The sequence below is a fragment of the Diadema antillarum genome, unplaced genomic scaffold (assembly GCF_040938485.1).
Source record: "Diadema antillarum isolate AM-2024a unplaced genomic scaffold, OU_Dant_1.0 seq00000853_RagTag, whole genome shotgun sequence".
Classification (NCBI taxonomy): Eukaryota; Metazoa; Echinodermata; class Echinoidea; order Diadematoida; family Diadematidae; genus Diadema; species Diadema antillarum.
The window spans coordinates 34,738-178,916 of record NW_027271724.1 but is presented as its reverse complement, the minus strand read 5'-3'; the positions used below and the strand labels follow the sequence as shown (position 1 = coordinate 178,916).

General features: G+C 39.7%; 3 protein-coding genes across 3 annotated transcripts; 2 read left to right on the top strand and 1 right to left on the bottom strand.

Moving 5' to 3' along the window:
* Positions 1 to 27,633: 27,633 nt before the first annotated feature.
* LOC139740399 (solute carrier family 35 member G1-like) lies at positions 27,634 to 28,782 on the top strand. Its single transcript, XM_071650992.1, has one exon. The coding sequence runs from the start codon at positions 27,634 to 27,636 to the stop codon at positions 28,780 to 28,782; it is 1,149 nt and encodes a 382-aa protein (XP_071507093.1).
* Positions 28,783 to 42,189: 13,407 nt separating this feature from the next.
* LOC139740411 (F-box only protein 36-like) lies at positions 42,190 to 51,537 on the bottom strand. The gene is made up of 5 exons (XM_071651003.1): positions 51,432 to 51,537; positions 50,275 to 50,383; positions 49,012 to 49,184; positions 47,967 to 48,098; positions 42,190 to 42,388 (listed from the first exon to the last, which is right to left on the bottom strand). Exons 1-5 carry the CDS (start codon positions 51,531 to 51,533, stop codon positions 42,308 to 42,310), a joined length of 597 nt encoding a protein of 198 aa, XP_071507104.1. The 5' UTR covers positions 51,534 to 51,537; the 3' UTR covers positions 42,190 to 42,307.
* Positions 51,538 to 51,878: 341 nt separating this feature from the next.
* On the top strand, positions 51,879 to 132,787 carry LOC139740398 (dynein axonemal heavy chain 2-like). The gene is made up of 82 exons (XM_071650991.1): positions 51,879 to 51,974; positions 52,877 to 53,098; positions 54,813 to 54,967; positions 55,516 to 55,864; positions 56,478 to 56,642; positions 57,641 to 57,879; positions 58,440 to 58,631; positions 59,117 to 59,254; positions 60,233 to 60,340; positions 60,733 to 60,938; positions 61,396 to 61,525; positions 62,417 to 62,599; positions 63,459 to 63,673; positions 64,399 to 64,545; positions 65,271 to 65,427; positions 65,802 to 66,041; positions 66,548 to 66,718; positions 67,367 to 67,495; positions 68,065 to 68,180; positions 68,955 to 69,050; positions 69,598 to 69,798; positions 70,442 to 70,598; positions 71,105 to 71,279; positions 72,516 to 72,679; positions 74,885 to 75,046; positions 75,437 to 75,560; positions 76,226 to 76,445; positions 76,895 to 77,075; positions 78,500 to 78,638; positions 79,307 to 79,467; positions 80,081 to 80,236; positions 80,874 to 80,999; positions 81,526 to 81,636; positions 82,335 to 82,627; positions 83,203 to 83,392; positions 83,946 to 84,126; positions 84,635 to 84,762; positions 85,676 to 85,828; positions 86,740 to 86,865; positions 87,308 to 87,526; positions 88,617 to 88,734; positions 90,062 to 90,198; positions 91,082 to 91,222; positions 91,777 to 91,935; positions 92,727 to 92,971; positions 93,621 to 93,877; positions 94,836 to 95,002; positions 97,089 to 97,193; positions 97,921 to 98,195; positions 99,032 to 99,162; positions 99,699 to 99,854; positions 100,427 to 100,594; positions 101,301 to 101,601; positions 102,360 to 102,492; positions 103,822 to 103,961; positions 104,448 to 104,658; positions 105,284 to 105,400; positions 106,074 to 106,215; positions 106,743 to 107,029; positions 107,992 to 108,156; positions 108,597 to 108,722; positions 109,257 to 109,405; positions 110,099 to 110,316; positions 110,978 to 111,260; positions 111,958 to 112,102; positions 113,687 to 113,886; positions 114,479 to 114,605; positions 115,417 to 115,502; positions 117,813 to 117,815; positions 120,927 to 121,027; positions 121,754 to 121,868; positions 122,508 to 122,598; positions 123,341 to 123,466; positions 124,194 to 124,385; positions 125,489 to 125,680; positions 126,922 to 127,106; positions 128,446 to 128,668; positions 129,138 to 129,254; positions 129,899 to 130,048; positions 130,668 to 130,844; positions 131,685 to 131,910; positions 132,633 to 132,787. Exons 2-82 carry the CDS (start codon positions 52,921 to 52,923, stop codon positions 132,785 to 132,787), a joined length of 13,623 nt encoding a protein of 4,540 aa, XP_071507092.1. The 5' UTR covers positions 51,879 to 51,974; positions 52,877 to 52,920.
* Positions 132,788 to 144,179: the final 11,392 nt, after the last annotated feature.

Sequence of the window (144,179 nt, the reverse complement as noted above, 5' to 3'; positions counted from 1 at the left end):
AGAAACAGAATGCTTCACAGACGCAGGTACACAGTGACTCAAATTGTCTTATGACTTTGAAAGCGAACACTTTTTTTAATGGGTTCTCACCAATGTGAATGCAGGAGGGAATACAGGTCATTTTCATTGATAGTTGATACACACACACAAAAAAAAAAATGGGGGCAAAATTGAATAAGATACGACTATAGCAATTTACCTCCCGCAAAACCATACTGTTGAAAAGACATGCATTTTACTTCTCTTTTTTAATGGGAGTGGACTTTCTCTTGTCTGTGTGGTTGAAGATCACCTATTGGAAAGCAATACCCAGAAGTAAGTGGTTAAGCAAATATTTACACATCACAGATGATATAACTTTCGAGCCCAGCTATTAGTAAAATTGCATTTATATGCATTGAACATCTGTAGTATAAAAATTGATGATGCGCAGTGTGGGGCACGACATATTGCAATCTGTCTTAACGGTAACGTATACTATTATGTTTCATTGGAAATACCAGATATTTCTCCTTTTAATCATGCTGTTAATGAACATCTTTAATTATCGTCCAACAATGAAGGATTAAAAATCTAGGGCAGCTAGATAAACTTTATAGGAGTCCATACCATGTTGTTATCATGTAAATACGTACAAGTATTGTTCTGAGGGGTGAACCCCGGAGACTGTGGTATCATAAAGTTTAAATGAATAATCAATAAATTTATTTTTGCACTACGATATATTCATAAGCAAGTGTCGATCTATGCCCTTCAGCATGGTGTTGTGGAGTTTGCCTGTTTATCAAGGAGGCTCTCTCGCCTTCTCCATGATTATAGTTTACCTCCTGATGGTTACATGGCATCATCATTATAATGCAAGGTGAATATCAGAATTGTATAATATCCGCTGGGATTGTTAAATGCTGAATAATTCTGGAGTCAGAAATTTCTTATTTCTGGTTACAGTTTGTTTTTCTGGAGGTTCATTTTCAGGGTTTATTGTTACGATGGTTCGGTAATCCAAAACGAAATAAGGTTCGTTTAAAATATTAAAGGATTGGTCTTCCGAATGTTTGTTTGTATAGCCCCTAAAAGAAAAATTAAGAAAAAAAGTTTGCAATCCCGTAGGTTCGTTAATTCAAAACGATATTGGTTAGTAATTCCGAATGTTTGTTATAAGACAAAGTATGCAATTTTTCCATTTGTGGATTTACGAACCTTGTTTCATTTGTTTGTTTGATGTTTGCTTGTTTGTTTGTTTGTTTGTTTGTTTGTTTGTTTGGGGGCTATCAAACCTTCAAAATGATAAAGTTTCTCTTATTTTCAGATCAACGAACCTTCGGAAAAACAATGCCTATTCAATTTTTGGATAAATAGCGTGTAGGTTTAATTGCCACGTAAATTCTCCATCAAACTTGTGATATCTTTATCTTCTTTTGGTAAATTAGGTCTGAAGAAAATACCAGCTTACTTGTTTTTTTAATCAAAACTGACAAAATACTATTCCTTGTGAAGCTCAACGCGGTAAACCTTTTATGCTCGCGTAATCAAAGCGTGTTTTTGTATTCTAACCTGTTATATTTTATAACACATAAAGCTTTGATGGCTACATATTTCATCAATGAAATCACTTATTACTAGTAATTTCATCGTCAGAGCCACACTCAGAAAGATTTGTGGATGTTTTTATTTGAAATTGCGTGGTATTTAGGCCTATGCTGATAGTATTGTGGTTGTGTTGTGAATTATTGTTCTCCAGACATAGAAATTCAATTGTAAACCTACTTTATACGTTTAGGCCTATACTTGGCTAAAAAAAAAAGGATTCCAGAAGTTCAAGGCATCATCTTATAGGATTGTCCCACAAGTACAAAATACAGTCGACTGCAGTCGTAGTATACCCAGTCAATTTGCATATGATATCATGAACAATTTGATATTTAGACTCAGTGCCTCGATCTTCAAAGTGTTTATGGATTCACTCGGACACAGTGCAGCCGATTGAAATACCTCTCTCTTACCAAATCCTGCTGCACAAACAAGATCGCAAAATCAAGAGCATTTCTAATTATGATACGAACAATCATGGCTACTGTTGGGCCCTATTTTTTTTTGTACAAAGTTGAAAAAAAAACATTAGAGAGAAATCACTGGATTCTGTACTAGAGATAAACGATCGTAGATCGCCATTCGTTTTTAGCTCCATGGCCAAACTAAACACTTATATTGGGTAAGTTACATAATAATGCAATGCATGCATGCAGTACTCCATCCGCCCATGGTGAGAAGATCTGCAGGGTGTTGGGAGAAAGCAGGGAGGTGAGAGGCCTCCCTGGAGACAGGTACTGAACTGTATACCTATAACAGTCGATGACTAGTCTAATCCAAATTCAGCAATAAATTCAGTATCATGTGTTCGTATTAGGCCTACTGTGAAGAAAAAGGTACTGTATCTTTTCTGCAGAAGAATTGAATACTCTGAAACCAATTTGTGACCTATATGAATCTACATGTCATTAATATAGATCACATACGAAATCAGATAGATGCGAATTCCATTTACTGAGACTGGCTCAACAGACTACTACCATTCTCGGTGGGCGGGACCACAGAACTCTAGAGTTCTGTGGGCGGGACCTGTCAGAGCGAATGATTTATCGCGTTCGGTCAAAATCCGATCGGAAAGTCTTAAAACTGAAACTTTCTTCCCGGACGCGTTTTTTTTTTAAGACGGCACAGATTGGGGCATGGCGCGTGTTAAACCTATGGGAAAAACGTTGGGTTAGGGTTTTTGGTTAGGGTTAGGGTTAGGGTTAGGGTTAGGGTTGGGGTTAGGGTTAGGGTTAGGGCAGGGAGGTGGTTCTCCACCTCCCTGGTTAGGGTTAGGGTTAGGGTTAGGGTTAGGGTTTGATGGTTAGGGTTAGGATTAGGATTAGGGTTAGGTTTAGGGATAGGGTTCCCAATAGATTTTTTAGGGTCCCAATCTGCGCCGTCTAAAAAAAAAACACGCTTCCCGGACCCTTTTTCGTTGGGCGCGCAGTCTCTCGATTATCGCAATAAGAAAATTTGCGCCCTCTCTTGGTCGCACCAAGGAAAAGGGGACGGAGCCCAGACTGGGCCACAGAAATCTAAGAGTTCTGTGGACTGGGCGCGCAGTCTCTCGATTATCGCAATAAGAAAATTTGCGCCCTCTCTTGGTCGCACCAAGGAAAAGGGGACGGAGCCCAGACTACTGTGAAGGAGACAGTCGATGCTGAGTCGATGCTGAGATGAAGGTGATCAGTTAGTCCAGGGAGGTGAGAGGAAATTCTGGACGTTTTTTATCATTACTATCAGACATTACGCATCCACCTCAGTGCGCCGCTCATCGCGCTATCCGCTGTAACCGCTCGATTAGTCTGGCTTCCAGACCCTCTGCTCATACTATTTCTTTATTCAAGATATTGACGCCCTCAACGTCGAAAACTAGTATAGTTTAAGTTGACTTTGTCCCAAAGGCGGCGACTTCGTCGCCGCGGAGTCCAGTTAGCAAAGGGTCTGGAAACCAGACTACCGCTCAATGTACGCCCGAGGTCGAGATGCGTGCGTGCGCGGCAAATTAATACACGAGCGTACGGTGGGGCATACGCGTGCTGTAGCGGCATGTGCGCGCGGTAAATGATCACACAAAACAGTCCAGGCAGTGGACTAGTGATCAGTAGGCTGGAACAACAACAGAGCAGAGAAGTCTATTGACCAAGAAAGCCAATTCCAGTCTTCTGAAAAGGAAATAAGCCAACAGTGGAAGGAGAGAGAACGAAATGCAAATGAGATGAACCGACTGAAAAGCAAAACCGATGATCGTGAACAATATTCAAGGCGCATCTATAGATGTCAGACTTTTTTTCGTTTCGTTTCGTTTTATTTCATTTCCAACACATTGTGATTACAACATTTGCATCGTGCACATATACTGATGATACAACAATGCAAGGAAAAACAAGCTACAGTATGAGCAATAATATAACGTTGTAATTTCAAGACAAGTACAGGAAAAAAATGGTTGGAAACATAATTGATGACAAGTTACGTTCAGACGACAAGCCTTAACCTCGAGGTTAGGAAACCTCGAGGTTAGAGCTTGTACATGTAGTTAGGGACCGTAAAGACGCACTCATAGTTAGCTAACCTCGAAATCTTATGGTTAGCGCTCTAACCACGAGCCGCGGGGGGGGGGGGGGGTGTCCCCACTCGTAATTAAGCACCGTGTGGACACAAAAATCAACGCACTCAAAGGGGCAGGAATTTAACCTCGAGGTTTCGTACACACGTCAAAAGCTGCATTTACACCTACTAACATCGCGATTTGTAAAATCGCGATATTTTGGTTCCACCGTTTACACTTGCGCAAAAGTATGCGAAGTTTGAGCTTCACGAAACATCCCGATTTTTTGGGTCGGTAGTGCGCATGTGTAATTTACCTCTTTTCAACACGGTAGCCGAGTGGAAGCGCGCGCTATTCTGTTCGTTTTCACTGCAGTGCAGTATATTTTGTTAACAGCTGGCTGGTTGGAACATTGAGCCAGGGCTTCCACATTTATCATCAGTGCAATGCACACATAAATTTGTGTTTCTCTCGAGTGTAAACTTACGGTAAAACTATACACAGCTTGCTGTATTAGATCACATACGTAGTAGGTGTGTAAAACTTAATCTAAGTATGAGAAAGCTGATGAAAGCGGCATTCAGGAGGATCATGAAATTTCACCGATATTATGACGAAAGTGAGAAGCAAAGCTCGTTTTTTTTTTCTAGGACTGATATTTTATCAGGCGACAGCAAGAACGCAAGAACTCACCTTTGTTTTACCGACACTTGTTACGTACTCCTGTATTCCACAAACAATGCACAAAATACCGAGAGAAGTATGGGCACTCCCAAAATCAACGCATTTCTGGGAGAATGTTATTTTGTTAAGTCATCATGGGGTGATGATCCGTGGTTGTGGAACTTACGGTAAAACTACACAGCTTGCTATATTAGATCGAGGATCCGCCGTTTAGACCTGTACAGCATGTGGCCGTGTACAAGTACTGGCCAATGACCGACGTACTGATACTCTCTACACGTCTCAAAGAGGGATGGGGAGCGCGCGTAAACTCCCGGTGCCATCCGATACCGAAAGTCACGTGATGAAAAATCGCGATACTGTATTTCTGCAGCTGGGGTTTACACTCGCTAACTTCGCCTCAAACATCGCGATGTTTCAAAAATATCACTCCTGCACTCCTGCTGGCGATGTTTCGAGGGCGTTTGGGTGTAGTTGCTTAGCAACTTGCACCCAAATGTCGCGATTTTTTCAAGCAAGTGTAAATGGGCCGAAAGTTAGGGGGCGAAAGCATAACCTCGAGGTTAGGGCTTGTCGTCTGAACGTAACTACGAGACATTCCTAAAAGTATCGCCGAGGAGGTGCTTGGTGTCGACCCCCGGGGTGTCGACCTTGCCCATCTGCATTCGACAAGGACCATCGCATCAGACATGTGAAGCTCCCAACTGAAAATTGTCGGAAGAAACCAAGAACTATAGTTTATACTGTGAAGCTGTGTAAGCTAGTGCCGCTGTACTGTATACTGTAAAGTACACTGTGCACATTACCGCCAGATGCTCTTCAGGAGTATACGTAGGAAGAAGTGAAGGACGCCAAAGAGAAGCACGAAGGCAACAGCATGTTTGAAGACCTGACAGACTTGAGGAGAGCCGTATCCAGGCCTTCGTGAACGTGAAGACTCCATATAAGAAAAATCAGTCATGCTTATGTCAGTGTATATGTGGACAATGAATGGTCGGGTCATCATCTCAAAATTGATCCACTCAAAATGAGACCTCGACTTAAAACAGGGGCGGATCCAGGAATTCCGTTAAGGGGGTGGACGCCTTTACAAACTTAAAGGGGGCGCAGGCCCACCCCTTCATTTTTATTTTATTTCTTTTGTTTTAACCAAAATAAATAAATAAATAATTAAATAAATAAAGGGGAGGGCGCAACGCCCCACCTGGATCCGCCACTGATAAAGACATAATTATGACATTTGCAAAATACAGTAGAGATTCGATGTATAGAGAACTGATATAACAAAATACGTGATATAACAAACTAATTTCTTCTTTTCCAATGAATTTGTTTCCTTTGTTTTGTATTGCTTATTGACTACTGATGTAATGAAATATCTGACATAAAGAATAAATGATCTTGGTCCTAAGGATCTCGTTATACCAAGTTCCCAGTATATTTCATCACTTACATGTGTATATTAAATGTAACTTTTGATAGTTATAGGCTATAATATTTAAGAATACTAAAAAATGATAATAAATGATAATAGATAATAACAAATAAAAACTACAGGTTGTACTTTATCCTTTAAGAGGTATAGTTCTAGTAGAGATGAAGATTCAGGTTTTAACCTTTTGTGAGATTATTAGAAACCACTTATACTATGAAATATTAAAGAGCACATAGGATAAATCTAAGACGAATTCAAAGTTTATTTGATGAAAAGCGGTTTGAAATTGCTGGGATATCCAATATCCAAAAACAAAGTACAATTGTATAAAAGAAAGTGGTCCTGGTAAAAGATGGGATCCACCTTTCCCTAGAAGTATTACTGTGACAAACATTACTGTCTTGAGGCAAAAAAAAAGAGAAAAAAGTGACAATGAATATTAAGATTCGTTAACTTTTTATTCAGATAAACTATATCGTTAGACACCTTCATGGAACCATATGGAATCACGGGGCTAGCAGCATTTCACTATTGACCCTATAAAGCCCAAACTACTTTGACCCATAGCAACCAGAAACATCGGACATGGCTTAATCATATATCAAAATGTTTGCAAAGAAATAGGAAAAGTCACCAACTTTGGTTGATATTGGCTTAAGGACATAGGAGTGGCGAATGAAAATATGGAAGGGGCACACTGTGTCTCCCCCCCCCCCCCCCTTTGTAACTCGAGTCTTCGTATACTTAGGCAAAGGTCTGGAACCTTTAGGGCAGATATTCTCCCACGCCCCTCCTTCCCCCTTGCCCCCCCCCCTTCTTTTTTTTTCCTCCAGAAACACATACACACACACACACACACACACACACACACATCAGTAATATCAGACTCGTGACTCAAGTTGAGCGATAATTGCAAAAGCATTAATACAGGGCTGGCAGGGTAGCTTTAAGGCTGAAATAGATAACGTGTGTTTAAGGAAACTATAGAGTGGTTCGTTAGGGTACCTCCCTGGTCAATCCCGAAATGGAATAAAAAATTGAATGTAACGAACCTTCGGAATTATGAACCTATTTAAATTTCGGAATATGAACGAACCTTCGGAATAACAAACTGCAACCCATGAGCTATACCTTTGTGAAGTACAGTGTGTACATGAATAGCACTAATGGGTATGATCTTATTTTCGATTAAAATATTCAATTCAATAATCTATTTATTTCCATCAAAGCAAAAAAAAAAAAAAAAAAAACATGACTCAAAGCGGAAAAGTTGTCAATTTGACTTTTCATCTTACACAATATAAGTATATGTGACCCTGCACCACAAAACCAACAAAAAGTCGCCAGACATGGCTGAAAGAACAGACTCTTAGCTTTAAAATGATGTATAAATCAATTCAAATTGACTCTCCTAACCTATCTAAATATTGGAAAAAAAGCACACACTTCGGAGAAGGGTGAACTGAGAAAAGAGGCTCTGAAGTAAAGAGTCTTATTATTCAAGCGCTTAATCTTTTCCAAGCCACGGTGGCTGTGCCGTGAATAGGACAAAAAACAGGATGTTAACCACCGGAGTACGAAGGGATTATCATATTAGATCAGCTGAAATTAGGCATGCTTTATTAACACACTTTGTCTATGATTGATGCCAACTTTCAAAGCAGTAGTCTTATCCTTTCAAAAGTTATTAGAGTTGAAAGTGAAGAGTGTGTACAGGGTTTTTAAGAAATGAAAAGGGGACTCTATTGGGAACATCTAATCACATTGTTCTACAATGAAGTGTATGAGAAAAACTGCCAAAAACACAGTTTCCTATTTGTTTTATGATCCCAAACTTTAGAAAACGACTTGCTCTTTGATGAAAAACTCAATTTTGGCAAGGTTGACCATTTCACCTATTTTCAGTCTTCACACAAAATCACTGCGTGTGACTTTTTGTTCGTTTTGTGATGCACGGTCACATATGCACTGGAATGATATAACAACAAAAAAAAGGAAACAATGCACTTTTTGCCATGGTAGCAATATCATAACGACAGAAAGGACGAGTGTTCCACTAAAAAAGGCAAGCTTGTAGGACGTGGAACACTGGAATAAAAACAACAGCAGAACCAATTCACCAGTAAAATATTCATATTAAATTCATTTTCATAGTGAATGATTCGATTTGGGCAAAAATGTTTGATTTACAAGCTCTTCCAACCATTTGCATTGGGCATCGAATCTTACTGGATTCAATTCAGGTAATGATGATAGTGTGGTCTGGTAAGGTCACGGGCAAATACCACGGGCAAATAACAGCAGCTGAGGAATTCATCTGTATAATCCCTACGTGCTTTGTGGAGCTTGAGTCTTCGATAATGTGTATAGCAAGTGTATAGGCCTACTCAGTATACCATATGGACCTACTACTATGTCCATGTCTACTATATACAAGCTCCCCTTCTTCACATCCGGGCAAGCACTCGAGAGACGGTCAATAAGGCGGGTAGGGTTTCCTGTCGACTGGTGGAAAGCCTGGAAGCACATGAATTGAAAATATTATTTTGTTGATTGCTGCTGCTTTGAAATAGGCAGATTTATTTTTCCTCCGTACCAGGGACAATGCGTTCACCAGCGGAAGACGGACCTTCGCTAAATATTATGAAGGGGTATAGCGCACTAGGGAAAAGTGCATTGGTCATCTTTCTTCTTTTAATTTTTTTATCATTGTATTATAATGAGTATTGCGAGGCTACTGCAGTAAGAAATGGATGATTCTTATGAGCAGTTAACCAAGGAACCCAGTGCTTTAAATCGCAACCGAAGGACATTTTCTCCATTCCTCGCAAAAGCGTGGTCCCGTTCGTTTTGATTATACGCTCTTTGTACAGTGATTTTACTCTCCGAGTTTATCGCCAGGGGCTGTCTGGACCGTACGTTTCACAAGGCGTGTTTGAAGGTGAGAACTCGACTGCGCTTGCATGGACCAGAGAGGTGGGACGCATGGACTGTTGTCATAATAGCTCGAGTAACACGTTACAATTAGGGGCAGTGCCTAAAAAAAGTTTGAGTTATCACATTTGTTGCATATTATAATTGTAGTTCTATAACCATGATGGAAATTCTGCAACGGTAAGGCCACAGAAATCACAAATTCTCTCAATAAACAATTACGACTGTAGACGGTTTAGAAACGTTTTAGATAAAACTACTGTTCACATGTTGTATACTCAACAATATTTAAAGGGATCATATAGTTTTGGTTGAGACCTAATTTCAGGTTTCTAACATTTTTTGGTGAGATAATGAGAAACCTCTTATGAAATAAGAAAAAGCATGTAATTCTGTCATGAATTCAACGTTTATTTGATGAAAATTGGTTTTGTAATGGCTGAGATATCCAAAAAAGAGCAATTCTAATAAAGTGTGGGACCCACACTTTATTACGATAGCTTTGTTTTACTTTGTTTTTGGATGTTTCAGTCATTCCAAAGTTGATTTTCATCAAATAAACTTTAAATTCCTCTCAAAATGGTATGCTCTGTACTATATCATATGTGTTTTCTTATTTCGCAAAACTCTAAGGACCCAATCTTCATCTCCACCAATACTGTACCATCCCTTTAACATTGATTATACTGATTAACATTTTTACATTAGTTGATTCGATCAACTCACATTTTAGAACTATTTTGAAGCTCTAAAAGTTCTTTTTACATTTACAAATGGTCGTAATAGTGGTTGATGACGAGGAACGTTACTTGAAAAGAGATTTAAACTTCGCGTGAACCTGCATTTTGTGGACACATGAGCAGCTGATGTAAGTGGTGTCATGACATTTGCTCCTGCGACGGTTGCTGCTGCTCCTGTCTTGTTTTCCCCGAGGACTTGGGTTAGGGTACTTTGTGATAGGATTTTAAGCTTGGTTTGATGTGAGGACTAGATACGGTTGCAGGGTTATAAGAATGTTGTTGTCAAGTTGTTTTATAGAAAGAAAGAAGAGAGAAAAAAATGGGGCCCTATACAAATAATTTGCCCCAGACAGCACTTAACATAAAACAGACATAATAAATCTTAGAAAAGTAGAAACAAGATTATTTATATGTATGTACCAAGTCTCCACGAGGGAGCTCATAGGACTATTGTCTCCACAAAGGAGCTAATTAGGTCTCCACGAGGGAGCTCATATAATATTTATGAATACCTCAAATTCTTTAGTTATGCAAACTCAAATTACTATACAATACACGCGCGCGTGTACCACAGATTGACTCACCCATGTGCACATACACTTACACACATACATCTCCAACCACGCACACACTTACTAATATCAGAGGTCAACCCAAAATGATATACAGTATTATTTTAGATAAACGCACACACAATGATGTAAAGTACAGAATAGGGAACATATAAGAATGTGCTTGAGAGTAGAATTTATGTTTCAGCAAATGGCTTAGCGTGCAATTATTTTATGGGAACAATAATTGTCGCAGGAGCAATTGCCCTGGAACCGATTTAAATAGGTCCTATAGCGTCGTCATGGTCACCCCACGACTCTGTGTGAGCCGTCCACCGAGGAACCGATTACCGTGGCATCTGTATTCCACAAGCAGCTTTTGATTAATCCATGTTGGTTTCAATTAAACTGATTTACTGACGACGAACAGAAGGGAGATCAATCAAAACCTGACAAAGAACGAGAGAAAAAAAAAATGATTTTGCCTTTCGTTTCACCTAAAAATCAACTCAAAGCTTTTTTTATTATTATTTGAAATTGCTGATCTGGGTTTCATCATTAAAGTTAATGTTTAATAAAGCATTATGAAATCGTAAAATTTTGCTGATTCTTTAGTGGTTGCCAACGAACCAGAACATCAAATATCATTTTTTTTTTAATCAAGCAATTGTTCAGGGGCTCCAACCACCCATTAATTCTCGTCTAATAATAGTCATCTACCTTTTTCTATCTTTACACCAACGTGATTATTACACTTTCTCTCTCTATAATCTCCCTTCTCTACTGCATCACAGTGACTTCGTGTAGGGGTTTGTCCAGGCTGTTTGTTTCGGGTTATATAGTTAGGTTTCCGTGTCTTTGTTTGCTTCGTAATTCTACTTTTTATTCATGATAGTATCTCAATCATGAGTGATTTGTTGTATTACGTGTGGGGGGGGGGGATAACACACTCTACAAGCATTGCCTTTTATTAGCACTCGTCCCAATTTCCAGCATTTTCGTACACTCGCTTATTTTACATTTATGTGATTTATGTATTCAACTTTTGTAGAATATTTATATGTCTCTATATTGAAAATGGAAAAATGAATGAATGAATGCATGAAAGATGCCGTAAGGGCAAAAGTATGTCACGGATGGCGACACGACATTATGCTCCTGCGACAATTGTTCTGGTTTTGTTTTTTTCCAAGGACTTAGGGTTAGGGTAGTGGTAGGATTTTAGGTTTCATGTGAGGACTAGGATCAGGGTCAGGGTTATGTTCGTGGGCAGAATTTCTGTTTGGCTTGTAGCGTGCACATATTTCATGGGAGCAATTGTCGCAGGAGCAAATGTGGTGGAACCGTCACGGATAATTACCTCCTGCAGCTCTGTGCACAGACTGTCGCCCCACGATCAATAGAGGGCTCAATTTTTTAAATTTCCTTGTAACCATTCATGTTCAAGGTAATGTTGTCTATGCATTGCTTCTAAAGGAAGAACCTTCAGTTTGACATTGACTAATGGAGTCCAAACTTCACAATGAACAGAGCTGTGGAGGGTTTATGTATATCATTATGTATAAATCTTTATTTCTACTAAAGCAGTGATATAAAAATTGTTCAAGATATCACATTTGAGGCATATGTGTAGGGCAGTTGTATCACAAAACATCCTACCATATAATTATATATAATATATTGCAATTAAGCCTAAAATATAAGGAAACATCAAGATTTTTCTCAGTAAACCATAACTGTAGATGGTTTAGTCTGGAAACATTTTTATTAAAACTATTGTTGATATTTAGTGTATTTAACAATGCTTAACATCGCTTATACGGATTCAAATTTTCACAGTGGTTGCTCCTATCCCCAACGACTTATGTTGTTATTTTAAAGATCGAAAGAAGAGAGAGAGAGAGAAATGGGGCCCTATACAAATAATTTGCCCCAGACAGCACTTATAACATAAAACAAACATTATAGATCTTAAAGAGATATAAACAAGAATATTAAATGCATACCAAGTCTCCTCGAGGGAGCTCATATCGTCTCCACGAGGGAGCTCATATTGTCTCCACAAAGGAGCTCATAAAGTCTCCACGAGGGAGCTCATATTGTCTCCATAAAGGAGCTCATTACGTCTCCACGAGGGAGCTCATATGATATTGATGAATACCTCATATTCTTCAGACAAACTCAAATAACTACACAATACACGCGCGCGTGTACTGCACACTAACTCATCCACGTGCACACACTCAACCACATACAGACACCTCCAACCACGCACAGACACACCCATATCATGGTTCAACCCAAAATAATGTACAGTACTTAAATAGAGCACACAAACAATGATATGTTTTTTTACAAAATAGATAAAATTACTATAACTGTATCATTGTTTCGAAAGAAAGAAGAAGAAGAAAAAAAAATATATATACAGTGTTTATATCAAGGAGCTCTAAGGCGTTGATACAGAAAAATATTTGCATATACAGAAAAATATTTGCATTGTTTATATCAAGGAGCTCTAAGGCGTTGATACAGAAAAATATTTGACTTACTCACATTTTACACTTATGTTCAAGCACTAATACCAGGTTTTTGTTTCATCTGAAAATGGTAAATTATGCCTTTAACATGGCGGTAATAGCAGTCAGATTATGTAGGTGACAAATGCATGGCAGCTGTTTGTTTGCAGTCATATTGTTCAAACGTTTATCAACATTAAGCCAGGATAATAAAGGCTTTTTTATGATATTAATGACAGCTAGTTTGACAATCGGCAAGATGGTAAACATTGTACCAGCCGATGCCAGCCGTCGACAAGCAATATTGTGTGTGTGAGAGAGAGGGGGCGCTCTTCCGAGTAGTGTTCACAGCTGGCTGGCAGGGCCGGCGAGCATTGATTTCGTCTAGAGTTATGTCAATGATTTTCATTGACAAATTTGCTCTCAGCCATTCAGATACAAGGATTTCGGTCGCTTAAAACAGTTGCCAATGATTGACAAATTTAATGAGATGCTGCCCTAGAATTGCCCACATTTCGCGAGTCGGTTGCTAATCTCGAATAAAGACGGCCTCTGCAAAGTATTACAATTCATGAATGGATTATGTCATTATTTTTTTCCTACAGCCGGGTAACGAAGGATTCCATTCACCTGCTCCCTCCCATTACGTGCCATACGTGTCATAAGCAGAAATTCACAAAGACCCCATTTACAGTGAGAGGCTCGGCCGCGGCTTGGCCGTGGCCGAGCCCGCCTTCATTTCAGTGTAAACGCGCAAAAGGCCAATGCGGGGCCAAAATTGGCCGCGCATTTGTCCACGCTCTGGAGGTGGTCTCGGCCAAGCCCGGCCTTTTCTCAGTGTAAACGGGGTCTAGGTTGTTGCTAGGTAGGGCAGGCCTCCTGCAATCTTTGTAGGTGGTAAGGGCAATTTATGAACAAAGCATGCATAAAAGCTGAATACATTACAACAGAACCGGTCTATCATGTCTATTGAACAACATGCGACAACATTAACTCTGATCCCAGTATGAATGTGACGTGCACGTGCGCATAATCACACACTGGTAGTCCACGTTACAGACTGTACATTTGTTGGTGCGTGATAATGCTTTAACATAACGAATTCTGCCACTTGCGAAATTGTCGGGAAGTCTCGACGCATGAAAAATTAGACTCGCTATATGCCTTAGATAATGTATTTCGACCTTTGATCATTTATCGACAGTTTACTAACTATCAATATGTTTTCTTACGTTTTGGAATGCGTTATGATTTAGAACGAATTTCACTACATAGTAAATGAAGAAAAATATCGCAGGAAAAGGAATTAAAATTAAATTTGCCTATATTCATGGTCAACACTAAAATGTCCCTACGTCAGAGCCTGGTTCGGCGATTTGCACGACAGACGCTTGTCAGCGCAAGAATCACTGCACAAAGCGTGATTCGTTGCTTTTATGATTTATTTCTGCTTTATATTACCTTTTCATTGGCATTCATAAATTTTTGAGATATTTTGAGAGGTAAAATTTTAATTTTATCATTCCAAAGTGGAGTCCACTAATACACTGCCACTGATTTTTAAACCGCGGGTTTGCATCAATGCTCAAAATATCCCAGATGTTTTAACCTCTGAAGAGGGTATGAATGTTTGAATAACAATGAGTGATCATGGTAGAAGTTGATAATCAGAAAGATTGTCCGCTTACTGCAAGAGTTTCTATCCCGCAAGCGATTATATGATATTTTAATGTTCGTCTACAAGTTGTGTTCCTCCCCCCCCCCCCACCCCGAATTGGATCCGTCTTCTATCACTGTTAGTTCTCATCTCCTTGATAACCCTTTTCACGACCCAGCGAACGAAGGTTACCGAACAATTTGTTCATGCTCTGCTCATGCACTTCACATTAACCGAAATTTGACCAAGATCGCTGAATCCCCTCGCAGCTCACATAGTTTTGATTAACATTTAAGTGTTCATGGTTATTATTATTGTTGCTCTTGTTTTCTATGCAAAGTGACTTGATTCAGCATCTTATACGCCGCGTACTGCCAAGAAGCATTCAATTTGAGTTTAGCGTAGTGAGCCGCAACAGACCACATTGTCGAGAACGGAAAACGGTGGTTCGTACACGATGTCCATTCTCTCGGTGCTTCTATCTGGAGGTCAACGTCACAATAACTATACGGCTTTTCTGAGGAGAATTTAAGTCTGCCGTGAATATCGACGACCTGATTGTACACTAGATCTACCCGATATGGTATTTATGGTGATGGGCCCGATCCATTAGTCCTGAATTATGTATTGTTTGACGAATATCGAGTCACTTGTGCCCTAGTGGCCGAGAAAATAATTGTGCTCCTAGCAAATAGACCAGACGACAATAAAAGAGTCTATGGCGGAAAACTCCAAAGCCTGATCGCTGTATCTCTCGAGAACTAGCTGCTGAGAACGACGCGACATCTCGAAGGACGTCCGCGTCCATTTTCTCCCCTCTCTCTCCGGCCATGTATCATCATGCTGACCACTGCACACATGCACAGGTATGATTTATTTCACTTCTCCAGCTCATGCGAAAAAGCGAGAGAAACACATAATTTTTATGCGTGCTTTTCTGGGCATTTATTTATCCGAGAAACACCTTTTAGTACGGTGAGACGGTATGGCCGATGAGAATCTGCGAGGCAGACACTACGTGCTCTACATAGGTCCATGCATGTAAAGAAGTAGAGCAGCAACGCTCGCTTTCAATGAAATATTAAGAGAGAGTGTCAAATAGGGTTGTTCTGCAATAATTGTATTTACATTTTATTCATGCTTTGCTCACAAAAGTTGCCCTTAACAACCTCAAAGCTTTCCCTACTAGGTATCAACTAAGCGAATTCCTGTTTATGGAACTTACTGGGAGGGAGCAGGTGAATTGTAGACTGTAGGAAAAGAAAAATCCATTAATTTTGAGAATGCAAAAATCACGGGACTATTGGAAAAGGGCCAGTTCATGCATGGTTGAAGCGCCTCCCTGGTTGAAGGCAGTGCGCACCCAGAGACACACACACATACACACTCATAAACACACACACACACACACACACAAAAACACACACACACACACACACACACACACAAGAAACAACCGGACCGAAAATCATTTCGAGTTATTTTAAAAGGATGACACACTTTGCGCCGCGGTTCTATCCCATTCGATAGGCACACGCGTTCAAAACGCTTAGATTCTCTCCGTGTTGTGGATTGCTAGATATCCATGCCTACCTATACTATCTAGTTATACATGTACCTGCATAATTACATACAACTGCTACGTATGCAACACTCTCTCGTGCTTCGTGCATTATCAGAAGTGTCATTTTTTTATCAAGAGCCTGTTGTATATGAGTAACATCGTTTTGATGTCTGAGAAACTTTCACAATTTTATTAATGTCTTTTACTGCGTTGCTTTCATTTCAGCTACGTGACTAACTACGCTCGTAACTTGTTTAATTCTTCCCTCTTGTCCATCCTCAGCATGTCGGACTTTGAGAAGAACACGGGAGGAGGAGAAGGAGGAGGAGGAAGAGGAGGACGAGGACGAGGAGGACGAGGAGAAGCAAAAGCCGATGACTTCACTGCGCCACTGTCCGGCCATGTTGCGCCTGAACAACAAAGGAGAACAGGGAAACAGTTTAGTTCTGTAGAGGAACGAACACAACTTTTCAGCGTCGATCATGAGAAACCCACCACTTCGCAGAAAATAACATCACATCATTGGGTCAGGGGAAACATCCTATATCAATATAGAGGAATTTTTTTAGCCTTCGCAGCTGTATTTTTTTACCTGATTCTTCAGTTGATGACCAAGCAGCTGGCGGGCAGGGTTTCTTCCAACGCGTTGAACGCTTATTTTAGCGTCATGTTAGCTGCCTCGTCGGCACCAATATTGATCTGGAACAAATTGTCGCTTTCAAACATCCGAAGGAAAGCTTGGGCATTTCTGATGATACGGGGACTGTCTGGAGCCTTTGGATTCCTGTGCTACTTCAAGGCTTTTCAACTGCTCGAGCTATCCACTGCCAATTCGTTGATCCTCACTTCACCTCTATTCACTATTGCCTTCGAGCGCGTGTGCGTCAAAGAGAGTTGCTCCGTTGTCAAGGTGATTTGCTCATTCGGTACCGTGGCTGGTATCATCTTTGTTATGCAGCCACCTGTTCTCTTTGGCGCCGCCGGCAAACAGGGCACCGCGGACACGTGGTTGGGAGCCGTGATGGCCCTCTCCGTGGCCGTGCTCAACGCGATTGCGTACGTCATCCAGAAGCCGATCTCCAACATGAAAGTTCATGCGCAGCTTCATCGTCTTCATCTTCGCCTGCATTGCCTCTATAGTGAGCTCAGCCACGACGACGGCACTCGCGGACTGGAGCGTCCCACGATGCGGAAGGGATCGCGTGCTCGTTCTGCTGATCGGGATCCTAGGCTGTCTGGGAGTTCATGCCACGACTCTTGCCCTGGAGGTAGAAAGTGCAGGATCATTCAATATTATTCGCACGAGCTCTGTCTTTTTCGCCTTTATCCTGGATGTCGTGATACTACGAGAGGCCCCCAATGGCTTCGCAATATTCGGGGCTTGTCTGATAGTGGGCAGCGCCGTTGGGAATGTCACGGCATCGTGTTTGAAAATGAGATCCGACGGGAATAACTCCTGATAAAAAATGAGAGTCTCAAAACCACCGAATGACACTGTAAATACGGATCCTCTAAGCAACTGTGAATAAAGTATAACAAGATCAGCAAAAAGGAAGTCATGTACCACAATAAATCTCTTATAGTCAGCCGTTTGTATAGTTGCAATAACTGAACTTTATTGTTTCATTATACTGCTTGTTTGCACTTTCATTATCGTGCGAGAGGGCCTGTGGTAAAGAGGAAAATGATCTTCGTGGAGTCTCCATGTATAAAGGTTTAATGTTCGGATCCTCCCAAATGTCCTTGTTTACGTCCATTGACAAAACATATTTGAGCATGTGCTCGTCTTGAAACATTTCGTTATACAGGCAGGCCTGCCTGGCTACGCTGCATGGGCTAATGATGAAAATCTGTTTAAAGGTGCTGAGAACCCAGTGCTGATATTAAAAAGATTACTTTGGGTGAAAGATTATTATCAGCATTATCTATACAAACGTTGCCACAGTTTAAAAACTTTCGTCAATATCCATATTCCCTGAGATATACGTATCTGTACTAACACTGAATATGCAAGGTCTATCACACTATTCTCAAACTCTTAACAACAATTTGGTAAAGACCGTTTAAGAGCAAATGTCAGAATTATCGATGAATGATTATATAATGCTGGATGGCCTTGAGGTTAATGTAAGGAAATATTGAACGAGCTATGCACAAATATTGGACGAGTCGAAGACGAGTCCAATGTTTTGCTTAGCGAGTCCAATATTCCCTTGTATTGACCGAAAATAGGACATCCAATATTATCATTATTATCCTACAGAGGATATTAGCAAAGAATCTTTGCAAGATCGGGTTTGTCAAGCTGTTCGAAATCGGTATCTAAGTTTTTATCACGCAGATAAATCTGAATACACTCACCGAGATCTTGGTGGCTTTGTGCGTATTCCCACTGTCTTTTTTATCTAGAAGTTTTTCATAATCCTCTGCATCCATATCTGCAAATCTCCGACGAGCTGTAGACCTATCCATGGTAGCCGCCATGTTACTGGTGAATAGGCCGAGATCTAGCTAATTTAGACCAGAATTAGATGTTCTTGTATCCGAGATCTGAGACACAATTCACGTCAAATCTATATACCGTAGATCGTGAAAGATAGAATTAACACGTAACGTAATATGCATGCAAATGCAAGCGGCGACCGGCTATATGTATTTGTATATCGCGGGCTATCTAGCAGTAGCGCTGAGCTGATCGATCGTCGCCTGCACAAAAAATGCAACTTGTTTTCATCAAACCTAAATTTAATTTCCTGTTATGAAAGTGATATTTTGAAAAATTGTATGAAAAACAATTTTAACTAATTAATATATGAAATTTGTTTGTAGAAACACAGAATTTTGGAAAACGATATTTTAATTAATTCGTGATTGACCAATCACAGACGTTTTTACTTCATATTTTGGGTCATCTCGTTTATCTCAACCAATCACGGTGCAGTTTATAAAAACTTTCGGGAATCCCCCTCTTGCCGTCCAATATTTTAAATATTGATCGCCTCGGCAAAAAAAAAAATATATTGGTCGAGTTCAACAAACTTTCTAAGTGGGTCGGAGGTTATGAGGTGCTTGGACAAAATAACACTTGTATTTGGGCTCTAAAAATCCTCTGTATGGATAATAATGATTGTTATTTGACTAGTGACGATTGCCGTCTTTTGCCTATATACGACTAGTAATGTAAGTTGGCCCCAGTAGCTCCATCCCCTCCCGCCTTCCGTGAATGTAAGCAGAAGAATATAATCTTATTAACCAGTTAGGCCTACTGTTCGTAGAACTATTTCAAAGTTGGCAAATGGTAGACCAGTAAACTATATTCCGTCGCGAATGGTCAGATGGTTGACTTCCGTCATGTTTCGACGAGAAAAGTGATATCCATAAAGGCAGTGTCACACCTTTCCGGGCAAGCTACGCGGGCTTCTTGTGATTAGGAATTTTCCAGCACGCAGGAGAATTTCCGCGGGTGGACAAGAATGTTTGCAAGTTTCGCACTTGTTTCTTACCTGCTAGACGCGTGCTACTTACCTTCTACTTGCGTGTATTCCGTGTGACCTACGTGAGTGCTTTGAAACCGATCCGTTTTCTGTTACGAGCGACTTACGTGTATTGAGAAGTACCTGCGCTGGAGTGGCCTGAGAAGTGCTGCCGGTAAGGGTCTCCTACTGGTGTTCTGCGTGTACCTCTGCGAGCGAACCCCCATGACCCACTCGGAACAAGTTTTAAGCATGCTCAAGGCCTTGTCATACCATATGTGGGGAAGTTTTGCGGCTTAACTTGCGGGTAAACAAATTTGTAAGCCGGAGCTCTCCGCAGTTGGTCCGCACGTGACAGTACCTTCCGCGTATCTCGCCTGTAGTTGCCCGGAGGAGTGCACGCAAGTCCGATTTAATCGCAGCCAAGTTTTGAGCATGACCAAAACTTTTTTTTCCGGGTAAGTCGCGGGGATGCCCGGAGAGGTCCACGCAGAACGCCAGTAGGAGGCCCTTAGCGGCAGCATCTCGCAGGCAACTCCTACGCAGGTACTTCGCAGTCCTAAATATGCAGTCAAGATAATGACATTCTGTGGGACTTCTGCCATTCCTTCACAGGAATTCCTTCAGTGAGTTGTCAGCCCCCACGCCCCTGGGACACATGTAACACAGTATACCCGCAAGTAGAATTTAAGTGGAACGCGTCCAGCAAGCAAGACACATTGCACTGACTCGCCCAAACCCTTGTCCTCCCTCAGATATTGTCCGGTATGCTGGAAAATCCCTACACGAAACAACCCAGCGTAGCTTGCCCGGAAAGGTGTGACAGGGCCTAAACATGGTTGCGGGTAAAAAGATTTGCCTGCGCACCTCCGGGTGACTACGGGTGAGATACGTGCTACGTACTGTCATATGCGGGCCATCTGCGGGGACCTCCGGGTAGTAAAAATTGTTCTTTGCAAGTCGCACGCAAGGCTTGCTCGGAAAGTTGTGACACTGCCTTAAGAATTATTGCAGCAAGCGCAATATATACTGTATATATATATATATATATATATATATATATATATGTATATGTCATTCTCAACAATTCCATCTTATTGCGATATTGTGTTTTGTGTTGGTAGAAGTATAGAGTGCAGGTATGTTCTGCGTTATTGTAAGGATGAAATCTTCCGCAATATGCCGTTAGAGGGAAAAAAAACCAACAACGACAACAACAACAAAATATGGATTTTTTTTTTCATAAATCAAGTTTCGCCAACAATCTTGATTTTGATCATTAAAAGGGATGGTATGGTTTTGGTTGAGATGGGGCTTCAGGTTTCCAACTATTTGTGAGCTACTGATGAGGAACCTATATCATGAAATATGTAAGAGCGTACAATTTTATGAGGAATTCAAAGTAAAGTCAAGTAATATTGGTTTTGAAATGACCGAGTTATCCAAAAATGAAGAGTTTCTATAAAGGTGGGACCCACCTTTCATTAGGATCATTTCGTTTTACTTCGTCGTTGTTCGTGCATAGTTCGATATCCATGGGCGTCACGGGGGGGGGGGGGGGGGGAGGTGGAGGGTGCGTTGGTGCGAACGCACCCCCCTTCATACCCTAAAAAGTTTTACTGATCAAGAGAACCCTTTTTTCTTTTTCTTTTTTATTTGCTTCTCAGCTGAAGAAACCCGTAAGTGGAGTCAGAAAGTTGCGCTAAAGGTCCCTCCATTTATTTATTTAATTATTTATTTATTTATTTATTTTTGGTTGCTGGCTGATGAAACTCGGAAGTGGAACCAGAAATATAACGCACCCTTCCCCCCCCCCCTTGAAATAAGCTGGTGACGCCCCTGATTACTTTTCAATGATATAATTTTACTTATCATTGTCTCAGTAAGTACTGTACACTACACTGACGAAGGCCTGAGGCAGGCTGAAAATTTTGTAATAAAAAAAAAAAAAAACCTTCTTGTTGGATCCATGGCGTATTTGAGACTCGTTCTTATAATTACAACATTCGAAATCCAACACGTGGAAAGTTCCATGATATATATATATATATATATATATATATATATATATATACATACATATATATATATATATATATATATATATATATATATACATACATATATATATATATATATACACACTCAGCAAAAAAAGTAAGTTCCCCCCTAACATTTTTGGATATATCTCAAAAAGTATTTTACGGATGTTCATAATTCGAACGGGAATGGATAGGGAATTTCATTACTCATAACATGAATGGCATATCATTGCCACCAGATATCATTATTGGTGTAAAAAAAAAAAATCGCATTTTATGTCAAAATGCATGGGAAAAAAGTTGCACTTTACGCCATAGGAAGCATATTGTTTACATTTCCTATGTAAGTTATCAAAATGATCTTTTTAAATTGTGTAATTCTCAGGAATTTCTTTAGGTACAATGTGCTTCCCTATTAAACAGATGTTATGCATACTTTTTGAACAATAGGCCTTCTCAATATGAAAATATTGGTAGAAGCCATGTGATTTGTAATTCCAATTTAGGTTGATCACATTAATGTGCCTGTGGGCATTTTGCATCATGCCCTCGAGTTGTAGATCAGTTTGCTGAGGGAAATGACATCGAACGTATGGAGTGGCCTGCAAGATCCCCTGACTTTAATCCAGTAGAGAATCTTTGGGATATCATTAAGTGGAAAGCGAGCAAGAAGTTGAAAGATGACACTTCACTGCAAGAATTTCAGCGCATCTTGCAGATCGAGAGCATGGGCCAACATTGAGCAGCGCCAAGTACAAACTTTAGTTAACAGTATGAGGAGGAGATGGTGGCTGGTCATTGCGGGTGGTGGACATATCAGTTATCAAATACTTCACTATATATGAAAAGAAAGAGATAGAGAAATATGCAATAACCCATGCTTAAATGTTAAGAATCATGAGTGATTGTTTGATTATTTGTGTAAAAGTCATTGCAAATCACTAAAGTGCAACTTTTGTTTTCATGCATTTTAACATGAAATGCATTTTTTCACACCAATAATGATATCTGGTGGCAATGATTTGCCACTCATGTTATGAGTAATAAAATTCTTTATCCATTTCCGTTTGAATTATGAAAATCGGTTGAATACTTTTTGAGATATATCCACAGATGCTAGGGGGGAACTTACTTTTTTTGCTGAGTGTATATATATATATATATATATATATATATATATATATATATATATAATATATATATATATATATATATATATATATTCATTCTCTGCTTATTTACATCTGAAATCAGGGGTGACGGTTAATGTACAATTTTTATTTTTCTATTTTTTATCGTGTTTATGAGAGGTGTTTCGTGAATGTTACGATTTTTTTTTTTTTTTTTTTTTTTGAAAAGCGCCAGTTCATGCATGGTTGAAGCGCCTCGCTGGTGGAAGGCAGTGCGCACTCACAGTCACACAAGCACACTCACGCATTAAAACACACACATACATACACACACACACACACACACACACACACACACACACACAAGAAACAACCAGACCGAAAATTATTTTGAGTCATTTTTATATTCCCTCAGGGAGGATCTTGACACACTACACAAACCATACGCCAAGGTTCCATCACATTCACAGGCACACATTAGATTTTGCGTATTCGGGAGTGTATGATATCCTCGCATACCTTTATACTATACAACTGTATATATATGTCACACCTGCATTCTGCATACAACTGCTACGTATGCCACATTCTCGTGTTTTGTGCATTTGATATCAGAAGTGTCATTTTTGATCGAGAGCCTGTTGTATGTAAGTAATATCGTTTTGATGTCTGTGAAACTTATACTATTTTAAGAATGTCTTTTGTGTCTTGCTTTCATGTTAGCCAGGTGATTATCTCTACTCGTCACTTGTTGACTCAATTCTTTCTGCCTCCCCAGCATGTCGGAGCTTGAGAAGAACACAGCAGCGGGAGGAGGAGGAGAACCCGACGACTTCCGTACGCGTACGCCACTGTCCGGCCATGTTGTAGTTGAACAACATAGGAGAACAGGGAAACAGGGCGAGTTTAGTTCTGTAGGCGAACGAACACAACTTTTCACTTTCAGCGTCGATCATGAGAAACCCATTACTTCCTCGCAGAAAATAACATCGCATCATTGGGTCAGGGAAAACATCCTTTATCCATATAGAGGGATATTTTTAGCCTTTGCAGCTGTATTTTTCTACCTGATTCTTCAGTTGATGACCAAGCAGCTGGCGGGCAGGGTTTCTTCCAACGCGTTGAACGCTTATTTTAGCGTCATGTTAGCTGCCTCGTCGGCACCAATATTGATCTGGAACAAATTGTCGCTTTCAAACATCCGAAGGAAAGCTTGGGCATTTCTGATGATACGGGGACTGGCCGGAGCCTTTGGATTCCTGTGCTACTTCAAGGCTTTTCAACTGCTTGAGCTATCCACTGCCAATTCGTTGATCCTCACTTCACCTCTATTCACTATTGCCTTCGAGCGCGTGTGCGTCAAAGAGAATTGCTCCATTGCCAATGTGATTTGCGCATTCGGCACCGTGGCTGGTATCATCTTTGTCATGCAGCCACCTGCAATCTTTGGCGCCGCCGGCGACCAGGGGACTTCGGACACGTGGTTGGGAGCCGTGATGGCCCTCTCCGTGGCCGCGCTCATCGCGATTGCGTTCGTCAGTCAGAAACCAATCTCGAACATGAAAGTTCATGCGCAGCTCATCGTCTTCATCTTCGCCTGCATTGCCTCTATAGTGAGCTTCGCCACGACGACGGCACTCGCGGACTGGAGCGTCCCACGATGCGGAAGGGATCGCGTGCTCGTTGTGCTGATCGGGATCTTGGGCTGTCTGGGAGTTCATGCCACGACTCTCGCCCTGGAGGTAGAGAGTGCAGGATCATTCAACATTATTCGGGCTAGCTCTGTCTTTTTCGCCTTCATTCTGGACGTCGTGATACTGCACGAGGCTCCCAACGGCTTCGCAATATTCGGGGCTTGTCTGATAGTGGGCAGCGCCGTTGGGAATGTCACGGCATCATGTTTGAAACTGAGATCCGACGGGAAAAACTCATAACAGAAAATGAAAGTCTCAAAATCGTAAAGTGATGGTGCAAACACGGGTGTAAAGCAACTGTGAAAAACGTAACAGGATCAGTAAAGCGAAAAGGGCGTCTTGAGGCTACAAGGTACAACTAAACCTCCTGCCAAGATAAATCTATAGTCAGTCGTTTGTATACTTGTAATGACTGAACTTCATGGAGACATGTATTATTCCAAATATTTATTTCAAAAGAACTCTGACTGCTAGCGCTCGTCACATCTCATCACAAGCGTCCACTTCAGTAATTGCTAATTTTGTGACACGAAATTTGTCATGATTTGAGGTTTGCTGCTCCCCATCATTGTCGATTTTCCAAAGGCAGTTAAGTCTGAAAAGGCACATCAGCGAAAAAACAAACAAAAACAAAACAAAATAACGAAATGAGGGAAACGGTTCTTTTGTCAGTGATGATGCACGATTACACAATCGTCATTGCCCAAACATCTGAATGTATATACTCATCAAGATGAACATAACCAGGTGGCGGTGATGCAGGTCGGGTCAAAGAAGACCTCCGTTCTAAGTCAATAAGACGCGGGGAGTATTTGCATTTTTGATTGGTCATAATTATGCAAGAAAGAGCGTCAAATACTAGTAAATGAATTTCCGGAATAGACATATTCTGCAATGTATATTAAGATTTCATGCGTGCTTTAATTGCTCACAAAAGTTTCGACACGAAGTCTACGTCCATCATCAGATGCATTGTTACTCCAAACACCCAGAGTAAAACATGGATGGGGTGATCGTGCTTTCTCCGTTATGGGAAAAAACTGGAGAATAAGTTACCTATTCAGTTAAGGCAATTGCCATCTATAAAAACATTAAAATCAAAACTTATATAAAACGTATCTGGTCCTCTCACACTGCAGGAGTATAATCGCAATCTATAATGTTATAACAGTAATTGTATTCTTTATCTGGTATGTGTTTGTTTGTGTTTGCCATTTTCTCATTTGTTATGTTTGAACATGTGTGTGTATATATATATACATGTATATATATCATTATATACATATATATCTTTTCATTTTTTGAAGCGCCATGAGCACCGAAAGGTGGACCTGTGCACTATACAAGTATATAACCACTATCATCATTATTATTATTATCATTATCATTATCATTAGATTGGGGGTGTAATCTATTAATATCGTTTTGTATTGATATATGGATGGATTTTGTTTTCAAGTTGAAAAGCTAACTGGTTATATGTAAATTTATCGTGCATAGAATCTAACATTGCCCATTGGGACGTCATGCACCTGTTATGTTGTCGACCGCTCAGTACAAACATAAACACAGTAAACTCCTGTATTTGACGGGAACATGCAGTCATGTGATCCATACTGGTTTTACTATAGAGTCGGGAACGGCGCTCTATTACACATCGGAACATGGGGTGTGCATCCGCGTAATAACATCATACCTCAACACCCCTGACAAACTGTACAAAATATAGATAGATAGATAGATAGATAGATAGATAGATAGATACATACATACATACATACATACATACATACATACATATAGATGAATGGATGGTTTAAAGATTATGGATCAGCTTTTAATTTGCTGCGAGGCTCCTCAGCAGAAGATATTGACAAGTCTAAACACCGCACAAAAGGAACCAGGCAGCAACGCTCGCTTTCAATAAAATATAAGGGAGTTCATGGTTAGTGCATGTCTCATTTGACCCCTGCACCACAGACTTTGAAATAACATGGACATGTGTTGTGATCAAGAATTCCTTCTTGAAGCATGTCATCTTGTATTAAGTCAATGTTGAGAAAGTGCATGGAGAGATTATGCTAAACAATGTTGATGAATGACTTACACCTGTACGTTCTAATTCAGTCTGAAACACGTACATTGTAATGACATAATTCAGATTCTCATAGTTGCTCGAGACTTCTTTACGTTTTAAAGTCAGTGGCAAATACACAGACATTCTCATTTGACATTTGTTCTGCACATGCGCAAATCACAACCGTGAACTCCCTTATTGAGAAAGAGTGTCATAAAGGGTTGTTCTGACCAAAATGGTTAGAAATAGACCTCTTCTGTAATAATTATATTTACATTTTATTCATGCTTTGTTCACGAAAGTTGCCCATAACAATCGCAAAGCTTGTCCTACCTGGTAACGACTAAGCGAATTCCTGTTTATGGAACTTACTGGGAGGGAGCAGGTGAATATACTTCGCTACAGTAGGCTGGAGGAAAAGAAACATCCATTATAATACAGAAAATGGTCTATTGCAAAAGCGCCATCAGTTCATGCATGGTTGAAGCGCCTCCCTGGTTGAAGGCAGTGCGCACCCAGAGACACACACGAATACACACACACATACGCACACACACACACGCACACACACAGACACACACACACACACACACACACACACACACACACAAGAAACAACCAGACCGAAAACTATTTTGAGTCACTTTTATATTCCCTCATTTAAAGGATTTTGACACACCATTGTAGGGTCCATGGACACACTATACGCCATGGTTCCATCCCAATCGTTTAGGGATTGTATGATATCCTCGCATACCTGTACTATACCGACCTGCATACTGCATACAATTGCTACGTAATATTATATGCCGCATTCTCGTGTTTTGTGCATTTATCAGAAGTGTCAATTTTGATCAAGTGCCTGTTGTATGTAAGTTATGTCGTTTTGATGTCTGTGAAACTTATACTATTTTAAAAATGTTTTTTGTGTGTTGCTTTCATGTTAGCCAGGTGATTATCTCTACTCGTCACTGGTAGTCTCAATTCTTTTTACCTCGATCCCCAGCATGTCGGAGCTTGAGAAGAAAACAGCAGCGGGAGGAGGAGCAGAACCCGACGACTTCCGTACGCCACTCTCTGGCCATGTTGGAGTTGAACAACATAGGAGAACAGGGAAACAGGGCGAGTTTAGTTCTGTAGGCGAACGAACACAACTTTTCACTTTCAGCGTCGATCATGAGAAACCCATCACTTCTTCGCAGAAAATAACATCGCATCATTGGGTCAGGGGAAACATCCTTTATCAATATAGAGGAATTTTTTTAGCCTTCGCAGCTGTATTTTTCTACCTGATTCTTCAGTTGATGACCAAGCAGCTGACGGGCAGGGTTTCTTCCAACGCGTTGAACGCTTATTTTAGCGTCATGTTAGCTGCCTCGTCGGCACCAGTATTGATCTGGAACAAATTGTCGCTTTCAAACATCCCAAGGAAAGCTTGGGCATTTCTGATGATACGGGGACTGTCTGGAGCCTTTGGATTCCTGTGCTACTTCAAGGCTTTTCAGCTGCTTGAGCTATCCACTGCCAATTCGCTGATCCTCACTTCACCTCTATTCACTATTGCCTTCGAGCGCGTGTGCGTCAAAGAGAGTTGCTCCGTTGTCAAGGTGATTTGCGCATTCGGTACCGTGGCTGGTATCATCTTTGTCATGCAGCCACCTGCAGTCTTTGGCGCCGCCGGCGACCAGGGGACCTCGGACACGTGGTTGGGAGCCGTGATGGCCCTCTCCGTGGCCGCGCTCATCGCGATTGCGTTCGTCAGTCAGAAACCGATCTCGAACATGAAAGTTCATGCGCAGCTCATCGTCTTCATCTTCGCCTGCATTGCCTCTATAGTGAGCTTCGCCACGACGACGGCACTCGCGGACTGGAGCGTCCCACGATGCGGAAGGGATCGCGTGCTCGTTGTGCTGATCGGGATCTTGGGCTGTCTGGGAGTTCATGCCACGACTCTCGCCCTGGAGGTAGAGAGTGCAGGATCATTCAACATTATTCGGGCTAGCTCTGTCTTTTTCGCCTTCATTCTGGACGTCGTGATACTGCGCGAGGCTCCCAACGGCTTCGCAATATTCGGGGCGTGTCTGATAGTGGGCAGCGCCGTTGGGAATGTCACAGCATCGTGTTTGAAACTGAGATCCGACGGGAAAAAATCATGATAAGAAAATGAAAGTCTCAAAACCACCGAGTGACCACATGCAAACACGGATCCCATAAGCAACTACTAGTATGAATAATGTATAACAGGATCAGCAAATAGGAAGTCTTGCGGCTACAGGGTACAATTAAATCTGTTGCCACGATAAATTTCATCCGTTTGTATAGTTGCAATAACTAAACTTTGTTGTTTCTTTACTGGTTGTTTGCACTTTTCATATCGTGCGAAATGGCCTGTGGTAAAGAGAAAAATGTTCTGCGTGGAGTCTCAATGTAGGTTTGAGGTTCGGATCCTCCCAAATGTGCTTGTTTACATCCATTGACAAAACATGTTTGTGGCCTTATACTGTTTGTAGAACTATTTCAAAGTTTGCAAATGGTAGACCAATAAACGATATTTCGTCGCGAATGGTTGACTTTCGTGATGTTTCGACGAGAAAAGTGATATCCATAAGAATTATTGCAGCAAGCGCAATATATCTATGTCATTCTCAACAATTCCATCTTATTGCGATATTATGTTTTGTGTCGGTAGAAGTATAGAGTATGTTCTGCGTAATTACAAGGATGAAATCTTTCGCAATATGCCGTTAGAGGAAAAAACCACCAGCAACAACAAAGCATGATTTTTTTTTCATAAATCAAGTTTCATCAACAATCTTGATTTCGATCATTAAAAGGAATAGTATAGTTTTGTTTGAGATGAGGCTTCAGCTTTCCAACTCTTTGTGAGATAATGGGGAACATATTACTATGAAATATGAAAAAACGTGCAATTCTATGAGGAATTCAAAGTAAATTTGGGTAAAATTGGTTTTGAAATGACTGAGACATCCAAAAACGAAGAGTTTCTATAAAGGTGAGACCTACCTTTTATTAAGATCACTTTGTTTTACTTCGTCTTTGTTCGTGGTTTGATAGCCATGGGGGTCACGGTGGGGGGGGGGGGGGGGGAGGTGCGCGTTGGTGCGAACGCTCCCCTTCAGACCCTAATAAAAAAAGCTTTACTTATCAAGAGAGTCCTTTTTCTTTTTCTTTTCTTTTTTGGCTTGCCAGCTGAAGAAACCCGGAAGTGGAATCAGAAAGTTCCGTTGAAGCCCCCCTTGTTTGTTTGATTTTGTTTTTGCTTTTGTTTTGTTTTGTTTTTTCTTGTTACTGATGAAACCCGGAAGTGGAACCAGAAATACAAACGAATCCCCTCCCCGTGAAAAAAAAAAAAAGCTTGTGACGCCCCTGATATCTAAAGCTGCGTTTATCATCTTTCCCCTGTTTAAACGGCTTTCGAAAGCCGTTTCCAAAATAGTTGCGTTTATCAACTCTTCGCGAACACGATAACTGGCCAGTCACTGCACAGCTGTGGATAGCGCAATTCGACCCGAGGAGATCAAGGCGTACATGGTTCGTAACTGCAGTACAAAACCGTTTCAAAACAGCTTTGCGTTTATCTCGCTTCAAGAGGCTTCCGTGCAGAAACAGGTTTCTGGAAACCTGTTTAGGAAACCTGTTTCGGAAAGCACAAATTTGCGGCTTTCTAAAAGGCTTTCCGAAAAGGCTTTCAAAACAGCTTTGCGTTTATCATCTCGTAAAAATTCCCTGAAAGCCGTTTTCAGGAAAACCTGTTTCTGCCGAGAAAACGAGTTGATAAACGCACCCTAAGTCATTTCAAAACCGATTTTCATCAAATAAACTTTGAATTCCTCTCAGAATTGTATGCTCTTTGTGCTGAGTGCAACGAGGACAAAGACGTTTTCAAAATTAATCACCAAATAATTTAATTTCCTCCACACCAAGAGAACATTTCGTATAGCTGAGAATTCCACATAACCGTGTCATCCGTGTTCTTAACTTTAATGTAACAGCTGAAAGGATCTCGAATGATAAGTAAACCATGAAACAGTCATCCTATTAAAAGTTAACGGATGCTTGAAATATTGTATTTTGTGCGGTCCATTTTCTCTGGGGAAGTACTACAGAAAGCTCTCAACACGTATACCGCTGGCACACAAACACAGCTAGACTTGCCAGTTTCTATCCTTTTGACATATTTGAACGCAGAATCTGCCGATAATTGTTCCTTGATACGGAAAGATTATTCACACAATAATTAAGATGGATGGTTTTCAAGCGCAGAAGTTTATCTATATATTTAACAATTCAACATTAGCAAACGAAGTCAAAATAGGCTACAGAAGGCTTTCAAAAGCACCAACAGCCATGACCTGATCAATGGCGGCTCTCTTTAATTCGCCTTTCCCCTTCTACCGCGATCCTGAATATACCCCCCCCCCCTCCGATAAAGTGAGCAGTTTTCCTGTGCTGAATGAGCATTCAGTGAATAAGCAATGGCTTTTAAAAACGGCTGTATACTTTATACTAAATACTTAACAATAGTAAGAGTTACGCCCGAATTTCTTTACTGTATAGTCCGAACTCAGATCGTTCTGCATGGGTACCACAGAGTCGTTCTATTGTGAAGACTTATTTTTCTTTAACTTGTACAGAAAAAAAAAAGAAACTTAGTTCACTTATAGGTTAGTGTACAAAATCATCTTCCAGTACTTTCCATCCACAACAAAGAAGGAAAATATGTCAAACACGGTCGTAGAATTTCTTCTTTTAGTTAGGCACGAACTCAATGGATGGGTAAACAACATGTACTTTGAACGGATTCGTGAAACCTGACTACATGTATATGGCGTCTAGACGGCCGCCAAATTATTTATTTGTTATCGTTTGACTTGCTACTGTGAACTCAGTGTATGAGTCAATACCGTACGTTCACCCTTCTTAATGTGTCTCTAATGGAAGGTAAACAGTGAAGTTCAAACAAAATGTGAACGTACTGTACTGACTTCATCTTTATTTGAACCTCTCAAAACACCCGAGAAAAACTTTTGAAAGAAAAATGTCCAAACGGAGACGTTATGAAACACTGACAATGAAGTAAAATGTTGACTACATGTAGGCTATATATTTGTCCATATCAAAGGTATAAAAACTTGAGATTTGATTCATTCTTAATTAAATGTATTTCCATGTGCAATGGGTCGATTTTCACTCATTTTCTTTTTAAATTCAATAAACATGGATATGGGCTGTACTACAATTGTTTCCTCCCCTGTAAATTATTGCAGGACAGCAATGATGAGTTTTAGTGAAGAGTGCATGTCCGACTAGTATGCAGTGGCGGATCCATGGGGGCGCAGAGGGCGCGCGCCCCCTCTTTATTTGTTATTAAAACAAAAGAAATAGAAAGAAAAAAAATGAGATGAAACCCGGAAGTAGTACCAGAAATATAGTTTGCGCCCCCACCCCCCTTTACGAAATTCATGGGGACCGTTTCATGAAAGTTGTCAGCACTAACAGGTTGTCAGTCTCTGACAATTACCATAGTAACAGTCAGTGACCAAAGCTTCTCAGCCAATCTAAACCAAGGATTTTACTGATGTTGTCAGAAACTGACAACTTGTCAGCGCTGACTAAATTGATGACCCCCCCCCCCCTCCTGGATACGCCCCTGTGACTCGGCCCTACTTTACAATTCATCGCCATGAAACAGAATAAGTCTTCTTTTTTCGGACATGCCCGTGGGTGCATGAGAGGTACATCACCGGCTTTGCTAATTTGCTCTTATTTTCTGTGACAATCATGGACTCCCGTTGTAACGAAGTCCCCTGGATCGGCGGTTTCCCTTAGTTATGGTGAAATTTCGTTAAATCGAACAGGAATAGTGCTTCAAGATTAAGATTGATGGTTTTTGGACCTGGATTTTAATTTCCTTGTAACTAGAATTTCGTTTTAACCGTGTTCGTTATAACGGGAGTGCGTTGAATCGTTTTACATGAGTGACGTCACGAACTGTAGTGCAGTAGTCTTTTAATCCAGCGATGGTTGATAATAATAACAATACATTTGTAATAATAATAATAATAATAATAATAATGATAATGATAATAATAATGCTGATGATAATAATAATAATAATAATAATAATGATAATAATAATGATAATGATAATAATAATAATAATAATGCTGATGATAATAATAATAATAATAATAATAATAATAATACTAATAATAATAATAACAATAATAATAATAATAATTCACAACATTTATATAGCGCGTTGTCACATGAAATGTCTCAAAGCGCTACGGGAAAAAAAGAAAAAATAGAAAGGGAAGAAGAGGAAAGAAAAGAAAGAAGAAGAAGAAGAAGGTACAGTTTTAGAGACGGTGTAAGACATGAGTCACAGTCATAATACTACTCAATAAACAAATACGGTTTTAACATGGATTTAAATTTGTCTACTGAGTCTGTTTGTTTCAAGCATTCAGGTAAACTGTTCCAGAGTTGAGGCGATGCTGACTGAAAAGCATGCAAGGTGGCGGCGAAGTGAGTGTGTGTGAGAGAGAAGCGCGGAGAGGTGTTGAGTACTCCCCTTCTCCTACGCAGAAGAAAATCGCTTTTGGTGCATATTTTTGCAAGGATATCCTGCATCAGCTGGAAACATTTCTGGACTGTTTGGACATGTATATGTGAGTTTTGGCTGCTAATTCTTCAAGTCCGTTGGTCCTCTGGTAAAGACTTGACCGGTACGTGTAGTCCTATGCTCACAAATTGAGGTTGGAGTATGCATATACGCCCCCTATATACGTCATGTAATTAACTGTTCCCTCACTTCTTATCGTCACTGGACGCCACTTTGTATCACCTGCCATGGGATATGTTTCATATATTTCGACACACTTATAGACCTTTGAATTTCCGTCAGTTTTCTACTTTCTGTGCGTTCTGATATCAATCTATCCTCGCCGTATGCCTACTGCATCTACGTCTATATGGTGTACTGTACTGGCCTCCATTTTCTTACCTCGTCATATACTGCTTTGCAGCGCTCAAATACAGCCTTTGTTTATTACGTAACGCTTTCAACCATTCAGAATGCCCAACCTGAGATCTAGGCCATCACCATCAACACCATCTGACATTCCCCTTTCAGCAGATTCTGCCAGCAATGTTACCATGGAGACACCAAACAATGTGCCTACCCCCGTGCCCCCCAAATCTCCTAAAATGGCTCAAATCGACCACCTGCTAAAAATACCGATCTTCTGAAGCACATTGACCGCATCGTTGAGTGTGCTGTAGAGAGAGGGATTGAAAAAATCATGAAAAAGCATGAAATCAATCTTTCACATGTATCCAGCATGATCGAAGAGCAGCTAGCTCGCATGCACGACTTGGAAGTCTCAGTGGACGCCAAGCTTCATGAGGTTCGCATGGTAGCCGATTCGGTCGAGCGGACCAGAGAGGATCTCAAGCGTGTATGCCGCGATGTCCACAATATGGAACAATACTCACGCAGGAATAACATTCGCTTGCTAGGCATCAAAGAGTCTCCGAACGAGAATACGGATGACATTGCCTGTGAAGTCGCGAAAAGCATTGGCATCGATATCACACACCAGCCGACATCGACAGGTCTCATCGCGTCTCTCGCAAAGGTGATCAGGATGCGCACGCACATAGTGGTCAATCGTATGCGGACGCCACACGATCAACTACCGCCCGCCCCCGTGCAATCATCGTGAAGTTCACTTCGAATAAATGCAAGCAAGCAATGATGAAAAACAAGCGCAAGCTGAAGGGCACTGGGAGGGTGATAGTTGAGGACCTCACTAAGCAGAACGCAGAACTTCTGGCGGCAACCTCCAAAATGAAAGACAAAGTTAGTGCAGTGTGGTCGAATGATGGGCGTGTCATAGCCCTCCTGAAGTCCACAGGAAAAAAGAAGTTCATATCATCTCTGTCTGATTTAAACACGTAACATAATTCCCATGGTAACTGATCTTTTTTGCTTGTATTCGTAATTGATGGCATCCGGATGACACAATCTGTCAAGGTTTTTTTGTTAACTTAAAGTATAAATTTTGATTTTATGTGTTGCGCACCTGTGTGCGTATGTGTCAGATATAATCTACTTTTTTGTTTCTTTTTGCTGTTTCATCTCTCTCTCTCCTTTCTTTGCTATGTCTTTACGTAATGTATATCAAAGTGCAATAGATAGGTTAAATCTCAGTACAATATCACAAGTTCTGTCGCCCATTAATGGTAATGAAGAATTTATGGGGATTGATCAGTCTTTTTATTTACCTGATGAATTCAATGACAAGGTTTCCAAACACTCTCTGAGTTGTAATAATTTTTCTGTTTTGCATATTAATTGCCGAAGTATAACTAGAAACTTTGATGGTTTGAGTGCTTTATTGCAGTGTTTGAATCTTTCTTTTTCTATTTTAGGAGTCACCGAAACTTGGTTGAAGAATGACGCTCATATGTGTAATATTCAAGGTTATGATTTTGTGTATAATAATAGAGTTGGTAAAAGAGGTGGCGGCGTGGGAGTTTTTGTACGGGATGGATTAATATATAAACATAGAGAAGATTTGAGTGTGAGTAATGAACACTGTGAAAGTTTATTCATTGAGATAGAAAATACTGTTAATAAGAACGTAGTGTTGGGTGTTTTTTACAGGCCACCTAATCAATCTGTGCAATTTTTTATAAATGAAGTTTCTTCTGTTTTGAACATTGTAAATAGGGAAAATAAAATAATATATTTGGTTGGTGATTTTAATATAAATCTAATGAATGTTTCTTTTTGTTCATATGCTAATGATTTTGTGAATGTATGTGCAACATATTCTCTGTATTCACTTATTCATTATCCAACCCGTGTGACTCCAAAATCTGCAACTTTATTAGATAATATATTTACAAATAATATCAGAAATATATTTTGTGGACTTATTTTGGCTGATATCAGTGATCATTTTCCTGTATTCTGTGTTTCTTATGATGAAATTAAAGAAAAAAGGTGTGTTTCCTGGAAAAGACAAATAAATGAAATGAATATTGTACAGTTTTGTCGTAATTTGGAAAGTATTGATTGGAATTTTAAGTCATTGGATTCTAATTGTTGTTATGATGAGTTTATAACGAAATTTAGATGTTTGTATCACAGATGTTTTCCTTTGTGTGAAATCAAAGTAAAATATAGAAAAAATAAATCATGGATTGATAAGAATTTGATGAAAATGATAAGGAAAAAATGGAGATTATATAAGAAATATATGAATAATCCTACTGAATATAGGAAAAAAGTTTATAAGAAATTTAGAAATAAAGTAACAAATGAATTAAAGAAAGTGAAACGTGAATATTATAAAAAGAAATTTGATGGTTATAAAGGAGACATAAAGTTAACATGGAAAGTTATTAATGATGCATTAGGTGTGAAATCTAAAAAACAAAATATTATGAAAATTGATATTGATGGTGCATCAATTATTAATAAAGATGATATGGTTGAAAGATTTAATGATTATTTTGTTGATATTGGTTCTAATCTTACAAACAATGTGCAATATTCAAATTATGATTATAGTTCACAATTGACAAGAAATGATAAAACGGCATATTTTTCTCCAATAACTTGTAAAGAAATTATTGATATTGTGAATGATTTAAAGAGTGGAACCAGTGTAGGTTATGATGATATAGCTGTTGATGTTGTGAAAAGAGTGATTCATGTAATCTGTTCTCCTTTATGTGATATATTTAATTTGTGCATTTCCAATGGCGTATTTCCGGATCAACTGAAGATTGCAAAGGTAATTCCTGTTTTTAAAAGTGGTGATATTTCTAATTTGGTGAATTATCGTCCGATATCTGTTCTGCCGTTATTTTCCAAAGTATTTGAAAAATGTCTATATAAACGACTATACACTTTTTTCATTTCATGCAATCTATTATCAAACAGTCAGTATGGATTCCGTTCGGGACACTCCACTTCTACAGCTCTTCTTGATTTGATACATAAAGTTACAACAGCAATTGATTTGAAACAGTATACTATTGGTTTGTTTCTTGATTTAAGCAAAGCTTTTGACACTCTTGATCATTCAATTTTGTTGAATAAATTAGAAAATTATGGTATTCGCGGAGTTTTGTTAAGATTATTTAAAGATTATTTGTCTAAGCGATTTCAGTTTGTAACAATTGACAATCATAAGTCTTCGTATAAATGCATTCGTTGTGGAGTGCCACAAGGTTCCATTCTCGGTCCATTGTTATTTCTGATTTATATTAATGATATTGTTTGTTCAAGTAAAATTTTACAGTTTATTTTATTTGCAGACGACACCAGTGTGTTCATGTCACATAATAATTTTAGTTACTTAGTGGATTTATTTAATCATGAATTGATTTCTTTGAGTAATTGGTTGATTAATAATAAATTGGTGATAAATGTTAGTAAAACTCAGTTTATGGTATTTGGAAAGAGAAAATTTGATATGAATGCTGTTTTATATTTTAATGGTCAAACAATTTCTCGTTTGTCTTGTGTAAAGTTTTTAGGAGTGTATATAGATGACAAGCTCTCATGGCATGAACATATTGGTGTCGTGTGCAATCGTATTGCCAAAGGTATTGGTATTTTTTATCATCTGAGGCATTTCCCTAGATATATTCTGATTATGTTATACCATACTTTATTTATTTCCCATATCAATTATTGCAATGTGGCCTGGTCCAATGGAAATGATTTTTGTATGAAAAAATTGTTTGTATTACAGAAAAAAGCTATTCGAATAATTTCTAATGTATCTTTTAATGCTCACACTTCACCTTTATTTTTTCATTTGAAGCTTTTAAATGTATATGATATTAATAGATATAATCTTGCAATTTTTATGTATATGTGTTCAAAAGGTTTATTACCTTTTAGTATTTCTTCCAAATTTTTATTGAATAGTAATGTTTATGCTTATAACACCCGTCGTGCTAATGATTATCATTTATGTCATGTGAGAACAAATATTTCTAAGAATAGTTTTTTATAAAGGTCCATTAATATGGACCGAAATACCATTTGATTTGAAAATGAAACCGTCTTTGAATAGTTTTAAAAGGAATTATAAATTTGTACTCCTGAATTCATATTCTCATTCAGAATGATTACTTTAATTGCACTTATATATGTCTTTTGATTTGTTCTTCAGTCCTGTCCTTTTCTTTTCCTCCTTAGTTTCGTTTCTATACTCCCGATATATTTTATACATCATTTATGTTTTCTAGGGGTCAGCGATTTACAAGGCTTATTGCTCTTCTCTGTTGACCCCCCATTCACATGAATTTACGCATCGGCTCTTGTTCTTGTTGTTGTTTTGTGTATGTGTGTATATTTCTTTTGATATTCATATATTTGTATCTATGTGTTTTCATTGTATGAATTGTTTGATGGTTTTATGTCGAATGGAAATAAATTTGAACTTTGAACTTTGAACTTTGAAAAAGCTCTAAAACCATAAGATTGTGTATTGACAGGAGGAGGTATTAAAAGTGATTTTTTGTTTGACCGCAAGTTCCGGGAGGATAGGTATTCAATTATCAACTGTTGAAGATAAACCGGTGCAATATTTCGCAAACATTTAAAAGTTAACAAAAGAATCTTGAAGTTAATGGTTTCGTCTAAACTTTCAGAAGTCATGACTTCTCACTGGATTGTCCGATTTTCCATAAACCTCGCTGATGTTTTCTACTGATACTTTTGCATTCACTCAATCCACATGTATGAATTGGTTTAATTCGCCTTTATTTTTATGTATTTGAAATATGGAGTGACATTTCAGCGCGAAGCTGAGTATAAGAATTCCGATAACACGTTCCTGTATTCAAAGCTCGACAGAGGTTTACCATTGTATTTGTATATTTGTCAACAAAGGTTTCCATCAGAACAACAAAATCGTGCAAGGACTTTCACTGAAGATACGAGTACTCTTGTGAAGGAAGATTTGTTGGCAAAATTTGTTTTGTTTTGTTTTGTTTTGTTTTGGGAGGGAGAGCTAGGGGTTAAATATGAATATCCCTTTTGGTCAATTTCAAATCATTCCATCCACCTCTAGACCACACATTTCCTGTGGAACCTGCAAATTCCTCCAAGCTTTCGCTATTCGTAAGTTCCTTCGTGTCTCTCCTTCCCTCTCTCTCTATAGTATATCATTTATAAGTGTGAGTCGTGTGTCTTCAGCTACTGAATCCCTGGGCCGTCGCATCTTTTATGAGTGTGTATAACGAGAGTAAGGAGGCGGTAGACGTTGCTTTGAATCCTTACAAGTGATTTTACGTGAAGCTTTCGGGCTTTCTACCCTTTGTCAAGACTGAGGACAAATCGGACAAAATACAAAACATGGATATCATATACAAAAAATAATGATAATCAAAACAATAGCAAAAATAATGACGACAGTGATAGAGGCAGAGACGGCAGAGAATAAATACACGGATGGGAGTGTATATATGCATCAATCAACGTATATTATTTATAATATATATCTATCTGTCTCACTCATTTTGCTCATTTACATCTGAAATCAGGGATAATGTCGGTTAATGTTCAATATTCACTTTATATTTTTATGAGAGGTGTTTTGTGCATGTTATGAATTTTTGTGCTACCACAGTGATTTGTTCATTGTTTTGAGGAATATGAAAATACACTAAACTGAAACCGTAACAAATGGGTGATCATATTTTCTTTTCATTGTCTCAAATTGTCGGTATGATACCATCAAAGGACAAGTCTTTAATTAGGTTATTGTGTCCATGCTTTGTGTGTGCTTTGGGTCCCAATGGTACAGAAAAACCCACAGCATTGTACACACTGCCTTGGCACAAAAAGGGTTAAAGTAATGATAATAAACAAAACAAAAACAAAAGCAAAACAAAACATTTTCATATCAAATGAAAGGATGTCAGTGCATAAAAACCCTCCCAAAATATGCCATACAATCCCATATGCATGCATTTATCCTATCTCTCACTGCGTGTGTGTAGTGCTGTTTGTAAGTGTATGTGTGTGTATGTGTCTGTGTGTGTGGGGGTGGATTTTGTGTGTGTGTGTGTGTGTGTGTGTGTGATCTTTTGATGCATAATTCCCTCTTCACCTCCCTCACATACAAAACTCACTCCACAGTACATAAACTGAAGATAGCATTAAAGGGATACTCACCATCTGCCTACCATGCACTTTGTAGTACGTTCCTTACACAATATACAATACATGTACACATACATTTGTATTATCCCCTAACCTTCATGTGTCGCTTCACACCATACAATTTTTCTACCAGTCATAGTAGTGAATGGATCCATATGGTGTCAAACACAGTCAGAAATCAATGGGCTTGTATCGGTCAGCAACAAAATATCATTTATTGGCTTGAAAAAGAAAAAAACAGCAGCTGAATCATGAATCAAACAATGCCACATACATGTATGTACAATTACAGAGTTCAATTATTTACACTAGAAACACTTCAAATCATTGTACTTGGTATGAGGCATTGATATACCTATGAGCAGCCAAGAAACATATATACACTGCTAAACAATACAATATGTAACTTGCAACACTTAACCTGTGGAAGTGAGAATTTGTTCACATTTATAAAAGTTTTCACATACAGTGTACGAATACCATCAAGCAGTGTACCAGTCTCTACAGATGACAATCAGCGGTGAAATACAGCAATGTACAGGTGTATAGATTTGTCAAAGGAATTTTGGCTTAGACAAATCAAAATCAAAATCAATCAAATCAATATGTGCAAAGAGTGTTGGGTTTATCTCTTTGTGGGTCTCACCTAGAAATTTTGTTTTCAATTCTGCTTATACAAAGTAGAAAATACTGTTTGCAAAATACCTTTTCATTCTAACATTGAAATTTATTGACAGTACAATGTACAGGTGTTGGGGGGGGGGGGGGTTAAGCATCTCCTATTTTATCTTTTCCTCTGTTACATTTTAATCCTGCCATTCCTGTTATCGTCTGCTTTGGGATGAATAAATTTGCAAACATTCATCACAAGCTTATTTTTGCAAACATAAAATAATGCAAGCAAACAGTTCAGGGTCCTTTCGAAGATTGTGATTGTCAGCTAAAAAACAAAACAAAAGTGAAACATGGCGACTAGCTGCATAAAAATCAAGACAGGATCATAAGTGTAGCATCTCTTTACTGGATAATTCGACTGTGCGCAGATCACAGATTATCTACAATATCATCGTTGGAAACCAAATCTCTATGTTATGCATTATCCAGTCATGATATTATCAGCCCATCTGACTCTTTATACTCGTGCAACCCATCAACTAACCAGTTGATCAACTGGTATCACGCCTGATGTATATATATCAGCTGTTTATTCCATACCTGCATTCTAAATGACTGTTGATTAGGATTCATATGGACTCAATTCTGAAGGATTTAAAATCTAAATTTGTTTTGACACATGAATCTCTCGAAGTTTCTCTCTTTTTTTTTTAATAATTCTAACATGTTGGAAGTTAATTCTATGGCATGAGGGCAGAAAATAACAAAGTATTGATGAGATAAATCATACACTGCATGTGTAAGTAAATAATTTTTTTTTTCATGCTGTAGATAATTCAGCTGCATTGACCTCAGAGTGCGCTAATGACTCCTCAAGTTTCTTGCGATCATTTCCACACTTTAAAGGGATAGCATATGTATTGGCTGAGGTGAGGATTCAACCGTTACTATTTGCAAGATAAAGAAATCGTTTTATGAAACGTTAAAGAGCATACAATTGGAAGAGGAATTCAAAGTTCATTTGATGAAAATCAGTTTGGAAACGGCTGAGATATCAGAAAACAAAGTGAAACAAAGTGATCCTAATCAAAGGTGGGTCACCCTTTTGTTAGGATTTCTCTGTTTTTGATTTCTTAGCTATTTCAAATCCAATTTACATCAAATAAACTTTTAATTCCTCTTAGAATTACATGCTCTTTCATATTTTAAAAGAGTTTCTCATTATCTCATAAATTCATCAAACTATCAGGAATTGGAAATCTGTCGCCCCATCTCAGATAATCTATGCACAGGTGTATTTTACATGTATGTAAACAACAGGGACTGCAAAACGAAATGGGGGTTCCAACAAAACCTCGGAAAAAAAATGAAAGAAAACTTATAACTTCAGAAGGCTTTTACTGACCCTTGACCGAACCAACCACAAACCACCCCCCCCCCCTTTTTTGTGACCACTGTAGGCTGTATCAGAGAATTCTCGACAGTATGAAAAATGTTATCTACTCAAAAGATAGACACATTTATGGAAAAAGAAAACCCATTCAAGTGGATGTCCAAAATAGAAACTCTTGATTGGAAAGAGGGTGAATGACATCTTTACAAATTCTCAGCTGTACGACAATCACAAATACTGGATCTTACAAAAATCTCTCAGTCAAACTTTCCATGAAGTGTCTGCAATGGTCTGCAACTGACATCCTTCCACACTGGACAGCATAATGGTCTTCAAGAAAACACACACAGCCTCGATGGCAAACGTCTCTCAATTTCAGCTCAGAACACACAGGTCTCTGCGCATCATCCCCCTGTGCGCTGCGGCTGACATGGCAACTGGATGTTTCGTATCATTTCTCATCCTCCGTCAGGAATGCTCTCGTCCCGCTGTCTGGTGAGGTGATTCTCTGCTGGTGACGTCTTAGTTTGACCTAGGGTCGCGGAAAACAGAGATAAAGTGTACCTAATATGAACTTTGACCTGTCTTGCACGTCAGTTACGTGACTGCAGCATCATTTCCATACAATGTCAATTTGATGGTGTTATTGAAATTAAATTGAATTTTTGTGTCTACATTTGTAGTTATTTGATTGCAAATGATTAACAAATTGCCCTTCATTGATGTCACTAGACACTGATTATTCTTCTTTTTTTTTTGAGAAGCTGTGATAAAAGTTTTTAAAGAATAACAAGTACGTAAAAGTTAGGAATAAAACACTGTATGATTGCTGCTTATTTAGGCCCTACTTGGATGAAGGGCAATATGTCAATGAGTTGCAATAAACACAGCTTGATGCAAGTATTCATTAATTTGAATATGTTGGTGTTGTATGCAAACTTAAAGCAATGCCTAGGCTGCTGTTATACATGATCAACAGAGGAACTATCATTTCCCAGTGCCAAAACCAAGTATAATAGTTACAATATTCCACATGACTTGTAATGTAACAAAGGAGTTGTGTATTTTGGTGATGATAGTGCAATTTATGTGTTATCATGAGCATGCTAAAAGTTCATAGTGGTTCTTCAATACTCACAGACAATCAAGCGCCATTTAAAGTTTATGAGGTGAAAGGAACAGAAATATGGGCACCTTTCACACTCAATTAACTTCACTGGGGAAGTAACTGTGGTGGTGTAATGACAGGAGACAGTATTTACCCCTGGAATATTGACTGATCATGTGAGAGATATTGACCATGTCGACCATTGTCACTTCACCAGCTTCAGTCATCATTCCCTTTCACAATGTCTTTCCATGGGCGAATCACTCGTGAATCACCGGCAGTGAAACGTCTTTAAGATTTTTTTATGAGCCAATATGAGGGGGAGTAAGGGAAATGCAACTAACTTTATGGGGGAAGTTGCTATGGTTACAAAACTTCAGCTTGCTCTTACCGGAAGTTTGTCTTTAAAGGGGCATTCCAGACGATTTTCATAATTTCACATCATGTAGTACATAAATCGACAACTCCATGTACAGATTTGTGGAATTTATTGTGGTCCTTGAGCAGAGAAACCAATACTCTGAAAAATCTTAAACAACGTACACTGAACAGTGTTGATGATCGATGTCCATAGGAGCCTTGCATAGTTCAGAAATGAAGCAGTGTAATTCCATTACAATACCGCTTGCCTAACAAGTTCACCTGTGTATAATCTATGCATGCCTTCTTCTTTTGTTCTGCTTCCTTGAGCCCCAACTCATGCATTCTTATCATGAGGTTGCCATGTCATCATCCTTTTTCCTTGCAATTTGTTATAAATTTTGAAACCAGTCATAAATTCTGAAGTCACTCCTCATCCCAATCACTATAAATTCTGAAGCTCTGTACTCGTATAACTGATTTATGCTTGTTTAAATGTAAAAGTCTGCAAATCATCTGGAGGTCTCCTTTAAGAATGATCAAAGGTTGTATGGAACAGTATCTTGTGAGATAGCATGCTCAACTTTGCTCTAATTTCTAACAGAACCCTCTCACTGTCCAAAGTTCACAGCTTTTCTTCCACTTCCTTCATTACCTCCGCCAAGGGAGGAGGTTATGTTTTCGTTACAGTTGGTTTGTTAGTTAGTTAGTTAGTTTGTCTGTGTGCAAAATAACTCAAAAAGTAGTAAATGGATTGGGATGAAACTTGCAGGAAAGGTCGAGAATGACACAAGTACCAAACGATAAACTTTTGGTAGTGATCCGAGAATTTTTGGGGAATTTATGAAGGATTTTTGACATTTTGGCAGGTAGGGTCAATGAACTTGGGAGTTCAGGCTGCGCGTATTTGAGGTTTGCCTGCGCGCATTTGAGGTTTGCCTGCGTGCACTAAAGTGTGTGCTCTAGTTTCTGCTGGGGTGAGGTGCGCCGTGCAGCTGAGTGTTTATGACGTAACAAAGGCTTCTATATTGGGAAATCTGGCAACTTTCAGCACACAATGCTATATGGGTGGAAATCACTGATATCTCTACGGAAGAACAAGATCAATGGTGAAAATGATTTGCATGCTTGGCGGAGGTCTGCGCTCTCAGAGTGCTTTTCTAGTTTCTATATTTGACCCTGCATCATAAAACCAACAAAAAGTTGCCATACATGGATTTTTAGTTCAGGGCAGACTGAAAGAGAAGATCCTGAGCCTTAAAATGATATATGAATCAATGCAATATTATACAGTCCTAACCTATCTGAATATTGCAAAGAAAGTGCACACTCGGGAAAAATGTGTGTACTGAGCTAAAGAGAGGCTGTGGAGTATGAGGGTCTATTCAAGCACTTAATCTTACTAAGCTGTGATCTTTGCAATAAATGAGGCACACACACAAAAAAAAAAGGATGTAAAAATTCCAATTTTTAAGGTCGACAAGGATGTATGCTACATTTATTACAATGAGGTACAACTTGAATGAAAAATGCATACTAGGCCCCAGTGTCATAAAACTTGTTATCAGTGACAAGTTGTTATTGTTGTGACAAGCTACTGAAATCCTTGCATCTGATTGGCTGAGAGCGACTTTGTCACAGAAACATGGCAGTTGTCACTATGATAACAAGTTTTATGAAAAGGGGCCTAGGTACATGTATTTGATATGGGGAGAGAGTTAGCATGACAGGATTGAACATTGCATGCAATTTTGTCATACACTATTTTGTATTTGAGTGTTTCTGTTGAATGACAATTCTGAAGCATTTTAATTCCAAAGTACAATGTATTATTCCATAGACGTGATGAGAAGTGATATCTTCTTTAAGGTCAGGCATACATTTTTAATAAGTGACACCTATGATGTATGTACAGATGCTGTACCTCATGAGCTTTTCAAAAGGGTCTTTCCTACATGTATTACAGTTGTATCTCTTTGTTCTGAATCACAACCATCTACATATAGCTATATGATATCTGTGTGTGTGTGTGTGGGGGGGGGGATCCTGCATTATGTAGGCTATTGTATGAGTATACAAATAACAGTACATGCCGAATATGAATGCAGATAGCATGTATCATCAAACATGCAGTATATTAACCCATCACATACCCACTGAGTTGGTGGTCAGTGCCATGGCGCTAATCTTCCTGCACCAGTGGTATTTGAATTAAGCCTTACATGTATTGTATGTGCAGAGACTCCAACCAAAAGCACCTTCTGATCTGGAGATTCTCCCGCCTGAAACCCCTAACAAACAGGAGACTCCAAGTTCCTAGGGTTCTAGATGCTCTCCGGTGCTATCTAAGGCTTATTTTTTTCAACATACGATAGCAATAAGTAAGATATCCTTCCCAACGGGAGACACTGAGCCAGGGCGGGAGAAATTAAATCTCAAGCGGGAGAGCGGGAGATTTGCAAAAATGGGTTTTCGGCGGGAGATCTCCCATCAAAAACGGGAGAGTTGGAGTCACTGTATGTGGTGTTAGAAACAATAGTTGACACCAGCAAAAGATTTCTCAGCTGGTATGTAGACACACACACACACACACACACACACACACGTATACAAAAACATTGGGAGTAAATGCCAGAAGCTTGGGGAATGACGGAATCAGTCATTACAATTCACTGCAGGTCAATACGCAAAGACAATGCCAAAAATGCCGACTGCTGGAAAAATATGAACAGTGCACTCTACATGAACACTAGCATTCCAATGGAGGTGAGAACTGTATAAGTGAAAGCATGTGAACTCCATATGAACTCCACACCTGTCTCGTTGAAGTTGTATATTTTTTTAGGTAAAAACAGAAACACATGAAACAGCATCAAACAAATTTCATGAAAATTTCACCCAACAGAACCAGATGCCAAGTTTTTTTCAATTTTTTACTGGTCTATTCCTGAAAAAGTTACCTGTCCAACAGTGATTTTTACTGTTTTTTTACTTGATTATCCTACATCTTCAAAGGGACTTCGAAAGAATATCTTGCCCTTTTTTTTTGTGGTGCAGCAATGTAACAATAAAGACTTGTGGGAGGAATTAATGGGTTGGTGGTGAGGCGGACATTGCAAATTTGGTCTAAAAAGTTGTGCGAGACTTGAAAGAAAAAAGTCTACTAAGAAGCGTTGCAGCGAGGTCTTCTTGCTTTGTAGAAATATTGCACCAAACACCAAGGCTCCCCACCCCCCCCCCCCTACCCTGGCCCTTTTAGGGTTAAAATCTGTCAGAAAGAACTTTGGACAATCAACCATTCTTGAATGTACCAATTAGGCCAAAGCGCAGCTAGGAGTAAGTTTTGTGGCCTTTTAGCAGTGTCTGATGAATTGATAAAAAGGGGGGGGGGGGGGGTTATCAGTAGGACACATCAGTGTAAGTTTGAGGAAAATCTGACAATCAATTCAAAAGTTATGATTTTCTTTTTAAGAATTTTGGTGGCATCATCACTGGATGAGGAGACTGCTAGCTACAGTTCATGACATTGTTATGGACAATATACAATGGACAGAAAATATATAGAAAATTCAACATATTTTCACTTTCCTAGCACAATGAAAGAGCAGTTGACTTTAATCATTTAGAAAGCAAGGGGAATGACAATACATTTCATATATATATATATATATGCCATTAACGAGTCAGAAATGAATGTGTACTTGTCATGAAAAATGAAATTTTGTGGAATTTTTATTGTTTTTTTTATATTGTCCATACTGCCGTCATGGACTGTACCGAAACTTTAAAAATTCATAACTTTTGAACTAATTGTCTGATTTTACTCAAACTTTCACTGATGTGTTCTACTAATATTGCTGCTTTCACTAAATCCACAGTTATATTTTGGTTTTGGTTTCTCTCACAGATAAGCAGCCAAAACAGTGATGTTGTCATAATCACTTACACAAAGTTAGTGTGATGATGCCAGTACCACATTGGTCTCCTATTGACCTGCCCACGCCGGTCCAATGGTCCCAGCCCAGTAAAAATCACTATTGGGCCAGTAACTTTCAGGAATTGCCATATCTACTGGCCTGACATGACTATTAAAAACACAAATAAACAAAACAAAACAAAAACAAAAAACACTGTCAAGCCCAGTCAAAAAAAAAAAAAAAGAAGAAAAAATAAATAAAAGAACAGGACCAGTAAAATTTAGGTAAGACCAGTAAATAATGGAAAAACTGGGTACCTACTGGTCCCAAGGGACAGGCCAGACCAGTAGAAAGGTTGGTGTGCAGCCCTACATATTCACAAAATTAACTTTTTCTGTGTGTTCATGAAATTACACTAAAAAGTGGCAGTTATATTCTTGGCATTAAATACGTACAGAACAGAGATAACAAAAAACTAAATTATTGATCCAATTACACCAACAATGATTTTTCTAATAATATATCAAATATCAAATATAAAAAAAAACATAATGGGAGATTGTGAGTGGATGACATCATCTGCCTCATCGAATTTTCATACATCAACAACCCTCTTATTACCAGGTCTGATCTGAGAAATGCCTAAGTACTATTCTTTTTGTTTCAAATTACTCTGTTCAACAGAATCACTATGAACAATGAAGTTTGTCTTGAAAGAGACTAACCTGAAGTTGCAGCTTGTTGGTGAAGAACATTTGCTTCCATCCCAGCTCCTCTGCCAGTGACTTCATCTCCTCCGTCACAGTATCACAGTGCCGCTCGTAGATCTGCTCCCACAATGCCTCTGCATTACAAATCTTTACAAAAAGACAAACAAAAATTTGTTGCTGTTTTTTTTTTTTCATGAGTGACCTATTTGTCGGTAAAATCTGTCAGTGACTGCCTTGAAGAATTGCACATTGGTCTACACACCCCCAACCCCAATAGAGATGGCCCGTGTTCAATGGTCAACAAAAGCCATTGGTTTCTGTGTTATACAGAATACAGTTAAAAGTATGTTTAGGTCAAATACTTTAGCTTAACTTTCTTGCACAAATCCTTTTAAAATTTTTAAAGTACTTGTACATGCACATACTGGACCTCTCACAGTCCCACTTATATGTAACAACAATGACAATAATATCATTGTTATCAATAATAACACTAATTGTGCAAAGCAATTCCTGCCTTTCACATTAATTTCCTATCTGCTGAGTTTAAATTGCTCCTTCAAAATTTTAAATACAATTTAGAAAATCAATTTTTGTATATAGTCAGACTAATGTAATCATCCTAAACACTCAGGCAAATACTAAAAACTGTTTTCAAGTTTAAGGAGAACTTGGTCTGATTTTTAACAGTGATTCTCTTTGATAAACAATCAGGGCTCTACACTATTTTTTTCCCTCCAGTAGCCCTATCATGCCACTAATATCTAGGATTGAAATTTTGGTGCCCCCCCCCCCCAAAAAAAGAAGAAGATATATATATATATATATATATATATATATATATATATATATATATATACAATGAATTGGCCAGAATAAAACAGAATAAAAAGAAATATAATGTTCCACTTGAATCTTATTAGTAGTCCAATCAGGCCACCAAAAGATAACCTTTTTGAAAATGTTGCAGCCCACAATCAATTTTTAATTGCCCTGTGCCACTCAGCCACTGCTAATGTCAAACCCTGACAATGGTCCCATTTCCACGAGTGGCTCTCACCTCGTAAAACAACTTGCATGTTCCCGACAGTCTGGATACATCCTCGAGGTCTAGGAAGGAGCACATGTAGAGGAGCAGCGGCTTGGGCATCCTCATGATGTAGTCCACCAATCCCTGGGAGAGCATGACGGCATAGTCCTTCACACGGGCTCCAAACACTCTGCCCACTTCAACTGCAGCCATGTAAAATGTATCAAGTCAATGTAGCATCAAAAGAAGGGGGATTTTTGTTTTCTTTTCTGTTCGATAATGATAGCAAGCATACAAATTCTTTGCTTCCAAATGTTAAGAATAATATCAGTTCATAGCATTAATTAGAGCATTACATTTGGCCTTGAACTTATATCATCAAATACCAAACATATGTTCTTTTGTATAAGAAAAATTTATTCACATGAAAAAAAACAACAACAACAAATATACAACTGTGATGTCATTTTTGTAATGATTGCACACCAGTAATTGATGAGGGTACAGGGTACGGTTGTACATCAATCATGTGTAGTGCGCTCCAGTTTGTGTCAATGGAAACATAATGAATAATGTGAAGTTTGACCATGAGAACACAACTGCAATACACAGCATCTCATACTCTCCAAAGCCTACAAATATGTAGATATTGTTATCATAAGCATACTGCATGTATACCCAGTATTTTGCAAACTACAGGTATATCATGTCGAATTGCAACTGACATTGTTTAGTTACAATTCTGCATGTGGTTGAACTTGTGATCGAGAATCACATTGATGGAATAAGTAAGACAAATCATCACTCTTCAAGAGAGCAGTAAGCAATTTCCAACATTGCAGATAGAATACATGTACAACACTTGTGTGCCATGAGAGTCAATGATTGTAAATTTTTGTTAACATCAGTCAGTCACCAAATTTGCATAAATATAAAAGTGCAATGAAATAATGCACGTGGGTATGTCCTGTACATGGAATATCATCTTAGTCTGCACATGAATCAAAACAAACCTCACAAAAAAAAAAGAAAACAATGAGAGGGCACAGATACTATTGACCTTGTAAAGAGTTAATGCCCTTTTGGTTCACTAAATGGGCACTTCAGAAATTATATTCACTGATCTCTGCTTAAAAAGTACACTGGCTACATCTGTAGAATTCTTGTCAGAATGACCGTCTACCCTGAATTTCAAGTACACTTGTATTATGAGATTGAATATGGATAGGGCAAGAGAACAGTGATGCATAACGATGGAGAAATTGTCAACATCTTTCAATTTCAACCACTCACACTGTAGTCTGTCGTCATACTGAAAGTCCTCCAGAGGGTCTGTGCTCTCTGACGGATTCAGTCGCTTGGCATCATTCCTCAATGTGATGCGCCATGTTCTCCAGATAGTCTAGAAAGTAAACAACAATAAAGGTAAGCACAGGAAATTGTTACATTGACCCTCAATCTGGACAAAAGATATAGTGAGAACCCCTCATTAAGAAAAAAAAATGATATGACTGCAATACTAAATGAGAAACATTTTCTCACTAATCCGTAATATTTTCGCGTGACTAATTTTTCGCGCTTGGCCGGGTCGGAAGAGTTTCGCGTGTTTTTAATTCCGCGGAATCAAGACATCACGCACAAGCACATATGGCAAGCAAAAATATTCGCATGCTTTTATTTTCGCGCTAGTTTCTGGTTGCGCGAAATGCGCGAAAATTTGAACACCGCGAAAATTTCCACTTTTACAGTAGTTAGAACTCTATATTTGATTATTAAATGTAAAGTCTACTAGAAGTTCTAGAGGTTCTAGATCTCGATCTAGGCCTACATGTGTATTGACTATTGTTGTCTAGACTCTATGTTAGATTCTACATTTGTAACAGTTAGATTTATTGTAGATCTACAACAACAGTACAAGCTGCATGTTGGCTTGCTTGTGGAGAGTTGGCTAGATACAAATTACAATTCATCTCAAGTTTTGCTCCTTTTCCCTTTCAAGCTTCAAAACTGAATCACGTGATCACTATATCTAGCAAAGGAAGAGTTGTTTTTACTTTTTTTCTGTGGTTTTGAGCGACGCGACGACATGGAAAGTTGACGTTGATATTTGATCGATGCTGCATGCTGCCAATAACCAAGCAATTGGTTCAAATTTACATTAGTGAATGGAGTGGATATTACAATAGACTACATTATGTACACTGTACCTGTAGAACGTCTACAGAAAGATCCGTGTTCATGTTAATGACTGTGTTAATGCCAAATGGGTAATAATGTAAATGGGCATGGCATGGCCTCAACTCACTGAATAGACAGCGCCAAATTCAACATCTGGGACTATTATAACAATAACATCTTTACGGAAGCCTGTACTCTCGATAGCGTCCTAAATCTCGTTAAACTTTATGTCTTTTCAAACACAAGAATTTGAGCAACATTATTAAACATACGTGTTTGGTTGTGACGACAAATTGATGGAAATCCTTGGACGGGGAAGGTGCTTGACCAGTGATATCCAGCAAGACACCGTCTTTTGGAAGAAGAGACGCCATTTTCCACCAGTCTGTTTCTTCCGAATGTGGCGCCTTTCGAGAGATGGGTTTGTGCACCAATCTTTCAAACGCATCTGTAAGTTTATTTGTATTTATTAGGCAATAATTTTGCATATCTTTCATATTTGTCATTTTGAAATTTTAATGCTTTATTTTTAATTGCAAATAAATTAAATTTTATCTTTATTTTAAAATTTTCATGCGTAAATTTTATCTTACCGTTGAGAATCTGTAGATAAGTCCTGTATGTTGCCAATTTTTACCATAACTGTTGTCAGGGTGATTCCAAGCTGATACGATTGCGTACCTCGTATTTAATTCGTACGTTAAATGGATTGGGATACGGTTCACATCAAGAACGGAAGAAGCCCGACTACGTTACGCTGAGTAGATCTAACTTTCCGACAAATTAAGCAAAATGTCCTGTCAAGAATAATTTAGGTAAGAAGACTGAGATATGGTCTTTAAACATCTACTTTCTGTATGTACAAAACGTGGAAGTATAAAGTCTAACAAATTGTCGCTGGATAAGCTGATGAGGTCTGTCAAAATCGCTCCACGGACTGGCCAGTGCCAGCACGGCAGCAGTGGTGTGGTAGTGCGGTGGCAATCAATGCAGCGCAACCCAACCCAAGATTAAATTACTGCAGTTGTTGAATTCCTAATGATGTAAAGCAGGATATAAGTAATTGCGGGAAGTCTGTCATACATTCTATATGCCTTCTATATAGTTAATAGCAAGGTACAGGAATATACGATTTGGTCTTGGCATGGTAGTCTCTTCCAGAGCCTTACAAAGAAAGTCCAAACAAATATAGGTACACAAAAGATGCCGTGAACGAGTTATTGCTGATTAATTGCCAAATTAGCAATTGGTGGAATTAAGAGCAGCTTGCTTTAGAACCTCTGTTCTAAGTAGAGACAAAAGTCTCTGTCAAACTGTTAAAGTAAGTAGGCCTGAAGAAAAATACTGGAACAAAATACATGCAGACTTTACGTGTTTACAGAGAAGATAAATTTCTAATCACATGAAGACTTACTTCTAGTGTCCCTAATTGTTGTATTTGTAAACCACTTTATTGAAGTAGACCCTAATTCAACATCATGAACGTAAAGAGTCTATTAATATTATAAGACTGTCTTCAATTACTGCAAGAGTGCATGAGAACATCCTGTAAAGTCTATTCTCATCTTGATAGAGAAATCTCTTTACAGAAAAATCTGAGTTGCAACCTGTTTTATCTAACACCCAGTGGCAGTGCAGTATGGTATGTTTCTTCATTAAGAAGATGATTTACTTTTAATTTAAAACTAACAATTGTGTTTTTCCCCATATAATACAGAGATCAAAGACTGTTGTATAGACAGAGAAGGGCCAAAGATAAACATGTCAGAACCCGTGGAAGCAGCCACAAATGGCGAACCTCTCACTAATGGTGAGATTCCAGGTATAGAGGAGACACCACACACACCATTGCAGAATGGACTGACAAATGGCCACAATGCAGAGTCGCCACCTGCCGTCAAAGGGCCGGACGCAGAGGCCAGGAGTGCACTCACCTCAAGTGAGAATCTTTAAACCTAACAAAGATCAATTCAGATCTTTTGCTCAATAGTGACTTTTTATAAACGTGATATGTATTACACTTCTGTTTACTACAGACTGTGAGATGTGCTATTGTGCTGCTTCAGGCAATGAATACATTCTTGCGTATTGTTTTTCGACCTTGTTCAATAAAATCATTATAGTCAACATAAAAAAAAACACTTTTTTTATTTGATAAGCTAGAAATTCAAAGAATTCTTATATGCACGTATGCATATTGTCAGTAATTGGTAATTGTCCCCGCCGAACGAGTTCGAGCAGGGGACTATGAAACGGGCTCCGTACGTGTGTGTGTCCGTGTGTCCGTCCGTCCGTCTGTCCGTCCGTCCGTCCGTGTGTCCGTGTGTCCGTGTGTGCGTCCGTGTGTGATCAAAATCTTCAATTTGCTACTTCTCTGTCATTTATGAGCCAATTTTGATTCTGTTTGCTTTATATGATAGCACTACATGGGAGCTTTGAAACTTCCACACAGAATTTCAGTCGTGACCTTTGACCTTGACCTTTGACCTATATTGTAAATTTTGCTACAAAATGCTACTCCTTCGCCATTTCTAACCCGATTTCGATTCCGTTTGCTTTATGTGATGGCACTAGGTGAGGGCTTCAAAACTTCTACACAGAATTTTGACCTTTGACTTCTTTGACCTTTAACCTTGATTTTTTGACCTACAGTATATTGTACATTTTGCTACAAAATGCTACTCCTTCGCCATTTCTAACCCGATTTCGATTCCGTTTGCTTTATGTGATGGCACTAGGTGAGGGCTTCAAAACTTCTACACAGAATTTTGACCTTTGACTTCTTTGACCTTTGACCTTGATTTTTGACCTATATTGTACATTTTGCTACGAAATGCTACTCCTTCGCCATTTTTAACCCGATTTCGATTCCGTTTGCTTTATATGATGGCACTAGTTGAGGGCTTCAAAACTTCTACACAGAATTTTGACCTTTGACTTCTTTGACCTTTGACCTTGATTTTTGACCTATATTGTGCATTTTGCTACAGAATGCTACTCCTGCGCCATTTCTAACCCGATTTCGATTCCGTTTGCTTTATGTGATAGCACTAGGTGAGGGCTTCAAAACTTCTACACAGAATTTTGACCTTTGTCTTCTTTGACCTTTGACCTTGATTTTTGACCTATATTGTACATTGGCTACAAAATGCTACTCCTTCGCCATTTCTAACCCAATTTCGATTCCATTTGCTTTATGTGATGGCACTAGGTGAGGGCTTCAAAACTTCTACACAGAATTTTGACCTTTGACTTCTTTGACCTTTGACCTTGTTTTTTTACCTATATTGCACATTTTGTTACAAAATGCTACTTCCGGCGGGGACATATGTTACGCACCGCGTAATTTCTACTTTTCCTTGTTTCCTTCTGATTTAACTACAGAGACCACATTACAGGACAGGATACTTTAATTTAATGAGTATTAACTGATATAATTCTATAGGCAAAGCAGTTCAAACATGGATCACAAAACAACTGTGTCCCTTCAAATAAAGAAGAAAATAACAAGGTCCAAAACGATCCTCTGTCATTAATGATGTTTACAAGCCACAAATGCAGAAACTGGGATAACTAAAAGATGCAGCTGTTGCAAGCTACTCTAGTATGTAAGGGACCTTGACATTGAACTGAGTTTGTTTGTTTCTGAGCAGGAGCGGGACGAATGACAGGAACCCCGGCCACAGACTCACAGCAGACCAACGGGGAACTCCTCATGAATGGAGACATGCTGAACGGAGACCTGGGGCTGGAAAGTGGCTCGCCTACGCAGGGCTTAGACGAGCCAACCCCTATACATATAGATTATGTAAGCCTCAAATAATTGCTCTTGCTACAAATGACTGATCATGGCGAAGCAAATGACCAGAAAATTGTCTCAGCATTGCTATAGTAACAAAATCAACAATGTGGCATTGTAATAGTTTGGTATGCTGTTTTCTTCTTTCTCTCAAATATGTTGTTCGTGTATTAAATATATACACCTGTATCATCATTGTTGACCTTGCACTTATCATGCTTTTCTCTTCTGTAATGAAGTCTGATCAAAGTTTAATATCAATGTTTTGTCTGTTTTATATAGAGACATTTCATTTGTGTACTGTAATATGGAAATTTGCACAGTGTTCAAATTTTCACACATTTCGTTCAACCAGAAAGCATCAGGAAAATAAAAGCAAATGAATATTTTTGCTTGCTGTATGTTTCAGTACTTCAAGTCTTGATTCTGCAGAATTAAAAACATGCAAAACTCATCTTGCCTGGCCGACCATGAAATATTACTCACATGAAAATATCCACTTTTGCTGTATATTATTTGTTCTGTTTCAATGTGTTGATTTGTATGTTCTCATACAGGTTGAGTTTGTTAAGCAGAGAGTGGTACTGTCCACCTTGAAGCCTGAACTCTGGACTGATGCCCACCTCTCCACCATAGAGGCCTTCTTTGACCCCTCCTCCCTAGAGCGGCTCCTCACCGTGTTCATCGACCCCCAGATGGGTCTGGTTGTCTGCAACACCATCCCCCCGCAGGCGGTGGAGGAGCTGTGCTACTTCATCCGCCGGCCTGGGGTGAGGGTGACCGCATCCAACGTGGAGAAGGTGGTGCAGTACGGAACCGTGCGCAGCGGCCACGTGGAGAGCCTGCTACGCATCATGCACAGCATTTTCGCCCCGCTCTTCTTCGACAATACCACCTGGCCCGACAGTATCCTTTCACATTTTGTCCACTTATTATTTCCAGAAGCTTGATCAATCAAATCAACTATTAAATCTCATAGGAATTTGATGTATTCACAGATGAAAACCTAGAACCATGAACCTGTAGTCTGTATCAATTTACAATTATTTGCTTCTTGAGAAAGGTGTCAGAGTGCAATTTTCTGAAGTACTTTCCTGTCAAATCTTACGTTTTTATATGGTTTAAAGAATCTGTCTACCATTTGTTTTTATGCTATACCTTTGTTGTATACATTAAAAGCGTCCATGGTATAGTCATTGGAAAAAAAAAAAACAACAGCAATTATATTAGCTTGGTGTTTGCATTTGCCGAACACTAGTATGACTGTCTAAGCATTTGGTCTTCATTTCAGTTATGGGTTGTAGTATGATGGCAGTCAATAAATAAGTATTTGATACCAGAGCTTTTATCTTCATTGAAAGCAACCAACATCTCTTGATTTCTGATTTATTCAAGAAATGAAAATGATGATGATAAATGATTACTGGATATTCAAAAAATGTACCAGATCTTTGAAGATCATCTCTGTGGATACCAAGAACTTTGTTTCCTTAGCATTAACTTTCCCCCTTCCAACCAGGCATCAAGAATGACTTCTCGGCCCAGCTTCACAGGTTTATGGCCAGTCTGACAGACACTCACTATAAGATCCAGGGCCACACTGTCCTCTACATCCCCAATGAGGGCCTCAACATTCCTGCAGAAAAAGCTGCCAAGGACAAGGAGCTGGTCCAACGTCTTGAAAGTAGGTCGAGTCCAGACGATTTTTACTCTGCAATGCTTATCAAATAATACCTTTTAGTGGCATGCATCCAGTTGAAGAGAGTATGCTTGTTATCTGCCGAGTGTGGAAAAGGATACACTCTCTACTACAGAAATAAAGTGTGAATAATGAACTCGCGTGCAAACTGCTACTGGAAAGAGATTTTCTTCGTTTTTTCCATTGTATATCCATACTTGATTACATCTGTTCTAACTATGAGCAATCCTTGTGGGCATGTTGTCAACAGCATTATTAAAGATGGTGTTCCTGAAAGGGTTTAGTTTTTGTCTGGAAATAGGTGTCTGTGTCCACTTTAAAATGACTTGCCAGTGATCCAGACAAGTAAAAGGCTCAACCATCTACCAGTGGAAAGCAAGAGATTATTACAAAGAGGGATGAAGGTTGAGGTGTGAATTTTCTTCCATTTGTCTCCATTTACAAATGAAATTTGTGAGATTGCAACTGCTGATCTATGATTTGAACAAACAGGTTGGGGGGGGGGGGGGGGGGGAGGAACCATGGGACACTAACACCAGGCTATCCCTGGTTATCAGGGAAAGCCTGCTGGTAGTGTTGCTGGCCGGATAGTAGCAGATGACAGGTTCGGGTCCCGTGGTTGCTTTTTTTCTGACATGTTTGTCAAAATGATAAATCAGCGGTTGTGATCTTACAAATTTCATCTACAGACTCTTGTTCAATTCATACACTCTCTGTTCAGGGTCATTTCCCCTCTACTACTTTACCAAGTTCTTTGAGTGAGAAATGCTTGAAATTGGCTTACTTTCAAAAAATTAATGTCATCATCTTCAGAGGAAATTCAACAATTATTGCAAAATCTGAACATTTTCCATTCCTGAACTAGCAAATTTTGCTTTATTTCAAAATAGAATAGTGCGTTTGTTAAATTTTGTATGATGAAAAGCAGACCCCACTCTCTGTGACGAAAACTGTAGCATGTTTCCCATTCTTTGTCTGCCCAGCTGCCATGGTCCACTGGACCAGACAAATCAAAGAGGTCCTGGCCTCGCAGGACGCCATCGAGACCTCGGAGAACGCCGGGCCACTGGAGGAGATCCAGTTCTGGCGCAGCAGGTGCCAGGATCTGTCGGGGATCAGCGAACAGCTCCAGAAGGATGGAGTTCTCCGGGTGCAGAGCATCCTGGAGCTCTCCAAGTCCTCCTACGTCAAGCCTTTCAAGAAGCTGTCCAAACTCATTCAGGTATTTTTTTACTTTATTTCTGACTGTTCCTGCTATTACTGTCTCCATGGCACTTCAAATGCTGTGGAACATCATCATCATTATTAAAACGGTATTTTAGTTTGGTCCGCCTGCCCAGAAAGTTCGCTGTTGTCAGCTTTTGCTTCAATACTGCCAATACATCGCACATGCACAAGGTCAAGGTTGCGCAACTAAAGACGAACAAACAGTCACACAAACATAACAAAACAAAAACAACCAGTAACAACAACAACAAAACCAAGTGGCGAGTGTAATGTTGGAAGCAATTGATGCCATTCAGATAATGGGAGTTATTTATAATTGTTGGCTGTATTCTTTCTTTCTTTGTTGCTTAGGTGGCTGAACACAAACACCATGCTCCTGCACTTTCCTCTTGTTTTTTTTTGCGGTGGAAAGTATAAATATTGGATAAAACGGCCAGTCTTGACTGGATTGAATATGCTCATTCCTATAAATTTCATTAAAAAAAGAAAATCCCCAGGTGTTATGACTTGCATGAATTACCATTTCTGAATGCTCGTCTTCCCATTTTCCCACAGGATGGGTCAGCCCAAGCACAGAGCAATCTCAAGTTTCTCTCCACCTTATCGGAGAAGTGTGAGGAGCTAAACAAGGCCAAGCCAGCGGACATCCCCGGGCTACTCCCCGGCATCATCAACAGGATCAGGATGATCTGGGTCAACTCGGACCACTACAAAAGCAGGGAGAGACTGACCGGCTTGTTCAGAAAGGTCAGCAGAGGATTATTGCAATTGACCCCTTGTTTTAAAATGTGACCTTTTAGTAACCATTTACATATTAAAGCAAATAATTCTGCTGAGGTATTTTTCTGGGGCAATGTGTAATGGATAGCCTCTCGTAATGAAAATGCATTGCCTCTTGTAGCCTCTTGCATGGATATATTGCTGGACATTGTAACAGCTTTTGAACATGCCTACCCTAAGTCAAATGAAGTTATGAAACATGATGACAAAGTGAATTCCTCAATCATCAGAAATGTGAATTCATCTAGTTGTGGACCTCATGAATTGATGTTGATCATTCATTACTTTAATGAAATATTGTCAAGGCACACATCGATGTAGCTAGACAGTAAGCATTGTTGCGAAAAAATTTTAATGTACTGAATGAAGAGTGAAAGAAAATGTGTCAAATCTTATATTCTGTGTGCTATGTAATGTTTATTTGTTTCATTCTTTGTGTTGCGAATGTACAGGTTAGCAATGAGATCATTAAGCGCTGCTGCAAGGACGTGAACCTGGACAAGTTGTTTGACGGTTGTGTCAAGTCTTCTATGAGGAGTCTGCACAACTGCATTGAGTGCTGCCGCCAATGGAAGGAGCAATACTCTTGGGTATGTCCCTCACTCAATTCAGAGTTGATGGTTTTATTTCTGCAATGCGAGCTGGTTTAGCTGTATTCATTCAGATAGAAAATGGCAAGATATTGGTACAGATGAAGACAGTGATGTTTTCGGAGTACTGCATATTTAGAGCGATATTGGACCAGTGAAATTTAAATCAAGTGTATTCAGAGTTAATCATTAGATGTTGCTGTTGTTGTTGAAGTACAAATTGATCGGTGGGTATAGTGTATTGAAGAGAGAGCTTAGAGATTATGTATGTGACATACAAAGACAACACCAAATAGAGAAGTAGAAACTGGATTAGCAAAACTACAATGTTTGTTTTAATACTTAGTTTCCATTCTCATTACTTAGTATCCAATAAATATGTATGATCACAGGAAGACACAGTAGATGATGAAGATGACCATTACTATTAACTTCACTGGTTCTTTCTTATTAATGCTATGTCATTCCGAAAAGATGCTTACACCTTGATAGCAAGCCCAGAACAAATTAATACTGACACAAATATTTTGATTTTACTTCTGGAGTCTCCGAAAGAGAGTGCATTGAAAGACCTGTTTGTGCATGCGCAGTCATATCGCTTTTCTACACACATGTATGAGGAAGTAGCTTCCGTAATGTAATCAAATTTATTCGGGGTTTTTTGTTGCGTTTTTCGCGGTACAAACGGATCTGGAATCTAGCAGCAGTGAAATTTAAATTTCCATGATGTTGCCGGATCATACTAACACAAATATTTTGACTAAACTACTGAGACACTGCAGGGAATAATTTTCCTGGTATCGCATCGCAATTTGCTATGCATTTTTACACCACTGCTACACAAACTAACTTTTGTGTAGCAGTTTTCTTACATAGAAGTGTACAGGATATCATTGAAGATATTTTTCATCAGCTGAAAGTGCTAATCAAATTTGAGTTTGAAAATTATTCCCTGCACTGTTTCATTCCCTAATACAGATTCGCCAGATGCACCACAGGTTCTCCAGCGATGGCTGGGTGCTGGACCAGAGCAGCATCTTTGCACAGGTGGATGCCTTTGTCCAGAGGTGTAAGGACCTCCTGGAGGTAAGCTCCCATCTACTCAACTCTTTTACCTTTCAGACTATTATATCCCTGGAGAATGGATTCCTGGGCTAAATGACAACCGGCATTAAAAAAAAACAAAAAAAACCTGCAATTAATTGATGATGATTTTAAATTTACTCACATAATGATGCGTCATTACCTAAGGGCTGGTTTTCTTGTTTTGTTTTGTTTGTTTTTTGCCACAGTGCATAATTGAAACAAGAGAAGTGCATTTTGATACCAGATGATGTGGCTCTTCAAGTAAAATAATGTATAGAGTGTGAATGGTACATGTTCTCTGTTTATGTTTATTTTCTATCAATATTGTAAATACACTAATAGGGAATGTCAGTTATCAAACTTGCACATCGTTCTGTTTCTTCAACCAATAGGTCTGCGAGTGTCAGATCCACTTTGGCCGAATGGACGATGGCGACAAGACGCCGATGCCCACTTTTGCCGGTCAGCGGGGGCCGGAGGTGACCAGGGGCCTGCTGGAGATCGAGGCGGCCTTCGACAAGAACCTCCTGATCCTGAAGAACGTGAAGAAGACGATCCTGGACGTCAAAGCGACATCCTGGCACGATGACTACAACAAGTGAGCAAAAGAGATCAAATATGTCACTCTTGTCTTATTACAGTTTGTTTCTCTTCATAAAAGACCACGATTAAGTATCAATACTACAATTGTAGCATGTAATGCTAAAGTGCTGCGTGATTTCCAACTTAGCACAAGAAACTTGATTGCATTAGCTGAGGACAGATTTATCATGCTAGATTGTGGCAGTGGTAGACTGCAAGAACACCATTATGAATTCTAAGACATATTGGTTCAACTACATGTCAGTCATTGAGGATCACCCATTATGATTAGAATTCATCTTGGGGGTGTGGATGAAATAAAAATCAATTCTTATTTGTTAGCTAATTCATGAGCTCCACCTACAGTACTCATTTTGCTTTAAAAAAAAACATATTTTCATGATAGATTAGGTAGTTTATTTTGCAGTTACTAATATCTTGGACCTGTTGATTGACAAACTTTATTGCAACAGGTTTCGAGCGGGCATCAAGGACCTGGAAGTGATGATGCAGAATGTGATCACCACGGCTTTTGAGACTGTGAAGACAGTGGAGCAAGGGGTGGAGCTCCTGGATGCATTCCAACATCTCTCCTCCAGGGAGGTAAGGATTAGTCTTCCATGTACCCATTGCTCCCCGAGCAGAAAGGCTTTGCTAAAGACTGTATGTTCAGAAGAAAACTATCAGATTGTAGTGGGTGGGGTTTTTGTTTTCCATTTACACATTTACAAGAACACAAGATGTTATAGAGACATCCACTTGTCAAAACATGGGTCTTTCCTTCATAGTCTTTTGGGTCTTTTCTTCTCACTTGGGTACCAGCTATTCAATATCTTCTGTCTGGCAGTACAATAGAAGTATGATGTTTCTTCCTGTTTGTGGTGGGTAACCATAACTGAGCTTTAATTTGGCTCTAGTTATGATGTGTACTTAAAGTTACAATTGTTCCCCCCCCCCAAGACTCCAACTCTCCCATTTTCGTAGGGACACCTCCCGCCTTGAGGCCATTTTTGCAAAATCTCTGACTCTCCTGCTTGATTTCAACTTTCTCCCACTGTAGCGTTATGTCTCCCAGTTAAGATGCATTTTCTCCCATTTCAGATTTCAGTTTTCTACCACTCAGTTTATTTTTGTCATATATGTTAAAAAATAGGACAAAATAGCACCAGAGATTATCTACAACGTATAACCCCAGCACTTCAAGGGCCCTATAGGGGGCTCTGGACTCAAGCTGCAAAGGTTGTCACGCTTTGCACTTGTGAGTACATGCACTCAATACCACATGCACATTGAGTAATACTCAATGTACATGTCGTATTGTGTGCATGTTTGTGCGATTGGAGTCTCCAGTTCCCTAGGGGGTCCAGGGAGGAGAATCTCCAGTTTAAGAGATGCTTGGAGTTGAAGTCTCTACCCCCCCCCCCCCCATTCTCTAAAGTGTCATAAGGATCTCTGGAAGATGAATGTCTGTTTTATGACTCTCTTTGATGGCAGGCGATCCGAAGGACCATCGACAAGAAGACAGTGGAGATCTACCAGCTGTTCAATGATGAGCTGAACGCCGTCAAGAAAGAGTTCACCCGCAAGGTGTCCGACCTCGGTTTCCTGAAGCCCCGCTACGCTGGCCAGGCTCACTGGGCCAGGTCCCTCAAGCGGAGAATAGACAGATCCATGGAGGTGAGAAATTTACCCCGGTGCTGTAAACGTCAAAATTTTCGCGTGGTTAATTTTTTCACGCTGAGCAACTCAACATACTTGTGGATTCTTGAATTTGTGCTGCACAATTATTGTCAACCCATTCAAAACGTGCAGAGAAAATGTGAAGATATTGTTGTGCAGTTAAGAATTCGTGCTAAGTACAAAGTAGTGTGAAATACGTGAAAATTAATGTACTGCGAAAATTTCTGCATTTACAGTAATCTACCACATGTTGTCAAATCAAAGTTATAGCCCCTTACAACTTGCAAGATCTTGATGTGTAGATAATTTTAATCTTATCAGTAGGTCAGAACAGAAGTATGAGGAGGATGGAAGTTGCATGTTTCCAAAGTAGGGTAAACATTTTTTTTGTCCCTCATGTTAGTCATCTACACAGTTATGTGCAATTGTAAACCAATTTAAACCATTGCTTGTATAACCCCAAAGCTTGTCCAGGCATAAACTAAGTTTAATCCCCCCAAATCTTACACTGTATATCAAAATACTGTAAAATTGGAAATTTATGCAATGTGAAAATCTTCATGTTTTGTATGTAACATGAAACTAGCGTGAAAGTATATTAGGTTAGCAAAGTTTTTGCTTGTTATATGTAGTACTGATACTATTTCATATTTTGAGTCTGCAGAAGTATATCATCTTACTTGGCAGACCACGAAAAAAAAAATGTCCACTAGGGTTGTGCAGTAGTTGAAACAGTGGTTTAAATGTGCACGCTATTCTGTACAAATTCTGAGCCTAGTCTACATCAGTTATTTGGCATACATTTCGTGGATGTTTGCATATATGCTTTGAAATATTGTATCATCCACATCGCCAGGTGCTGAACAAAGCGTACTTCCTGCCCCAAATTGGAAGCGGCGCCGAGACGCGGACCCAGTACAACCAGCTCAGCACCGCCCTCGACGAGTTCATCCGTAAGACGTTCAACGAGTGGGCGGCGACCGTTGACAAGGACTCCATCAAGCTGTTGGACAGCCCCCTCTTGTGTCGAAGCATGGAGAAGATGGCCATGTTGGATGTGAACTTTGACAGGTGAGCTGGTGGCTGGAAGCATGGGTACAGTAATGTCTCTGCTTAATTAACCAGGAATGAGATTTTCTCCGAAAAATGAATTTTGTGCATGCCTTCCCAGTAATGAGCGTATCAGTGTAACCATTGTACTTGTGTTTTCTCATACGGTATACACATTAAGTAACACAGATTTTTATAATGAATGATACTTTAAGAAGTCTGACTTTTGTGCAGTTTGTGATCTGTGTAGTTAATTGACTTGAATTTTTTTGTGTGTGTGACATCTAGTGGACATGGATTTATTTGTGTATTAATGTTACTTAATGTATTGATGTTACTAAATGTCTTCTGTGACCGGTGTCATAGGGATTAATTGCATGGTACTCCCCACTTAATTGTGCATTGTCAGTGGGAACAGAAATAATCTAAGGTATCAAAGAAATTACAATTTCATATTAACACATACTCTGCTCTAATGGGAGCCTTCCATCTTAAGCAATGTCATATCTGATGCCTTCTTGGTAATCAAGTAAAGTCCTGTGTACGTAGTATTCTGATTTGATAATTACTTCTTCAGCTTTATTGTTTAAAAACACAAGAGAGTAAGTGGGGGCAGGGGGTATTTGTTTTCTTTCTGTGTGTCTGTATGTGCACATATTTAGAGATGTTAAAAAAATGGTCAATGTTGAAACTTTCTACAAACTGCAGTATCGCCATGTCTATGATTACGTGATGTTTTCCACCAGGAACCTGCTGAAGATGTTCAACGAGATCCAGTACTGGGAGAAGCTCATGTTTGAGATCCCTCACTACGTCACAGAGGTCTACCAGAAGAGGGAGGACCTCCGCAATCTGCGGGAGAACGTCCTGCTGGTGGTCAGGGACTACAACAGGTTGGTCAAAAGCTCTTTCTATACCAGGGACTTTGGACAGTGTGCACAACACTATGGGGTTTTCTGTGCCAATCACCACTCAAAACACACACAGGGTTAAGGAGCATGCATGGATGGTGGTGGTTTGGACTTTCAGAGATTTAGCTACATGTATTATCGTCGTTGCACATGGCAGATTGTCATTAACATGCTTCCCTGTGCATGGCAGATTGTTGTTAACGCGCTTCCCTGTGCGCGGCAGAATGTTGTTATCCCTATGCGCACTCACAGACCCTAACGACAATCTGCCATACACACGACAATATGATATTGGTGTCTGCTCTCTGGTTCCTTAGAAACTTGCCAAATGGTTGATTCTTCCATCATGCCAAAGTTGTGCTTCACAGTTAACTTCCATTACACTTACACTTCACATCCTTTTGTAAGCAATGCAATGTGAGTCAAATTGCTTTATAATGCTGTAACTCATACTCAAGTCCTGCAGAATTTTATCAATTTATATGGAATATGGAATAAAGAGGAAGAATTGTTAACATTTTTATAGTGATACATTTATCCTAAGATCATACATGTGAATGTTCTAAAGTTCAACTATGCATACATCAAAGTGCGCCGATAAGAGTAAATTGCAAGGTTGACCCGTATACATACATTAGTCTATCTTTTCATCATTGACATGTACATTAACCTCCCCCTCCCACTTCCCATCCCACCCGTATTATCAGGATCATAGCTGCCTTATCCTTGGAGGAGAGAGGATTGTTCAAGGAGAGGATCAGACACCTGGATAAGAAGATCCACCCTGGTCTGACCAAACTCACCTGGGCCTCAAAGGGCATCTCAGACTTCTTCGTCAGTGAGTGCAGACTTCATGCTGGGAAGGTATGATGCGACTAAGAACAAAACGTAGCGATTACCTAGGTACAAAGATGGCAAGATGCTACACTTATTGCAAATAGATATTCATTGGATATTCTGGTATAGAAAATGGAAACTTTTTGTTTAAATTTGGTTTAATGTGCTCCGCATGAATTGCAGGTATTTGGTTCTTTTCTAACGACCAACTTTGAAATATTGTGGTTGCCGCCTTTTAACTCCTTAAAGTAGGTGCAGGTGCAAGCTGTCCTGAGGTAGTTTAGAGGAAGTGCAACCATTTAAAATTTATAGTTTTTGATACTATTTCTTCATAATTTGTTGAATTACTTTTGAGATTTACACATACAAACAAAATCCTCTCAACTCCTGAAACTGTGCAGGTGCAAGCCATCGTGGACGAGTACAAGATCGCAAACCTCACCATCTCGCGCAACTGCAAGCGTATCAGCGAGACGCTGCTGGTGAAGATCGATGGGAAGCGGATCTACGAGGACCTTGAGTTTGAGGAGGAGCAGCAGAGGCACCGGAGCAGCGCCACCAAGCGGCTGCAGACGATTCACGAGGAGATCGTCTCCACCATGAGGCAGACCTACGAGGTCTTCAGGGCAGACGGGCAAGAGGTAGGCTTCCCTTTGTCTCTGCATCTGTCTGTGTGTCTGTTTGTTTGTCTGTCTTTCTATATTTTTGGCTGTTATAGAATGGCGCTAGCCAAAAGTAGTGCAAAATATGCAAGAATAAATCTACCACAAATATTTCCACACTGGTTTACAGTATGTAGCAAAAAAAAAAGGGCTGCTGAAAACTGCTTATCCAATAGTGGTGAGCCAATGATGGAGTAAAATGGAGTCAAAATGGGCGTGAGCTTTCGATCCTAGCAGAATCTATGTCAGAGGCAATATGACAAACAGGCAGGGAAAGCAATCACATATAAGGGCTACACAAGACAAGATTGAACAGTCAGGGGAGGGCTGGTTACTGGTTTACAGTATTAGAATTATGGTGTTATGTTCTACCTTCTGGTTGGTAAACAAACTGAGTATCTAGTATTCCAAGCAATTACATGCATATCAACTGAAATGTGTGTAAACATACATGTGTGTAACATTTAAAATTTGTGTATGTACAGGTGCAGGGCTACTGGCACCGCTACACCGAGAAGATGGACAGGATGGTGGAGGAGGCCTTCAGACTCAATGTGAAATGGTCCCTCCAGGAGCTCTCTAGGGCCATCAATGGGGATGGCAAGAGCTCACCCAACCCTCTCTTCAGGGTGAAGGTGGTGCTGGACAAGACCAAGGTAGGTGTGGGATGATGATGGATGCTGTCATAGATACTGTAGATGGATGGATCAAAAACAGAACAAGAATTGATTGATGGCTAGATAGATGCATATGGATGAACAGATTGAAGATGGCTGGATATAGTACCAGGTTGATAAAACTGGCAATTGAAATTATTGTAATTGATAGAAATTGCTGTACAGTGATGAACAGGGCAAAGGAAAAGGGTATTAACTATCTAGTTGCATGTTGCCAGTATTCTTTACTGTTAGAGAGCTTTTCCTCTCAGGGACTCACAGCTACTGTCACTACATTAATTGCATTACGTTTGCAGATCATGATAATTTGGTGTTCTTCTTTTTATAGCATGTCTTGATGAGATTTTATACTTTGACATATTTCTCACTCAATCTGACTGAAGTCAGAGTATAAAAGGTATTATTGTTTACTTTTCTTGTTGCTGTTGATTCCATCAGGATGTAAATGCAGTTGGGGTTTTACTTTGTTTACATGTTTCTAGAAAGCAACAAAGGAAGGGATTATGATGATGGGGTACTTGATGTCGTAATTGACAGCTGTGTGTTCATTTGTGTTCATATGCAGTTTGTGATCAGAGATCCACAGAGTCAATTTCATGATTGAGCTTCATGTTTCATTCCCAACAGGTTGAGTTCTCACCAACGCTGAAGAATCTGGCCTTGATTGTCATGAACACGAGCAGCAAACTGACTGCCGCTGTGTCCGTCATCCACAGACTACCGGACCTTCTCACCAGGAAGAGATCACAGAAAGAGGTGAACGTTTGTGACTGGTCAAGACCGTGGATCTGCCCGGAACCAGTGGCAATTTGACCCTTGATATCTTTATTGGGGTCGATTAAAGCAGAAAAGACCGACCAAGATCTAAGATAACAATAAATGCTGTGTGGTGTTTTCCTGTTGTTTTAAATAACAAGAATTGTGGAATGAATTGAAAGTTTATAAATGAACTTGACAAGCAACTGATTTACAAGCTTCAGATATCTCTATTCAAATGCTCTCTGCACTTTCCTATTGCTCTGACAGAAAAGATTAATATTTGGCAGAAAGAAGGATATGCACTTGCAGACATCCCAACCATTCTGAATTTGGAGGAAAGAATCTGAATTTGGACTATTCCCAGCTCTTGTTTCAACAGGAGTGTCCTAGTTTTCTTGATAATATTACTACCTCTTGTTAAGTCTGCACTTAGAGCAAGATAAAAGTGAAAATTAAATGTGTTTAAACAAACCATAAAGAGTGAAATACCTAGATGTATTGCTGAGTATGATGCAGGTATGCTCATTGAATCTTTACACTGCATCTCTCTCTCCACTCTTCCTCAGCCCATCTATGTTGTCATAGAGAAGGATGAGGAAACGAAGAAGATCCAGAAGAGCATCAATGCAGGGATGCAAGCCAACGCCCAACACCTCATGAACTACTTGAGCACGTGGGATGGGTAAGTTCACTGTCAGCACATCAGTTGAGAGTGATAAGGGGTTAAGTTGCCTCTAAAGCCATAGTGTTCGAGGTAACTTGATGCCCTTCTCATTCTCACTTGACGACTTTATGATGACTTGGTTCACATTTCGGGGGATTTACCCAAATAAACGTGTGGATTCAGTGAGTGCAGCAATATGAGTGGAACAGGTCAGTGAAGTTTTGGGTGGATTCCCGTATAAGCTAACAAGAATAGGATGCTCATTTTAGTGCATGACACATATACATTCGTGAGACCTGGCAGTGCATCACAATTTAGAGCTTCAGCCTGCAGAATAATTCCTCTCAATTCTTTAAATCTATCACCATGTTTTCATGGATTTCTCTCATCTTTTCAGTCACACCACTAAGTGGATTATGAAATGATTCTTCAATCTTCAGCGAACCTCATACTGGAATGTTAATGGGACAATGTATTTAATTGCGAGTCCAAAATGCGCTGAAAAATGTTGAATCTGTTTCATGTTGAGGTAGCGATTGTAGTGTACGGTTCCATGCAGTTGACAAACTCAGATCATGACCAGGAATTATGGAAATCAACTTTTATCATTGGGCATCTCGTTTCGAAATGGCATTCGTACTATTGCCATGATGACAATGGCTAGTTGCTGTAGGTGACAGCATTCATATGACCGCAGGATACTGCAGCAATGTAGCTTTATTTGAGGTTTAACCAGCGATTTGATATATGATTGTGTCCTAATGTCATCCCATGTCTTCGTTCTGACTACAGCTATAGCGAGATCTGGGAGGTAAACAAGGATGCCTTCATCAGGAGATACCAGAAATGTGAACCACCCGTCTCATCCTTCGATGCTGATATTGCCAGGTAAGAACGAACGTCACCTGTCCCACAGAAGGGCCCTCGCTTGAAATGTAGATCCAACATTGAAAATTTTCTTTGTGACATAATTTAAGAAAGTGTTTTAAAGCTCTTTCATATGATGTATTCATCATTTTTTGTTTGTGTGTGTGATTTTTCAGACACACAGTCCTTACACCCTTCTTCCGGGCAGGTGATGAGAAGGGCATGTCCTCAGATACATTAGATTTATTCCCCTTTGTGGCAATGTTTTGATTGAAGTTACAGCTTTAAATCAAATGGTGATAACTGTGGATAAAACTACTCATCATCAAGCACCAGTTTGATTAGCAGTAAATGGTTGCAAGATATACCTGACCTCCACTCTTTGAATGTATATAGGGAAACAGACACACAAACTGAAGAAGAGAAATCACTTTAAAGTCCCTCAGTTCATATGTTCCCAACAGTGTCTTTATCCTCAGAGTAAAAAGTTTATTCCATACATTGTGCCTCTGTTTGATTATGCGCTCTCTTTCTATGAATTTGCTTCTCTTTAAACTTTGACATCCAGATACACTGAGGTGGCCAACAACGTTCAGAAGGAGGAGACTGTGCTCAACATTCAGTTTGTCATGCTGGATTGCTCCCCACTCAAGTTTGCCCTGCTCAGCCACTGCAACGAGTGGCAGAACAAGTTCACCACTCTCCTGGCCCAGATGGCCGGCCAGAAGCTGAGCGACCTCCACAAGTTCCTCAACGAGAACCAAGAGAAGTATATATGGATGGATGGATGGGTTTCCATGGTGATGGTGATGGTAGTGCTGGTGGTGGTGGTAGTGATCAATGATGAAATTTACACTTATTGTAGTGCTCATGCAGATTGGTACTTGGCTGTTTTAGTAATCACGAGGATTGGGTAGTGCCTCAATAAAGAAAATGATGAAAATGATCAAGTAATAGTGAATATATAGATTGTGATGATGTTGGATTTGGTGATGATGATGATGATGATGATGACAGTTTTTATTTAGTATATGGTGATGGCAGTGGCAACAGTGACATCAGTGAAGTCAATAGAGTTGATGGCAATGATGATGATGATAAGGCATCAGTGGCAATCTTTGCCAAGGAGAACATTTGTATGAAAAAGGATGACAATTTGCTCAAATTATTTAGGATTATAGCCTCAACAACATGTGGCTGATTTCTTATGGCTGCTGTCTCAAGAGGAAAATCATTCTAGAAAAAATGGCAGCTGATAAACATTACACCAGAGGAAATGTATATGATGTTGAAAGTTTAAGTGTATCATTATCTTTTGAACTCTTCAATGGAGCCTTTCAAATGAGGGATTCTTTTTTGAAGATGGTTTGGACTCTAAATGCCGATGTCCTCCAAATCCTCATCAACTCCAGACTGAGCAAGCCTCCCCAGACCCTGGATGAACTGGGAGACAGCCTTGAGCTGCTGGAGACCCTCCAGAAAGACCAATCCAACATCGAGGCTCGCTTCCCGCCCCTCCACGACCAGTTCTCCATCTTGGAGAAGTACGATGTGCCAATTCCAGACGACGTAAGTACCCAAGTTGCTCGTAGTTGTCGGATGGCATGAAGGATGTGCTATTGTTGAGGGTTTTTGTGTGTATGAATTGTGCTTTATTTACAGTCCAACCTCAGATATTCCAGCCATGTCTGGACTGGTGTCCATTTGGATAAGTGATATGGCCGAATAAGTGTGAAATGTTCAAGCACGACACTTAAATAAGTTGTGTTGGGAATATGCATGAGGCAATGTTAATTTTTACTATTCACTATGATGATTTACATGATATTTGCATGTTTGATAATCAAAATAATGTTGAAATGAAGTATTAGTGGAAATACATCTTCTCTTTGGTCTCTGTTCTTATAGCAACAGTATTTTGTACTGAAAATGCAAAGACAAATGGATGCCAGTCCATGCCCAGATAATAGAGAGATCTAGAAAAGTGATTACCAGATAATGGAGGTTAGGCAGTATATTTGGAAGCAAACAAGTTACACACTCATCTTTTCTCTCCTCAATTTGATGCCATTCAGGTGCGACAGACTCTGGATGAGCTGGGCAATGAGTGGGTGGCGTTCCAGCAGTGTCTGATCGACAGCGATGTCATGCTGAAGAAACACAAGGAAAAGTTCAAGACGGGTCTGATCCACTCAGCGGAGGAGTTCAAGAAGACCACGCACGCCCTCCTGGAAGACTTCCAGACTAATGGTGAGTCTGGACTGTTGCCTTCACACATAACTTAGTGTCTTTATTTCCTTCTTAAAGGGGCATAGTCCCGGTAGTGTAGAGGGCGCTGTTGATGATACTGCAGATCACCGTTAGCATTGATACGAAGATTACCGAAGTTGAGCTGTCATCAAGAGTAAAGTGCGTAGGTGTTGCTAAGTAACGTTGCCTTCGTTGTCTTCTCTGCGCATCGCGCAGTCTGTAGCAATGCCAGGGTGCGTGCATATGTGCTTGTTATTATGACATCACAAAAGAAGTTTGCTAAAGCTGTCATCCCCCTCAGCCGAATCATGAGCCGAACTGTGATCGGACCACTGACTACAGTGAATCGGACTTCTTCGGACTCGGGAAAGTGGGCCAAAGCGTAAGCGCCAAAGAGGAGTCGATAGCGTAGGTCTCTATAGGAAACTTGCGCCGTGCGCCCGCATACGCATTTGACTAAAACACCGGGACCATGCACGTTTAATGATTGTGAAGATGAAAAACAGATTGAACTAGGATTACCAGCAGTACGGATTCCTGTTTATGAGCATCAAAATGTCTACAACAACCTGAAATATCAAGAGGCACTGAATCTGTTTTATTCTGTCAGGTTTAGGATTCACTGGTCAAGATATCCACTCGCACATTTCTTTGATTTACCGTTAATGTGCCCAAGTGCTCACCTTAACTTACCAAGCTTTTGTCATCAGTAATCCATCCAAACTTAACCTAGTTGTAAAGTCAGCAAGCCTATTCAAGTGTAGCATTGTGTCTCAGGCCAACAGGAAGGACATAGTTCCACACTAAGAATCAGAGGGATTAGGTAATCTTTACATGTATTGACAGTTTGTTTCCAGACATCTGTGCCAGTGGGCAAACAATGCACAGTAAGGGTTACTCCACACAGATGTCCCAAATAAAATAACTGTTGTAATGAAAGTTTACGTTCCCACTGATTTGTGGAGCATCATGATGCTTTCCACTTTTACAGTGTTTCACAGTAGTGGGTTTGTGAACCTTATATCCTAGCATTGTAGAAAGCTACTTCTAAATGCTGATAGACTGGCATGGCAAGTTATGGAAAGTACAGAGGTACATTCATATTATTCCGTTGAGGATGGGCTGATTTTGCTACAACCATGCATTTCTTATGTACACCTTCCCGAGTATACTCAAGACTTGTCCTCAATTGGTTAAAGAAGTTTACACAAACTTTATTTTCCTGACTTTCCCCAGGCCCCTTCAGCAGCCAGTTGAACTGTGATGATGCCCTGGCCTCCATTGCTGCCACCCGGGAGAAGGTCACTGATCTCAAGAAGCAAGAGGCCACCATCCGACGTGGGCTGAACATCTTCAAGATTGACCAGCCACCCTCCAAGGAGATCCAGCAGCTCGACAAGGTGGGTCTCTCAGTAGTTGCCTTCGAAGAATTCTTTGAGAGTAATTCTCATTTAACTTGATTTGACCTAGAAGCCAAGATTTCGTTTTTTGTCGAGCCCACAGGAGGTGAGGGGAGACTAAGGGATCGCCTGCGGCGTCTGTCCGTCCGTCCGTCGTCCGTCCGTCCATCATCCGTCCGTCCGTCGTCTGTCCGTAACGCTACAAAAACTTCAATAACTCTTTACTCTGGGCTTCAATTGCAATCAAACTTCGAGGGAAGAGGGGTCATACAAAGTTTCACATTTTACTATATATGAAGGTCACCTCAAGGTCAAAGCTCACAGGCAGGGGTCAATGAACTTTAGGGCCCAATGTTAAGTTTTTATGGCACGTTTCTATTATGGGTCATAACTTTTGATCCATAACTCCATTTGTGACCAAACTTGGATGGTAGATGTCCCTTGGGGATTGGATAGTCACCACAAGGTCAAAGGTCACAGGCAGGGGTCAACGAACTTTTAGAGCCCAATGTTAAGTTTTTATGGCGCGTTTCTACCGGGTCATAACTTTGGATCCATAGGTCCGTTTGTTACCAAACTTGGATGGTAGATGTCCCTTGGGGAGTGGATGGTCACCACAAGGTCAAAGGTCACAGGCAGGGGTCAACGAACTTTTAGAGCCCAATGTTAAGTTTTTATGGCGCGTTTCTATTATGGGTCATAACTTTTGATCCATAACTCCATTTGTGACTAAACTTGGATGGTAGATGTCCCTTGGGGAGTGGATGGTCACAAGGTCAATGGTCACAAGCAGGGGTCAACAAACTTTTAGAGCCCAATGTTAATTTTTTATGGCGTGTTCCTATTATGGGTCATAACTTTTGATCCATAACTCCATCTGTGACCAAACTTGGATGGTAGATGTCCCTTGGGGAGTGGATGATCACAACATGGTCAAAGGTCACAAGCAGGGGTCAACGAACTTTTAGAGCCCAATGTTAAGTTTTTATGGCGCGTTTCTATTATGGGCCATAACTTTTGATCCATAACTCCATTTGTGACTAAACTTGGATGGTAGATGTCCCTTGGGGAGTGGATGGTCACCACAAGGTCAATCGTCACAAGCATGGGTCAATAAACTTTTAGAGCCCAATGTTAAGTTTTTATGGCACGTTTCTATTATGGGTCATAACTTTTGATCCATAGGTCTGTTTGTTACCAAACTTGGATGGTAGATGTCCCTTGGGGAGTGGATGGTCACCACAAGGTCAAAGGTCACAGGCAGGGGTCAACAAACTTTAAGGGCTCAATGTTAAGTTTTTATGGCACGTTTCTTTTTTGCCATAAATGTTTACCCTTTTATATCTCTTTTTATCTGTTATATCTCTTTTTTCTAATCTGTTATATCCCATTCGCGTACAATTTCTTGTACGCGAATGGGCGAGACACATTATGGCACTTGCCTTGTTTTTTTTTTAAAGTATAGATTCTTGAATACAAAAGGGTTAGATGATAACAACAGATAAGACAGAAATTCAATGTGTTAGAGAAAAGATACAAACCATACCAGTTAAAGCATGCATCATGGTACACTTGTAGGTCTTTTAGTTATCACCTTCAGTGAATTCTCTAAAACCCATCCTCATTTGACTTTGATTTGATATAGAAGCCAAGATTTATTTTTTTTTTTGAAAAGTAGAGATTCTTGCGTACAAAAAGGTTTGATGATTACAACAGATTAGTTGGAAATTGAATGTTAGAAATAAATAGAGCATGTTACATGTAAAGTATTAAAAGTATTCTGTTTCATACACTATCATTACACAAGAATATTTTAGCAAGGAATGCATATTCACTCTTCTTTCAAGCCAAATGTGTCTCAAAAATTGGTACTAACATATTAATGGCTTCATGCACAGTTATCAGAGGGTATGATCACTGGTCAGAGTAGAAGGCAAGCTACGCCACCTGATATCAAGCTGAAAATGTACGCAGTGTTCTACTTGCAAGCAAACAAACAAACTGATGCAAACTGTGATCCTTTAGCTTTTACTCTTTCTTGACACATAATATTCCGTATGAGATTGGATGATGCGAGACACTCTTCGATGGGGATGATTGACAAGTACTAAAGATATTGTGGTGTTTGTATCGTCTAGAGATGTTTTGCGATTTGCATGATGTAGAAATGTTGCTCACATACAATTGTCCCTCCATCCATTCCAGGACCTTGATCACGTCGAGGCAGTGTGGCAGCTGACCAAGGAATGGGAGGAGCTGTGGAACAACTGGAAGGTGGGGAAGTTTGCCTCCCTGGTTACCACGGAGATGGAGATGACCGCCGGCCAGCTCTTCAAGAAGCTGAACAAACTGAGCAGAGAGCTGAAGGTGAAACGCTGGGCTTGCCTTGTACCAATCATTTCTCTTATGCACACTCAAATGTTAAGATCATGTAATCTGTTGATGTGGTGATGGGAATTTAAAATTTTTAAAAATTTATAGAATAGATTTGAATATTTACCTAATTCTCTGCAATGACTGAGAAGGAATCTCTCTCCTACCATTCCGTAGAGACTGCACATGAATTAATGAATGTGCCCGTCCCACATGTATTACAGATAATGCAAATACAGAAAGCTGAGGATAGCTCGTTTACAGAGTGTGACTGACCAGCATGTGCTTTAATGACATGACATCAACTATTGTGATGTCACAGAACAACTGAGAATATTCTTGCCTAAGTATTTCAATCCCCTTGTTTTTATGGTTACTTCTCAGGATCGTAACTGGGAGATTGTGGAATTCTCCAAGAACCGCGTCGACCAGTTCCGTCGCACCATGCCGCTCGTCACCGATCTCCACAACCACGCGATGCGAGAGCGTCACTGGCAACAGCTACAAGGTACGGAGATCAAGTAGGATATGTATGTGCATTTTGAACTCATTGCCTGCAAGTTTGGCAGTGAGACACACAAACATTTAAAGCACTTCCTGGCCTATGTTCTCTCAGAATTTCCTGTAAATTCTCAATGTACCTGTATGTTTCTGTAAGCTGGTATGGGTTAATTGATCAGATTTTAATCGGATTTATAAGATATTGCATAATTGCCTTGATCTGAATATTTTGATGTGCTCGTCACATAAATTACCAAGGTACGCTGCAATGAATCAGTTTATATCTTAGATCCTCTTTAATGATTTACAAGTGGGGAGGGGGGCTACAACCTGTAAGCTACACTGTGCCTAAAAGCCTGCCACATCTTAGACACTCACTTTTACTGTATATCAATGGCTATGGCCCTATGTAGCGTAATTGAAAGGAAAGGAAATAAAAATGATGTAATCAAAATAATACAGCATGTAGCAACCAAGATTGAGTATGTTCTGAAATTGTAGTACTTTGTTTTTGGCTAATATTTCACTTTTATGTTATTAACCCTGCTGAAATTGTGCGATTACTGTCACTGTGGTATTTCACACATTTCTTATGAATTTGTGTGCATTGTAGAGCAATGATAATCAGTTTTGCAGGCATATGATAACTGTGTTTTCACTTCAATTGCCCAGACGAGCTCCAGAAGCCGTTCGACCACACCTCTGAGGATTTCACTCTGGAGCGCATCATCGAGCTGGGCTTCGACGCCCACGCCGAGAAGGTGGCCGAGATCTCGGGGGCGGCCAGTAAGGAGCTGGCCATTGAGCAGGCCCTGAGCAGCATCAAACAGGTCTGGGAGGACACTGTCCTGGACGTCAGCCCTTACAAGGACCGTGGTCACTTCCGACTCAAGTGAGAACCTATATAAGACGGTGACACGACCAATATTAATTTTTCTCTTCCAATAGCAGTTATCAAAAATCAGGGTATTATTTGATCAGTTCCATTCCTGAGTAGCTGTAAGTAGTTAATAATTGCAGCAGTTACCAAATTGAACATTATTCTTCCTTTCTATTACATATCAGTGTGTAATTGTCGAGCAGACTTGAGTAATTTCCCTCTAGGTCATGACCCCTTATGTTTGTATTTTCACTGATTGTTGTTGCTGAACACCATTGCATTGGGTAATTTCGCAAGCAGTTTATTGTTTTTTGTTATTTTTTTGACTGTTGAAAATAAACTGAATCTGAAGTTGAAGGGAGGAGGCAATTAAACTAAACCCATTAGTAAAAGGCAGCAATGTACTGTAAATCCAGAAAATTGTTGTATGCATTTTAATTTTTTTTTTTTTTTTTTTGCAGGGCAACCGATGAGGTGTTCCAAGTCCTGGAGGACAACCAGGTGACACTGTCCACCATGAAGGCATCCCGCTTCGTCAAGGCCTTCGAGAAGGACGTGGACTACTGGGAGAGGACGCTGTCACACATCCTGGAGGTCATTGAGATGACGCTGACCGTCCAACGCCAGTGGATGTACCTTGAGGTAAGGAAACCAAACCCATGTCTCGCGGCATCCATACTCTCTCTGATACATTACCTGGCTCTGTGCCAACACTCCCAGCTTACACTCTGCTTGCTCCTGATCTCTTCCCGAATGTTACGATTAAGAGGAAGTTTCTCTACTTTGTAAGCTTTCTCCCACTTTGTGTAAAACTTTTATACAATCTGCAGACGGCAATGTGCAAAGTATCAGAACAGCTTGTGTCAAATTTTTAAAAAGAATAAGATTACCTTCCCCCTCCATGACAGAGAGGCACTTGGATGCTCTTTGATAATTCTATGGCACATCATCCTCCCTCTCAGTAAAGAAAGATTTTCAGTTTAGCCTTTCAAGGTAAGGTTATGACTACTGATACAATGTTGTTACGTTCTCGATAGTAGTGGAGTTGTGGAGTTATTGCCTTATACGTGGTACTACAATGAGCATTTTTCTGTAACAGACACCTTTGCTCTCTTTGGAGCTACTGTATTTTTTCCTTATCTTTTTACTTAGTGCCAAAGGTAAATGGCATGTTGAGCTGATTTCTGAATGAAAGCAGGCAAGGGCCACTTCCTTGACAGTTTAATTAGCTTAATAAAACTTCGGGGAAGCATATGTTGCAAGCAGTATGTCGGCACATAACTTACCTGGGCTATTTAGCGAGCTTGAATTCTGGGGGGGCCATTATGGCCCCCCCTTCAGATCTCGGCCGTTGATCTCGCGATCGCCGCAAAATTTTGCATGAACATAAAGCCAGATGTAATCTACAAGAGTGTTAAGTTCAATTTTCCAAAAATTTGCATTTTCTATTTTAAATTAATTAATTATGCAAATATATGCAAAGAACCTCATTTTCGTCTGTAATTGGCTTATAAAAGCTTATGGAATGCTGATTTTTGGTGCAAATATTCCTAATGACATTCCTAACATTTGTATGTACGTAAAAAAAAAAAATTCAGTATCAAAATTAATTTCCTTTGTTTTTTATTTTATCAATTTTTTATTTATTTCTTTGTTTTTTCGAACTTTTATTTTTGTTGTTTTTTCAGCAGAATTTGTCATACACATTTTTTGAAGCATAATTATACTAAAATAAATTGATTTCAGCCATTAAAATTAAAAATATGAATGTTTATATGAATTAATTGAAAAAACAATTTATATTGACTTTGTACACAAAATCACATTTTTGAGCAATTTTGGGGTTGACAAAGATTTTTTGAAGGGGTGGGCTTTGGAACGGTATGCCCGGGCACGACAAATTTGGTCTCAAAAGTTGCGGGAGACTTGAAAGTAAAAAATCAGCGAGCGGCGCGGTCAAAAAAATTTCCACGCCGGAATGGTTGCGGAATTCGTGCATGAAGGTAAGTTAGGGTTAAAGTGCACCCAGTATGACAAACACCCCATGATCTGTTTTGTCGCAACAGAACATCTTCCTTGGTGAAGACATCCGCAAACAGCTCCCTCGCGAGTCTGCCGAGTTTGACAATGTCAACGCCAACTGGAAGATCATCATGGTCAGACTGCACAAGGACAACAACGCCCTCAGGGGCACGCATCATGAAGGTGTGTGAGCACTTTTCTTCTCTTGCTCTTAGTTAAACTCGTACACTGTAGATACGCTTCACTGCAAGTGTGTGACAGATATGGGTCTGCTTAGTGAAAACGACGCAAGTTGTATTTGATGTGTGGTTGATGTGTGGTTGATCAGAATAGAAATGACTAAGCCTCAAGGAGTGATCCTCTTGGACTGATAACAGAATTGCATTTATGCTGTTGATTGCTTTTTATGAGAGGATCATTTGTTTGTTTGTTTTTTTTGGGGGGAGGGGGGAGGTGGGGGGCATTTGTGCAGCTTTTGTTTGTGTTCTTTTTTATCTTGTAATCAACCAGTATTTTGTAGTAGAGCGGAGATTCCAAATTTAAAATCTATCATTTGTGCGCACAGGATTGTTTATTTCCAGGCAGAATTAATGTTTATTGAAACTGCTAAACAAATTGCCCTACATTGATAATAAATAAGCACCAATTCATCTGTGTTTCAGTATTAGTCATGATTAAAAAAAATCATGGGCTGTATTATACTTGGGCTGAATTTTAATCAATGATCTCCTGATCACCAGACAGGTGTTGTATCCACTGGACCGTCGAGCTTTTGCCCGACAGCCAGTGCTGGTTCTAATCCTTAATAAATTAATGTTTGTCCTGAATTACTGCTCCTTCTTGTGTGCCAGGTTTACTTGAGACCCTGAATGACATGAACAACAAGCTGGAAGAGATTCAGAAGTCTCTCGACATGTACCTGGAGACCAAGAGACAGATCTTCCCCAGATTCTACTTCCTGTCCAACGACGATCTCCTGGAGATCCTCGGGCAGTCCAAGAACCCCGAGGCGGTTAGTGACACCGTCAAATTTTGTGAATCTCTTCTCCTTGTGACACTATTTTTTTTTTTTTTTTGCCTCTGGCTTTCAATATTCTCCATAAATTTCTGCACCTATTTCCTCAGGACCACCACCTCTATGCCATTCAAATTGTTGCCATTCAGGGGCATGTTGCATAAATTTTGTAACTTGAGAAAACTTGGCTTATTTTTAACAAAGTTTTTTTTTTTTTCTTATGTGAAAGTCAATGGCAGAATCATGCTAACCTGAGTTTTCAGTTCTTACCAGAGTTTTCCCTCAGGTAGAAAGTCTGATGCAACAGGCCCCAGGTCTTCAATCCTTGATTGTGTACATCTCATTATTTCCTTTTCCTGTCCATCTTTTATATCTCCATTGTATCTAACATTTCATCGAGCTGACCAAGAGCTCATAGTCTGAGCAGAAGAACTACATTATCTTTCTGTCACCTAGTTGGACTAGTTGTGTCAATTTTATCACACATCAGCATATAATTTCAGCAGACATTATAGGCAAATCGTTCCATGATGTAATGAATCATTCACCGTATGTGACTTGCTCTATCCAATGAATGTAACAATCTCTCTTTGCTTTGCCCCCCTTACAGGTTCAACCTCACCTGAAGAAGTGCTTTGACAACATCAAGACCCTACGTATGCACAAGATGGGAATCACCCAGAAGTTTGAGGCACAGGGTATGAACTCTGCCGACGGGGAGTATGTGGAATTCGGTCATCCCGTCCTACTTGAGGGACCTGTAGAGGTAAAACTTTCTGTCTGGAAAATTGTGTGTATGTCTCTCATTTTTGTCTCTAGAAGGATGTTATCTTTTTCTCAATCTCTCATCTTGCATGTCTGCATAATGAGGTATTCAAAATATTTATCAACATTGCATTGAAATTTATGTGTTGTCAAGTAATGAAAGAGGTACGTGTTTGATGCAAAAACAAATGAAAGCAAATAAAACAACCTATAGTTCCCTCAAGACTTGACTATCTCTAGCAAAGTTATCTATGTGAATGTACTGTGTAAAATGAGCTCAACTTATTTTGTTTCCCCTTCAGAATGCCTTGACAAGCAAAATTACACTATGGTGTACACAAGTAATCTAGATCTAGTTCATCTATGTGTTTAATTGTTTTTTTGATTGATAATTGTTAATAGTGGCCCGATTTATTCTTCTTCTGTTTAATAAGTATGAGTTAGTTTCCAGTCATTGTGTCGTTCATTCATCATCTTTCCATTTTCTCCCATCCATTCATTTTGATACTGTGCTGTAATCATATTGGGTTTGATTCAAGATAAGACATGATAGTTTTGTCTTACATTTGTTCATTTGGAGTCATTGTTGCAATTGCTGGATATCTGATCATATGTTTTTTTGGTTTGCTGTTGTCCAGGCGTGGCTGTGTGACATCGAGAGGACCATGAGGTGGACACTGAAGGACATCCTGAAGCAGTGCAAGATAGCCCTCAAGAAGAGTCTGAGCAAGAGGGACAAATGGGCCAAGGAGTGGCCGGGACAGGTGAGTGGACACTGAGACTGCAGCACAGTTTAACCAGACAAGGACAAGGTTTTATTTTCTTTCAGGTGTAGAGAGTACGCTGTGTTTCTAGCTCCAAATACTACATGGCCCTGATGTACGTATGAGACAGAAATAGGATGATATGAGCAGACCTGGGTGTAATTTTCTGTGGAGGATTTTTTTTTTTCAATGCAGTGTAAAATTAGAACTGTGAATAGTTTTATCCTTCGATTTCAGCTGCCTGAAAGATGCTACCAAGTCTTTTGTTTTTTGTTTTTCTCAAAAGGAAATCATTCACGTGAGCTAGCGTGCTGGAGAATCTCTGAAAGGTTACTCCTTTCCTCCTCTTTTCTTCCTTTCCTTTATTTACTTCTTTGTTTCTTCTACTTTTTCCTGTTTTTTTGTCCCTCCTTCTACCCACACCTGCTTCCGATCTGCCTTCTCTTCTTATCAAGAAAGCACAAAAATGTAATTTTTGGCTGTATACTGACCAGCTTGTGTCTGCCGTTCCTTTTCCACTCTTCAGATGCTGATAACGTCCAGTCAGATGCAATGGACGGCCGACGTGACCAAGGCTCTGGCCACGACCAAGGAGAGGGGAGACAAGAAGGCCCTGAAGAGTCTCAAGAAGAAACAGGTGTGTAACATGAAGAGGATTGAGACAGGCACTGTATATGCTAAATATTTCACGAGGTTTTTCTTATCACAAATTTCGCAAGTTGAATGCTATTCGTGAATTTGAAAGCATACGAATATATCAACTCTCATCCTGACATGAATATGACATGCACACATCATACGTTTCTCCGTTCAGTACTGCACTCCATAATGGTGAATTTAACAACTTGCAAAATTGTCAGGAAGTCCCAATTCACAAAAAATTAGACTCACTACATAAAAGCATTTACAATACAATGCCCAGCCTGATATGACACATCATGGCAATATTCCAAGGAATACTTTGAATGATGAGTTTTATCAGTTTGTACCAGTATTGTGTGACCGCCATGTGACTTACCTTTCGATAATCTGAAACTTTCATTGTTGGTTTACTGGTAGACTGTAAAAAGTGACCTGGCAGTGATATTTTATTGAGTTATATGAGAAAGGGATAAATGAGAAAGGGATAATTCAATATATGACACTAAAAATTGCCTTATTTGAGGCATGTTTTTACATTAATTTGCATGTTTCAAAAAAGTGTGTAGCTGTGTGTCATCTGCTCTGTTTGCAATTCAGTCAGAATACCTTAGAGAGAAATCTGCCTTTTCTGTGGTTGACAAAGGTCACCCTGGTTTCATCACTAACTGATGCATAATCTTACATCACACGCAGGTTTCCATGCTGAACAAGTTCTCCGAGATGATCCGTGGCAGCATCCCCAAGATGCTGCGAGCTAAGGTGGTCGCCCTGGTGACCATCGAGGTCCACGCCCGTGACGTGATTGAGAAGCTGATCAAGGCGGGAGTCAATGACGTGACGGCCTTCGAGTGGCTGATGCAGCTGCGAGTCTACTGGGACAAAGAGATCGACGACTGCGTGGTGAGGCAGACCAACACCCAGTTCCAGTACGGCTACGAGTACCTCGGCAACTCAGGACGTCTTGTCATCACCCCACTCACTGACAGGTGAGGACCGCATCCGAACCCTTTTTGTTGTTGTCGTAGCTCTAACAGTGTAGCCCTTCCATATCTGGGCTTTTCCAGGTGAAAGTGTTACCATAGTGTTAAGGTGGGTTTTATTACACTTTTGAAGTTGAATGATGCAGTCATAAAGTTGGATCCTTAAATACTTGATGCAAAGTTCAGATGATTATGTTTGATGTCTCTGCCCTGCAGGGTTATGTACACATAAATCATCCAGAAAGTGCCAAGGTTGTCTCATGAATACCTGTGTTGAATTCACCATACATGTATGCAAAAGAGCATGTGACACTTAACCTGTTGAGGACAGGCTGATTTTGCTACAACTTGCATTTTCCATAGACACCTGCCTGAGTGTGCTTGGGACTCGTCTTCAACAGGTTAAGATTATATCAACTAAAGGATTGTCAACATTGACATAGATCAACTTGTCAATTGTTGTCAATCTTTAGCTGGACGTAATCTTAAGTGCCACTTAAAGTTGATTGGAGATGGGTTAGCACACAATGAGTATTAAAAGAGTAAATATTTTGAGAAATGTATTTCACCCTCTCCACCAGGTGTTACATGACCCTGACCACTGCCCTCCACCTCCATCGAGGGGGCAGTCCCAAGGGGCCAGCCGGAACGGGCAAGACTGAGACCACCAAGGATCTGGGCAAGGCCCTGGGGAACTATGTCATCGTGGTCAACTGTTCCGAGGGTCTGGACTACAAGTCGATGGGGAGGATGTTCTCTGGGTTGGCTCAGGTGAGGGGAGTGAAAAAACGACAGGGGATTGTGTCCTGTGCCAAAGTAATATTGAGTACCATGAGTGGTCAATCCCAATCATATGATTTTCATTGGTTTGTATTGATTTGTATTGCTTGTATTGCACTTCTTGCATATTGAGCTGGATGGTAGGATTTGGTAGATACAAAATTTTAGATTCTGCTGAGCCTTTTGATGATGATACTTACGTAATTAATCTAGCAGTAGTTTGGGGCTGTAGAAAAATACAAACAAAGTTTCAGGGAAAGGCAAAGATTTATGAAATTTACCCACAGTTTTTGGCAAAATGTGTAGTGACTTTATATGTAGGAGCACTATTTAGACACCTGTCACAACTGAATAGTCCTATATAACTTTTATTTTCTTATTCGGAAGACAACTCACACCTTGATGCTATGATTATTGATGTGTTATTATGTCTGTGAGGGTTTTCGAGGACCCTGTATATTTGTACCCTGTCATTACTCTGTTGGTGTATGATGTCCCATAATTTCAAAGAATGTCATGTTGGTGTGTTCGCATTCTCATCCAGACGGGAGCCTGGGGTTGCTTCGACGAGTTCAACCGCATCAACATTGAGGTGTTGTCCGTGGTGGCGCAGCAGATCCTCTCCATCCTGTCGGCCCTGGCTGCTGGTTCCTCCCGCTTTGTCTTTGAGGGGCGAGAGATCAACCTCGTCTGGTCCTGTGGAATCTTCATCACCATGAATCCAGGTAATGACATGCACACAGCCAGAATCTCTACTCTATATTCTCTTCCCCCAACCACTTATGAAATGTGCCATCTTAATTCTTCCCAGAGTTAGCTTTAAGAGCTTCATTTCTCTTTTAGTTGATACATTATTTGATTATCAAGTGAATGGAAGGTTTTGGCTCAAATTCAGTTTATAATCTATAAGCTTGTAATATCGATTAAATACAGACATATATAAACACACACTCACACATGAGCACACAAACACACACACTCATATACACGTATGCTTCTCAGAAATGCAGAATCATTCATTGTAAGGACGACCTTAAGACTTGTTCATTATATACGACCTTCAAGGCAGTCAAGTATCAAGTACCTTGAGTTTGAGGCAAAATATTTTCATAATACCATCCATCTCTGCTGTGCCATGGATTTGTCCTGTGTGTCTGTTTCAAGTGTCTGTCTGTCTGTCTCATCTGTTGCCTCATGTGGATACCTGATTTGATTTATCTTCTCCCTAAACAGGATATGCTGGCCGTACTGAGCTCCCTGACAACCTCAAGTCCATGTTTAGGCCGATCTCCATGGTGGTGCCTGACTCGGCCTACATCGCTGAAATCATCCTCTTTGGTGAAGGCTTTGGAAACACGAGGGTATGTGCTTACTTGGCTCGGTTGATTTCTAAGACATGATGGATGCTGTGGTACATTTATTTTATTCAGTGCAGTATTATCATTACAACAGATATTGTATTCTTGAAATAAGGATGCATTCGAAACTGATTCAGGTACTACAACATGGATAATCTTTTGAACATATTTGTCATTGAGCCTATTGATTGTGACGATGTGAAAGACAGAATTTGTGATTGACCCTCACGGAAGCTTCATGAGTCTTAGCCTTTGGTTTTTCTTTTCAGATGATATGTTCTCTTATGTAGGGAGGCTTTATGAGCGATTGAATTATGTTCATGATCTGAGACAAAAACGAGAAACTATCAAATATCCAATACTAAAGGCAGCTGAAGAAAATGCCATCTTCACTGGAAATTTCTAGTTGAATGTGCATTGTTTGCACCTAAGAGCTCATGCCTTGAAACCCATGCAGACCTCCCAACCATTCTGAATTTGGAGGAGAGAATCTGAATTTTGACCATTCCCAGCACATGTTTCAATAGGAGTTTCCTTTTTTCTTGATGATTTTAGTACACATTCCTATGGGAACTGCTCTTTCTTTCCTGCTTTTGAGCCAAATCATCCCTGTTTTTCAGTCAGAGAGGTTTGGAGGTTTGCCCTTGTGAGAGAACGCAGTTTTTAAATAATAATGACATACTGTAAGCAATTTTCCACCATTTTTTTCTGGTACATACAGCTAGATGTGCTTCGGGACTGATTCTTAATCATTTCATTGTTTGTATTCTGCAAGAGTTGTAAGTAAGTTTGCTGTTTCTCAACATGCAGGAGAAAACATCGCAGTAGATATTTTTAAAAAAAAAATACATGCATGTGATACGGTGACAATAGCGTGGTTTTACCTGAAGCCTGTGTCCTCCCTCCTTGCCGTCAGGTTCTAGCCAAGAAGGTGCACACACTCTACTCACTGGCCGTCCAGCAGCTGTCGAAGCAAGACCACTATGACTTCGGTCTGCGAGCCCTGACCTCTGTTCTCCGCTACGCCGGGAGGAAGAAGAGGGGATTTCCCAACGTGCCAGATGAAGAGGTCAGTGTTGTCATCTTAGGCATTGTGATGTCATCTTAAGAATTGTGATGTCATTCTGTTTGATGGTCAGGATCAATGTGATGAACAAGAATACACATTGATTCAATAAAAGATAAATGAATGTAATCTGTAGAGTGAAATTCATAAAAGTTACCATTCCTCTTATGCCCTTTTGTTGATAAAGGGCTTACATTTACAGTGTACAAGTAAGATTTCTGTAAGATCACCAAAGATTTCTGTGAGCATCAAGCTGAGTGGATGTTTTGTACTCTACTCTACTCTACTCTACTCTACTCTACTATACTATACTATACTATACTATACTATACTATACTATACTATACTATACTATACTATATTATTTTTGTACTAGTAGGTGCTAATCACATAGAACATTTGTAGTTGAAGTAAAAAAGAAAACATCAAAATAAGTGAGGAGAAAATTACTTTGGGCATGTTGAATAAGATGTTTTACCTGAAAAAACTCAGGCTGATTTTTGGTAAAATTTTTCCTGCGTTAAGTCAGTGGCGTTATCATATTAACCTGAGTTTTCAGTTTGTACCAGAGTTTTTCTCAGATTAAACGTTTTACACAACAGGCCCCTTATGTTCCTCCATAGACCAATCTTACTCTAAGTTTGTGATGAACAAAAATACACAGTGAGATAAATTATATCAATTTATAGAGTGAAAATTCATAAAAGTTAACATTCATTTTATGCCTAGTGACTTAATTTGCTGCTCTTGTATGTGTGACCCAGTTGTATTTTCCCAGTTGACATTTTCTTGTACTCGAGAGGACAGGCATGCACACACACCAACAAACATTTGGAATATTTGCCAAGAACAGTTTGCTTGAGAGCTAATCACTACTGAAACCTTCCCTTCATTCCTACCCCGCTATCATCCAGGTCTTGCTGCTGGCCATGAAGGACATGAACGTTCCCAAGATGACCACCACTGATCTGCCGCTCTTCAACGGCATCGTCTCCGATCTCTTCCCGGGCATTGACGCACCCGTCATTGACTATGGCAAGGTACAGTGAACCCTCTTACAGAGGAATCGCTCTGTTCTCTGTCAGGACTAGAGTTGCAAGAGGCATATCATGACTTAACTTTAGGATTTTCAACAACTATTTATGATAATTTGTTACAGATTGTCTTCAATTTATTCCAAAACCAGCTGTCTAAAGGCCATCACATACTATACAACTTTCGGTCGCACGACTGACTGACTTTGGATCTGAAATAAACAAGCGTGTTTATTCTGAGGTTATTGCGATTTATTTCGGATCCAAAGTGGGTCAGTCGTGAGACCAAAAGTGGTATAGTGTGTGGTGGCCTTAAGAACTATGAAAATTTGACAAATTCAAAGCATTTCCCGTACTCTACAGAATGAAGTAGACATCACTGTAATGCAGATGTTTTTAAAACAATTTTCTTTATGATAATTTGGTTTGTTCTTGTATGATGGTGTAGATGAAGGCAGTGATAGAGTCAGAGCTGCAGAAGGCTGGCTACCAGCCCATCCCCTCCACCATCCTCAAGGTCATTCAGCTCTACGAGACGAAGAACTCTCGCCACTCCGTCATGATCGTCGGCAAGACCAACAGCGGCAAGACGGTGTCGTGGCGCATCCTCCAGTCCACACTGTCCAGGTTGAAGAAAGAAGGAGACGACAACTACAATCTCGTCAGGGTACGAATGTGAACGTGATTCTCTTACTTACAGAGGAACATCATATATTACATTTCATTTATGACATAATTAATCTTATGTAAACAATGCAAATGTTGTATGGTCCTTCCAGCCATTCAGAATTTCGAGGAAAGAATCTGAATTTTGACAATTCCCAGCTCTTGTTTCAAGTGGACTTTCCTATTTTTCTTGATCATTCTATTACACACTTCTAACTGCTCTTTCTTTCCTACTTTTGAGCCAAATCATCCGTATTTTTCAGTAAGAAGGGTTGGGAGCTTTGGATGTGTCACATACCACTGTATGCACTGTTCATTCAATGAATAAGGAATTGTTGGCCAGGTATACGTACAAGTGGCAAATTTACAATAGAGTCCTGAAGCAACCAAGTCATTATCATTCCTGTTTTAGCAGCAAATTTAGCAATTCCCCCTTCCTCCATGGAGATGGTATATATTGCATTTGTGATGGGATGGCAATTCTCTGGCTTCGTGAGGATTTTTTTGAATAATCGGTCAATGAAATTCTGCAAAAAAGTGAAATCACTGCAGAATATGTGTCACATGCAGTGTGATGTATATTAAAAGATTTAGTGTGTAACACATGTGTATTACAAGTATGCTGTGTTTTTCATGATACTATCAGGTTTGGAGATGGCAGACAATTCCCTGAGTATCCGCAGATATTATACAACAACTGCATGCTGAAAATAACAATGTTTTCTCATTTAACAGCAAATCTGAAAAGTTCTAGTTCCCAGTTCAACAAATGTCTTCTTTTTTTCTTTTAACCATTGATGACGAGTCCTGAGTATACTCAGGCAAGTGTCTATGGGAAATGCATGTTGTAGCAAAATCAGCCTGTCCTTAATGGGTTAATCTTGTATGATATTCATCGACCCATTTTTAGCTCAGGCTTTTCATTGAATCTTGACCATTCAGTAAAGGAAGTACTGCTGTGTGCATGTATCATCTCACTGGACACTATTAATGGAAAGTGATCTTTCACGTAGCAAAGTAAAACTAACATGACAGTTTGTGTATGACTGAAGCTTTAACATTTTTTGGTTGATGCTATCTGACCCGTTCAGGAGTTCCCCATCAACCCCAAAGCTTTGTCCCTCGGTGAGCTCTATGGTGAATTTGACCTCAACACCAATGAGTGGACGGATGGTGTTCTCTCAAGCGTCATGCGCCAGACTTGTGCAGGTTTGTTTGTGTGTGGTTGTTAACCTGTTGGTATGTTTCGTGTCATTCTATCTTGTGTTCAGTCTAGGACAAAAGGGTAACATGTAAAGTTTTGAAAACATGAAACAGAAATGCAAGCAATTGTTGTTGTTGTTGTTTTTTTCACTTTACAATCTCCAAAGAAAGCTTTGTGCCATCATACACTCCTAGTTAGGAAGTTAGATTTTTTTATGAGCATTTTTGTCTCTTCATTCTCCCCCAACCATTGGGAAATGTAGAACACTCTGCATTATCAGATGTGTGCTGTTATATTTCAAAGTCCTTTTGCAAAATTATGATTTTTAACTAAAATGCTGCTAACTTATTCCCCCTTTGACTTGTCCTTTCCCCCAGAAAAGATTACTCACTGCATTTGAATGATCAAATGATAATGATGAAAATTTGTATAAGAACTTCAAGTCTGTGTTGTGTGCATTTTCTTTTTATGTCATCAAATGATATTTGTTTCTCAGTTTAAGAGCAGAATTTTGAAGAGAGGGTCAAAATGACAAAGTTGTAGTTTGGCACTCTATATGTGACCGTTCATCACAAAACGGACAGAAAGTCACACACACTGATTTTGTGTGAGGACTGAAAATAGGTGGAATGGGTCAACCGAGCCGATCTTGACTTTTTCATATTTTCTGGAAGAGCAAGTCTTCTTCTACATTGTGCTAAAATTTGGGATCATAAAACAGGCAAAAAAGTGTGTTTTCTAGCAGTTTATCTCGAACATTTTTTTTGGCAGAAAAGGGTGATATAAGTGTGTCTTTAGAGTCCTCTTTTCATTTCTTAAAAACCTCGACACACTCTCCACTTTCAACTCCTATAACTTTTGAAAGGATGATGCTTCTGCTTTGAAAGTTGGCATTAATTAAGGACAGAGTGTGTTAATAAGGCAAGCTTAATTTCCATTTGATCTGTAATCCCTTCATTGCTGTTACTCGAGTGACTTACATACTGTTTTTTGTCCCATTCATCACACAGCCAGCACGGCTTGGTAAGGATTAAGCGCTTGAATAGACTCTCTACTTCAGAGCCTCTTTTTCTCAGTTCACACTTTTCCTGAGTGTGTGCTTTCTTTCCAATCTTTAGATAGGTTAGGAAAATCCATTTGATTTATGTTATACATCATTTGAAAGCTTGAAGTCTGCTCTTTCAGAATGTGCTCCTAACTGAAATTTCGTGTCTGGCGACTTTTTGTTTGTTTTATGGTGCAGGGTCACATATAAGTGTAAACTAGCACAAGTAGTAAAATGAAGATGCAGTTTGAAAAAATGTCATCTTGTCTGTCTTCCCTTCCTTCCAGATGAGAAGCCCGATGAGAAATGGTTGCTGTTTGATGCACCCGTTGACACTCTGTGGATTGAGAGTATGAACTCTGTCATGGACGACAACAAGGTTTTGACCCTCATCAATGGTGAACGTATCGCCATGCCCGACCAGGTACATTTCCTCTCTTCTCCTGTATTACTGTTCAGTTGATATTTGCAATTGTATATCAATATCAATTTTTCTCTACATGACAATTTGACAGTTTCATATTTATGTCATTGAAAGTTATTATTTCATAGATAAAGATTAAACAATATGTAAAACAACCCATGTACAGTATGGAACATTTCCTTTTATGTAGGAGTATGAACAATGTAAAGAAGAAGTGCCTATATGAGCCTTTCCTATTTTGATTTAAACCATTTTACATTTCTCATGTTCTATAAATCTCCTTTCTAGACTCAGGCCCACAATATTTTGTAGACTGGCATATTATTCTCATCTTGCCATTTACCATTAAGAATTGTATGGCTTATTTGATATCGTCGCTGGGGTGACAAGACCTTGTATCTGCATTTTTGGTGAAAATGACTATTTTTTATTAATGGTCAAATAATGGGTTAAGTGATGTCCTGTCCAAATAACAACTGTCTTACTCCAAAAATGAAGCCACCACAACATGTCAAAGGAAAGGCTTTCCCATTCACTCTAGTGCTTTGGCTGCCATGTTTTTTGGCTCTCCTGAACATTTGACATTTTGTAGATACGAGGTCTTGTCGCCCCAGCGACGATATACTTAGGGATAATTAGTTTGTTTACAAAATTGTACTGAGCAAAATTAGTTCACAGTATGAGCCTATTTTTAAAAAAAAAAATTCTTCTTCCTCGCTAACGAATACACTTTTGAAAGTACAGGAGCACTGATGAGGGGAAACTGTTAATCATGAATGTCTTAATCTATCAAGCATTTATTCATGTGATTCGTAAGGCCAGTTACGAGCTCTCTTGTCATGGATACAGGCTTAACTACTGGGTTTTATTTCCTATCACCAAGGTGACACTATTGTTTGAAGTGGAGGATCTGGCCGTTGCTTCCCCCGCCACTGTCAGTCGTTGTGGGATGGTTTACACCGACTACGCCGATCTCGGATGGCAGCCATATGTCACATCTTGGCTTGCCAAGATCAAGGACAAGGTAGACATCAGTAGTTAATACTCCTGGTTCTCTGCATGCCTGCTCTTCTAGATCACTCCCCCCCCCCCCCCATTTTTATTTCATAGTCATTCACTGATTGGTTCATTGATATATTCATGTGTGTGTCAGTCTTGAAGGAAGCAGTTCTGGACAAGGTTGTTCATGTATTGATCAAGTACAACCAAAAGTTATGATCTGTTTTGCAACACATGTGTCTAAATTTTTACTACATATCTTTTCTTACATCCAGACTTTATTGTATTATGATAAAGAATTTATTCCAACAAAAATCACTACTACTTCAGCTAAGTTCCATTGATTCAATACTTCATTATGCTTTCATGAATACATTTTGTCATTGTGTATTCAATTTGTCGGTCAGTCAACATCACGGCAGTCAATATTATTTGCTTTTGGATTTGACACATTACTTGCTTTGTTTGATGGTTTGGAAGTGTGATTCTAACTGTGTTGTAGTCTATGCGATGACAAGTTTCCTTCAAAATGTAGTAATGACATTCAAGCTCTCTTTCTTCACACCCTTCCCTTTCCAGCAACAACAAGACATCATACAGCACCTGTTTGACAAGTACCTGGTCAAGATCCAGGACTTCAAGAAGCAGAACTGCAGGGAGCTGGTGCCGATCTCCGAACTCAACGGCGTCGTATCCTTCTGCAACCTGTACTCCGCCATGGCCACTGAGCAGAATGGGGTGAGTCAGGGCACGCAGTGACAAGAACATCGGATTACTGTGCCCCATTGCTTGTGGCGGGAAAATTGTCATGAGTGCAAGTAGATTAAAATGCAGCGTAGTTCATAAAGTTTGAAGATCTGAAGTCATATGATTTTTTCATGGGGCAGTGTATCCCCATCGAGTTGATGACAGGCCATCTCTACTCAAACAGGTGCTTTGAGATTGGTATGTAGATGTGATGGAAGTAGTGTTTGTGAAATTCTTTACATGGTCGATGTTCGATAGATGATTGCGAGTTCAAATTTTTAGCACAATGCTGGTTTACGGGAAAAGTTTCAAATACTGCCTATGGTGACATGCAAAGAATAAATCCTCCAAAATTGTAGAGAAATCAGACGCATAAGAATGTGATCATAAGCACATTAGCTTACTATCAAAACGTTTCTCAGTGTCTGTACAATTGCAAGCAAATTTTACTAATCTTGTGCTCTTAACTGCTCGTATCAAAAGGAAGCATTAAAGACAGAATTGGGCACAACTTGACAGCCCCACACTAATGTGCAGCGTAGAGGACAGAGCCAGGTGATGATAACTGATCTCCTCAGCTTTTTACATCTCCTCTCCAACTTCCGGATCACGAGATTGGATGGATGGATGGATGGATAGAATGATGGATGAATGAATGAATGAATGAATGAATGGATGGATGGATGAATGAATGAATGAATGATTGAATGAATAAATGAATGAATGAAAGAAAAATAGCCTTCATGAACGGAGTATCTACATCACTACCTTATTCATCTCAGGTGAACCCACACGACAAGGAGAACTACGAGCGCATGATCGAGCTCTGGTTCCTCTTCTGCCTCATCTGGTCTGTCGGCTGCGCCGTCGACGAGGACGGCCGCAAGAAGCTCGACAACTACATCCGGGAGATCGAGGGCACGTTCCCCAACAAGGACACCGTCTATGAGTACTACGTGGACCCCAAGGGCAAGAGCTGGTCTCACTGGGAGGACAAGCTGAGGAGTGGCTGGCGGTATCCCAACAAGTAGGTGGCTTAATTGCACGGAGGTAGCCCACCGCTCTTAATTTTAGCAGTGTGGTGGTTCGAAGAAGTTGGGGCTTGACTGGTACTAGGATGATTGGGAGTTTGAACACTGACCTCAGTTCTTGTTTCTCTCCAGCTATGACCACAATTATTTAAATCTCATTCACTTGAGCAGACAGAGAAACTGTCTAGCAAGTTATGATGTGGCTTGGGAAGATAGAACAACTAATGGATGTAAAAATATGAATGTTACTTATGACATCAATTCCTTCAGAAAGTATATATACCTCTTTGATAAAATGGAGTGTTTTCAGCAGGCAAGATTTATTTATACCTTCCATGATGAGAATTAGGTGTGGTTTTTCCTTATTAAATATAATTCCCTCAACTAGAATATATGTGATGTCTACGTTAACAAGATCAAACCCTTAAAAACTTATATAAAAATGACTCTATGCTCTGTACTGAACCCTTGTATGTTCAAACAGGTGATCATCCAATTAGGTGTAGTCAGAATAATTCACCAAAGTTTAGTTTTAGAGAGGTTAGGGGAAAAAAAAATCCTTTCATATGCATCTATAATCAGTCTACCAATGAATGACATCAACAAAAATGCTCATTGTGATCTGTATTTTTGCTGTTTCCCTAGTGCACCCTTCTATAAGATCATGGTGCCAACAGTGGACACAGTCCGGTACAACTTCCTGGTGCAGAGTCTGATTCAGACCGAGAAGCCCGTCCTCCTTGTGGGACCAGTTGGCACGGGGAAGACCTCGATCGCCCAGAGCGTCTGCTCCAAGCTGGACCCCCAGACCTACAGCGTGCTGACCATCAACATGTCCGCCCAGACCACGTCCAACAATGTCCAGGACATCATCGAGAGCAGGGTGGAGAAGAGGACCAAGGGTATGTTCCTCAGTGATTGGGGGATTACTTTTGGTCAGGAATATAGAGAAATAGAGATGATATTTGTTTTAGCTTCATGTAACAACACTGACATCGATAATGATAAAAATGATAAAGATGATGATAATGATGGCAATTTGGGATATTATGTTGGGCAATGAAAATAGAGGAAATAGGGATGATGCTCATGTTTGGTTTTGTATAACAGTGCTGACCTCAGTAGTGATGATGGTGATGACGATTTATGACGATTATGATTGATGATGATGATGAGGAGGAGGATGATGAGGATGATGATGATGATGATGATGATGATGATGGTTGTGATGACAATGCCTGCAATGAAGGTGACGATAACAATGCTAATGATGTTCGTAATGACAACAGTGATGATGATGATGATATTAGTTATGATGTTTCATTTCAACAAAAAAAGAACCTATCTCATGCATCGTTCTGCCATGTAGAAATAGAGATGGTGCGTATGTTTGATATTGTGTAAAGATACTGACATCAGTAATGATGATGGTGATGATGATTTGTGACGTTTATGATTCATGATGATTTGTGAAGTTTATGATTCATGATGATTTGTGACATTTATGATTCATGATGACGTTGATGATGGTTGTGATGACAATGCCCGCAATGAAGGTGACGATAACGATGCTAATGATGTTTATAATGACAACAGTGATGAGGTTGATGATATTTAGTTATGATGTTTCATTTCATCAACGAAAAAAAGGACCTATCTCATGCTTCTTTCTGCCATGTACCAACCATATCATTGGTTTCTCATTGTGACTCATTCCAACCTTCAGTAAGAGAATATACATGTCTATCTCCTATAGTAAGAGCAGTCACATCACTTTGAGGTTGATCATGATAGTTTGCTGTTGAGGTGCTTCCCTTTTCTCTCCCCAAAATTTACCGATGATCTTCTCATCAATTCAAGGTGTTTACGTCCCGATCGGGGGAAAGAAACTGGTCACCTTCCTGGACGATTTCAACATGCCAGCCAAGGACACGTTTGGTTCCCAGCCCCCTCTGGAGCTCATGAAGCTGTGGGTTGACTACGGCTTTTGGTACGACCGACTCAAGCAGACCACCAAGTACATCAAGGTACAGAATTCAAAGCTGGTTATAATGTATTGCTTATTAGTATCAATGTATAGGTGATATGACCGTGAGAAACCATCTTTATGTATTTGTACGGATTCATTGGTAATATGTGACCGTGCACCTCAAAACGAACAAAAAGTCGCACACACTGATTTTGCGTGAGGACTGAAAATAAGTGAAATGGGTCAACCTAGCCGAGCTTGACTTTTTCATATTTTCTGAAAGAGCGGGTCTTCTTTCACATTATGCTAAAATGTGGTATCATAAAACGGGCAGGAAAGTGTGTTTTTTTAGCAGTTTATCTCGAACATTTTTGGTAGAATAGTGTGATTAGGTGCGTCTTTAGAATCCCTTTTTCATTTCTGAAAAACCTTGTCCTCACTCTTCACTTTCAACTCAAATAACTTTTGAAAGGACAGTGCTACTGCTTTGAAAGTTGGCATTTATTATGGACAGAATGTGTTAATGAGGCATGCTTAATTTCAGTTTAATCTGATAATCCCTTCATTGTTGTTACTCTGGTGGTTTACTTCCTGTTTTTTGTCCCATTCATCGCACAGCCAGCACGGTATGGTAAAGATTAAGCGCTTGAATAGACACTGTACTTTAGAGCCTCTTTTCTCAGTTCACACATTTCCTGAGTTTGTGCTTTCTTTCCAATATTTAGATAGGTTAGAAGAGTCCATTTGATTTGAGTTATACATCATTTTAAAGCTTAAAATCTGCTCTTTCAGAATATGGTCTTAACTAAAAATTCATGTCTGGCGACTTTTTGTTTGTTTTGAGGTGCAGTGTCACATATGGGAAACTATTGTGCATTTGTAGTCGATGCAGAGATACAGTGAAATGTGATGATGAGAAACCACTCTGCATATGTATGAATATGTATAAGTAATGTGATAATGCAAAACCCATTGTGCATAATTGTGTACTAGGTGTTGAGGAAATGTGATAATGTAGAGATCATTGCGCATTTGAGTCGATGCATATTAAAGTAATCTGATGATGACAACCTGTTTTGCAGCTTCTTAGGAATATACAGTAGGTACAGTTCGACCTCGATTATCTGGCCTCCTTTTATCCGGAAATCTCTATTATGCGGACGCGTTCACGCAGTGAAGGACTCTTTTTTTCATCCAAAAATTGAGAATAAAATAGTGACTTTAACATCTTTTCATGGGTCTATTTCACTAATTTCATAAGATGTACGTGATAGGTTTCTCAATGCATGCTGTATCTAATGAGGTAAAACACGTATGATTTTCACATAAAGATATCGTCGCTGGGGTGACAAGACCTTGTATCTGAAATTTTGGTGAAAATGACTTTTTTGGATTAGTGGTCAAATAATGGGTTAAGTGATGTCCTGTCCAAATAACAACTGTCTTACTCCAAAAATGAAGTCACCACGGCATGTCATAGGAAAGGCTTTCCCATTCGCTCTAGTGCTTTGGCCGCCATGATTTTTGGCTCTCCTGAACATTTGACATTTTGTAGATATGAGGTCTTGTCGCCCCAGCGACGATATACTTTATTTTTGTGAAGAAGGAACTACAATTTTGCGCAGGCTAGCATAGATTACACCACTGTTGCGGGGTACGCTACCTGCCTAGCTGTCAGTGCACTGGGACGTCAGCTTGGACGGCAGTTATATACATTGACATTGTGTCTCCCATATCCGGCCAATTCGCTTATCCGGATGAGCACTGGTCCCGACACGGCCGGATAATCAAGGTCGAACTGTAATGTGATGTTGAGAAAGCATTGTGCATTTGTATAAATGCATGTCCATTTATTATTATGAAACCATGTTTACAGATAATGCAAAGGTAATGTGATATTAGAAGCCATTGTGCATTATTGTATAGGTGCATAGGCAAAGTATGATGAGAAACCATGTTATCTTTGTGTATATGCAATGGTAATGTGATGATGACAAACCATTGTGCATTTATGTGGGTGTATGGCTATGGTGTGTACAGGAAGATGGGACGCATGGTCAATGATACGGTAAATAAAATGTATTATCTCTCAATATCATCATCCATTTATCAATTTACCTATGCGTTATTTTCTCTTTCTCCAGGGCATGCAGCTGCTAGCATCCATGGGTCCTCCTGGTGGAGGGCGTATGGTGATTTCCAAACGGCTCCAGAGTCGCTTCAACCTCATCAACATGACCTTCCCTAGTGTGAGTAGACAAGTCTTCCTTCAAACAAAGAAGTGTTTGAAAGGGATGGTGTAGTTTTGGTTGAAATGGGGATTGAGGTTTTAACTTTTTAAAAGATAATCAGATATCACTTATATGAAATATTAATAAAAATACAAGTCCATGAGGAATTAGAACTGTTTGATGAAAATCTGTTTTGAATTGGCTGAAATATCAAAAAACAAAGCAGTCCTAATAAAAGATGGGTCCCACCTTTTATTAGGACCGCTTTGTTTTACAGGTACTTAATTGTTTTTTGATATCTCAGCCATTGATTTTCATCAAATAAACTTTTAATTCCTCATGGCATTGTATGCCTTTTAATATTTCATATAAGTGGTTTATGATTTTTGTGCAAAGAGTTAAAACTTCAATCCCCATTTCAACCCAAACTATAATATCCCTTTAATGCTGTACATTTGGTACCTCTTTGCATTATTCAAATCTGGCTGGCATTTCATGAAGTATTTTGTCCGACAACTTTGTCGGAAAAATTTGCTCTCAGCCAATCAGATGCAAGGATTTCTGTAGCGTTTAACAGTCTGTCAGATGAAATATCTGACAAAAGGCTTCATGAAATGCCTCCCCCCCCCCCCAGCCTCAATGCAACTATTTACAAAAGTTAGATGTACTCTTCCCACTGATAATAAAGCTGCAAGACTATTTTTATCACTATCATTATCATTATTAAAATATCCTTCCCACCCAGGACTCCCAAATCAAGCGCATCTTCGGCACCATGATCAACCAGAAGCTGCAGGACTTTGAGGAGGACGTGAAGCCCATCGGCGACGTGGTCACCCAGGCAACGCTGGAGGTGTACCAGGGCGTGGTCCAGAAGTTCCTGCCTACCCCGGCCAAGATCCACTACCTCTTCAACCTGCGGGACATCTCCAAGGTCTTCCAGGGCATGCTGAGGGCCCACAAGGACTTCCATGACACCAAAGCAAGCATCACCAGGCTCTGGATCCACGAGTGCTTCAGGTTAGACCTTCCTATTAACCCATTTAGGACGGGCTGATTTTGCTACAACGTGCATTTCCCATAGACACCTGCTCGAGTATAGTTGGGACTAGTGTTCAAAGAGTTAATCGCTGCCGCTTGTGTTTGCTAGCAATGCAGTCCCATTCTTGAAGACAAACTGCACTATTCAGGGACCCAAATATAGGCCTATTCCACATACCACACATTTTTTGCCATCAAATACTGAATTGCTTTGTTGTAAGGGTAAAGTTATTGAAAGTTGTTTTCTCTATTTTGCATATTTTTTGTTGGTTGTGGTGGGTTAACATTTCATTGCAACAGATATTTTGCATTAAGCCTAGGACCTATTTGCAAAGTAATGGTGATTTCTTGATATGAAATTCTTCTTTTTAATGAATTTTGAGTAGGACTTGATAAATTTTGATAGGCATGTAATCACTTTACAGTTTCGTTTGCATGGTGTGATGTGCAGCATAGTTTTATGCAAAGGAAGTGTGTAAACACACATTATGTGTATATCATACATCTTGTATCAAAGTTGTTATTGAAATTTATTCATTAGATTATTATTAACAGTAGATATTACATTGTTGAAAGCGCTATTAATTGTGTGTCAGTAATACGTTCAAATATTTCGATCAAGTCAAATTTCACAGGTAAGCGACCCCATCCATGCTAACTCTCCCAACCCCCTTTGAACAGATTGGAAATGAAAAAACTATAATTTACTGGAAGAATTTAACCATGCATTGCATTGTAACCACTGTGACCCATTCAAAACTACGAATTTGACTCCCATCCGCTAATATCATCCTCTTTCATGATAATCTCTGCAGGGTTTACTCTGACCGTCTGGTGAATGATCAGGATGTCGAAGGATTCACTAACATCATCAGCGAGAAGCTCGGCAACCTCTTTGACCAAACCTTCCACAACATCTGTCCCAACAAGCAGCCTCCTATCTTTGGTGAGACCAGTGAGATGAAATGAAAAATCACTTGATGGCAGGCAAAATTAATAATATGGATACAGATATCACCAGTCCACACCAACTTACCATCAAGCGAATGCCAAGATAAACTGCTGTCATTCAGCACATTGCATCTTTCTCCTTTACAGACACTCGTCGTTCCAAGCTAACAAGTCACAAGTGTTCCAGATTTTTGCACATGGTTTTTCAGAGTGTACATTATGTAATTGCCCTTTTCACCAAGAGATTGATTTACAGCATTCTTGAAATTTCACCCATCTTTAGTGACAGCATGCCAGAATTTATTTCTTTGAATGTGAAGTGTCATATTTAATAAAGAATGACTAATCATGAGACAAAATCTGTATCATCGGAGGCAACATTGAAAGTTTTTTAAACAAAATTCTTTTTCAAAGGCTGTTTGTATCCACAAGCAATAGCCTTTCAGTAGTGTTTTGTAGGGGGATATGTGTATAAATGTTAGGTGAAGGGGCTGCCAGTATTTAATATCATGTGACCGTTGTAACCATCAGGTGACTACATGTCCCAGAGTGAGATTCCCATCTATGAGGACCTCCAAGAGTTCACTCCTCTCAAGAAGTTCATGGAGGATGCCCTGGAGGATTACAACACGACACCTGGAGTCATCTCAATGGACCTTGTCCTCTTCAGGGATGCCATCGAACACAGTGAGTCTGATGCAGAAATTGCTCTTAGACCCTGGAACGTAGTAGTTGCAGAATGTTTGAAAACATTTCAGGGATGTCAGTTTGTAGACAAAAAGCTTGAATTAATTCCCTAGTAGTTTTAAAGTTCAGGCCCTTTCATGCAAAAGAAAAAAAGGTCCATTTTCAGATATAACAATGCTTTGTTGGATTGTATTCCATTATCAAGTTAAAGGCAACTTTGATACTCTGGAAGTCACCTTAATTGATGACAAGTTTCTGGCAAGTTTTAAGATATCTCAATCGTTTACCTGGATAAGAGAAAAACACATTTTTTAGCTAGTATGTTTTGCAACACAAACCATAAAATTTGAGTGAATTTCGCTTTCTTTTTACTTAGTCGTTAGGTTAGAGAGCTTATTTTACTAATTGCTTGTAAAGATTTCATGTTTGCATTGATATCAAAGATGTCCAATAATCATTTATGAATATTAGTGACTATGAACAGTTTTGACTTCATGATTTTCAAAATAATGCAAGTATGAAAGACTTGTGGACATAGTTTGAATGCATGTTTTGTGCTTTATCTTTCCCAGTTTCCAGAATCATCCGAGTCATAAGACAGCCCAGAGGGAACATGCTATTGGTCGGTATCGGTGGGAGTGGTCGCCAGTCTCTCACCCGATTGGCCGCGTCGATCTGTGAATACACCACCTTCCAGATCGAGGTCACCAGACACTACCGCATTACGGAATTCAGAGACGGTAAGCTGCCCTTTGAAGCTCTTGAAGATTTGAAGTCACAAATCTTCCACCCCCCCCCCCCCCCCCACACACACACACACACTAATGAGAAGTGAAGTAATATTCTAATCAGATGTGCTAGGGGGTGATTTTAGTGACAAAGTTGCGAACAGATTTGGTGCTTGATTATGCAATATTATGCTAATTTTCACTTTACTTGACTTTTCCTCTACTGACAGAAACACTGATAAAGAAAAAAAGTTAGCACTCCAGGGCCCTGTTGCATGAAATGATAAAATCAAACATAAATCAAGTATCAGCCAATTAGAATTGAGTGTTCAGGGATGTATGTTTGATTTCAGACTTACGTTTAATCTCAACTTTTTGTGCAGCAGGGCCAAGACATTTCTTTCAGAGATTTTCCAAGTGTTTATAAGTATGCAGACAAAATAGAAACAAAGTACTGTGAAAGTGGAAATTTTTGCAGTGTTGAAATTTTCGCGCAACCAGAAACAAGCGCGAAAATAAAAGCACGCGATTATTTTTGCATGCCGTATGTTCCAGTGGTTGATGTCTTGATTCCGCAGAATTAAAAACATGCAAAACTCTTTTCGTCTGGCCAAGCGCAAAAGATTGGTCATGCGAAAATATCCACTTTTACAGTACCACTTTATTATCATCTAATATTCGTATCTAAACAATAATGTCTCTTGTCATTTTCTTCCAGACCTGAAGCGGCTCTACAAGACAGCCGGTGTGGAGAACAAGCCCACCATCTTCCTCTTCAACGACACCCAGGTCATCGACGAGTCCTTCCTGGAGGATATTAACAACATCCTGTCGAGCGGAGAGGTGCCCAACCTCTACAAGTCGGACGAGTTCGAGGAGGTGCGCACCGAGCTGGCCGAGCCCGCCAAAAAGGACGGCATCCAGGACACGCCCGAGAACATGTTCTCCTACTTCATTGATCGGGTGCGGGCCAACCTGCACGTGGTGCTCTGCATGAGCCCCGTGGGTGACCCATTCAGGTATGAGGAAAGGGGAGATAGGGCATCACAGATATGACTTCTTGGCTGTCTACTGTATACGCCATATAATTAGCGAGTCTAAATTTTTGTGAATTGGGACTTCTCTACAATTGCGTGAGTTTTTTAATTTGCGGTTGTGGAGTACCATACTGAACGGAGAAATGTGTACGTGTGCGTCACATTCATATCGGGATCAGAGTCATTATTTCCGCATGTCTTTAATTTCTGGAATAGCAAATGACTCACAAAATTTGCAAAAATAAAAACCTCGCGAAATATTCGGCATATACAGTATTTTCTGTGGACCTTCTTTTAACATATCCTACTCTTTCATTTATTGAGTAGAGTTTGGAACCCATTATGGTGCATAAAATGCAAAAATTGCAAGTGCTACTTACATTGTAATTGAGATTGAGGATTCCCTGTGTTGTTATTGAATATGATGTAGACAAAATTCAGTAGCTACACTTTCTGTTCCTCTGACATTATACTGCCATCTTTGTATTGCATAGTTTGTTAGTTTTAGCATGAAGCAGTCAACACTCCTCCAAAAGTAAGCAGAGCTAAGCCCACATACTGCATATCAGTAGACTGTGACAGAAAGTACTGAGATTTTACCAGGAATTTGGGTAGGTTTTTACATTAATCAACACAAGCCAGTGAATGCATTTCAAAAATACCAGTTTGAGATGTAACCACAGAATATATTTGTAAGTACCCTTTAGTAACAATGATGCTGTGCTCTAATTTTCCCCCAGAAACCGCATCCGTATGTACCCAGCCTTTGTGAACTGCACCACCATTGACTGGTTCAGTGAGTGGCCCAAGGAAGCCCTTACTGAAGTGGCTGAGAAGTACCTTGAGTCCATCAATGTAGGAGAAAATGAGGAGGTAAGGCACCATACCTCAATCTTCATTCTATTCTTTGTATTCATATGAACACCTTTATGTATAAAGCAGTTAGCTAGTAGTACTGGTATGCAGCTGTGGACTGGTTTTCGGGGCATTGTTGATATCATTGCTCCGCCAGAGGGATCTAGATTCCGTGTTATGACCTGAAGGAGCTTGATCATTATGTCCCAAAAGAGGGCACTTTAGTATTATGGGTCAGTTTAGCACTATGGGGCAGTTTGGGTTGAATGAGGCTGCAGGCAGTTGCTCATATAAGATTAACTCCTCTGATTTCAGTCGATCAAAAATGAGGATTCATCAGGTTAGGTGAACTTTGTATAAATTTCCAATATCACATGACCTCATCCACAGTCCACTCTGTTGTTGAGTGCCAAGTTTTATGTCATGCACTTAACCTTCTTTATATTATATTAATGGTATCTTTATTCAACAAATCATTGATCGCAGCCTGAGGCTGAATTACAAATGATTTTACAAAAGTGAGAATATATATACACAGTATTACATAAATATACAAATGTAAAATTACAAAATCAAAATGACACGCAGGCTCACACAAAACAAGAACAATTCGAACAAGAAAGAAACTCTCAGACACTGCATACACAAGAAATAATGAAAATTTGAATTGACATGGATCATTGACCCTAAAGTTTCCAAGATAATCACTGCCAATCAGTACATGAATATTCATGAAATTCCATAAAATTACATTATACCTTAAACCATTTCCGGGTATGAGACAAAAAGAAAAATAAATTATCTGCAAAATCTAGTGCTGGAACATACAAGGTCAAAATGGGTCATCTGCTCTACCATGTTGGACAGTCAAAGAGTATTTAGAGAATTCATTTGATTGGTACATTTGGCAATGGTTACTGAGTTCAGGATAAAAGTACCATGTGCACATTTTTTTGATTTATCTTGATGATGGTACTCATTTTGTGTGTGGAATGAAATGTTTAATCAAGACTGCTAGGGTTCAATGAGGTAGAAATTGCCAGGGGTTTCTATGAATGACGAGTTAGAACTTCGCAGTCTGTTTCCTAAATTACAGCATTTTATGGTACCGCCATAACAGACAAATGACTGAAATAGCTCAGGCGTGGGATAAACCGTAGTACAACTGATTCAGCTTTCCACACTACCAGTCTGTCAGTTCACCTTTACAAATAGTGTAGAGCTGCATACTGTTGATATATGATACTTACACAAACCTGTAGGATTGTTAATTGCTTCAAGGATGCTGCTGTCATTTGGGTATTCCCCATCATCATATTATTTTGTCCTTTTCTTGTCTGTTCCCAGCTGAAGCCAAACATTGCCCAGATCTTCTGCACCATGCACCAGTCTGTGGTCCAAAGCTCCAGACAGATGCTTTTTGAGCTCAAACGTCACAACTATGTCACTCCTACCAACTACCTGGAGCTCGTCACTGGATACAAGACGTAAGACCAACTTTGAGCTATCCAAAAGTTCTTCTTTACAAGCACAATGTAAAGAGAAAATGGTGTCATTAGTTAATCAAATTTCTCAATTTCATATTGGATATATATTTTGTTAAATTGAGTATGAAAGCAGTTCTATTGCAGCAGAGCCCTTCAAATTAGAATCATACGGATCTACGTCATGTAGACAGGCATAAACATAAAATCTATTCAGATGTGACTTCTCTAAGGTGATACCAATTGTGCAAAAAGGATGATGATGGAGGTCACAATATGTCTAGGATGATTTCTAATAAATTGATCAGAAACAAGTAATTTAATTGATTGAGCGGAATTTTATAGAAGAACTGTTGTTTTCACTGGTTATGAGACCGCATAATATTCGTATTTCAGAGTAGTGGATGTGAAACAGGTAATATACTGAATTACAACAGATAAAATGACAACCTACTGAACCGTTTTCCAATTTCTCCGAACCTTTTGTAGACTGCTGTACGAGAAGCGCAAGGAGCTCGGTGACGCGGCCAACAAGCTGAAGAACGGCCTGTCCAAGATCGACGACACCCGAGCCAAGGTGGAGGTCATGTCCGTAGAGCTGGAGGAGGCTAAGGTCAAGGTGGCCCAGTTTCAGAAGCAGTGTGAGGAATACCTAGTGGTCATCGTCCAGCAGAAGAGGGAAGCCGATGAGCAGCAAAAGGTCAGTTACCTTCTGGCCCTTCCGTCTCTTCAAAGTTCTATTTCCGAGCATTGTCAGTTTAGTTGGAGAAGTGGGAGAATACTAGGAAAATACTTCTTTGTAGATATCATTGCTCAAAGTTTGTTTGATTTTGACATTTTTTGTGTGTGCACATACATGCTAGGTTTCTTGTTGCCTGACTCGCTAAACGGTATCACTGTATTTTGGGTTGGAGCAAGGGAGAATGTAGATGCAAAATTGCGATTTTTTTTTTCTTTTTTGGCAAAATGGCGCATGAAACATATTTGACATATGGGCAGACACTGTCATGTTAGCAACATTCTGGCACTAAAATTTTGTGATGCTCATGTGACTTCTCGATCAGTTTTCGATATCATTGCCTTTCTGCTGCTTTTTTATGCCTCCGACACGAAGTGGTGCCGGAGGCATTATTTTAGATATGTGATGGGAGAGAAGGGCATACAATTTATTCAAATCTTGTCACTATAGTGTGCCATGTTTGTTTTCCCTGGCCTGTAATTCTATGGGCTGATATACTTCTTGTGCAATGGATGTAGAAGTTGATAAGCAACGTTCTGTTTTGTCCTGTCTCCTCCTCCCCCCCCCCCCCCCCACCTCCCTGCAGTCTGTGCAAGCCCGCAGTGAGAAGATTGGTGAGGAAGAGGTGAGGTGTAAACAGATGGCAGACGCTGCCCAGCAGGACTTGGCTGAAGCTCTGCCCGCCCTCGCGGAGGCTGTCAAGGTCAGTCAGTGGGGAGGGTCAGTTGTGGGCTGAGGTGCCTTATTCATGAGACTTCCTTTGTCAAGGTCCCTAAGCCTGTCATGTGCAATACAGTATACAGCAAATATTTCGTAAGGTTTTTTTTTTCGCTAATTTCACGAGTCAGGTGCTATTTGTGAAATTAAAGACACATGAAAATATTCGCGAATTTAACCACTCACAAAATCATCAGGAAGTCCTGATTCACAAAAATTTAGACTCGCTCAATATATGGTGTATTCAGTATACTGTGAATGAAAACAGATCTAAACACACATGTGATAAACAGAGTGTAAGGCCTTCATTCAGTGCTATCTTTCCTAAAAACAGAAAGTTCCATTTTCATAAGAAATGTACACCTGTGTTTTATCTTGACTCAAATCAACACTTTCTTAACAATTTGTTCATCATAATCATAATAATCATCATCATCATCATTGTCGTTGTTGTCATCATCATCATTATCATTGTCATCATCATCTATTTCTGATCTGGGTTTGTGCTTGATAACAGGGGTGGCTGGATTTACCTCACTCGAAATTACAAAGTGGCCGTCGTCGTGGACCATTCATTTTGCACCTATACATCCCTCATATATGATCTGCAAACTAACTGCATTTCTTTTTCTGTTTGTTTGTGTTTTCTTTGTCCACAGGCTCTTGAGGCCCTGAACAAGAAGGACATTGGAGAGATTAAGTCCTACGGCCGTCCTCCCGTCCTGGTGGAGAAGTGTATGGAGGCCGTCATGATTCTCAAGGGCAATGAACCCACCTGGGCGGAGGCTAAGAGGCAGCTTGGTAAGGCTTTCAATCAATCCCACAGGATCAGAATAAATTTCTGAGGCTGTAACCCCATTTATGTGATATGTGACAAACTTGATACAGACGGATGTGGACACTAAAATGGCATACTACACCAGTCTTATCTTAACTTTGTATTGATCCTTTCCCATAAGCTCAACAATGCAGTAACGCAGTATGTTATCAAATGCATTTTGCATCTAGACAGCAGGTCTAATTCTAACAAGGATTTTTTGACTATTAGAATGTATTGTCTTTATATCAATGTAATTGTGAAGGTAGGCAGCCATCTTTTTGTCCATTTTTTTTTTCTGTGAAGATATCGGAATAGGAGACTAATATTGACTTTTGCCTTTTCACAGTTTTCTCTTAAAATGAAAATTTGTGCCAAGGAGTAGACATTGAGTAGCAGTATACCACTAAGCTCGGTAAAGTATTTCTCTATTCATGACAGACACTTTTAGTGTATGCTGGATTTGTCTTTTAAACTAAATTTTGTCTTTTTTTTTTTTTTTAACCCACAGGTAACCAAAACTTTATCAAGGACCTCGTCGAATTCGACAAGGACAACATGTCGGACAGGGTGCTGAAGCGCATCGGCCAGTACTGCAGCCAGCCCGACTTCCAGCCGGACATCATCGGCCGCGTGTCGCTGGCCGCCAAGTCACTGTGCATGTGGGTGAGGGCCATGGAGGTGTACGGCCGCATCTACCGCGTGGTGGAGCCCAAGAAGCAGAGGCTGCACAACGCCCAGGCCACCCTGGCAGAGAAGCAGGCCATCCTAGCCGAGGCCAAGGCCAAACTCAAAGAGGTATGTCTCCCACGGGGCCAGTCTCGTTATCTTGTTGAGGACAAGTCCCGAGTATACTCGGGCAGGTGTCTATGGGAAATGCATGTTGTAGCAAAATCAAACCGTTCTCAACGGGTTAATTAGTGTTTGAACTTGACCATCTCTCTCATTTGGAGATGAAGAAAAAAGTATAAATCTAAGAAGAGGAGAGATGTTCTTAAGATTTCATTCTGGTAACAGAAACTACCAATTAATTTTATGATCTGTTATGCTGTCAGAGTAATTGAGTAAGTAAGAAATTAAAAACTTATTGGTGAGGGACAGCATATGAGAAGAATTTTCCAAATAAATAAAGAATTGTTTTAAGAGAAAATAGTTTAACAAAGCACATGTGGTTTGGGTTATATAAGCTGTTGTATGTAATATAACTTGAACAAAGCTAACTTTACAAGGGACACCTCAAGGTAGACTTCAATAGGGAATTTGGCCAGTGCGTTTCATGTGTCAAGTACAGTTGATTGTTGCTACACCAACAACAGGAAATTGAATCCGTAATTGTCTTACATGTATGGCTGCACCGTCAGTTAACCTTATGGTGTGTGTAAGTCCTCCAATACACTGTAGACTGTGCCTAAGGCTGGGGTTGCGGTGAACCCTTTTGCTAGAAGTAGGACCAATTCGTTTGATGTTTGGCGTGGCTGACTCTCCTCCCCCCTCCGCCTTCTCTTCCTTCTCCTCGTCCTCTTCGTCCTCTTCTTCCTCCTCCTCCTCCTACTCCTCTACCTCCTCTTCCTCTTCCTCTTCCTCCTCATCTTTCTCCTCCTCTTCCTTCTCTTCCTCCTCCTCTACCTTCTCCTCCCCCACCTCCTTCTTCACCTCTTCCCCCTCCCCTCTTCCCCTTCTCCTCTTTCTCTTCCTCACCCATCCTCCTCCTTGTCTGCCAACAACTCACACTCTAACTCCAACTCCTCCTTCGTTGACAGGTGACAGATCGGATGGAGAACCTGAAGAAGCAGTACGACGAGAAGCTGGCTGAGAAGGAGGAGCTGAGGATCAAGGCAGAGCAGATGGAGATCAAGCTTGACCGTGCCGGCAAGCTGGTGTCCGGTTTGGCCGGAGAGAGGGACAGATGGGAGCTGAATGTCCAGGTAGAGTTCAGCAGCTTGACCTCATGGGAATCATAGTTTGTATATCCGGGGAAATTTTAATGTATACAAAAATATATTATAGTAAAGGCACTTCAAAGTTTTTCACCTTGTAAGATATAAAATTGTGGCACCTTACTGATGATTTTTATTACAATTGATATAAATGCTTCAAGTCCCATACATTCATAACCATGTAGGGTGCATTTAGCATCCACCGTCTCCAGCAGGTTATAATGTAGCGGTAGTAGTGACATTTGATACGCAATACGAGAAGGATGCAGTACTATGGTGACTTCTTGAGAGGATATTGAAGCACTGTGTTTACCGGCTACATTTTGTGCATAGCTATGTCATGCTATACTGCCTTTATCCCTCTCTTCGTCTGTCTAATTGTCATCACCATGACTGTTAACGTTATCTTTCCACCCTGTACCCTGAAGGATCTAGAGGAGAACATGGTATACCTGGTAGGAGACTGTCTGGTGGCTGCTGCCTTCATGTCCTACATGGGACCTTTCCTCTCCAATTACAGGGACCACCTGGTCAAGGAGGTGTGGCTGAAAGAGGTAAGATTGACAGCCATGATCAAGCTTGCAAATTGCATTTTACAATTTGCAATTACATTTGACTCTTTGTTTCATCATATAATTGTTCTATGTATAGTAAGAGCGGCATATCGTCGCTGGGGTAGCAAGACTTTGTATCTACAGAATGTCAAATATTCAGCAGAGCAAAAAGACATGGCAGCCAAGCACCGTATCAAATGGGAGAGCCTTTGACATGCTGTAGTGGCTTCATTTTTGGAGTAAGACAGCTAGGATTTGGACAGGATATCACTGAATTGATTATCTGACCATTGATCCAACTCAGTAATTTTCAGCAAATTTCAGATACGTGGACTTGTCGCCCCAACGACGATACGTAAAGAGAGAGAGAGATATTGATAAAAATATATAATGTATTATATTCACTGTTATAGATTGTGTTGTCATGTCCATCTGGAAAAATGTATGGGAATTATAAGTGCATTTACAGAGATGGTTCACACATATATGCTGTAAATGTGAAAATATACCACATTTTCCCCAAATGTTCCACAGGTCAGCAAGCTGGGGGTTCCATGCAGCCCAGACTTCTCCTTCTCCACCTTCCTGTCCAAACCGACAGTGGTCAGGGACTGGAACATGCAGGGTCTTCCCTCAGATGCCTTCTCCACGGAGAATGGGGTCATCGTAACCAGGGGCAACAGGTAAGCTCCTCATCAAAGAAGATGGCAATGACATTCTTCACTTTTAAGCTGTCGTAGTCATCTTCCAGCCATCACAAAAATGAATAAATAAGACTTGTGACTTTGAATGGAGGTCCTGAATTTACTCTGCTTATGTCATTGGGCAGATTTTTTTTTTCACCCCTGATGTCCCTGTTGACTGAAGTGTAAAAATCAGTATTTTGCTGGGGTAATTGATGACAGGGCCCTCTGGAAGAATAGTGTTAACACTGAGGAGACTACCTTGAGTAAATAAGACCATTTTATGATGTCATTATACCATTACCATCTTCATGCAAAAGTGGTAGGTTATGAGGTACAAGAGAAGACTCCAGTTCACAAGGTCCACATACCACATTCATAGACATCCACAAATTTCCTCAGTCACGAGATGAATGAGATGACCTTTTAACCGTCCCCTTTCCATCTAGGTACTTGAAATGACAGCAGCACTCTCAACTGATGATGTATATTAATAATATATGATCTCTTTACCTTAAAGTGAAGGTATTGCAGAACCGCTCCCCCCCCCCTTGACCTCTACTTATGATACACGAAAGCTTACCCCATGACTGCTACTCGTAATGCTCTAGAGCTGACCCCATGACCCTATTCTCAAGGCACTCGAAACAACCCCAAGACAACTAATCCCTTTTCCTCTCCCCACAACTACAGATGGCCACTGATGGTGGACCCGCAGTGCCAGGCCATCAAGTGGATCAGGAACATGGAGGGCAAGCGGGGCCTGAAGATCATCGACCTCCAGCAGTCGGACTACCTGCGCACCCTGGAGAACGCCATCCAGTACGGCTTCCCCGTCCTCCTCCAGAACGTGCAGGAGGAGCTTGACCCCTCGCTGGCCCCCATCCTCAACAAGTCCATCATCAAGCAAGGTGAGGCAGGGTTCTTTAATTCCCCTAACACCCAATATGCACTGCAAAAATTGACGGAAGATGATGGTGATGACAGCAATTCACCCTCTCAGCAATAACATTTGTTAGTTGAATTGATTGAAACTTGATGGCAGTCGTGAAAGTGATGATGGCATCAACAACCAAGTTGGTGACAATCAAGGGGATGACATCCATAGTGACATTTACCACAATAACAGCATTGCTGGTTTTCCTGGTAATATCAAAGTAGCAAGAATGATGATGAAGATGATGATGATGATGGTGATGATGATGATGACGATGGTGACGATGATGATGATGATGATGATGATGATGATGATGAAAATACAAATGCTGACGATTCAGTTGTGATTATCGCTGATTCTATTATTTAACAATTCAATTGTCGGTCAAGAAAGATGCACATTTAGTTAATTTCACAAAGCTGATTCAGTTTGGTGAGGATAGTAATGATGCAGATGATAGTGAAGAAAAGAAATGTATTGCTTGTTGTGTACTCGACACTAGCTGTGTAAATATGTAACAACAAAATGGTTGTAAACATCATGACAATGTCCAAGTCAGTGTACTAAGAGTGCATCAGCAATGTTGTGGGGTCAGTGAAATGTCGTCAAATGTTTCCCTGTCATGTGACTTGCAGGAGGGAGACTCATGATCCGTCTGGGTGACAAGGAGCTCGACTACAACCCCGACTTTAAGTTCTACATCACTACCAAGCTGAGCAACCCGCACTACACACCAGAGATCTCCACCAAGACCAGCATCGTCAACTTCGCCGTCAAGGAGCAGGGTCTGGAGGCCCAGCTGCTGGGTATCGTGGTCCGCAAGGAGCGGCCCGAACTGGAGGAGCAGAAGGACAACCTGGTGATGAACATTGCAGCCGGCAAGAAGAAGCTGGTGGAACTGGAGGACGAGATCTTGAGGTGAGATAATGTAATATTGCATGCCTTGTTGTTGCATGTGACTCTGCATGTATCAATTGACACAAACTTACAGGAATGTAAACTTGCATTCCTGTAATAAACTGTTTGTGTCAGCAAATAAAGTATGTAGTAGGATGTAAACAAATTTGAATACAATTACTATGAAGCTGGTGAAAATAGAAGACAAGATCTTGAGGTGAGATGATGTACTGTTGGACTTTATGTTTCCTGACATGCTGCTACATATACGACCCTGCATGTATTCATCAACACAAACATATGGTTTATCTGACAGGATATAAATTTGGATATGACTAATATGTATTATGAGTTTGGTTGTATTTTTCTTTGTACTTTGTAACTTTTACCAGTGTAAATGCTGCCTATACTGTAAATAAACATTAATTTTGCTAATGTTCCATGCAAAAGTTGTGAAGCCTTCATGCAGTTTATCTTTGAGCTCAATTTGCTCCAACACTTGTCTTAGAGCTCTTTCTTTGCGATTGCTAAATTTTACGTCTTTCAAGTCAGTTAGCATCAATAGTGGTTTTGACATCAGAATACTTGTGGATGCCTGATAACGCTGGTTCAAATGTGTACATTGTGGTACATTGTATTTTTCAAACTAGTGATATTTGGTAATTTCACTTCATAAGCTTCCTTTTCTGAATGATTCTATCCCCTTCCGTCGATAAAGATTGCTGAACGATGCCCAGGGCTCCCTCTTGGATGATGAACAGCTGGTGAACACCCTGCAGTCATCCAAGAAGACTTCTGAGGAGGTTGGAGAGCAGCTGCAGGTTTCAGAGCAGACCGAGGCTAAGATTGATGCTGCCCGTGAGGTTAGTGTAGACAGGGTTGGTGTTGGTCTAGTGGTTTGGACTACATTGCTGGTAATCAATGTACAAAATTGGTGACTGGGCGAAAAAATGGATGATGGATTTGAACACAGATAAATGTAAGGTTTTGATGATATCCAGGAAAAGAAGTAAGGTGCAACACGTGTATCATCTAAATAACGCCCCTCTTGAATCTGTTGAATCCGTGAAGTACTTGGGTGTAACCATCACTTCTGATTTGAAGTGGACCCAACACATCAACAATACTGTCAATAAAGCCAATGACGTGCTTGCATTTCTAAAACGCAATCTTCGCATAAAATCTTCTGATGTTAAAGCCACAGCTTACAAAACATTGGTTCGACCAATTGTTGAGTATGCTTCCACAGTTTGGGACCCATCTACCAAGAACCTAATCCACCAAGTGGAAATGGTCCAGAGAAGAGCTGCGCGATTCACTTTAAATCGCTACCATAACACCTCGAGTGTCACCAAAATGCTACAAGAACTTAATTGGACCACTCTGGAACAGCGCAGAGAAAATGACAGGCTAATTATGATGTACAAAATACACAATAATCTCACTCCTCTTTCAGCACAGGACTATATCATCAAACAGGCTACTCAGTTAACGAGAGCCTCGCAACCACACTCCTATCAGGTACCATATTCGAGAACTGAATCGCATCGCCATTCGTTCTTCCCAAGAACTGTAAGGAACTGGAATTCCCTGTCGTCAGAAATTGTTTCAGCGCCATCTGTGGGATCATTTCGAAACCGTCTAACGGTTGATCACAGTGGCTAGTATTTTCGTCAAATTTTCTATGTGCTTGTAAATATCTGTAAATAAATTGTATTATAATGTAAATAGCACCAGTCTGCAAGAATCTTCAGTCTATTGAAGGAGGCAGACTTAATCAGAAGAAGAAGAAGAATCAGGATGTCCAGGATTCAAGCCCCTGCCATGGTGTCTCAGTGTCCCATACTGAGTGGACCACTACCGTACAGCCTTTAGTATCTACAAAGGAATATGTTACCTTTTAGGATGTGAATTCATAGTGAAGAATGGCCATGAGCAAGTTTATGACATTGAATGAGGAATATGCCTTCGCCATCCCCGTAGCCAGGTAGTGGTATTGAAGATGTCATTAGACTGTCCAAACTAGCAAGGCGAACAGGAAAAGACAAAATGGGTAAAGTCATGCTAGACGTCCAGAGGCCACATACAAGACTACCATATCTGACAGTATCACTTGGCTATCACTGTCATTTTACAATAGCAACTTCAGACATTTTTGTTCAAGTATATTACTCTGCTCAGTTTGCACTGATAAATGCGAGCCATCAGCAAAAACTCATTAATTGATGTGACCGAGGACGATATTTATAAAATGTAGCGTCACTGTTTCACAGACAAAGACAAGCTTAATGAAGTGTGCATTCCCTCTGAATTTTTGAATTCTTGCCTAGGTTATAACTGCATATGATGACGCCAGTATTGTAAATAAAGAAAGTGCTCCGTTCCATTAATTTATGAGCAACATGTATATCACAAATGTGGCATTTCTTCTTCCATTTGCTTTTTAGGGCTACCGTCCCTGTGCCCAGAGGGCTTCCATTCTCTTCTTCGTGCTCAACGACATGGGTCGCATTGACCCCATGTATCAGTTTTCGCTGGATGCCTACATTGACCTCTTCAACGTGTCCATTGATAAGAGCCAGAGGAGTCCTCAGCTGGACCAGCGAATCATCAACCTCAACGAATACCACACCTATGCTGTGTACAGGTGCGTTCTGCCCTGCCCTCCCCCTGCTCTTCCACTCACCCCTTCCCTTCCCTTTACCCCTCCTCTTCCCCTTCCCCCAACCCCTCCTCCTTCCCCTTCTCCTAACCCCTCCCCCTCCCCTAACCCCTCCCCCTCCCCTAACCCCTCCCCCTCCCCTAACCCCTCCCCTTCTCCTCACCCCTCCCCCTTCCCCTCACCCCTTCCCCTCACCCCTCAACCTTCCCACTCAACCTTCCCCCTCAACCCTCAACCCTCAACCCTTCCCCTTTCCCTTCCCCTAACCCCTCCCCTTCCTCTCCCCTCCCTCTTACCCCTCCCTTTCCCCTCACCCCTCCCCCTCCCATTCCTCTTACCCCTCCCCTTCCCCTCACCCCTCCCCTTCCCCTCACCTCTCCCCTTCCCCTCACCTTACCCCATTTCCTTACCCTCACCGCTCCCCTTCCCCTCACCTCACCCCATTTCCTTGCCCTTACCCCCTTTCCCTAACCCCTCCCCTTCCCTTTACAGTGCCCCTTCCCCTCCCCATTTCCACACCGCAGAAATATCAATATTTACTGTATTTTGTTGCTTGTCTGTTTTCCTGTCATCCCAGGTTCACCTGCCGAGGTTTGTTTGAGAAGCACAAGCTTCTCTTCTCCTTCCAGATGTGTGCCAAGATCCTGGAGGCTGCGGGCAAACTCAACATGGATGAGTACAACTTCTTCCTGAGGGGAGGCGTGGTAAGTGTCATGCCTAGCAACCCCTCATGGCAACCACCCACATCCAGGTGGAGGTGATATATCATTTAACAGTTCCCAGTGGCTAGCAGATACCAGAGGGTTCTTTGCAAAATAATTTCTATAGTTCTAAGATGTTAAGTACTGGAGCAACCCCCCCCCAAAAAAAAAAAAAAAACAACAACAACAACAACAACAACAACAACAACAACAACAACAACAACAACAACAACAACAACAACAACAACAACAACAAACAACAAACAACAAACAACAACCAACAACAACCAACAGCAACCAACAACAACCAACAACAACCAACAACAACCAACAACCAACAACCAACAACCAACAACCAACAAACAAACAAACAAACAAAAAACCCAGGCAAACAAACTTCTCAACCTTTGGGCAATGTGAACACTACCAACTGAAGCTTTGCAAAGTTTGTCACATGATCAGTCCACCATCTGTTTGCGGGAGGTGCCTCCGAAGCACACGGTCATTGTGATGTACAGGTCTGCATTGTTACGTCACAATCATTATTACAGCTGTCAGACAGTGTACTCTTTTGCACTTGCACTAGTGACTTTGAAAACTTAAAGATTGAGAAGTTTGGCTGCTAGTGAGGACGGACAACCAAAGATTGTGAAGACCTCACGATCTTAAACTTCGCCATCTTTTGCCAGTGTGACCTCTGCTAATGTGTACGTGCCTGTCAATGCCAGGGTAGTAATGCTGGCATGTCCCTCACTGAGGAGACTGCTATCCTTGCTGAGATTTGTGCTGTCATTTCATTCTATCTCTTTTACAGGTTCTTGATAGAGAGGAGCAGATGGACAATCCATGTTCCCAGTGGCTGGCAGATGCATCATGGGATAACATCACTGAACTTGACAAGTGAGTCTATACCCTACATTAATCTGACACTTTTACTCCAATAACAATTTGTGTAGAATTCAATTTGTGTAGAATTGTTTTCGATGATGACTACCAAAAAGCAAAACAGAGGCAAACATATCTTTACATGGAATTCAAATTCACTGCTGTTAAAAAGCATTGGTCCAGTTTGATCTTACTGAGCTCTTTAATCACAGTTGATTGATACCTTGAGAATAATTGACAAGTTGACAAGTACCAACATTCCCTAGGGTATAGTTCCTACTGATGGTCAACAGCATCTGTTTAAAATATGTTTTGTTGGAGAAGTGATTCTCATTTCATTATTTTTACTTTTCATCAAATCATGGTTTACTAATGCTCACAGAATCATTCATGAATCAGAATCATTCATGCAAAGAGCGTAGGGGTATTTAATCCACAATCAGTTTATGTACTAATACAGCAGTTTCTTGTATATTTGTCTTTTGATATATATATATATATATATATATATATATTGCACAAGTTTGTATTCCTTTCAATTATATATTTAGTCCATGAATCATATAAACCAAGTATATTCCCATCTATGTTGCACAGAGCATGCCATTCTAATGATCATTTGAATGATAAGTTTCATTTTCATTGTAAGTCAATAGACATGTCCATATCCAAAACAAAAGAGCTAAGAAATATTGAAGAAATACACTAGGTGTATAAACACCAAATATATGCGAAAAATAAAGTGCTTCATGTTTTCTTATCTGTAATATGAATGATTGGACACTAGTGTATTTTAGTTGTAACAAGCAGAATTGATTTCTTAAATCCAATTATGTGTACTTTACATACTTGCACCTATTGGTGTGCAATATTTTGGTTGCTTTCTTTCTGTAATCAACTCTTTATGTGCCATTTTCGCACGTCCGACTCAGTCGACAGCGTGCCAACTTCACATATTCTGCTCAACAAACAAAGCCGCCAAAACCGATTGATAATTCGCTTATCACTGCTAATCTCACGGCACAATGAAAGCGTTTCTCGTGCTTTTGTTCCTCTCATATACGGCTTGCATTCTATGTGGTGATTGACTATCAAGCGGTGTTCCCAACTAGATTTGCTCGTACATTCTAAGTTTCTGTCATGGTTTTATGTGCAAAAGTCATGCCTTTACAGTAATGTAGCAACTGGCCATTCAAAGGAAATACTGAAAATAGATTCGTCATACAATTTATATCGAAACAAAGCTTGGCATTCCTCTTTAACTTTGCCTACTATTATGCCCATCTTAACAGAAATTTGTAGAAGTTATATAAATTGGAAAAACAGAATTCTTTCTCAAAGCATGACTACCTTCGTGTCTCAGAATAACGTGGCACACAGGGGGTTTCCACCATGGCACATAAAGAGTTAATTGGTATCAGTTGTACTGAGATGTTTTCAAAGTGATGTATATTTGAAGGTGTTTTGTACAACTATTTAATTTATGTGCATAAATGCATTTTTGGTATTTGGCAATCACTTCTGTTTATACAATTGAAAACATTGTTTCTTTGTTTATGTCTGCTTGGCATAACATTTATATATGCATGGAAACATTTTACTTGTGATAATGGCAATGACATAATATTTCTTGCTACTTAACTACCATGTCTATCTGGCCACCAGGAGGTAAACAGTCATGAGAGATAGAGACAAATCGAAGTGAATCCATTCATTCCACCCTCACGATCATCAGCTTGCAGTTTACCATGATCATATACACAATCATCTATATATGGGGGATGGCACTGTTCATAATGTTTATGGGGCAGCAGTCTCCATGACCAACCAATGTCACAGGATACATCTGCAGGGGTGGAACATTTTCCTGGCTAGTTTTGTCAGTAATATTTCTTGCATCTGAATTCTGCATATATGAAGTCCTAAGCTCTTGTTCATAATTCTGGATATCATCATATTTTTTTTTCTAATGACAGTCTTTATAAGTTTGTCAAAGGATAGTTAGGCTGTTTATATTTTGTATCAAACATTTTTTTTTTATTTAAGAGTAACTCAAACCGTCTCGAGATCTTTATATCTTTACAAACATAAAACTTTAAGGAGACTTCTTCTTATTTTTACAACACAATATTTGGAACTGATGTTATGAATTTACACTTCGAGGGAATGAATGGGAAATAAAAGCTCCCAAACTGCTCTTTCCAGTCTTCAACAAAAAGTATGCCAAACTGATAAGCAATAACGTTTACTCTAGCTTGATGCTACAGCACAGCTCAGAAGAGCTGATCTACATTGACTCCTAAATGACAATTCAAAAAAAAAGAGTAAGTAATATAAAATAGACCAATGTTTAACAACGATTAGAGGAAAACAGTGGCCTGGAAATGTTCCCCCTTTGGTATCCACATGTGACATTGTTTTCACATTTATGCCAAAGTGATTGAACCTGTAACCCCACCACCGTGCTGAATGGTTGCCATGGCTACTGTCTCCATTGGCATGTCAGCCACCTGTGTGGGGATACAGGGCATTAATCACTGAGGTGGACCCACATCTTCCTTTTCCCATTTCCTGGATCCTGGATACTTTATTATCATGAACTAATGTCCATCTATCCTTCCATCTTTCCACCTCTCCATCTCTCCATCTCTCCTCAATCCATCCATCCATCCATCCATCCATCCATCTATTCATTCATTCATGTCACCTGCCATTGTATATATTTTTTGCTTCATCCATCATTTCATTCACCCACCACACAGTAAGTAAGTATTCTTGGGACTGAAGGCTCTCTGGTAAGACTGGTCACTGTCACAAGTTCTTGGTGGCAGGTCATGTTGTGATATTCCCTCGTGAAGCCTTTTGTTTCACACAAACTAGTTTTCCTGATACTCACCTGTGTCTGTGCCGTAGATATTTTTCCCCCCTTCTTGTACGGGTCACAGGTTCACCACTAGTTTGCACATTTGTTGTGTTAAATTTTTCCTTGGATTCATGTAAAGATGTTTCTGATACAGGGGAACCTCAGTATAAGGAGAACCTAAGAACGATTGCTATTTCCTTGCTACATCGGGGCCCTGTTTTATGAAGAGTTATAATTGATTATATAGTTGATTTCTATCATAAGTCTATGGCAGCCTGTGTGCTAAGGAAATTCATAATCAATTATATTTTTTGATAAAATGGGGTTCAAGTATCTCACCTTATCAGGATACAAAAACAAAGAAACAAAAAGAGTTGGGACAAGCAAACTCAGTTTGTTATACAGAAATTGGGTTTTGCTGTATCCAACCTCTCTATAACGAGGTTCCATTGTGTGTATTGACAAATAAATATATGCTCATGTAAAAAATTCAGTAAAGTTTGAATCAACTGCATCATTTGAAAAATAGGGAACTGGAGAACTAGCATACTCTGCACAAAGAGCATATTTGTGTCAACTTTCCATGAATTTGGACCATACTGCAGTCAGTTGACTAATGAGAAAATAGAAATAGCCTCATTTGTTTTCATGCACAAAAGGACAAAGTCATGAAGTGTTTTAGAATCTCTCACATTATTTTCAACTATGGAATAGAAATGTGCACATATTTTTTTTTTTTTTTTTTTGGGGGGGGGGGGAGCAGGAGAAGGGGTTGTCACACAGCAAAAAGTGTTCCATGTGACAATATGAAGTTGTGTATTCTGCATGGGTGAAATGTGATGTCAAATACATGTAGGTTACAACCACAGGGGTCCATGATAGGTCAGTCACATGGGCACTGTGATCATATTAGTTTCATCGGCAGTGGTTTCATACAAAGTCGAAATTACGTTGTGCTTTGTGCAGTAACAAAATTGATGCGTTGGATTTTACGGCAGATTACAAAGTACTTGTAATGGCTGAGGTATTTTTTTAAGTACATTTTCCAATCCATCCAGATGCATGATAATTATCTGTTGTGATAAGACTGCCAATAGCAATCACTTACTTAGTGTATTGTTTTCACGGTGTAACAAGTCATTTCAAGACAAACGTAAAAATTGCAACAATACCGTGTCTATTCTAGGCATCTGTAGGATATATCAAAGAGAGTGTGGTATGATGATAATGTACTAACTGTGTGTAATTCACGTCAGATTTTTATTCTTAATTTTTGGGGGTCTTTTCATCACATTTGTACCGCAATTCAGATGCTTGATGTGTATATGCACTATATTGTTGTTTTATATTCACTGCACCATAATATTGTGTTTGTATTGTTGTTTGATTGCGTTGAGACATTGTTTTAATCCCTGTTAGCTTGCATTAAGTGACAGAGAGGACCGTATTACCGATGAAAAATCAAGTTTCACAAGTAGTTCCCTAAGAAGCAATTAGTTCAGAAGCATGCAACATTGGAAATTATTTTTATTTGGTCTAGATCAAAGTATACTTCAGGTGGAATGTGAAAAATTCACTATTTAGCCAAATTACTTCATTTTCCCTGAATTTTGTCATTTGAAAAATAAATAAGATTGAAATGCTTGCATGCACTCAAATGGATTATTTCACATATGGATTTGTTCAAAGATTTAGAATCGATGCTGTAGACGTTCGTAGACAAATTACCATTCTAATGCACACAAATATACTCAAGAATTTTTAAATCATGATCACTCAGAAATAAGAATAACTGCTACAATGTGCAGTTCTTATTACCCTGTGTGTTGATGAGTTACCTGTTGAAAAAAAAAAGTATAACACATAAGAATGTATTAACAGTTTTGTAAGACGTGTAAAATAACAGAAGAGTGGGGGCCAAGTTGTTATAGCAGGTTTTATAGATCAAGACTTCTGAAAATATTCACTGATATGTTTGTACGTTTGTTTTCACTGGTGTAGTACATGTAGTACTAGTAAAATATGAAAATGTCAACACAAATTGTGACCTTAGAATCCCAGTAGCTAGCAGAGCACATTCCCCTCCCCACTCGATGGATTGCACCTGTATGATAGGACCACGTTAAATGCATTTTCACTGTTATTGTGATGCATGCTGTCGATGAAACTTCAGAAAATGGAAATATGCTCTCATTCACTTCAAGAACGTAATGATGATTTGAGCAATATTGGATAGGATAAAGTACCGACATTGATGGAGTTATTGACAGTAATTAAGGCAATGTCATAGTGTTGTAAGAGTGACATTCTAAACATTACATCACATTATTAATTTTTGTTTCATGTCCATAAATTGTTGTCACATATAGCTGGTAAGAGCCTCACATAGAGAGTAAGATCTGAAGAATTAATAAGTTTTTCATACAATGACGCTACTAGAAGCCGCATCAGATCACACGCAAATTCCCCTACACATGATTTGATCACTCTGGGCAATCATATCAATAATGCTAATACCAGTGTAGCCATATGTGAGACCAGAGTTCACGACTTTCTTCTTATCCCTTCCGTTACAGACTTGCCAACTTCCATGGCGTGGTCCAGTCCTTTGAACAGTACCCCAGAGACTGGCACGTCTGGTACACCAGCTCAGAGCCAGAGGTTGCTCCTCTCCCAGGTGTGTACCGAATCTATCCCCGGGATACTAATCAATTCATTTGTTTGATTATCCCTGCCATTTTTTTTTTGAACTCATACATTTTGTGTGTATCTGTGTATGCTTATATCATCTGTTTTATCATTTGTTTTATCTTTTTGTGTCATCATTGTTCTATCATTTGTTTTATCATTTGTTTTACTTGCCATCTAAATTTTCTGTACTTCTGAACATTTGAAGTATTTTTTTTTAAGTATCTTTCTCTCATCTCAAGAGGAATATCATTTATTTCTCATGTAAATTGTAAATTTTGCAATTTTGGATTAGTTTCCTATTTTATTGATGTTTAAATTTGATGATATGTGAAGGAATAATTCTGTGTTAGAAGTTAAGGCACCAGTTAGTGACTCATGAATGTGGACATTTCCTTGTAGAGCTTGATAGTCCGTGTAACATTTTCATGGTTGTTGATTTAGATGGGTCTCTATGACATTAGATAAGGACCAATAAATTCATAGAGTTAGTAATCTTACATAATTAGAATGGCATCTCTTGTAATGTTGGAGTGAGGAGGGGTTACCGTAGAAACAGTTCATTGCATTCCTCTCTCTCTTTTCGATAAGAACCAATAAATTTATAGAGTTAGTAGTCTTACATAATCAGAATGGCATCTCTTGTGATGTTGGAGTGAGGAGGGGTTACCATGGAGACATTTCATTTGCATCCTTCTTTCTGTACATCCCCCAGGTGAGTGGGACAATGCCTGCAATGAGCTTCAACGGATGCTTATCGTTCGCTCCCTGAGACCGGACCGGGTCTCCTTCTGCTCCACCTCCTTCATCGTCAACAACCTCGGCTCCAAGTAAGAGGGCAAGAATTAACCTAGATAATCATGATTGCATGTGTCAGTTTTGACCTAAAAAATATTACCAGACGGATTATTTTGTGTTTGTCTGTGGGTGTTGATAATGTCGGAGCAAGCAACCCTGGTAGGCCCTACTCACTGACAGCTTCTTCTTTTTTTGATTTATGAAATCTTAAATTTGCTCTTGTTTTCAGTAGGATTACAGAGCAGCATAGTTCTGGCAATGAAAATCATATTGTTGTTTTTTTTTGGGGGGGGGGGAGAATTTGTATTTTTTTTTTTATGGTTGTTACATGGAAGTCTCTCCATTCTCATTTTTTTTTTTTTTTTTTTTTGGTGGACAGGCTGAACCTAAAACTCTCACAGACAGGTACATATGTACTTTGTAGCCATGTACTAAGTTTGTCTTTGTTTTTCTTGTATAATCAAGCTGGACATTACGTATTATCATATTTTGCTTTACTTCACATATTTTCCATCAAGAAATAAAAAAATAAAATTGAAATTGAAATTGAAAATGAATAATTATACCCGAAAATAAAAATAAAAGTGCTGTCAACATTGTCCGTGCGTGTTGTCCCCATGGATTGACTACAATCCTGTGACTCACTGACTTCCCATGAATCTATTTGACAGGTTCGTCGAGCCCCCTGTGTTAGACATGAAGGCCGTACTAGACGACTCCAGCACCAGAACGCCTCTCATCTTTGTTCTGTCTCCTGGAGTGGTAAGAAACACTAGTCTCTTCTCCTCCAGCCTCCATACTTTCTTATGTGCAATGATCGATACGAAATGTCGGATGCATGGCTGTATGCCATACTTATGGTATATATGTACAATTTGTATATTGTAGGTGTACTTTATATTTCCCATCTTTCATTTGACACATGTTAAAGGTGTGAGAAGTACTGGTACTATGAATAATCTTGGTTTTTCTGTAGCTGTTCAGATTTTATTGATTGTTGCTCATTTTCCACTTTGACTCAGAATTCTGAAGACTTTAATTCCACTAAGCTCACGAAACATTAACTTCTCCCAAAGATTAGTCACCTGACATCACTTAAATATAAAATCTGTGTCTGTATCTGCCATTTTGACATTTTAGACAAGACATGTAATGTCAAAGTTACAGCCGTGAATTTATATTTTTCACTTGCCTTCTCTTTTAAGGGGAGGAAGGGGTATTACAAGAAATGTTTCAATTCTTTTGGTTTTTCTTTGCTTAGATTACCATGGTGAAATATTTTTAATCATGTTTTGATTAGTTTTTGTCTTAAAACAAACATTTCTGCTTTTCTGCATAACCTCACTTTCTCACTCAACAATTTTACAAGTGTGACAGCTATTGTCAAATGTATATCGTCTTTGGTGACAGATAAACAAAAGGGTATATTTTGTATTGTATGTTAACCCACAAATGAAAAGTTCCAATGATGTCTTGATTGGGTGTGCCTTGTGTGTACACACAGGACCCCACCAGCATGCTGCTGCAGCTGGCTGAGCAGAGCGACATGAGCCAGAGGTTCCACGCCCTCTCCCTGGGTCAGGGCCAGGCACCCATTGCCACCAGGATGATTAAAGAGGGAGTCAGAGAGGTGAGTGTGCCTGTGTATGTGTGTGTGTGTGTTTGTTGCCTAGCAACGATACCGGTATCGGATCGCATCCCTCGTGCAGAGTGCATCCCGTGTGCCAGCAAGGGGCATGTCTTATTTTCAACTGGTGGCTGTGAATACTGCTGCAAGCTGTGTAAAATTATGAGGAATATTGTTTTTACCTGTACTCATATTCAGATCTATTCTTTATCAAGTATTTGATTCTGTACATCTCATCAGGATGCTGGAGTCATGGTAGCTCTTTTTGTGCTCTTATTAAGGTCACACCCACCATAGATAGGATACCTATTTCAAACTTGCTCTCACATTATTCTCCATTCAGCATGTTTTTAAAAAAAAAAAAAAGGTTTGACACCTGGAATTATTTGTTAGTTACTCGTCAGTACTTCAGTCTTGAATATCTTTCTGTATTATCACTGTCATCCACAATGACTTGTCAGGGATAAAGATGCAGTCTTGTATTTACTAGTATGATTCCCACGAGACTCTGCCATAACAAGTTGTTTAACAGTGAGATTGATTTAAAGGGATAGCTTAGTTGTCCAAATAAATGTGCCGCTCTGAACATTTACTTTCTATTAAAATTATGTGACAGTTCATACTGCCTGATCAATACAAAGAGTACTTAGTGACTCTTCATCTCCTCCCCTCCTACCGTCTCCACCTCCTCCTCTTTCTTTTGTTCCCCCCCCCCCCCCCCCCCCCCCAGGGTAACTGGGTGTTCCTTGCCAACTGCCACTTGTCCCTGAGCTGGATGCCCCAGCTGGACAAACTGGTGGAGCAGCTGCAGATAGAGGAGCCCCACCCAGACTTCCGCCTGTGGCTCAGCAGCAGCCCCAACCCAGAGTTCCCCATCTCCATCCTCCAGGCTGGCATCAAGATGACCACGGAGCCCCCCAAGGTACATTGCCTAGCTACACCGTGTGATGGAGGCGAACTCCTCCCAGGCTTATTTTGGAGACTAGTATGACATGAAGTTGATATATAATTGTGATATGAAATGATTTGTTAGATTCATAAAAATCATTTGATTTGATTTTGATTTTGATTTTGATTTTATTCAACATAGTAAACAGCCTGCTATAAGCTTTGAAGCTGCTTTTCAGCAAAGCAGTGCATGTGAATTTACAAAACTGAATAAAAAACAAAGAATAACAGGTACAATAATGATAATGATAATAATAAAAACTATTAAAATGCAACAGAAATGACAATCAAAATGATTTGGATTGACATAGAGTACATTTTGATAACAAAAATCAAATTGTGACAGAAAAAAAAAGTAATATCAGTAATTAGAACAAAATATAATGCAATGACTTGTTACACATGAGTGGCAAGAGAAGAGAACAGGAAAGGTAACCAGTAGCAGTCAAAGGTCACTACAAGGTCAAAGGTCACAGACGGGTCAACAAACTTTTAGGGTCCAATGTTAAGTTCTTACGGCGCGTTTTGGTTATTGCTCAAAACTTTTGAACCATATGTCTGTTTGTGACCAAACTTATAATGTGGTAGATGTCCCTTTGGGAATTGAAGGTCATCACAAGGTCAAAGGTCACAGACAGGAGTAAACAAACTTTTAGGGCCCATTGTTAAGTTTTTACAGCGCATTTCGATTATGGCTCATAACTTTGATCTCTATGTCCGTTTGTGACCAAACTTTGATGGAAGATGTCCCTTGGGGAGTTGAAGTTCATCACAAGGTCAAAGGTCACAGACAGGGATCAACAAACTTTTAGGGCCCAATGTTAAGTTTTTAAGGCACATTTCAATTATTGCTCATAACTTTTGATCCATATGTTTGTTTGTGACCAATCTTGGCTGGTAAATGTCCCTTGGGGAGTTGAAGGTCACCACAAGGTTAAAGGTCATAGGCGGGGTCAGTGAACTTCCGGGAGTTAGAAAAACATTAATTTCTTCTACGCGAATGGGCGAGACACATTTTGGCACTTACCTTATTGATTAAACTTCACTTCTTTTTTTCTTTTGCTCCAATGCCTGCAGGGAATGAAGGCAAACCTGAAGCGTCTGTACCACCTGGTCACGGAGCAGCAGTTCAGCCGCTGCCACAAACAGGACAAGTACAAGAAGCTTCTCTTTGCCCTCTGCTTCTTCCACTCTGTGCTCCTGGAGAGAAAGAAGTTCCGCATGCTGGGATGGAACATCATGTACGGCTTCAATGACTCCGATTTTGAGGTGATTATTGCATATCTTTCTTCAGTCCTCAGTGCAGTACAGACCTGGGGTGGTATTCTGAAAATCTTCCTAAGTTTCTTCCTAAGTCAGAAACTTAGGAAGTGCCTAGGAAAGACAAAATTGGTATTCTGAAATATCTTCCTAGGCACTTCTTAATGCAAATTAGGCCATCCTTATCCCCGCCCACGTCCTTTCCTAAGCCAATACGAAATGCCGTATCATAAGGAACTAACCAATGACAATCGCATATTACTATGACGTAGGGTCAAATACACGAGTGGCCGGCATGTTCCCTTTCTCACGCTCATTTCGGGCATCAAAGTACATGTGCGCGCAATGACTGACAAGCGCGCCTATCAAGATGCTTGCAGTTTGCTATTCTTAACAACGTAGGGTGGGGCTTTCCTAAATATTTTCCTAAAATTCTTTCCTAAGTGCATTCTAGAATACCAACTTCTTCCTAAGTTAGAAATTTGCATATTCCCGCCCCCTTCCTAAGTTTCTTCCTATGTCTACTTAGGAAGAAACTTACGAAGATTTTCAGAATACCACTTAGGAAAAAATCCTGACTTAGGAAGAAATGTCTTCCTAGGAAGGATTTCAGAATGCCGCCCCTGGACTGTGATAAAAATTGTGCTTCTATATCAGGCATTCTCTTGCCATTAGTGATTCTGGATTGTTAGTTGAATTGAAATCATATTGAAGATTGAAACCATGGTTTAAAAATGAATCACCTGTAAGGGTGTAATTGTTTGCCGGAAGTGCAAAAACGTATGGTTCTGATTTTTCATGTTTCCCCAAGTTAGTAATAGGGGTTTTCCATGTACACAAATTAGCTTTGTAACCCCCTAGCAAACTCAAGATTTTTGCATGTGTGGACACAAAAAACCCACAAATTAGCATGATCAACAGCATGATGCTAAACCCGAGAAACCTTGCTCTTATTTCTGAATTGTGCGCTAATTTGCCCTGCAGTGACAGTGTCAAGGGTCAAGTACGTTTGAACGGTTGCAGAAAAAAACTCGAATTTCGGAGCGCTCTCGCTAACTCGCTGTTTTGTAGGTGTGAATGCAGCTAGTATCCCATGAGTGCCAACAAACAGGACAGAAGACACTCAAGAAGCAGGGAGTAAACACACTTAGTATGATGATGTATATTGCAGACATGTTGCAAAGGCTGTTTTTCAGCTAGCACCTCAATCACACCAACTTAAAATATCACAATGTGCTTGCCTTGTACAGGTTTCTGAGAATCTCCTGAGCATCTACCTTGACGAGTATGACGAGACACCGTGGGACGCCCTCAAGTATCTCATCGCCGGGGTCAACTACGGAGGTCACGTGACTGACGACTGGGATCGGCGACTCCTGATGACGTACATCAACGAGTACTTCAGTGAGAGTGCACTGACAGTGTCTTTCTTCAAGTAAGTTTGACAGCGTCCTTCTTCAAGTAATTTCAACACTTTTTATGCCTCCACCCGAAGGGTGCCGGAGGCATTATGTTTTCGGGTTGTCCGTCCGTACGTACGTACGTCTGTCCGCATTTGTTTACATGATAACTTGAGTAATATTGAGTGGAATTTTACCAAACTTGGTCCTGGTGTAAAGTATGATGGGGCAATTACTTGATTAGTTTTTTAGTGAAATCGGCCTGAGGTCAAAAGTCAAGGTCAAATCGTAAAATTTATCTGTTTATGCAATAATTCAAGACTGGATGAAGCAAATTTTACCAAACTTGGTCCAAGGATGACATTTGATGGGCCAATTAAATAAGTAGTTTTTGAATGAAATCGGCAAGAGGTCAAAGAGCAAAAGTTCAAGGTCAAATACTCAATATTTCACTATTTTTCTCCATATCTATGCAATTCCTGAAGGCATTTTTCTGAAACTTAGTGTATACATGTACTACAAAATAAAGATTCTCCAGAGAGTTTCAGGTCATGAGGTAAAAGGTCAAAGGTCAGGTGAAATACATTAAAATTTAACTTTTTTTCTCCATATCTCGCAAATGGTTCAAGGTATCTTCATGGAACTTGGTACATTGACTGGCAGGGATCATTGAGGGAATTTAGGGGTCGTGGGTGAAAGGTCATGGTCAACTCCTCAAAATTTCACTATTTCCCTAGGAGGACCATGCATTATGGCGGAGGCATACCAGTCGCCATAGCGACATTTCTAGTTTTTTATTGGTTCTTCCAAGAAATGATGCAGATGCTTTTAAAGATTTCATTTAAACCCACCAAAGGACCATGTATGTCCTGCCAGCTGATATCTTATTTATGACTCGACAAAAATTGAGTATTTTGTTCAGTAAAGTGAACATATATTTGTGTTTCTAGAATACACAAAAATCTTGCTCAAAGCAGTGCTAAGAACTTTAAATGAAATCTTGATCATAACTAGATAAATTCTAATCTTAGTCACGTGACCCTGGTTTCTTTAGACTTTGGGAATCTCATTGGCTTTGCTTGTGAAGTGTTCCTAAGTTTGACACTATAGATAACAATATTTGTGACTCTGATTAATGTATAATCAATATCAGTCTGTTCTTGCACATCCAGACACAGCAAGCTAAATCACCATACCAAATTCAATTTCAATCATATTTTGGTTTCTTGTTCTGGCATTTCTACTTTCATGTACATTCTCACAAATCAATCAGCCAACTCATGGCAAGCTTACACTTTGAAAGCAAAAAAAAGTCATGTTCTCTTTTCTATCACCTTCAACCCTGTGTCCCTCCCCCCCCCCCCCCCCCCCCAGATTGTCCAGTCTCCAGACCTACTACATCCCCAAGGACGGCCCTCTCCAGACCTACAAGGAGTACATCAGCATGTTGCCGGGCGTCGACCACCCAGAGGTCTTTGGCCAGCACCCCAATGCAGACATCGCCAGCCAGATCACCGAGACCAGGACACTGTTTGACACCCTTCTATCACTACAGCCTCAGGTCTCCGTCAAACAGGGAGAGAGCAAGGAGTCAAAGGTAATACTTCCTTTTTCTTTTCTTTCTTTCTTTTTTTTTCCAAAAAAAAAAAGTTGCTGAAAACTGAGTATCCAATAGTAATGGGCTAGTAGAATTAGATTTATTTAAAGGGTCCTAAAGCTTTTGATACTAGCATAATCTTTGAAAGGGGCAAAATGACAGACATGAAAGGTCTTCACGAAGTTGATGGCAGTCTCATGCATGCAAAAGTGTCTTGTTTTATAGTATGTGAGAAAAACATTGGAGGGTGACAAACTGACTGTTGAGAGGTTTAGCAGAAATATTCTTAAGAGCATAAAGAGTAAACTGAATGCAGCTATGCTGCATTGCCATGACGTGGGTCAAGCTTTTAAAGCCTTCTGTGGAAGACAAAATGTATCAATCACCGCAAGGCACGGAAAGAACTCTTCGTGGGCTGCTGATCTATTGAAACTATCGTCTGTACATAAATATTTTTGTGCAATTCCAGGTGTTGAAGTTGGCAGCGGACGTGTTGGAGAAGATACCAGCGGACATCGACTACGATGGCACGGCCAAGATCCTCAAAGATGACCCCTCACCCCTTAATGTCGTCCTGCTGCAAGAGGTAGGTTCAAAGGTTATGGGTGAAAGGTCGTGTATGAGAGAAGTTACTGGGTAGAGCTGCTAAATGCTGCCCTCTTAATTGCTCAAACATTCTTAATTTTGCAGGACAGGTTTTCCTTTGTTGCTCTAGAGGTTTATGTTATTATGTTTGCAGTTTTTACTAGAAAAGAAAAGAAAGAAAGTTACAGAAACAGTAATGATATAAGTTATGCTGAATGCCGATTCTCAGAAGAGAGCATGTAGCATTCTCATTCATGTAAGCAGGAAAGATTTCAGAAGATAAGAGATGAAGTGTGTACACTTAACCTGATTTGCTCACGCATGCATTTCAAATAGATGCTGTCCGAACTTACTTAGGACTAATCTTCAATGTAATCATCAATGCCATTCCAATTTCATCTCCAGGTGACTACATTGTCACCTTTAAGCAGGGCTTCTAGAATGATGCTATTACATGTATCTGTAATATATGTCAGAGAAAAGTGACAATAGAATAGAAGACAAAGAAAAGCTTTCTGTTTATAAGACAAAGACATAAACCGAGAATCTTCATGACTTCAAGCACCTCTCATCACATGTGACCCCTACCCATTCTCTCAAACCGCAGTGCCAATTTTCTGTCCCTTATTCCCACACCGCCAACAGATCCAGCGATACAACAACCTGCTGAGGGCCATCCGGTCATCTCTTGTGGATCTGGACAAGGGCATCAAGGGTCTGGTGGTGATGTCCAGCGACCTTGAGGAGATCTTCAACTGCATCTATGATGCCAGGGTACCTCCTGTCTGGGAGAAGGTGAGTGCAAGTGATGCATGCAGCATCCATAGTGGTTGCTATGGTAATAGTGATGATGATGATGATGACGATGATGACAACGATGAAGATGATGATGATGATGATGATGATGAAAATGATGTTGAAGGTGATGCTTGTCGGTGCATAATGAAGAGATTGCTGAAATGATGATAACAGGGTTTATGATGTATGAGGATGTTGATTAGATGATTATCAGGATGATTGTGGATAGTATGATTTTTATTTTAGATGTCATGTTGTGATGAATTTTGAAAATATTTATCTGCTGAACCCCCCCCCCCCAAAAAAAAAAAAAAAAGTTATATTCCAAGGGATGTTTGAATAAAGTGGTGGGCCATATGAATGATGTATCATACAGAAGGGTGATTGTGCAGATGCTTTTAATAGTATAATCACATCAGTGTAAGTGTGCACTGACTTCTCTTTCAGGACGTTAAACCTTGGAGTGAAATTTGTTCTAGCATATGATTCATTGCTTTAGGACTTTGAGACACTGACCATTTCAAGGTGCAGTTACAAATAAAAGTATTCTTATGCAAAACTAGCTTTTGCATGAGACTGATAATGTGAATTCTGCCTTTGCTGGTTTTCCCTTTAGGCGTACCCGTCCAACAAGCAGCTGGGATCTTGGACCCGTGACCTCCTGATGAGGGTGGACCAGTTCGAGAAGTGGGCCAGCACAGCCCACCCTCCGGTCATCTTCTGGATGTCTGCATTCACCTTCCCTACAGGCTTCTTGACGGCCGTCCTTCAGACTTCAGCCAGGCAGAATAATGTGAGTGTGGTTGAGTGATTGATGCATTATATATACGTCCGTAGCACTATTCCAGTCACACCCTGGTCTGACTTGATATTGAACTAAATTGCTATTGTAACAATGTGTTCACATCATGATTTTGATTATCTTTTATATTTCATATCTGCAGTTTTCATAAAGTTCACACTATACTCATACACATCGACACATTACATTAAGGAAAAATCGCAAAGTGTTATCCTGCATCATTTCATAAAATGATACAAATCATTACATTTCAAAATGCCTGTTATGTGTTAATCTGTAATTAAAAGAAGAAAAGTCACTAGGACTAATTTTAAAAAAGTGCAGGAGACACATTCTAAGTGATTTCTTATCTTGGTAGCAGCCTAGAGTCATGAAGAGGTTAGCTTGTAAACAACAGAAATAAGTTAATGTTACATCTTTGCATAAGCATGATGTTATATTATTACATATTGTGCTGGGGCAACAAGACCTCATATCTACAAATTGTCAAATGTTCAGAGAGCAAAAATAGATAAATAAATAAATGAATAAAAAAATAAAAACATGGCAGCCAAAGCACTATATCAAATGGGAGAGCCTTTCCTTTGACACGCCGTGGTGGCCTCATTTTGGGGGCAAGACGGCTAGGATTTGTACAGGACAGCATTGAACTGATTATCTGACCATTCATCCAAAACAGTAATTTTCACCAAAATTTGAGGTACAAGGTCTTGTCACCCCAGCGACAATATGCACAATGTTGTATTCTATATTTTTCTAACTTAATGCCTGTTTGTTTCTCTACATCTCTCCTGTGTACTGCTTCCTGTCGTCCCGTCTCTGCGCATACAGATCTCCGTTGACTCTTTGTCGTGGGAGTTTGTGGTCTCCACGGTGGACGACAACAATATCGTGGACCCGCCCAAGGACGGGGTGTGGATCAAGGGGCTCTTCCTGGAGGGGGCGGGCTGGGACAAGAAGAACGCCTGTCTGGTGGAAGCCAACCCAATGCAGCTGGTCTGTCCTATCCCTACCATCCACTTCAAGCCTGTGGAGAACAAGAAGAAGAGTGGCAAAGGTGGGTCCAGTGATGTCTCGTTTCAAGCGAAAAAACAAACACAAACAAACAAACAGCTGAAAACACAAAAACATCCACAAAGTTAATCACTTTGTCCATTCATAGCATTTAAATGAGAGCTCAGTTCTGTTCACGAAATATCTTGAATATCTGTCAAGTCAGTGTTTTGATATGTTCATGCGTTCATTCGTTCATATTTATCTTGCTTCTCAAATCAAATTTAAATCAAATTAATTACATGGGTGCGACAATTTAAACAATGTCACATATCATCTTCCAATCTAACATCCTGTCTAAGTCGTTGGGGAGCTAGGAGCAGAGAAGTTGGATAGAGATTGGATGATTGAAGAGAACTTTTTAGAAAACACTCCTGAAGTATCCTCAGATTATTAGATGTGCGATTTATGACTAGTGTACATGCAGTCTTCAAAGATCTCTTCCAAACACTTAAAATATTCGGAAAACAAGAAGAGCAGCAAAGATGAATGTAGAGATGGTTGACTATGCACTTACATAAAGTTGAGCTCTGTCGACCTTGAAAAAAAGAGACGAAGAACTAGATAGAGCAAGTCTAGAACAGGCTATACTCAATATTTCATTTTGGGTGCTGGTTGAAGTGCTCATGATTGTATACAGCTGTTGTGCAAAGAAGGCTTTATGATGTTTGTAGCATTATTCGCAATTCCTTACAAACTTTTGTTTCTTTCTTACCAACCACCCAGGAAACTACTCCTGCCCCTGCTACTACTACCCCAACCGAAGCGGCTCAACGGGCCGCGCATCGTACGTCGTAGCGGTTGACCTCAAGACAGGTGCCTTCCCGACCGACCACTGGACCAAGAGGGGCACGGCTCTCCTAATGAGTTTGGACTACTAGGCCATGCTTGGCACATCTGGATGATGTGGCAGGCGAGCCTCGTAAAACATGCTGTCAATAACTTTGCCAGATCTGGGACTTAGGCCTATTTGTTTTTGTTCTCTATTCTCATTCTGATCAGAACAGGTGTTCATGATGACAAAAGACCAAGCTGTACTAAGTGTAGGATGAGATAATACAGCTTTCTCTTTATCTTAAGAGTCCGCACAGACGTCAGTCAAAACAATTGGCATTATTTCATGTATGATGTTTATAATGTATTCCTATTTTCCTATCTTCAAGTTTGAGATTCCTACATTTCTGAAGTGGAGAGTTGCATTCATCATCCAGATTATTACATTCCTGCTTAGGTGCTGTGCAGTGCAGTGCTGTCTCGGAAGACAAAACTGAGGGAGATAGAAAGAAATATATATATTTACGAATATATATAGTCAAAACTAATGTTCAGTAGCATCATTCTGCTCATATCACCAGCATCTAATGTAATTTTGAATACTGTAGCAGAAATGCAAGAAAGGCAGGCCAGAGCTTGAAATGTTAAAGAAAGAGAACTTCCATATTCTGTGAAAACACAAATTGGAGCTAATCTGGTCGTGAGATTTAAAAGCCTTTCTTACCAATAAGTGGTAAACGTTTGATGTTCTTTGCTGTTGCTCTACAGTTTTTACCTGGGCAAAATACTTGCAGGTGTCTTGAAATGATATGTTTTTTTCACATGTACTTCTGTATCAGTGTGCTTCATGATGCACAGTGCCTGACATTCCTTTTTCTGGGGCCTTGTATTCACCGTCCTACAGCGATTTAAGTGTACAACAACGAATTCCGTCCTTATTTTGAAGTATATCACAACAGTGTCTTGTTTATGTTATATGCAGATAAATGAAACAGCTGTCAGTAAAATTGTGAAATCTATTTAAGAGTTTGATGTAATGTATATTTAGTTACAGAAGCATGTTTGTGTACAGTGTATATGTAATTCAAAGAGGTATTGATGCTTTGTACACGTATGAACAGAAGTGACGATATAAACGCAACATTGAATATTAAGATTCAAAAAATGACATTTCAGAAATACTTAGCAAGACTCATACGATGAATTCACTTTCACTGTTTTAATGTGTAAATACAAAGTTTGTGAAAACTCTCCAGGCTCTAAAAGAATTGAACCCAATGTTCTCTTTCCATTACACGTCTACTACTGGAGGTCATCATACTATCTCCTCATGGTTGATTCATGTATATTTTGTGCAGTCTTTCATTCTAATTCTATGCAGTTGTAATCAGTCAGTTAAAAAAAAAAAAGACAGATTGTAGTCACCACAGTGTTGGTTTTTGTAGCAAATTTACCATCACCCATAGAAGACTTTGACTTTTACTGTTTTATGCTACACGCATACACACTATTTTTCTGAAAAGCTAGTGTCTCAAGGGAAATATCCTTTGTAAAAGCCTATGTAGTCTGTCTATTTTTCAATTAATTTCATTCCATGTATTCAAAGTGAAGAGAAATTGTATTCTATTAAATGTAATTACATTCTGTTATCTGCATTAATGTACTTTATGACTTTCCCTGGCTTTTTTATTTTATTTTGTTTGCATTCCAAATGTGAGATTTGAAGTCATGTGGGAACACCAGGGATACTGATTTTTCTGCTGAAAAAAAAAAAATAGTTTGCAATTTATGATGTATATATCTTCAGATTGTTTATATAACTCCATGCGAGATATTGTCATGCCTTGTCAGAGAGTTCCAATAAAATCACCTTGACATTAAAATGGTCAGTTTGTCAGTCGTTTGTATTCACCAATGAAGACTTAGTGGTAAATCGGACCACCAGTAATCATGAGGAAAGGTTGTACATACCTACATCTATGCCACCATGATTCTCACTGCACTTAATTTCAGATAAGAGAGAGCCCATTGAAGATTGCCATGGAGTACACACTTGTAATAGAATAGGGGTAAGAGGGGGGCTCCGATAGAATGATAGTGGCCTTGGACATTTCCTACAGACACCCGAGAACTTAACTTTTACGGTATGTTTCCCTGCCGCATAAGCATCATCATTCACAAAGAAAGTTGTGTTTGTGTGTGTGTGTGTGTGTGTGTGTGTGTGTCCTCAGAAGTATTTAAAGGGGTTTACCCATGTTCAGTTCTTTATGTAGAAAATCAGAGAATTTTGTTTTGAGAGTTTATTAATCATGAGCACCTCATGGAAGAATTTGGGAGTGGCCATTCAGACTTCTTTGATGTTGAATTTTCATAAACAACGTGTGGATAATGGCTTCTTTGATGTTCAAGAGCAATCTGTGGATACAAATATTATGTACTGCTCTGCTCCACAATATTTGTGAGTGTGAGTGTGTATAATTATGCTTGTCTGGGTTGAAAAGAAGTAGCTCTACAAATTCAGCTAATAATTAACTTTTTTCAAACACATGGCACACTTCCCACAAACATTACACAACTACGTCCCAGAGGCTCTATTCTCTTCAAAAGTAAATAACACTGTACCTGGGCAATGTAAACAGAGTTGACACTGTCTAAATCTAGTCCAAACCAGGCTCTACAGTTTCCTAAGCAAAACATGACCACATGCATGAATAATGTACATGAACACCTGTACATTCGGTAAAATGCCACACATGAAGAAGCTAAATTTTGGTGAGTTTTAAAACGATGGATTAACACTTTTTTGTCCAGTGACTAACGAGACATGGATGGGTTTCAGATTGCAAACATTTCTTGTTTGTAAACACGTTTCTTGAAAAAAGGAGCAAATCATGTGCAGTTACAACACTCACATGGCTCTCCCAGCCAATTATGAGCAACTGATTTTCTACACGACAGCTGTATTATCTCACACTGGCCAATCAATCACACAATGTAACTCCTGATTGATATGCTCACACACAGACACATACGAGTGCATCATGGCAAAAGAACACACAACATCAAGCAAAGCTTGAACTCTTAGTATCATGTTTTAAAGATGGAATTGTACGGACTGCAGATATACCTCTGGACTACAAATGACAATCATGTTTTTGAGATTACTTCTTCACGATGATTTTAGTTTGCTTTCAAACAAATTTCATTTGCATCTTACAATCTCTCATACCGTCGAACTCTAACATCACTGCAAACGAGTAAGCATTCAGTTTACTCTGTAGCGAATAAACATTCTGATTCACTACATTCCCAGCTTACCAAATGCAGGCATCAAAAGAAAATAAAACTAAACTTTAAAAAAAAAAAATCAATGATCCCACTTCAAGTGGTCATATATGTGTACTGTGAAGTTCCTTGACGAATGTTATTTGGGATAAGAGGGACCACCCTCCCTCCACATGATCTATTTTCACTGGTTTTTTTATAAATAATCCTTGAAAAGACATTTTTACTCCTGAAATGTACTGGTTGGGTCACATGTATTGAAATGCTTAATACTGTAGCACTATGACATCATCATTATTACATGACAATATTACACATGTATTTACAAGCAGTCTGACCATTCATTTAGGACAACCTAATGAAAAGAACAAACAAACACACAAACAAAGAAACAAACAAACAAACAAAACAAAGCAACAAAACACTACAGTTGTCTTGAGCGTTTTCCACAGTCCAAAATGACCTTTCATTTTAATACACGAAACATACACGTACATACTACGGAGTACACGTAGTATGTGATTTACAGACATATGAAATTCAAAATACACATTTTAGCTTCTTCTTTTTTTCATTATGCTCCTGTTTTTTCATTTTGTTTCATTATTCATTCCCTGATGTATCCAAAAGTGGAGCTAGAATGCAAAGCACAATCACAAGTTGTCAAGAAATGCCTAGTGTTTTATAGACATGGCTGAGACATACACTAAATCGTGGGACACTTGCGGGGGGGGGGGGGGGGGGGGGGTCTCCTGGCTACAGCTGATCAGGGAGCTACAACACATCCATGAGCTAACCTTGCTCAAGTACTCAAGTAATAGTCATTACAACACAGGAAAAGAAAGTCTACTTTTCACAAAATTTAGTGATCTTTATAGGTTGCCTCCTAAGCAATATAAAAAACTGGGACATCCATGCAGGTTTGGGATATTGTCTCTGAAATCTATAGTGAGGTCGACATTTGCCATGATTGTTAATCTGATTCAAAACTGGCTATAACTGGACCGAATGTGTACACGAATATATGTCAAACCGTATATTGTACAATGATGCCTTCGTGTTGTTGCAAATACAGTCCACGAAATGCAAGCGTCGCAGAACCACTTCAAGTGTCCAATAACCATGACTCCGTACTGTGTCCATTCCTTGGGTGCCAAGAAGCCGACATGCTATGTGATGGTTTCAAACAGAAAGTCTGCCATAGCGTACAATCCATCCTTTGCTGCAATGATTCAATTCCAACTATAGCATTCTCCATATTCCGCAGCAGTTTCTTTCTCTTCAGCAATTTCTTTCATTCCATGGCCATCTGCAACAGTTAATGACAGAGAAAATGATACAATTTTTCCATAAAAAGTGCCATATCTTACTAAACTACTGCAACACATGCAGAGGAAAGGCTACATACACAAAAAGGGTAACATGGTATAAAGTCAATGACTTTTTCAAATATAATTTCAACATGAGATTCTGAAAAAAAAATGGCAAAAGATCTTAAATGATTTTCAAAGACACTAATCCTCTGAAAGAAAAAATACAATTATCATAAAAAGACCATAGCATCACATCATATCTTATCATGACTGCATAGAATCATTGAATCAAATGTCTAGATATCTGGGAAATTTCTAGCTACAGGCTGAAGATTCTTACAAAGCATTGCCAAAAAACAAACAAACAAACAACAATTTCTGCTACTGTCAATAAAATAATAACTTTGTCATAAAATCTTGTTGTTTTTTATTCTTTTGTAACAAACATACGAGCATGCACATTTACCCAAGACAGCGCGAGCCAGCCAGGATTTCTTTTCAGTCATTATGTGGGTTGTGGGGCCATCACCTCTACGCTGGAAAATTCCCTGGCAATCCAGACACCGACTCCAAAAATGGCTAGGTTACGCACAAACTCCCTGCAACATTAACATGAGATGAAAAGGAAAGAGGATTAGAGGGCATGACAAATTCTCAAAATAAAATCAATGTTCTAGAATAATTGTATGTGTCATGAGGGAACACCCTGAAGTAAAGCAAATGGCCCTTGATTCAACAGGGTTCCATGAATAGACCACTATTACAAATAAAAATTCACTGAAATTCATGAATAAAAAATGGCGCATATCAGGTGCGAAATTCAAACTGTGCAACTACCTCCACACGTGTTCTGAAGAGCACAACAGTGGGCCACGTCACCGGACCCCTGAAATCATTGTCGCGACCCTCCCGGGTCAACTCGCATAAGCAGTTCAACGGGTAAGTAAACGGGTAAGCAAAGTTGCACAGCAACACATATAGACTCGTTTTATTCCAAGTTTCGAAGTTACTAGTCCATTTATCTGCATTAAATCTATACAGCATGTATACCTACAGCCATGATGGCAGCCGTTTCTGAGATAACTTCAGGCTTTCAAGAGGGATAATGTAAAAAAGTAGGAATAAAGTAGGAACAAAATCTCTAAAAAAGTAGGAAAAAGTAGGACATGAGAGGGAAAAAGTTGGGCATTAAAGAAAAAAAAGTAGGAATAAATAAGGACACGTGCAGGCTTTTTGGAGTAGTTTTAGTTGATACTCACCAGAACTCTTGATGCTACATGTAAATCTTAATTTGTACTCACAACCCTGCTGCATCAGCCTCACTTTTGCTCCTTTGGAGAGCCTGGTAATTTTGAGCAATGACGAGAGCTGGATGAGCACTGCTCCATGTCCTAGGCTGCAATATCAGTGGGATTAATCACATCGGCACAGGAGCAAAAGCTGAGGCTGGCAGCAGTCTTGTGGTTGATTGGTTTGTGTTATCCCTCTTTCATGCTGAAGAGGCTCTCCCCACCAGTAAGAATCTGCAACTAGAGTCTACTCATCATTTCTGAATATCAACTATACAAGTAGCCTTGCACATTTTTTTTTTGCAGGTTTTTCACCAAAAAAGTAGGAAAAAGTAGGATTTTGAGCAAAAAAAGTAGGAAAAGTAGGGACAGCAGTAAAAAAGTAGGAAAAAGTAGGAAAAGTAGGGCCACTTGAAAGCCTGTAACTTGAGCGTTTACGCGATATTTTATATTTTGCATTCCACCCATGACAGAATTTGCGGTATCACCATGGTTCGTCAACGTGTTGTGTTTGCGTTGAATCTCTCGCACAGCGTGTGTCGTAGTGCGATACCGTGCGATGTACTATGTTTACAGTTTCACCCGCTAATACATTCACATAGGCAGGGCGAGCTCACGGGGCCATACGTCGCGAATGTTGAACCACGGTCACCCGGTGCCGAACAATAGTCACAGGCGTTCGAACGATGGTTGCAGCGCAAGCGTATGGATCATGCACGCTATTTTGATTCCGCAACTTAAGATGTCGAATCAAGGGCCACTTGCTTAACTGTGGAATACGAAAGTCAATTCAAGAATTCTGTCCATGGTTGGTAGTCACAGATTTAAGTCTCCAGTATAAACTCATCTGAGGCAACCATATTTCATGCAAATTAAATTTAATTTAGAATTGGCTTAGCCTTTCATAGACTGGCTGGCCGCCATCTCCAACTGCATTTGCTGTAAATGCTGACAATGTCGACATTCTGAATGTAATACCAAGTAATCACGTGACAACTCACGATTAGAATGATACTCAATTTCCATCCCATATATTGTCTTTAGGTAGCTTACAGTACATTTTGTCTCTATCCAGGCCTATATTTACCCCTCATTTTAATAAAAATCATTACTCCAGACAGCTACAGGTCGACACTACAGTACAGTCTAATTTAAATTTAAAGTAAATTTAGTTCTACTCGTCCAGCACATTTGTTACACTTAAAGCAGCAAGTGAAGTAAACTTAATCTAGCTTTAAAAGAAGGCTTGAATAGTAAATTTAAATACTAAACTACAGTGGGTAATATTGACTTTTGCTTAATTAGGCCTTAGGCTGGCGAGCTAGCCCGACCCTTTTGCTCAGAAGTGCAAATTTAGTACACACACAGAAATGAGCGTGTCGGACTAGGCAGATCTCCACATGTTGGATCAACGTGGTTGTGTTAATGACATTTCACAATTAAAAGGACGCTAGTTTTATCATAAATCACATGCGATCCTCTTTTTATCAACCTCAGCTCACCTCGTAAACTGATCCTTATAAAGCGCCTTGGCGATGCTCAGAGCATTCGACAGTTTCGAATCTGCCATTTTCGTCCACGTTCTTCCGGCGAGGCACGAGATTTTAATGTACCGTACTCTGCTCAGTACTGTACTAGTATTATGCAATACATACACACGGTACTGGATACCGTATACTTTATAGTAGTAGCCAAAAGATGCGGATCGGATCGTGAAATTCAACAGTGGCCAGTGCAACTGTTTTGTGTTGCGGAACGTGCAAGTGCTGCGAGCATGGACCTCACAGTTTGCAAACGGGCCTTATGTACGTTCACGAGGTACACGTAATTTAAACACAAAATTCACATTTGTACAGGGAAAATACACATGGGCTAGGTCTCACAAAAACAATTATTTTACTGTTTCCCTTAGGAATGTGAGCCCTCATGCACTGCATTCCAGTACATACATTGTATATTCCACAATGAACATATAGGTAAACACAAAACAGACCGATAGAATAAACATATATCCCATAAATACACAATATTAGATAGGCCTATAAGAATACCCAAACTTATTTAACATTGACTTCAACACTTATACACTCAAAGAATACCTTCACTCATTTTTCATAATAATTGTTTTGGATATAAACTCCAAATTTTATTGTCCAAGAATGGAAATTCATTTTGCCCAATTGATCGTGGGCCCGGCAGCCACTGAGCAGCGCCAGATCGACGTTGCTCTAACCTTTTCAACTGTTGAACGGCAAACAAGGTAGCAGCAACACCCATCTTTTAACGTCTTTTGGTATGACGCGGCCGGGGTTTGAACCCACGACCTCCCGATTGTGAGGGCAGCCGCTCTACTCACTGAGCCAACACATCGGTACATTTGATTTTAAAACCAACCCTAACACACATTTTATGAACGAACTATGCTGAACTGTTTTCAAATGAAAACGAAGCTGTGCTTCTTGAGGGATTCCACTAGAATTATTCTATGGCTTTAATATGTTTGTATATAGCAGTGAGTTGTTATATTACATGTCTTAACTTGCCTTTTCAGGGGTTCTTATTGTACAAGCTTGCTTTTCTAAGACCCCTCCATTTTACATCTATATGCATCTACATGCATTGTCAATTTATATTCAATTCTGCAAATTGTTTTAATCGCATATATTCAACAATGTATTCCTTGTTACATATTATTGTTCTTATGTAATTTTTGTATTGTGGAAACTTTGAATAAACTTGAACTTGAACTTGAACTTGAAATATGACATGCGTGCACAAGAGAGCTGTGAGTCTCGTGCTCATCCAGATCGATGCTGCAAATAATACATCCTATATACTACCGGTATATAAACCCTACAGTAAGTATAATCTCTTAACAATCTTCATTAAACAAGTTGAAATGGTTTTCGATGTAGGACATGGATTTGACGAGGAATGCAAAGAGATGATATAATTAAGTTATCCTACTCACCATTCGTTGTTTAATTTAACGTATATAATTGATATACTAGTAGGCCTACTCCATGCTTCGGGGCTGCGTCTGGGGTCGATGAGAGGCCTTCTCTGAGGGAATTAAGTGGTCCTCTAAAGTTCAGTTATTGCATTTCCCCGTGTTCCAATAAGTACGTGTATTTATAACGCGACACAGATAATATTCCCCATGAATGGAATAAAGGTGGCACTATATAATCCTCCCTTCAGTGGTGTTCCACGAGAAATGAATATGACATTTAGAGACATAGATAGATAGCGAGAAAGATATCCCTCTCTCTAGTGAGAGAGAGAAGTTTGCGAATCCGATGTTTGTAAAACTAGATGGTGAGGTTGTACGAGTTTTCGACTTGACAGTTTTCACGTCGAAAGCTAGTCCAGAAATCTTTGTATGAGCATGAATTGTTGAATTTTTATCAAGGCATGAATGTTAATTTCTGTGGATAAGTTGTATCAGGCATGTTAAACTTCTTCAGATGTGGAGTGAAGGAAGAAGGAGATTGGTTGAAAGGATGTCTCTCTCGCGTTGCTATGGTGACCGTAGCCTGCGGAGGAGTGACAGACTGTGAAATTACGTTGTTCTATTGATAGACCAATTATTGTTCGCAACGCAGTGGACCATGAGCGATGGTAAAATCATTGTTGGACAGTAATGGAAATGGTCAGCGTCTCAAAACAAGCTGGTGAGGACGGACGAAAATTATTCTTATTAGTAAAGTGTTGACCCGAATGAGAAAATGAAAGGCTGAATCATGTATAGTGTTGAGCACTACAACACTTATCATAAGAATAATTGATGAGCCACGGATTGCAGTGGATGTTCTGCAACAATTCGCAATCATTATACACACACACACACACACACACACACACACACACACACGCACACACATACACACACACACAAACACAAACACACACACACACACACACACACACACACACACATACGCACACACACACACACACACACACACACACACACACACACACACACATTCTTTGGTTTGAAGATCTCCGGATCGAGTTATATAATCTTTTTCCTACTTCGTTATCATATGATTTTAGACCGGAGCTCCAAGGAATAAACTGTTTGATCCTTCTTCAATAGCAAAGTTTTAGCTCAGAATTCCTTCATGTGATCATCATAATCGGATTAATTAAGCTGTTGTAGATAAAAGAATAGACTTGCACTGTGTCGGGGTTAAATGGCTCAAAACGAAAACTCGATACACAGTCGATCACGTTTCATTTTTATGGGAGGCATTTTTTTTTTTTATCCGAAAGGTTGAACGATTCCAGGCTAAAGCTTTCACCGCAATCATAATCTGATATGTCCCCTGTAACCGAACAAAAAAAAAGCATATCAATTCAATTCTATAGTTTTCTTTTATGTCCACTTTTCATTTACGTTTCAAGCATTATTGATTGTTCGTATAGTGTTTCATTGGTACTTGTTTGAATCACGATGAGTGAATTCAATATTTTCATCATTTAGACTGGACACCTGTATGTATAGCAAGCATAGTTTTTGACATTCAACCAAGCGACAGAAATTACTTCACCATAGTTGAATGCATATTTCTTTTCTTCTTCTTCGTCTTCTTCTTCTTCTTCTTCTTCTTCTTCTTCTTCTTCATCTTCTTCTTCTCTTTTTGCACCAAAACAATTTCTGAGCATTATGCAGAAAACGAATCCGTCATAATGAAATAATAAGTGGAATTCTATCTGCTTGTAACAAGTAAAACAAATGTGCCTTTGGAAACTTTTTAAACGTTTGCATTAATTTCTCTTGATTATAATTGATTGAATTACTTAAAATCAAATTAACAGCGCTGATTTGATTTCATCTCTTTCCATATGCCCCATATTCTTTGATAGAGGTGAATTATAAGCGGGTCACAGCCGGGATTCTACTTACTTTAATCTCCTCCACACATTTTCATTATTATGACCATCACGTGATAACAGTATCACGTGTTCACTTTTGTAATCTCTTATATCATAGGCAAAGTAGCCAAATAAAACGAATTCAGATCGATGCTGTCAAACCAATGATGGGACACTTTGAAGAAATGACAGGTGACATGAATCACGTGATAAACTTATGATAGAAATCAATGATATCACTTTAAATGCCTTATGGTATAATCCCTACCAACTTAATCCTTGGTGTAAACAGATTCAGCGCCAAAACATGCTAGCCAAACAATGACAGAGTATAAAAGAGGCGGCATTATTGGTCATCGACGTTCATGAGACAATTTTTGCTCTTCATGTGCGGAACGCTTCTGCGATGTAAGTGTTTGATTGTTTCGCATTTTGCCTTCTTTCACAAGTAATTTTATTTGTTTACATTTATAGAGAACAAAGCAGTACGAACAGAACGTTGTGAAAACTCTTAAACAAGAAAAAATGACAATATAATGTTCATAATTTTAAAGCATAATAGATTGTTCAAAATTCACGAAATTCTTCCGTATACATTTACGTCGATTTAGAGCAATTTGTCAATCACTTCGACTATAGATTGTTTGCTTGTTGTTATTATTGTTGTTATTATCATTACTACTATACTACTTCTACAACATCTACTTACTATCATTTTATTATCATTATCA

Coding starts and splice junctions, on each gene's coding strand:
- LOC139740399 (XM_071650992.1), top strand. CDS start 27,634: ATGTCGGAGCTTGAGAAGAAAACAGCAGCGGGAGGAGGAGCAGAACCC.
- LOC139740411 (XM_071651003.1), bottom strand. CDS start 51,533: ATGGCGTCTCTTCTTCCAAAAGACGGTGTCTTGCTGGATATCACTGGT. Junction 49,185..50,274: donor GTATGACGACAGACTACAGT/GTGAGTGGTTGA, acceptor ACATGGCTGCAG/TTGAAGTGGGCAGAGTGTTT. Junction 42,389..47,966: donor CCAACAAGCTGCAACTTCAG/GTTAGTCTCTTT, acceptor CCGCGACCCTAG/GTCAAACTAAGACGTCACCA.
- LOC139740398 (XM_071650991.1), top strand. CDS start 52,921: ATGTCAGAACCCGTGGAAGCAGCCACAAATGGCGAACCTCTCACTAAT. Junction 59,255..60,232: donor GGAAGGAGCAATACTCTTGG/GTATGTCCCTCA, acceptor TCCCTAATACAG/ATTCGCCAGATGCACCACAG. Junction 75,047..75,436: donor AACTGAGCAGAGAGCTGAAG/GTGAAACGCTGG, acceptor GTTACTTCTCAG/GATCGTAACTGGGAGATTGT.